Here is a 107,135-nt window from a genome sequence, read left to right as displayed (position 1 = left end):
CAAAATTCAAACACTTAGCAACTACTCATATTTATGATGGTTGCAGTATCCCAGGATAGTGTGGTCCCCTTTTGGGATCTTCTGACAAGCAAAGTCAACAAGGAAGCTGGATTCACTTAATAACGATGTTACTTACTTAACAACTGCAGTGACAGAGGTCTACTGTCGACCTCATCCCATTCCTAAGAAGTCTTTAAGGGGCGTGCATAAGTGAACCAGTGTGCCTACTGTCCCTGCCCTAATATTCCCTTGTATTTGTATTCATTTCATGTATTCATAATCATGTATATAGTTATACAATATCTGTTATCTAATTCATGCTTGATGAAGTAAAATAAACAAATAAAAAACAACTGACAAGAAAGGTGATAAAATGGGGCAAAATACATTTAGCAACTGTCCCCCTTAGCAACAGAAATTTGGGGCTCAATTGTCAAGGTGAGGGAATTTTGCTTGTTGAGCTCAGTCTTTGGCTGACAGAGGGGATGGCCACTTCATTTTCCCATTTGCATCCCTGAATTCTCCAGACTGTAGCAGAGATTCCATCCCCTGAGCCAAATCCCTTAGAAAATAAATCTGGTTATATTGAGGCATTATAAGCTCTCTAACCCATCAAAATGGTGGTGCTCTCGTTATTTAAAGTGTACAGGTTTCTCTCAGCCTGAAAGGCTGTCAGATAAAATGCAGAAAAAAGGTCTCTAGCTTACTGTCTAAATATAATATGACATACATTTACTTGGAAAAAAAATAGAGAAGTCATTCAACATTTACTTATGGGCTAAGAACAAACACAGTAAGAGACCAACACGGCAAAACAAGAAGAGTCACATATTCTTAGTATTTGGTGATTCCTGTTAACATTGACCAGCTATGGCCTTTTCAAGGAAGCTGAAATGATGTGTCCTGCCTAGATATCCATTCCACAGAAGATGATTTGACATTTCTGAAGAAATGACTGATTTGGGATCGATTGAGCTCAAATTGTAGCAATAGTCTGTGGTGAGGTCCTATCTCCATGCTTGGTCCCTGATGATGTCTGTCAGAAGAAGAGGTTTACCTCAGCTGTTTGCAACACTCTGCTTTTTTTTCTTAAAAAAATATATTCCTAATATTTTATCCTATATTTTTAACTAATCAGATTGTCGGTATATGAGAGCCAGGCTGGTCTAGCGCAATGATGGCAAAGGTGTGCCAAATTTTTTTGTAAAGGTGTGCCAAAATTGTGCGTGTGTGTACTGTTACGTGTGCACGTATGCCCATACCCACAATTCAATATGCCCCGCCCACCTGCGCATGTGTGCGCAACCCCTGTGCATGTGTGCGTGGCACCCCGCCCTACGGGGGAGGGAGTTTTCACCCTGCCCAGGCTCTGGAGGTTTTCCTGAAGCTTGGGGAGGGTGAAAATGGCTTCCACCCCCTGGAGGCCATCTGGAAGCAAGAAATGCATCCAACTTCCAGAAGGCCTCCATAGGAGGCCATTTTCACTCTCCCAAGGCTTCAGGAAAGCCTCTGGAGCCTGGGGAGGGCAAAAAACAGGCCCAACAACCTGAAGGACAACCGGAAGTTCTGCTTTTTGCCCTCCCCAGGCTCCAGAGGCTTTCCTGAAGCCTGGGGAGGGTCAAAACGGTCTCCCTCGGCCCTCTGGAAGGCCGAAAATCAACACCGGAGCTGACAGCTCCTGTGCCAGCAAATATGGCTCCGCGTGCCACCTGTGGCATGCATACCATAGGTTCGCCATCACGGGTCTAGGGTTTAAGGCACCAGGCAAGAAAGCATGAAACTGAGTTCAAGTTTTGCCTTAGCCATGAAAGCCAGCTGGCCATTCACTCTCTCATCCCAAACCACCTCCCAAAGTTTGTTGTGGGGAAAATAGGAGGAAAAAGAAGTATTAGGTATGTTTACTGTCTTGGGTTTATAAAAAAAAATAATAAAGGTCGGATACAAATAAATAAATATCACTCCAAGTAAGTCTCTACAATAATTCAGCACAGATAGTTTCATCATCCTCATTTAGAAGTGATCAAAATAGCACATCTAATATAAGTAGTAGGTAACATGTTTCAGCTCCTGCTTAAGTCTTCAAGAACATCAGCAGATCCAATTAGCACAAAGAACTGCAACATGATTGATCTGTTGAACTTTACTTGCCATTTATAACTCTTTTTTATCCCTTTTCTTATCCATGTTAAATCACTTTTATTATCCATTTTATCATCCAATTAAGACTTCACTTTAATTTATAATGGTTAGAGGGTTAAGTGTTGTTTTAACCTTGTGTGTCTTCTAGAATCACCTTCATGAGATATAAATCAAATAAATAAATAAACCTCCCATCTTCCTCTATTCCCCTCAAGCCATAATATGCTGTCTCATCAGGGCGGGTGAGGAGTTATCTGTGGGAGGGATGGGTAAACACTAGGAATTTATGCCAAGAGTATGGGTGTTCTCCTGTTGAAAGATATGCAAGGCCAGGTTTGGGGACAAATAGTCTGGAAAAATATCTATATGGTCACTAAGAGTTCACACTAATTTGATTGCATATCATCCTCATGATTGTCATTCCCCCACCCCCAACATTACTTGTTTTTTTTAATTACAGAGAAAATTAATTGAGGAGAAAATACAGTAACTGCATAATAGCTTTGACTGACATGGCTGGAATTCATACCGTGACAGGTCTTATTTTCTTTCGACCCCTGAAATAAGTGCTTGGCACTTATCTTATTATTTTTGAGGTGCAGGAGGTAGCAAGCGTGGTCACCTCATAGCTGCTGCTGTGTTGCAATATTTTCGGGGAGGCTTTATTTTTTGTGGAGGGCTTATTTTTTGTGGAGGGCTTATTTTGGGGGGAAGGCTTATTTTCAGAAAAACAGGGTACAAGAAAATCTGCCTTCAAGGAGAAATATTGCCGAATGTCATGCATATTTCATATGTTTGTATATTGGTGTGGGAGAAATCATCACCGCCATTATTATATTCTTGAAATTTTAGGAAATGTTAAAAATCATGGAAATTCTGTAATTCTCATTTACTATGACTTCTTATAAGTAAAGGATATTAACTATAACTTTATCTTATAAACAATGGGTTTATGATGATTTAGCTCACCAAATAGATGTTACAAGCATATGAAAGGTATGTTTAAAATGAAGACGAGCAAAAGTGTTTTTACTGGAATGAATAAAATGCTTCTACTTTTTGAAAACGTAGAATATTTTGCATTTGAAAATACATATTATTTCTTTTTTTATTTGCTATTTTAAAGTTGTGAACTCATGTGATTGCTCTCCAGTATTTTCACTGCACACTACTTGTTTTGCTTTGTTTGCCAAATCTTGTAGTAATTAAGCATATACACCAACATTCTTTTAATAAATAACATAGGATTTATAATGCAAAACAAAAGATGGGGCAGGAAACAGCCTTTTGCCAGGTTGCAAGAACCAATCTCCACTGCCACCTGGCAAGCTGCTGCTATTTCCTGTCTCCTCTTTTTGTTTTGCATTACTGTAGAAACCCAATGTTAATTATTTATAAAAACCTTGGAATGCTTTTAAGGGGAGCTATTGAAGCCATATTTTCCACAGCATGCCTATCTGTATGTCTTCCATTCTAAGACTAGCTTTTATCCATAATGATCTTTGCCTGCACAAGGTATTCTAATGCCAATGTAGTGGATCCCTGGAGTGCTGGGATCAGTATTGCAATGTGATCAGACAGGCAACTCTCTGATGCTTTTGGAATAATCATGCTATTTTGATGGAGGAGGGGGGGTTGAGGAAAGTAAAATAAATGAATAATACATTCTGGATTTACAATTAGAGTGTACTTTTGATTGGCTGCTTTACATCTTATATATGCATGCATTGTTTATATTAATGGTCTATATCCTGCCTCATTCTGAGAAGTTTCAAAATACAGTAATTCACAAAAGGGAAAAATATAATAAAATATGTATAAAAATGATTGTAGGAAGTAAAGCATCAGGAAGGGATGAAAGAAGGAAGGAAGGAAGGAAGGAAGGAAATATTGAATATTTCAACACAGACTAAAAACCCCAAAACTGTGCTGTACAATGCATATGTACTTACATATATACCTCTTGTACTGATATGAGAAATATTTGTAGTTTAGGATTGAACTGTGGAGTCCTTGGTGTTCTCTGAGCTTGGTGGTTTTCTTGCAGATGTTTCATGACCAAACTAGATAACATCATCAGTGCTAGAAATCTGTGGGGTTTGCTCTTATTTTTATATATTAGTGGCTTGCCCAGTCATGGTTGGTGGGACTGTTCTTAATGGTTCCTTGAACAAAACATCTCCTCACCAGCATCAACAGTCATATGAGCAGAGAGTAACACCAAAATAAACACTAGACCAGGGGTGTCAAACACAGGACCATATGTGGCCCATGATGTGGTTGGATCTGGCCCATGGGGCCATCCTGGAAAATATAAGGGGCTGACCCAGATCGCTTTGGCCCGGTCTACCCAATGCAAAGAGGAAACATTGGGCCAGAGTGTTTTCAGCCCGGTCCACCAAGTGCGAAGTGGAAGCGTGCCAGCAGTTTGGGGAGTAGTGTCAAGATGGGCATGCCCAACTAGTCAGCCACACCTACCCAGTCAGCCATATCCACCCACCCGGCCCCTAGAGGTCAACCCATCACAAACCCTGATGCAGCCCTCAATGAAATTGAGTTTGACATCCAGCACTAGACCATAAATCAAGAAGTAACAACAATCAAGGAGGAACTACCAGTGCAGACAAATAAGCTAACAATAAACAATAGTCTAATCAAGGAACCACCCAAAACACTCCCACCAAAACTGACAGGACAAGCCATTAGTACATAAAAATAACAGTGAACCACATTCCCTTCCAGCACTGATAATGTTACCTAGTTTGGTGATGAAATGCCTGCAAGAAAACCACCAAGCTCAGAGAGCATCAAGCACTCCACATACCTTTTTTAATATAGGCAGTCACTGGATACATTTGTTAGGAAGAAAAAATTGGCGAATGTTCATGAAATGGCCCTCTCTATTCAGAGCAACCTTCTTCTTTTTAGAAAGCATGTAAAGACAATCTTATATTCAAATTAGTAATTGGCACACTTATTTATATGTAGAGATAATTTAGGATATATTCTAGTTCTCTTATTTTAGGGATTTTAAAGGCTAAAGACAAATCAACATAGTAGTTTTGTTGCATTTCTCCCCAAGCTGGAGCTAGCAAGTTGTCATGCCATTAATCTCCCCCTTCTTTGTTTATGATGAACACAAGATTCTGTTTTGTCTTTGTAAAATGCTTGATTGAAAAATTATCTGGTCAACCTGGAGAGCTTAATTATACAGAGCCCAGTTTCAAACACTATAGAAAGTGGAACAAAAAGCATGATTCTTTGGATTGATTTTTTTCACTTTTTTTTCATGTAGCCAGCCCTTCAATCTAATAGGTGGCTGTACAAGTAGCAAGGAGATACAGAAATAGAAAATTGTAATGATGAAGTACTTGAAAATTCACCTGTCTAGTTTCAAGGCTTTGCAATCTATAGAATGCAAAGTCTTGAAACTGATTGGTCCATGGGTGTCAAATTTGCGACATCACGTTGCAGTCATGTGACATATCACAATGTTTTTTCCCTTCGCTGAGCTGCGGTGGGCATGGTCTGCGTGTGACACATCTGGCCCGCAGGCCACCAGTTTGACACCCCATCCAGGGCTTAAGACATGTAATAGAAAATGTATTTGAAATAACTCAATCTGCAGCTTGCATGGCTGTAGTTCTCCAGAAAGATTAATCTTCCTAATATCCTAAAACTAATTTTTACAGCTCCCACACTGATTCTCTTAGCTAAATCCAGCTGTTTAGGAACATTTATTCACTGGCTATATTAAGGCTGCAAAAATCCAGATGACCACTAGAGATGGCAGCCAAGAGATACAAACCCCATCTAGTGATTAAATCTAGGATTGAACAGTTGTATCCATAGTTACAAAGAATAAAAGGAGATCCCTTGATAGTATAGTAGGAAATAAAAACAAATGCATTTCACAAGGAACTAGTTTATTGTGCAGCCCAGTTGGAGAAGAATTATTAACAGTGGGCAACACTAACTGAGGCTTGAATATTGACTACCGATCACAGTCCTCAGAATGTCATACATTAAAACAGTATGAACAGCAACACAGCATGAAAAATGTTTGGGTTGCAAAAGGGGTCTGCTGTGAAAGTAACAAGGACTAAAGGCATGATTTCCAGCTGAAATTGTAAAGGAACATGGCAAAACATCAGTGTAAATGTGATCTCAGATTAGCATCTGGAATTTAACCCATTACTAAATAATTGGCCAATGTAATATTTTCATTACTTATATACGGTGTTCATGATATATGTGATGGTTTTCACAGATACCGTATATATCAATATCATGTTCTGAATTCTTATATCTTAGAAAGGCAGCCATCTTTATAGGGTCTCATTGTAATTTCACCTGGGAATTATCACGGCCTGATATCCAACTATTTTCCTTTGATTTATTTGTCCATAAAATCACCATCTCAGTTTATAGAACTATAAATGGAATTAAATCAGTCTTTTATGCTTGTCTGTTTGTGTGCTTATAGGTTCATGTAGCTGTGCCATGAATGCATTCCAAAATCCTGCATACATCTTCACATATTTCCTTCATACTTTTATTATTTCCTTTGGCTTTTATATCATTTTTTTCCTGATATAAAACTGAAATAGTAGAAAGTGCAAAGAAAATGCCTCCTCTTATGAAATTTAACTGATTTCATTTCTCTTCCCCCCTCCCTCCCCCTCCTTAGCAAATTTTAAGCTTGAAGCCAATAATCAGTAGATGAAGGGAAATATCTCAGCTCATTTTTGCAGGCAAGAATACAGTGCCACATCAGCAAGCTCAATACAACTGGAGGAAGATAAAATTATCTTTGGAAAACAATATCCAAGCTGGTCTTAAAGATTTCACATTTCAATAGTTGTTATGAGGTTAGTTATTATAAAACACATATTGAATAGCATTCAATCCTATCCTCAGTTTTCCCAGTTTATATAAATGCTTTCCTGTGCTCTCCAATCCTAAAGTTATTACTTGGGGGAGGGGGGGAGATGAGACTTTGTTTTTCTTTAATGTAAATATAGTGGTGTCAAACCCTTTTAAAACTGAAGTGCAATGAATTTCATTTATCCAATGAATCCCTACCTGCAATCTGAAGTGATTCAGGCCACAGTTTGCAAATTTGCCAGAGGTGAATGAATTGTATTACTTAAAATTATTTTACCGTAATTAGAAGTAGCCTCTGGAGAGCTGCTATTACTGCTGCTGTTTTGGAATTGTCAGGGGCAAACTTTACAAATAAATGGAATCCAACATGATTTTATTTCCCCAAATCTTTGGTCAGGGAAGAAGTGCTGAAACTAATTATTCTACAGGAAGAACATTTTAAACAAGGAAAGAGGGAATGAGATTAAAAGAGTTAAAAGGTTGGGAAATAAAATCATGCTGGATTCTTGCATTTTTATCATTTTTGGCTCTGAGAATTGTAGTTTTGGCAAAGTTTAGACATTTTAAAGCAACTTTTAAAAATATTTTTTGTTTTGCTGATAAATAGGCTGCAAGGCTTTGGGAAAATCACAAATTATCCCTAACAATATTTAGCTGCTGATAAGACAAGCTACATTTATTATTGAAACTGCCTAGAGTACAGTTTGTAATAATTTACCATCGGAACTGTATAGTATCATTTTTGAATAAAATTCAATAATCAACATGTAGTTTATAAAGAATCTTAATCTTCTGAAATAACTCACTTTGGTCTCTTAGTTTTAAGTGATCAAAAGACTGAAAATGCTGAAAGAAAAGATTTCTTGTGTCTCTTATTTCATCTCAATGTAGGCATGCTTTTTGGAAATTGCAGTGTACATTTATTGAGTGTGTAGAAGTGGATTTTGTTCTCTACTAAAAACAAAATCTTTGTGACATAAGAATGAGTCATGAATCTAAGTAAACATTTGGCTTGAATTTTTTAAACAATATCATCCTCTGTCAACAATATTTTCTGATTGTAATTCTGATCTATCTGTAGCTGTAAAGTTTCAGGTTGGTGGTAGAGCTGCTGTTCATCATTCAACCAATAAAGTTATCTTTATTGAAAGTGTAGGCCTTTATTTTTTCCATAGCCCTAATAGTTTTACTTAGTGTTTTAAAGCATTTGACTTTAGAATTAAAGAGATAATATAGTTAAAATAAATATTAAATATTACACATTTTAAAATCAGTTTTTCTGTTACCATTACCAAAGAATATAGTAGATTAAACATGGGTCTTTAGCTTACCCATGAACATTTTTGAAACTGATAAATTGTTTACATGTTCTTTTGCATTGCCTTTGATAAAGGAATGTTCTGGAATGTTGTTGGGATTTCACACATCCCACCCCCCCACACACACACTACTGACACTTGAAGCAATCTGTCCCATTATTTAAAAAGGAGAAATGAAGGAAAATTGTGCTTTTGCTACGATTGCTAGACATCTTTGAAATAGGCAGATGAATTTTTATGCACACAATATTTTCTTCTGCATAGCTGCTATGGAAGTGGCTCCTGGCCATCTTTTTATATAGATGACTGTTATTTGATATGTTGTAGGAACCCATTGATTCCCTTACCATCATATTAAACCACAGTATGGTTTATTGGTTTGGGCATAAAATATTACCAAAGGTTATCTGGTCTTGACTGACTCAAGAGAGTGGTGCTCTTCTCTAAATTTCAGCTGAGGGAGCCTGCATTGTCTGAGAGATGCTTTCATCATCATGTGGCCAGCATAAAAATATGGAATGCAGTAACCTCCTTGCTGAAGTGGTACCTATATATCTACTCTAATTTGCATGCTTTCAAACTGCTAAGTGGGCAGGAACTCACACTATTGCACAGTGCTTGGGTCTCAAACCCTGGCTGTCAACTTGGTAGCTGACAAGCCTAGCATCTATATTATATTATATTATATTATATTATATTATATTATATTATATTATATTATATTATATTATATTATATTATATTATATTATATTATATTATATTATATTATATTATATTATATTATATTATATTATATTATTATATTATATTATATTATATTATATTATATTATATTATTACATTAAATTGCACAATATTACATTTATAATATTAACAAAATACATTATAGCATGTGATTTGTTAGTCTGAATTTATAGTGAAATATATTTTTTATGCTAACATCTTAAGAGCATATTCAGCATATCCATCTGAATGCTCTAAGAAACCCTTTACAGATCTGTCTGCTGAATACACAGGGGTATGTTGTAGTGTAAGTACTCCCAGTACTTACACTACAACATAATACTCTTCAACATCTTCATCAATGATTTGTATGAAGGAATAAATGGGGAACTCATCAAATTTGCAGATGACACCAAGCTGGCAGGAATAGCCAACACTCCAAAAGATAGACTAAAGATACAGAAGGATTTTGACAAACTTGAACATTGGGCACTATCTAATAAAATGAAATTCAATGGTGAAAAGAGTAAGGTTCTACATTTAGGCAGGAAAAACGAAATGCACAGGTACAGTATAGGTGGTACCTTGCTCAATAGTAGTAACTGTGAGAAGGATCTTGGAGTCAACTATTTAAATATGAGCCAGCAGTGTGCAGCAGCTGCCAAAAAAGCCAACACATTGCCAACACAGAAGCAATGGGTGGAAACTAATCAGGGAGAGAAGCAACTTAGAACTGAGGAGAAATTTCCTGACAGTTAGAACAATTAATCAGTGGAACAGCTTGCATCCAGCTTGAGGACCCGGATTGTTGTTGGGGGCAATATGCTGACTCTGTAAACCGCTTAGAGAGGGCTGAAAGCCCTATGAAGCGGTATATAAGTCTAACTATTGCTAATATACTTTCAGATTTGGCACTGTAGGCCTTCCTGTTGTTTGGAGACTAATTAAAATTATTCATTTCAACCATGGCTTCAATCCAGATCTATATATCTGGAAAGGAAGTAATCTCATTTTAACTTACTGTATGCCTGTCAATTAATATTTCCTCAAAAAAAAAGTACTACTGCCTATGTTAGCTCTATTTATGTACATTCCTGCATTTGTGTAACTTCATTTTTTGTCCTTTTTTGAATGGGAAGCTACTTTTCTCATGACACCTAAGATATATAACAGGAGAAAGTGAATGCACAACCCTACACCATGCAAAGAGGCTTCTTGGCTTTGTAAATTTCTGATAAATATAATTCACTTATATGTCATGTATTTATTTGACTTCTATCCTATCACTCTCCAAGAACTCAAGACATGGGGACTACCTTTTATTTTATCTCCAAAGCTGTAACCTTGTGAGTTAGGTGGGGGGAGAGGGAGGGAGGGAGGGAGGGAGAGAGAGAGAGACCCATAATCACTCAAAGAGTTTCCCTATTGAAGAGTGGACTTTTACCTCTTAGCCTCTTAGCCATTATACACACATTGTCATTATGTTTCTATTCCAGAATGTAGCCATGTGAATGGCACTCAAACTACACATCACTAATTATAGTAGCATGATTCTAATATGCTTGTTATTCAAAGTTAATTGTTACTCTATCATTAGACTGAACGTTGTAAAATAATTCTCCAAATCCATTTTGGCTTCACAAAATCTTTTAATCATGTCGAACTCTGGTTTTCATTCTAATAGAGATGCCCCAGTGGTATATTCATTCGCATTAAGTGAGGGAATAAAAACTATCAAATTAACGTGTTTCAAACCAACGGTAACATCACTTAATTTCCTGCTTAAAATTAGTTTTAAAATCTGTTTTATAAATGAAGTCCCTCTATTTGTTTATCTTTGCACAACTGGATTATTTATTTAAACACGTATGCATACACGTGCAAAAGACTTTGAAACAGATGACTTCCCTGACTAAATAGATAAATTCAATCTTGACTTATTTTCCCAAATCACAATGTTTAAATGAAGTGTTTTGGATTGACTATCCAAACTCAAGAGTTGTCTGGTTTAACAGAGATTGGAATCATGAATGGCACTGGTTTTTATATCCCTGTTGCATAATGGTCATTTTGGGTGTTCTAGCCTTTAATTTGGTCAAGCAACTTAAACATTAAAATGTTTAGAAGTGGTTAGTCTGGTTTTCATCTTTCCAGTGACAAGTATGTGAAATTCACTTGTTGGGTTGGGAGACCCATGTTTGAACTCAGACTAGGGAAAGAAAGGGATTTATCCTGATTCCATTGAAAATGCTTTTGTTAGAGCACTGAAAGAACTTCAGAAGTTTGTCTCTATGAATAACATCTGTTGACCAGTTCTTCAAAAAAACCTCTATGGTTTTATACTAAAGCACATGTCAAAAACCAAATTAACCCTATGAAATATTCATATAATTTTAAGTAGATGTCCATCTATAGCTTCGCCATGTATTCTAGGCATGCTGGAACCATTCTGGACTGCTTGTAAAAAAAAAAAGCTGGAAAAATATTCTAGGAACTGCCTGTTAGTTTTTCCTTACAAATTCCAATTTTATTTGGGTCTAATGGTTTCATTGTTCCAGAAAAAGATACCATGAATGTTTGTAGCCGAGCTGTGTTTTCTGTCTTGGAGGAAAATATATCCATTAAGGCAGGGGTAAAATTCATCAGGTTCTGGAGAACCGGTAGCGTAAATTTTGAGTAGTTCGGAGAACCAGCAAATACCACCTCTTGCTGCCGCCCGAGTGGGTGGGAATGGAGATTTTGCAGTATCCTTCCCCTGCCACACCCACAGAACCGGTAGTAAAAAAAAAATGAATTTCACCACTGCATTAAGGGGAACCTTATTTGACTACATCATCCTATATAGTTACTTAATTTGGCAGTCTTCAGTAAATTATATAGCTTGCCAGAATGCTTAAATGTCAGATGAGTTGAGTGGAGAATAAAATGGCAGAGATTCAAGATATAAGTGGTTTTATTTTTCAATATCCCCCCCCTCCAATGAATTAAAAAGAGGGAGATATGGACTGGTTCCACTGTATGATGATGGTTTAACTTTTCATTAATTCCTTCTCTTTCTGACCATAACAGGTCCTTAAAATGGAAAAAAAAAAGTCATGAATTTGTAATTTTTTAAAAATACCTCATAGGCACCTATCAATGTTTAACAATATATCAGTGTCATTAATTATAATATTTTATTTATTTATTAGACATCTATACTGCTTAATAGGGCTTTCAGCCCTCTCTAAGCGGTTTACAAATTTTTTTTTTAGCAAATTGAGTCAGCAACTTGACCCCCCAGTCTGGGTACTCATTTCACCCACCTCGGAAGGATGGAAGGCTGAGTCGACCTTGAGCCTGAACTGCAGATCACAGTCAGATGAAGTGGCCTGCAGTACTGCACCCTAACCACTGCGCCACCTCGGCTCTTATTGCATTCCACATAGCAGATTCTTCTTTTTCTTCTATAAGTAACAGAATCCAGAGCCACTCAAGAATAAATAAACTTTATTTTCAACTTCATACAGATGAGAACTGCCAAAGCAGACGGAAGGCTTCAAAAATAATGACATTTCAAGTTTATACTACCAGATCCTTGAACTGTGATTTATCCTAACAGATCACCCTTTCTGAGGGAGTAGTCCACATGCAAGAAAAGTTTAATGTAATCCAACGTACCGACATTTGTCTTACTGAGAAAACACGAATGGACATAAACATTGGCTAGATTATGGTATAATCCTATATTTATTTACTTAGAAGTACATTCTAACATTTATTCCTACATGCTCATAAAATTGCAGTCTTCATTGCAATCCTATGTCTACTTATGAGAAACTAAACTCAACTGGTTTGAAATGCAATCTCTTCTGAATAGACAAGCACATTCATGTATCAGAATAATGCAAACACTAATTTTTGAATCTTAAAAAACTCAGAATAATTTCATAATCCCAACATACTATTTCTTTCTTACAAATTCGAATTCCAGGCCATCCTTCTAAATAGTTACAGATTTCCTTTTATACAAAAGAATGATGATGTAAAAAAGGAAGATACCATCCTGGAAGTAAACTCATAAAAGGGGATGTAAGATATGTGCTTTTTTTCAATACCAATGGTGAAGGCAGTTTTTAGGTAAATGTGTAGCAGCAAAACAGTGTTCAGCATCTTAATCTTCTTAAATATAAAATTTTATGTTATATTTTCCCTGAACAGGAAACAGGTTAATAATATATTTCTCACAAGAGATTTTCTAAAAGTCGATTCATTTAATTTGACAGGTTTTGATTCTAATTCAGATTAAAAATATATTTCACGCTACAAAATTTAATCAGACTTTGAAATGAAAGGCTAATTATTATTCTTGCTCATTGTGCATTCAGCACTTTCTGCATAATCCTCAAAATCCTAAATCTATCAGACTTAGTCACACATATATACCACTTTTTTCAGTATGAAGAATGAAGGAATTGGACCTCACCCCAGGATTGAATATGTACAAAGCTTTCTTATCATAGAATATTGCTCATGGTTAACAGCACATGCTCCCCTTGTGTTATTATGGATACAAGGTGGTCATGTAATGTATGAACTGGAAAAGGTACCCAGTATATGAATGTAAGTCTGCAGCAAATCTTTGGAACACAGAATGAAAAAAAACCATTTTAGACAGTGGATTGATGTATCACAATCAATAGGAAAATAGGAAGCTTCTTTTTCTTCAACCTGGTTAGGTCCTTTCCAAAATGTCTTTTGAATTTATATAGTAGTTAATTTGCATGATTCTCAGTAGCTTCCAATATTTTTGCTTAAGCATGATGAAGATTCAGATTTGCTTTTCTTTAAAGATATTTTATTTGGTTGCCATTCGCTCACCAGCTGATAACGACTTCGGAGGTTTGGGATAGTAACCAGTAGTTATTGAACTATTTGAAGAAAATCTAGCAAATTGATAATCCAGTGGTAAATCTGAAACAAACATATATGATTAGGAATTATACTTGTGTCACATCTAAACAATCCCAGGAGCTCCGAAGAAAAATACATTTGTTTCTTAAGCTTTTTAATTTGTTTGCTTAATAGTGCAACAACAATTTAATCTGACCCCAAACTTATAAGTTTTGGGTTTAGAGCATGGGTGTCAAACTCGCGGCATCATGTTGCTGCCATGTGACATTTTGCCACATTTTCCCCCTTCACAGAGCTGGGGTGGACATGGTCTGCACGTGATGCAACCAGCCCGTGGGCCATCAGTTTAACACCCCTGGTTTAGAGTTTTCATGCCTGAGCATATAAAAATGAATGTTTTGCTTTTCCTTCTGTGAATATCATTGTTTAAAATAAAGCAAAAGGTGATTATAGATAATTTGAAATATGTATCATTTAGTGACAAATTAAACATTGCATCATTTATGCAGGCAAGGATGAACCATAACAATAAATAATATACTTGCTAGCATATCCAAGAAAAATAATTTTGGATTATATATAATACTTTGCATTAATTATTTAATCCTAATTTTAAAAGAGCAATATTATGTTTCTCATAATCATATTATACCTACAACTTTGGAGATTCTTTTCTTACAATAAAAAGTATATCATTAATCTAAGGCACCCATGGTTGTTGTTATTCATGAAACCTTCTAAATTATTTTGATAATTAAAAATTGATATACTGTATATCAATTTTATTTATATATATATTATTTACAACAAATTAGCCTGCAACTGAACACCAGTTGCATCTAGATCTTTTAAAGTTCAGAATAATTTATATAATAAAAATATATAAAATTAAAAGAATGGATAGAGTTGCCAAGTGACAATAAACAACAAAAGAGAATATTTGTAGCTCAGGGTTAAAATGAGGGATCCTTGATGCCTTCTGAGCTTGGTTATTTTCTTGTAGACATTTTATTACCCAAACTAGGTAACATCATCAATGCTATGACATAAACCAGTAAGAATTACAGGTCAGTTGTGGCAAGAACTTCAGAAAGCTGCATGGAAACAGGTAACGGGGAATTTGACAACAGAGGATTGTCTCTTTTTACATATCAACTTGTTACAGAATAATGCTGAAATGTTTTTGCATGGAAATTTTTTTGCTCACTAAATATTAATGTGCCTTCATAGGCCACACACAATTCTTTTTGAAGCTTTATTGCCTTGCAGCTCCTCTTCCCTCCCCCTAATTTTATGATAAAGAAGTTCTGCCGAACTTCATCACTTCCTCATAAGAATGAACAAGAAATGCTTTATTTTTGTGTACTTCCTTATTTTCAGAATTTTGTTATGATTGAGAGACATCCGATCCTATATTCAGAAGATCCAAATGAGGCTCCCCGCTGCAAAAATTCCAAGTCCTTTTTGATCTCCCCCGCCCCCCGCCTCCAATCATAATGCATGCCTGAACACACCAGGGTGTTTTAACAATTTGAACACCACAATTTAAGATCATGCAAAATACTGAAACAGAGTCAGGCTTCACATAGGCTCGGCTGCTAACTGTGATTTTCTACAGATTTAGCCACTTTAGGAACTGACTTATTGTATGGAATGCTCACCAGTATTACTCAGGAAGGTTAATGTTTTTATCACAGAGAAGTATGGAGAAAATAAAACGTGTCCATAGCACTGTACAAAAAGAAAATCCCTTAGATAGCTCTGTGCTTCTGGACTTAAACGTAAGGCTTTTTCCTTTTGCTCTTCCCAATCAATAAAGAAGTCATTTTTTAGACCAGGGATCCCCAACCGCCGTCTGCGGCCTACTGCTGGAATGTAGTCCATTTGAAACCGGGCTGTGGAAGCGGTGGGTGAGTGAGCGAAACTGCATTTCTGAAAGCGGTGTGTGCACAAAACTACCCCCCCGCCCCCCAAGCTGGTCTGCTGAGCTGGAAATAATGTAGGCTGCTGCTTTAGATGGCCTTTGGGGATCACCTGACATAATGATGCTCTACGTGGGAGTGCTAATTCCTGTTCTTAACAGTCTAAATTCTTATCAATAAAACTAAATTGATAACATTGCATGTGTACTTTTGTATTGCGCAACACCAGATGTTCTAGATTATATACCATGGCTAGCAAAGAAGCTGGTTCAGCTTTATGAGAACTGTAGTGCATTGAGGGTGTTCGCCATTGTTTCAGACTGCACCTTCCTTTATTTGCTAAACCTATTTGATTGAAAACCTATGTGAGTCATGATGGCTCTCAGAATTTATGAATTAAACATTAAGTACAACAATCAAACTCTGTATTGTGAACCTATTTTTACAAGATTGCTTTGCCAGGCTTTCTTTTGAGACAAGCACAGACATTTCTAGTATACATCCTTGCAGGCAGATTTCCCCAACCTACATCTATCTGTAGGAGGAACAATTATATGCCTTGGGCCATGTACAAAGTGAGATTTCCTAAAACTTGTTCTTTTTGAAAGGGTAGGCCAAAAAGTGTGGCTAGAAATATTGTGTGACGTTACGTTTAATTTCTTTTGTGCAGTAAAATAAATGCTACTTGGAATCACTTTACATTAGAGTTTTCATAATATAGGGGCAAACATTAACTTGTGTCTGGCCAGAAATTTATACTATCTTTTATATTTGTATGGAAGATCCTGCTAAGTCTGGACATGTAATTGGAATAACTCTTTCTGTCTTTGATACTGTATGTTTAACACAACACAATTGAAAAGGAATACTTGCATTTTATCTTTTTAACAATAAATAACATTTTTATTTTGCAAGATAGATCTTAATTCCAAAGGAGGTTGGTGATATCTCTAATCATCCGCGTCAATGATACAAGACACAGAAAATGAATCAATAGAAATTATTTCATTTCTTTGGTCATTCCCCCCCCCCCTCTATTTGCTGATAAACACATAACATATTGGGAACCTCTCTCTCTCTGATACTCATACAAACAAGACACATATACAACATACACACAGAGAGAATTTTATGGAAGGATGCCAGATAAGGCACTACCCAAGTTTGTTTGAAGCTGCAGATTGACTACTTTTCTTCAACAATTTTCCCCAAGCAGGGAAGATTGGATATTGGCTAAACATTATGCTGAATGGTTGGGTCCATTGGGTTCTTGAAAAGGGAAGCATACTCCTTCCTTCCTTCCTACCTCCCCTCCCCCCCATCCTACCTATCTACCTACCGTACTACAGTATGCCACTTCCTGATGATCCTGTTTTTTCAGGAATCATAGTCACTCTTCCCAGTTAGCCATGCTTCTTTCAACTTGACAGGACTAACCCAGTCAAAATGCAACTCCAAGAGTAACTTTATCTGTCAGTTGCCTAGAATATTCTTGACAATGGCCCTGCAGATGGTGTGTATCCTTCCCCAGCAAGGAGCAGGTCACCTTAAAGAGGGGTCCTAAGTGGCTGATAGCAGACATGAAGAAATAGCAATAGCAATAGCAGTTAGACTTATATACTGCTTCATAGGGCTTTCAGCCCTCTCTAAGCGGTTTACAGAGTCAGCATATTGCCCCCACAGTCTGGGTCCTCATTTCACCCACCTCGGAAGGATGGAAGGATGAGTCAACCTTGAGCCGGTGAGATTTGAACTGCTGAACTGCAGATAACAGTCAGCTGAAGTGGCCTGCAGTACTGCAGGCCAAGAAACAGTTATATTTTGCTTCCTCTTATTACCATGATGTAATCCTTATTGTGAATTCCCATTCTAGGCAGGGACTAAGTCTTGGTCAAATTGCCTACCAGATCATTAGGAAAAACCTGATAATTTGATATGCTGAGCAGCGTATACAGCCTATTCCATAAATGAGGATAAATGGGGTTGTGACTTTAAATATATACCTCTCACCCTGGCTGGCTGATAAGGAATCGAGCTGTGTAGCTCAATGGTTAACACATCTGCCTGAGAGGCAATAGAGCACAGGTTCGATTCCCAACATAGGGTATGGCTAGCTGATGAGAGCTAAATAGCTTGAAATAGATCTATACTAGTCTCCCTTTATTTATTTATCAGCATAAATATAACAAATGTAACAAAAAGGCAACAGTAAAAAATATTGGGTTTCTGTCTGAATGGTCTCTTGTGACGAGCCGAAGACAGAGAATGGAAGTGTGACCTTCCTCCCATATTTGGGCATACCAGGGGTTGTGACTTTAAATATATACCTCTCACCCTGGCTGGCTGATAAGGAATCGAGCTGTGTAGCTCAATGGTTAACACATCTGCCTGAGAGGCAATAGAGCACAGGTTCGATTCCCAACATAGGGTATGGCTAGCTGATGAGAGCTAAATAGCTTGAAATAGATCTATACTAGTCTCCCTTTATTTATTTATCAGCATAAATATAACAAATGTAACAAAAAGGCAACAGTAAAAAATATTGGGTTTCTATCTGAATGGTCTCTTGTGACGAGCCAAAGACAGAGAGTGGAAGTGTGACCTTCCTCCTATATATATATATATATATATATATATATATATATATATATATATATATATATATATATATATATATATATATATATATATAATAAATAATATAATATAATATAATATAATATAATATAATATAATATAATATAATATAATATAATATAATATAATATAATATAATATAATATAATATAATATATATATCTCCTCATTTATGTTTAGTGTCACAACCCCTGGTATGCCCAAATAAATATTATTTATCAGCACAGATACAAAACACGCACACACACACACACACACACACACACACACACACATATGTGAAAAAAACTGCCTTTAAGATTTGTGCAGGTGATATTCCATGAGAGGAGGACTTAGAAAGTCTACCTGATCTTATTGGACAACACCCTCCCCCCATTCCCACCCCCACTCTGGGATTAGTTCAGCATGAACTAATGCCAGACTTTTACAGATAGACCTTGATTTATGACCCCAGTGTAACTCAGACTTGTAAGTAATTACAGTCATAGGTTGAGTCACTATGTGACCGGGTTTGATTTTATAACTGTTTTTATAATGTAAAATGAGTCACTATGATTGTTAAACAAATCACATGGTTATTAAAATGACCATATGGTAGTTAAACAAATCCAGCATATCCAATTGATATTTTTTGCTGTTTTTCTACTGGGAAAGGGCAAAAACCATTGCAGATTGCAGTAACATGCTGCAACCAGTCTTAAAATATGAGCTTGTTGCCAAAACTCCAAATATGATCACACGTGTGCATTAGTCATAACTTTGAGAATGGAATATAAGCATCTTTTTTGAAGTCTTTCTTAACCTCCACCTCCAGGGACTGTTGGAAGGCTATAAATCAGGTTATAAGTCAAGGACTAGCTGTGCACCAGCAATATTTTCACAACTCTTACAGCCATGGGACTTACAATGGTGGCTGCCGATATCTCCTTCAGCCTCTGCCACTGCTCTCTTGTTGTTGCATTATTCTCATTCAGTACTGGGGATGGGTTGGCCCTCCTTTGTGTAGCCTCTTGTTATTCAACTATTATTGTTGTTATTGTAAATAGTAATAATAACTGCTAAAATGGAAAGGAGCAATACATGTAGCAAAGATATATGCAAAGGATTTTAGTCCATATCCATTTCTTCTTCTGGTCAATACATGGTTTATGATTATGGAATAAAACTTAATTATTAGAGATGGAGATTGTGAATGCTATATCACTTGCTGTTTTACATAATAAAGCATTACTTTTAGCAAAAAAAGTAAAATATTTTGTTTATGGCTCTGCTATTTGAATCATTCTTGTGGCGAGCAAATCAAAAATACAATATGTTTTAATGAAGATACAAATGATTTCTCTTCACTGTTTTCTTTTTCCTTTCTCAAACTCAAACCATGCTTTAGTAGAATTTACTCTGGGATTTACAATGAAAACCTATGAATATTTACTAAAATGTAAGCTCGGAGCTGCCAATCCATAAAAGATTCTGGGGAGAGCATTAGAATTCCAAACATCAACATTAATCTGACATTAATATGAATTTGACTTTAAAATTAATGGTTTGAAAATTTCAGGGATTGGTTTAGGATTATTATTCTTACCTGCTATGGCTTCAATGCTTGGGATTGTAATTGTGCTATAAGTATAAACAGATTTGCAAGACCATGTATTTACTAAGGTTTCCTCTTCGTTTTCTTTTCTTGAAATAGTATCCACAAAGAAAGAACCCCACTGTTTAGAAATGGAATGGAGAGCTTTGGGTTGACGTCCCTGGAATATAAACAAACACTAAAGTAAACATAAAATCCATATGTGCTCTTATAGTTTCACATGGTTTCTATGTAAATGGGATCTCTCTAATATTCAAGGCACTACGCACACAAAAAGAAACTTGGTGAATGCTCAGGAAAGTCCCAATAACAAAATCAGTCAAGAAACTCTAGAGCCTCCCCCAGGCATAAGAAAAGATCACATTTTGAAATTCAATCCAGTGCATTAAAGAAATTCTGCTTGTGACATTTTTTCTTATATGACCTGTATGTATTAGGAATTTCAAAGTGACAATGTGCAAAACGTATTAAATTGTCTGCTGTTATTTTGTCTATACAGCCAGCAGCTCTTTTTTAGGCAAACTGTTCCCTGCTAGGGATGGAAAGAACAACTAGAGGGCTGTTGCAAAAACATATTTTAGGCATCTATCAAATCAACTCCCATCTGTTCAGAGTTGGATTCGAGGCAGATTGGGTTGAAGAACTGAGGCATGGCCTTGTTAGTTCCCTGGGAAGAATTTCATCTGGTAACTCCTATAGTAGATCCTTGTTAATCTGGCCACCCAAGGCCTCCTGGAAGGTTACATGGTTGGATCCATGCAGTGGTTACTTCTGTGGGAGATTAAATGGTTCTACCTATCTGGTAGGAAGTGTTGTGTACCTCCTCCCTAAACCACCATTGTTGGACATAAAAATTTTGGCCACTTTTGTTAAGTCTACCTTTTCCATTTTCTGGGGAAAGCTGTTGAGAAGGTGGCTGAGTTGCAAATTAAGAGGGATTTATAGAAAATGAGTTATTTGAATTCAGACACCGCTGACTTGTTCAAGACATCTAGCAGAGCTAAGACGTGGATCGTGCAATCTTGCCTCTATTTTAAATTTTTATATTCAGTTTTAATGCTTTTAATATTTTATTTGTACACTACCTAGAGTCCCTCCATGAAAGAGATGAGTTGTTTTTAAATTTAATGGACAAATAAACAAGCAAACAAATCTCCTTGATCTCTCAGTGGCCTTTGATACCATCTATCAGGCTATCCTTTTGGACTGACTACGACATCTGTAATCACTGAAGTAGTAGGCATGAGCTTAAATGGACTCCAGAGGATGGTAGAGGACAGGAAGGCCTGGAGGAATGTTATCCATGGAGTCACGATGGGTCGGACACAACTTCGCAACTAACAACAACAACAACATGGGCTTAATGTTCTCTGGTGGGTCTCCTCTTTTCTCCAGTTCCAGCTGACAATACTGTGAAGAGAGAAATGGAATCCAAACCTCTTGACCTGCCAAAGGGCTGGTACTCTTGCTTCTTCTGTTTAACATGTGTTTTCTGTTGCCTGCCCTCTGAGCTTATTCTCTGAAGAGAAATGAAAAGTCTTTGGATATGAGGACACTCAACAGAATGATGAGAGCTCTCCACTTGTGTGCACTGGAGCTTCCATATAATGATTACCATAATAATTTATTGCACATTATTTTTCAATTTAGCTAACTCAAAACCAAAACACTGGAACAGAATCTATTTTAAGTAAACATTAAAATGGATTTAATAATGCAATTACGAACTGTAGAACCACACACAACAGATTAAGGACCATAGCTCAAGGTGATTTAGCTTATCAGTGATCATAGCTTCAGTGTCACCCTTCATTTTATCCCGGCACCAATAATTTTGTGGGATAAATTGGGGTCAGAGAGTGACTGGGTGAAAATCATCCATCTTTGACTGAGGGGAGACCTACAATTAATCTGTGAAATGTACTACTACCAGTATTACTGAGTGAAATGTAAATTAATGTGATAAGAACTGGCTCTTGTGAAACAAATTTGCTTTTTACAGAAAGAATAGAACAATGTCTTTCTCTGATTCCTGTGCAGTTAAACCCAGGGAGATTAAAATTATCTTAAAGTAAACTTTGTATAGAAGTCAATAGAAAATGCCTTTGAGTCATCCAGGGCATTCTTCCTGAAAAGCATAAAGCATACTTATTATCCTGTGTTGCAAGTGTTTATTTTGAATAAGAGTAAGGGTATGTTTCTTTCCTTTGCTAGTTTTGCAAAACACAGGAAGGAAGCAGTAGTTGAACGCAGTTCATTCATCTTCCTACTTTGATGTACTTCTTCAAGAATAAAATAAAAGGAACAAAATACATTTATAATGACATGAAAGACAAATAATACAAGAGAATTGTTAAGCAAAATTCTAATTATTTTAGGGCACATAATGTATACCAGTTTTTTTTAACTTCTTTATTTATTCTATGACTTTGTGAAGTAGACAATTATCGTCTATTTGCTGAGGAGGCAGTAAGTGAATGTGGCTTCTCCTTTGACTTTGCTTATCAGAAAATCCTAAAGGATGATCACATGACCTGTAACCCATTACAGGAAGGAAGGAAGGAAGGAAGGAAGGAAGGAAGGAAGGAAGGAAGGAAGGAAGGAAGGAAGGAAGATTTCTAATCCTCCTTGATAATGTCCCACAAGGAAATTCAATGGGGAAACTGGCAGGAAGTCAGAAATCACTTTTATTCTTATTGCCCACCTATGATCATTTTGCTTCTATTTTTAGGGAAGGAAATAGCTCTGAAACATAACCCAATGGAAACATTTTAATTACTGAAACTATGTTTTTAATGCACACAAATAATGCTTAGATCTGTATATGAAACCATTCAGGGAAGGCTACCCTAAATCTGTGGCCTTTTAAACATTTGCTGAACTAAAACTGCCAGCATCCTGATGATCTATTATATGTCCCACAGTACTGTTGAAAGCTGCTGAGAATTAAGACGAGAAGTTTTCCAGCCTTCTAATATCTGATAAGCACTTATATCTTTACTGCAATAAAAATAATAGGCACTGTAACCATCATAGATATGAGCCAGTTGTCAAGAGTCTGAATTTTGACCATGTGACCTGCACCAATTATAAGGGTGAATAACAGTCACAAGTCACTTTTTTCAGTGTTGTAACTTTGAACAGTCACTAAATGAATTGATATACATTGAGGACTACCTGTAGTGGTTTTCAAAATGCTATGCCAACCCCTCCCATAATGGCGGAGGAGCTGAGTTATACCAGATTATCCTTACCTCATACTTTCCTTTCTTCTCCAAGGGTTCAGACCTTGACTCTGTAAGTACCAAAGCACCATCTCCTCCAAGCTCTTCTAAAATAAGGACAGTCTCCCAGTTACTATAGTGATGAGCTGAGAAAATATCTGAGTGCATGCTATCACCAAAGTAAACGACCTGGAAATAGGGAAAGACAGCAATTTTATCTAATAAATAAATATCTGCATTTGAACATTCAGCACATATGAGTCCTTGTTGATCATCTACAAATCACATAGGATCTACCAGTAAATTCCAAATTAATTTCTATTATCCCTGACTTAAAATACGTTAATAATGACTAATTAAACTTGCAATGTAGTGGATACAGACTTGAGAATAAAATACATTAAAACATAACTGGAATTTCTTTGAAAGGTGATCATACATTAAATTAAGCCATCTTATGTTAAATATTACAAATAAATATGAAGCTTGCTTGTATTTCCTGTTAGCTGATAATATTTATATAATTGTTATTACTATGGCTTACTTCTAGATCTCTAAAAATTGGTTTCTAATAAGATGAAATTGTGTTCAGAGGTGAGTCCCTACCAGTTCAGACCGATTCAGCCAAACCGGTAGTGATTTGGCAGCCTGAGTCACAGGAACAGGCAGCGACCAAGGCCTGCACTGCCCCAAACCAGTTCTCCTAGAGGGCCGCCATCTTGATTTTCAGTTCTGAGCATGCGCAGAACAATTGTAATTGTACGATTTTTAAATGCTTTGAGCATGCACATACCTATTATTGTGCAAATGTGTACACCTGCGGAGCAGAATTTTTGCACACACCGAACTGGCAGTAATGCCAGGACCACCCGTGACTGTTGATGTTGAGAAAGCCTTCTTATGAGGAGGCTCTGCTCTCATGCCTTCACTTCTGTTTTTTTAAAAATACCTTTGGTTCTACTTTGCCAGTCATCTTCTTCAGCAACTCATATAAATGAGTTGAGTTACCTTGGGAATACCAGCCAGGTTTGTCCAGGTTTGGGAGAGCTTCCTGTTCTTCATCATTCTCTGAAACAATAAAGGAAATTTATCTATTTTACTGAAAATGCAAGAAATAAAAAGCCCTCCTCTGAAATAACTAAAGACACATTAAACAAATTTAATTTTTGAGAATATACCAAGTTGGGGAAAAATAAGAAAGAAAAAGAAGCTCTGATTTCCGACTCTCTCTGTGACAGTAAAATAAGGAATTAAACATTAAGTGCTTTTCTATTTACTTTGTATTTTATAATACTTTACAACTCAATGAAAATGTTAATTTTAAAAAAAAAGAGAATATACCAAATGATACCTACATGCCCCACAAATTATAGTTCACTTCACTGTTTTTCATCTTCTGGTGGAGTCACCAATAGCATTTACAACTTCCTTGAGAAAGCTTTAAAGGAATAGGTCTTAAAATTATACAATAAATTAATTTTGGATCCTGGAAATTGCATGTATAAAGATTCAAACTGGGGCTGGGATAGGTTAATAAAACAATAAGATGGAGGTTTATATCTGCATCAAAGTAAATTAAAGCAAAGTTAGAAATTAATGTTATAGAACCATTATGTAGAGAAATAAATTAGATATGGGGCAGATAGGACAGGCACAGGCAGTTAAGAAGGATGAGAGGACAGATATCTAGTTTAAGAGAAAGACACAGATTTTTAAACAAGTCTAGAGGAACTAAGTCTGTTTGCTTTCTGTCAGAATAAAGCACTTATTTATCACTGTAATTTTAAAACAGGTTTTTGCAAGTTTTGCTCCCAGAATATTTTGAAATGCACATTTTTGATACAAATGCTGCACCCTTACATTAATTATATGTATCTCACATAGCCTGAATGCATCTTACAGCCATGAAATGGACATGCAGTCTAGAATCCCAAGAATGAAGCTGCTAATATGCAGAGTATGTTGGCTGGTTTTACTGGAATAAAACTCATCTCAAATTGATCAAGACTTTAAACAGTTTTTATAACATGAAAAGTGAGTAGTTCCACACAAAACAGCTGTTTTTTAGGGGTTCTTTATAAAATGATTAAAAGGAAGTCCTAATAACAACAAATCTCAAGTTCTTAATATAAGCAGAAAACTGCTTTCACTTCATTCTTTTTTTTAATAAGCAAACAAAGATGTGCTATTCTTATTATTTCTTCATTTATTTCTCTTATTGATTCAGGATCGTCGATCAGATCTTTTTTCTATTAGTACAAATAATATCATTGTTTTGCAAACAGAGATATTTAAACTACTTTGTTGTGGAAACATTTGAAAATATTTAAAGAGGAAAAACAACTTTTAGGTGTAATCCAGTGGGAAATCACCAAGTACTCCAAAGGACAGAACACAAGCTACATGGCTCTCCAAGGTTCAAGAGAGCGTATTCACTTTCACAAGCAGAAACTATTCGAAGTTGCCCAGCAATTACCTCTGTGATTGTAGCTCTGAGGTTATGAGAGTTGAGAAGAGAATTGATGCCAGGAAGACAGTATCAGCATATCATGGAAGCATTTGAATCTGTGTGAACCAAAGTTGTCACAGTACCTCAAATAAATAAAATTTAAGAGTCCTGCACTCGTCTCATGATCCAGGTTATTGCTAAAGAAAACTGTTATTTAAAAATAATAGGAAGACATAACTTATTTATATTTTCTGAACTACAGCTATGACCGTGGAGTATGTATGCATTTATATGTAGGCATTAATATGAAGGTCAGGGAAATTTGCCTTAAAAAGCATATGAGATCTTATGCAGCCTTTTCTTTAATGAAAACTAATGAACAATTGTTATAAGAAGAAGTGAAACAAACATTGGAGCATTAGGGAGTCAATCCTCTAAAGCATACCCCATTGAGCTCAGTGGCATTCACTAAATCATTCCAATAGTAAACTATCTAGGTTCCCTTAAATAACCTCTATTGAGGGGAAATCCACCACTATGGTGGGCATTATCCAGCTCCTACCACCAAAACATGCCTCCTAATATTCTCCTTCAACTTTTAGTTGAAGTCCCAGTGATCTTCTGTGAGAAGAATCTTCCTGTGATGAGGACTCCCTGGGACCAAGTTCCCTGAACTGTGGCCGCTCTCAGAACTGTGCTGCTCCTCTGGACTAATAGCAGCCAGGAACTATTGAAGGGGCGTGTTTAGAGCTTGGCTCTTGGACTTGCAGTGAATGGTGAGACTTTTTTGAGAAAGTTGGAGCAATAAAGGGCAGTTAAGCCTTCATTCTGGCTGTGTTGCTTCCATGCCCAGCCCTGGGTAGTCATAATATCTGTCTTCTGAACCTACTTTTGCTCTTCACATCCTTTTTAAAGAGTAGGATCTAGAACTGATGCCTGGAGTCCACGTGTGGTTTAATCAGTGCAGAGTTCCATAGATCTGTTACTTCACCTCATTCAATTGCATTGCTTCTGTTAATGCAACACCATTTTTTAATTTTTAGAACAAACAGCAACTTTATTCTCAGGACAAATACTTTTCAGAGGTGGTGGGGCAAATTACTTTTCTCAGGTTGTGAACCAAAACCAATATTGTGAACAAATATCATTGTGATTTGCACCTCCTGTCTTGCCCAGTTATTTTATAAAGTAAGCTAGATAAATTAAATATGATCTTGTAATACAGATTTGAATATAGGAGGAGACAATGTCAACTTGGCTCTCTAAAATTATATAAAACTGTAAAACTATATTTGTATGCAATTGAAAAAAATGTGGCTATTCTAGAAAACAGAAATAAGTAGCTGGCTATATGCAAGAAAGAAACTGGCTTCTAAATAATACACAAAACTAGTAATCAGGACCCTGTAATCCTGGGATCCCCAGCCCCCGGGCTGTGGCCCACTACCAGGCTGTGGCCTATTCAGAATCGGGCTATGTGAGTGGCAGGCCGGTGCACATGCATGCAGCTCTACTTGCACAAGTCAAACTGCGCACATGTGCGCATGCATGTCGACCCACCACTCGCATGGCCCGATTCTCCTCCCCCCACCTTGCTGCAAAGGTTGCGGACCACTGTTGTAAAGGAATACAAGAGAATACCCCACAGGGGTTGAAATGAGTTCTTGGTGCTCTCTGAGCTATTTTATTGCCGGTTTTTTATCATCAGTGGTAGTGAATTAGTGCGTTTGTGTGTGCTAGGGTTTGCTATATATAGTTCGCCCTGCCAATGTGTGTGCGTGATTTTGTCTTTAGAAATTTCTAAATTCGTTATTGTTTTCTGCTTGTTCGTCTGATGTTAATCCCTAACTTATGCGTATGCTAGAGAGGATGTATTATGGGTATTCTTATTTCTCTCAGTGTTTTTATTGCCTATTTTGAATGCTGTGTTTGTGTTTGTGTGTCTATTGAGGGCTAATTTGTTCAAATGCCAAGCTTCCAGGATTCCTTAGTGATTTTTTGGATTTAGTTTGGTATAGAATGCTCTCAGTTTCTGAGCTGAAACTATGCTCAAGTCTGTCTCTGTGTTATGAGATTAAGAAATCTTCACTCTGTCTGCAAATTGGTGATCGTCAATATACTCTGCCAGTCTTCTACCTGACATAATACATAATAGCTGTGACAACCCTTACATTATCTATTGTACATGACTACTGTTTTTTCTCCTTTGGCTATTGCCCTGCCCCTGGCAGGGTAAGTTACTATATATAACAGGAAACAAACCCCATACTTACTAGCATTGATGATGGTACCAAGTCAGATAAAAAATCATTTACAAGAAAATAACTATGCTTAAAACAGCTTAAGAATTCCATTGATGTGGATTATAACCTGATTATAAGGAACTTTTGATATTGTAGCTTTCTCAAGTGAGTTCCTTTGTGTCCTTAATGGAACATTTATCTTAGGAACACTTGGTTGAATAAACTAGACATGTACTCAGTCCTCAAGAAAGAATATTGTGCCTTTAGAAGAAATAACGATTTAGTGCATTTTGCATAACTTTCTTATTGCTCTAATGCCAAATGTAACATTTAATATGAAACACAGCTGTTTATATCATGTGAGTGCATGAGTGGTATTTTGGGGATATAGTTAGATTTAATGGAGAAATCGCTGGCAGAATATGGTAGAAAACTGTATAGTATTAAATACAGTATGTTGTGTTGCCATCTATGGCTCAATTAATAGAATACTGTCCTTGAATGAGCCTGTTAAGAGAGGGGGGAGGTGTTTACTAATTCCTGCCCTTGCACTACCATAGAAATTATTCCAAAACTTAAAAAGTCATCTGACAACTGTGTGAAATGCACGTAAAGCTGCAGAGAGAATAACGTTTACTTATTCACCCTTTCTCCAGTGGGAGTCTCTGTTGGATTTCAGTCCTTCTTACAAGTAAGAGGAAACTCTTTATCTTTTGTTATTTATATGGAGCTGTTTCTCCAGGACCTCAAGGCAACTCCTTCCTTCATTTTTTCTTTCTAGAAACAACTGTCTGTGGGATGCTGAACTGAGGTAAAGTGACTAGACCAAAATCATCCAGTAAGTTCCCATGGTTGAGGGCAGGACTTGAACCTGAATGTCTCTAGTTGTAGTCCAACACTTTAATTACTATACCACACTGACTTTTTATGAATAAAAAGAAAAATATTGTATTAACCCTTGTTTACTTGAATTTCAATTGTAGAAAGATCAGTGATCCAGCTAGAATTACTTTCTTCTGTCCCTTTGAGGTTGCCAATGCAAGCGCATGTATATGGTACTCTCCTTTATGCTGCGCATTTCATTCAGGGATTTGCTACCCTGTTTCCCTACAATAAGACCTCCCCAGATAATAAGCCCAATCAGGCTTTGGAGAGCATGCACTAAAATAAGCCCTGCCCAAAAATATTGCAACACAGCAGCAGCCATGAGGTGAGCATGCTCGCCACCTCCTGCATCTCAAAAATAATAAGACCTCCCTGAAAATAAGGTGAAGTGCTTATTTCGGGGGTCAAAAGAAAATAAGACTCTGTCTTATTTTCAGGGAAACACAATAATATAAATATAATCATCAGTATCAGCATCAGCATCATTTTAGCCATTGTCTGTCCATGAAGACTTCTTCCACATGTTTCCAACCAATACGATCCTGAGCTTTCTTTTGCCAATTGGTCCCACAATACTTGCTGATGATGTCACTCCGTCTTCTTTTAGGTTTCTTTTGTGACTCTTTTTATCAAGTGGAATCAATTCTACAACTGCCTTAGTCCACCTGCAATCAGTCCTTCTTGCTATATGACCAGCCCATTACCATTACGATTCTTTTACTTTTTTGATGATATTGTTTACTTTTGTTTCTTCTCTAATCCATGGTAATAATATATACAATATATATATGTGTGTGTCTGTGTGTATATATATATATAACATACAATTATATATAATATATAATATTATCTATCTATCTATCTATCTATCTATCTATCTATCTATCTATCTACATCATATTATATTATGAACAAGTAAACTTGAAAAAAAAACGTAATTTACTTTTGTTAATGTTCTAATGTGGTAATGCAAATAGCATATTCCACATGACTACCTTAATGTAAACATCTTAAGATACATTACTCAGTCTTAGAAATGTACAATATTGTTCAGTCAACATGTGGCATTCTATTCCTGGTAAAGGCATTGCATTTGGGACTCCCTAGGTTTCCTGTAACTGTGGTCAATATAAAATCTGTCCTATTTCTTAGAACGGGTATCAAACTAGTGGCCCAAATGTGTCACCAGGGGTGGGTTCCTGCCAGTTCTATCCTCTTCTATAAAAGAGGTTCCACAAATCTACCGTGCTGTTTAGAACTGCCCGTCTGCACCACGCCTGTCTGCACCACGCTTGCCCCGCCTGCCACTCACTGATTGGCTGGCTCAACAATCGCCCCGCCCGCCTCTAAGAGTCCTATCTAAACCTTAAAGTCTTAAAGCTGTCAAGTTTGTACACCCCTGGGGTTTTTTTTTCTAAAGGGTTAGGGATGCAAGGGTCTTGTAACTTGACAGTTTTAAGACTTGCACGTTTCAATGCCAGAGTTCCTGAGCCAACATGACTGGAGGAGGAATTCTGGGAGTTGAAGTCCACAAATCTTAAAGCTATCAAGTTTGAACACCCTGGTTTTTTTTTCCTACAGGGTTAGGGGTGCAAGGGTCTTGTAACTTGACAGCTTTAAGACTTGCGTGCTTCAAATGCCAGAGTTTCTGAACCAACATTTTGGTTGCTAAACAAGAGCGTTGTTAAGTGAGTTTCACCACATTTTACAAGTTGGCCATGCCCACCCGGTTACATGTCAGCCAAGCCACTCCCACTCGGTCACATGGCTGGCAAGCCACTCCCACCCGGTTACATGGCTGGCAAGCCACTCCCACCCGGTCACATGGCCAGCAAGCCACTCCCACAAAGCAGGCCACACCTACATAAGAGGTTCTAAAAATTTTTGAAACCCACCACTATGCGTCACGTGCAGGTCATGCCTACCCCCGGTTTAGTGAAGGGGGGAAAAGTTACCATATGCCACGTGATGACAATGAGACGCTGCAAATTTGACACCACTGTCTTAGAAATAAAACAAGAGTGGGCTGGTGCACATGAACATTCATGTGCAGCTCAACTTGCACCAGTTGAATTGCATGTGTGCTCTTGTCTGCTGCTGGCACGGCCCAGTTGCGAATAGACGACAACCCGGTAGTGGGTTGTGGTCCAGGGGTTCGGGACCCCTGTTCTTTGTTATGCTTTATTTAAATTTCCAGTAGGCGAGACTGAAACTCCTATTCAGAGCTTATTTTAAGGCAAATTGAATACAAACAATAGAAACAAAATTTTAAAGTATCAAAAAAAAACCAAAAAAAACCCCAACAACCTAACCAGGAGCAACCAGGAGTTATTGCTGAGTATTTCAAAGTCATCACATGTACTCAAATTTAACCTCCAGCATATAAACTTATTAGGCTTTCCATATGCAAGAATCAGATTTAGGTGGGATATAATCCAATTCAATAAAGCATTTAAGACTTGCCTAAAATTCCTAGCCATAATTATTTGATCTATAGTGACAACAAAAAGATGTTCAAATAATTCATATAATATGGATGGGATTTTTAAACTTCTGTTTATGCAAATAAAATATTTTATATTTACAGAGGCCTAAGTAAGGTTGAAAAATCAAAAATAAATTTATTGAGTCTGAACCATAATATTACATTGTTTATTATCTGTTTATTATGAAACAATTTAATCTGTCAGGTCTTTCACATCATTCTCAATATCTGCTTTGTATGATTCATTATTCTGCTTCAACGGCATAAACAGAATTAAGTTCTTGTTTGCATGCATCAAAAATATTATATAATTCTAATGTATGCCATCTTGTGTGTCTAGTGGTGAAATTCAAATTTTTACTACCGATTCTGTGGGTGTGGCTTGGTGGGCGTGGCAGGGGAAGGATACTGCAAAATCTCCATGCCCACCCCCCTCTGGGGCTAGCTGGAGGTGGTATTTGCCGATTTCTCAAACTACTCAAAATTTCTGCTACCGGTTCTCCAGAACCTGTCAGAACCTGCTGAATTTCACTCCTGTGTGTCTAATCAGAAGTTTCTTAACCAGGATAGATTAAATATATATACACACTTTTTTTTGGCTTCACTTTCTTCAATATGTGAATTTAAAGCACAAGTTCATTTAATCTTTTTCCCCCCTGCATTTGTTGGCAGATATTTTGGTGAAAAGTCTGTATATGTGTTTGAATATGTTTCTCTTTTCTATATCTTTGCTTCCCAAACTCAGGCATTTTGGTATGCAATTCAGAGAAGCAAAGGCTCACTGCATCTTAGTTTACTTATTGGCTTAGGAACTGCAGGTTTACCCCCTCCCCCCCATTTTAATACAAACCAGTAAGCCAAACAAATGTCTTCCCCACTCAGACTAGAAATAGTATGCTCTCCAGTTATTTTAGGATTTTTTGGCAGCTCTAATGTGAAAAAGAATAAGATAAAATAAAAGGAGGACAACTATCAGATGGCCAGTAAAGTTGCTTACAACTTCTTTGCTAACTTCCATATTAATATGTTTAATTCTAGCTTACCCAGAGTCCGGAAAGGTCTTTGATTTGGTGTCTGGGAAAAGAAACCAGGTTTCAGGGCATTTGTGATTATAATGTCAAAAAGGTCTTCAAAATCATTCCTGCAACAACAAGAACAAATTAAATTGATATTTTCATCTGCCTGAGTAAGCACAAACATTTCAATTATTGTTCTCCCATGATGAAAATTGCGACAATATATTCAGCTAAAGACTAGATATATGCAGGTATATCTTGTATGGGTTATCTGCATGCAGTTAATAAATAGTCAAGTCTTTTGAAGGATTTTTAAAAATTTAGCCTATGGTTGCTACAGTAGCCAGGAGATTACAATGCTAATGCAGAGTAGTAGGTCACTGCTTGATTGGCAGCTCTGTTAGGTACATGTTTGCATGCTTCCTACAGTGCGCCACACGAGAGGCATACTAGCTTTATGCCAGAAAGAAATGAGCAGCTTTTCCTGCAATATCATCCAAGGCCCTTCTCCCTCCACTGACGCTGCCTCGTAAATGAGCATCACAACTGGGAAAGTTCAGTGCTAGCAGGATTTCTAACTGCTACACAAAATGCTAGCTTTTTGCTCAATCAAAATGATACCTATTTATCTACTCGCATAGAACATGCTTTCGAACTGCTAGGTGGGCAGAACCCCTGAAGTGAGTGATGGAAGTTCACCCTGCCACACAGTGCAAGGACTCAAACTGCTGGAGCAGAGATTATCTCCAGCGTCATAAAGCCATTGAACCACCGTGGCTCCTTTTTGAAGGAACACATCAGGAATGTAGTAAAGAGTCAACAAAACATGAAATAAATGGGCCAAGGTGGCGCAGTGGTTAAATGCAGCACTGCAGGCTACTTCAGCTGACTGCAGTTCTGCAGTTCGGCTGTTCAAATCCCACCGGCTCAGGGTTGACTCAGCCTTCCATCCTTCCGAGGTGGGTAAAATGAGGACCCGGATTGTTGTTGGGGGCGATATGCTGACTCTGTAAACCGCTTAGAGAGGGCTGAAAGCCCTATGAAGCGGTATATAAGTCTAACTGCTATTGCTATAAATATCAATTTCCAATGAATTATTGAGTTATTATTAGGAGTTAATGACATACTAAGAAATCTAGATTAATTAGCTGCTAGCAACCAAATAACAAGGCCACATACTTATATTATTTACTTAGAAACTGTATGTGGTTACCCATCTTAAAATACATAATTCTGGGATGTTAATGACAAGCCACAAAAAATGCATTACAAATGATCTTAAAAGAGTTCCTTAGGTGAGGCCAGCCACACAAATTGAATAAATAAATAAAAGTACAATTAAGAATAATGTTAATGCAGCGCCTCCCCCCACCTTTTTTGTACCAGGGACTGCATGCAGGATCTGAGCCCCCATGTTATTCATACTTTCTAATTGGTCCTGAGGATGCTTGACAATATTGTACAATATGAGGAATATGGTGTTTGCAGAATCATTGCAAAAAAAAAAAAAAAAGAAGAAGAGAGAGAAAAAAGAAACATCTGGAAGGAATTTGGGGGATTTCCAGTATTCTGTGTATAGAAATTCAGAAGTGTGGAAAAATGAAGCAAAATGCTTTCTATAAGGCCTTTCTATTCTGATACATTTCTGCTGAATCTGCTCATGAATGTCAATGAAATCGCAATGGAAGCTACCAAAGTAGTCCCTAGTAATATTACTTGGATATTACTTAGATCACTAATATGACAGAAGTCAAGCTACTGTTTTGTGAAGCCTTCTGAGGAGTTTGTTCTACTTACACAGAAAGAAACAAGCAATTTGGTTTCAGACTTCATATTTAGTATTCAGGTATAATAGAGCTTGGTATCTATTTATAATAATCATCTCATTCTAAAACTCTTTCATACACATGGCATAAAAGGACTTATTGGATAGGTTTCTAACCCTCTCTCTCAAGAAGGAGAAGTAGCAACCTCAAGTAATATTGTTGGTGGCTTCCAGCCATCTTTACTCAGGTTGAGAGATTTAGAGGAATGCTCCAAATAACTAACAGAGCATGCAGGAAGAAAGATTTCACTATCACGAACTGTTTTTAACTGCTACACTACTTGCAGGCACAAAGAAGACTGAAGTAACACAACGTTCACTTACCCTAAAGTGTACTGGCATAACAGTCTGCAATAGTCAGAATGAGAGCTAGTAATTAATAGCAGAATCTTTCCACTCTCCTTCAATCTTCTTAACCATTTTTTGACAGAATCAGGACAAGACCGTATATATTTTCCTGGGTTGCTTTTGACTTCAGGAAAATATATTCCAGCGTTTTCTGAAAGGTAGAAAGTAAGATTATGGTCGAATATTTATTTATTTATTGAATTTATATTGCTGCTTATTCGCCCATGGCTTACAGAATATAAAACCTCATTTAAAACAATAAAACTAATAAAAAGACTCAAATAAATTAATATAATATATAATAAAATCACCTCCCACCCCCCTCCTCGGCATCAGCAGATCACATGAGCCATTTAATGGGCTCCATCCTGCTGTGGGTTCCCTAGGCCCGCTGGCAGAATCAGGTCTTTAGCGCCTTCCGTAAGAGTATTAGAGTGGAAGCCATTCTAATCTCTGGGGGAATGATGTTCCAGAGAGGGGAAGCCACCACAGAGAAGGCCCTTCTTCTGGGTTCCACCAGGTGTATCTCCCTAGGGAATGGGACCTGCAGCATTCCCTGCCTCCCTGTTTTTGAATATGCCACATGTTTGACCTATCAATGTCCAAAAATCTGTTTTAGCATTTGTCTCAGCATTCAGTGCATTCAAACACCACTCAATTTTAAAAATGCTTAGGTTTTTAAAAAGCAGCTGATAGAATTCTTTGGGAAAGGTATTGAAAGGGAGCTGCCATAAATATTCGGGCAGATGGAATTTGCATAACTGAGCATTCCTGGTTTGTGGCCTGTTAAAGAATAATAACAAGAGCAAGGGAATGGAATTTCAATCCACAGTTTATACCTGGAAAAACTATGTTGCTGGTTGCAACTATAAAATCATTAATATATTTTCCTTACCAAACTGAATTTAATACAGACACAACCTCAACATTACCTGGATATTGCTGTGTTCCTCCAGAACAGAGAAATTTCTAATTAGAACAAGAACTGGAATTTCCTTAACTATTTCTTAACTAAGAGAAACCAGCTACTGGAAACTTTGAGGTGAACAGGAACTCCTAATCTGTCAGAAGTATGTTCTTGTACTTGCAGATTCTCAATTCTAATTCTAAAAGAAATATTTTAGACACAGAGAGTATAAACAGTAGGTTCTACCAATTTCATTGCTGGCTAGGCAATGCAATGTTTATATGTCTTATACCCAGGGGTGGATTCTGGCAGTCACTACTGCCGGTTTGTTCATTGGCGTGCCACACTTGATTCGCGCTGTGTGTACATGCACAGTGCAATAAAAATTGTTTTGTGCATGTGCAGAAGCAAAAAACAAGATGGTAGCGCCTGCACCAATGCCAGGAGAACCAGTTTGGGGGCGTGGCAGGCTTGGGTCACTGACGGTTCCAGCGATCCAGGCCGCCAAACCACTACTGGTTCGGCTGAACTGGTTATACTGTATACACTACTACTTATACCGTAAGTGAAAATCAACTCATCATTAGCAGAATTTTACATGCTTCAGGAGGGACACAAGAAATTGAGATATAAACCCCATCCATTTCAGAAAATGCTAAAACAATGACTATTCACTGGCTTGCTGCCTCTCTCCTAGGATATATTGCTTCCTGTTTCTGTGTGGAACCCCATGTGAGTTGACCTTTGAATTTGGGTTCTAGGGATTTCTTAATTGAAATGGAACTGTTACTTCCATCTTTCCAAATTCTTTTATTCTGACTCTTACAGGGTGATTCGCTTCATCATATCTAAGTCAGGGGTGAAATGCTCGGAAGTCTGCTACCGGTTCACTTCGCTACCCATTCACTTCGCTACCAGTTTGCTTCATGTGTGCATGTGCACCATTTACCCGAACCAGTATTAAAAAACTGCTAGGTAGTTCCAATGATCAGCTGTGCTGCACAATTTCCAATTGTGTGGCACAGCTGATTGTCGCACAGCTGATCATCGGAGCTACCGGTTCACCTGAACTGGCAGCATTTCTTTACTACTGGTTCGGGTGAACTGGTAGCATTTTTTACTACCGGTTCGGGTAAACCGGTCCGAACCGGTAGCATTTCAGCCCTGATCTAAGTACTCCATAAGGCAGACTCTGTCCAGTACAAAACAGAAAGTATGAACATAATTTTACAACTCTTCCTCAAAGCTGAGTACTAAAAATGAATGTTTTGACTAGAATTTAATTAACAAACTTCTTAAACAACATTAAAAAAAGAAAATTTCAGTATCCAGCAAGCAAAGGTTCATATGAAATAGAACGATGAATACAGAAATTCCTATTGTCTGATCAAGTACTTGAATTACACTTGGGCAGAATTTCCAACGGCTACTAAAGCTGTTTGACTGCAATTTGCAAAGCCAAATCAGTTAATATTTCTACACATATTCATCTTTCCCACTAAATATCTGTGGTCCCAATTAAGAAATTTTAGACATTACTTTTCCATGTGGAATGTACACAATTCTTTTCTGATCAAAACCAAAATAAAGATTTAATCTTTGTAATCTCCAACTATTATATGAGAAGGGACAAATGATACTTAAAACTGTAATATTAGTCGGTAACAATGCGAGCTTGGCAGATGCTTTAAAACAGCACCTGGATTTAAAGCACTAACTTCAACGGGACAAAATTGCTTGCATCCCAAAGCATTAAATATTATGTAATGAACCTTAATTGAACCAGATTTTGGATGAAGTTTCCGTGACTAGTCCCTTCTTTTTTTGTGATTTAACATTTTTATTGGGTTACAAGATGAAATAAGATACAAAATGCAAAAGTAAATAGGAAAACGTTGGGGAGGGAGAAGGGGGAAGAAAAGTGAGGGAGGGTAAGAGAAAAGGAAACATTGACTTCCGACTCTCCATGTTGCAGTAAAATAAGGCATTAACATCAAATCACAACTTTTTGTTTTTTCATAATAATACTAACAAGCCATTTCTAGAAAGATCTATCAATTTAATATGTAAAACCCAAAATCAAAGTTTCATTCTTTTCACTTCAAGCACAAAGTTCAGAAGCAGTCTCCATGTGTGAATAAAAGTACTTACATTCTTTTCTTTAATCAGAGTAGTCAATTTTGCCATTTCAGTCATGACTGAAATGGATTTGAATACTAGCTTATTAGAAAACTACTTAATTTTTATAAGGAAATCATAATAAAATCCAATCTGTTAAATACCTCTCATTGTGCTGAAGCAAATCAAAAGGACATTCTGTAAATAGAACAGAGGTCAGGTTTGATTCTCCAGATGTAAAGGTGTTTAACTCAGTGATGGGCTTCAATTTTTTTTACTATCAGTTCTGTGGGCATGATTTGGTGGGCGTGGCAGGGGAAGGATACTGCAAAATCCCCATTCCCTCCCCACCCTACTAACCTGCTTTCCAGCTCCGTTCTCCTGTTTAGGGCAACAAAAGAAGATCAGCTGGGAAACAGCGGGGGTGGGACCAGCCTATTTGCTGGTTCTCTGAACTACTCAAAATCTCTGCTAATCAGAACTGGCTGAATACCACCTCTGGTTTAACTCCTAAAATGGGTCTAATCTAGCCCTATCAGCTGTGGAAAAGGAACATAATAATCCAAGACCTTAGGCTGCATTCTGCTCTTAAACCCTTGGCTCCTTTCCCCATATTGTGAGGAAACTGAATTTTTTCAAGTGATAAAAGAGGAAAATTCAAGAGTTTTCATATTAATTATATTTGATTTTGTTTAAACTGACACATTTAAATGAAATGTTGAAATGCTTGTATTAGCCCCATCTATTAGTTGGGGAATAGAATTTGCAGCACTATTGAGACTCCAAATCCGGTCCTCAACCTGATTAAAGTTCAGCTTTTCTACATATATTGTTTGTTTGTTGTTTGTTTGTTTATTATATTTATATGCCGCCCTTTTCCCCAGAAGGGGACTCAGGGCGGCTCACAACTCAAACCAGGAAAGGGGGATACAGACAAAAAATTAAAAACGACACATAACAATGCATAATTTAAAACACACAACAGTCATACCATTCGAGACGGGGGCAACAGCTCTTTAGCCCCAGGCCTGTCGGAACAGCCAGGTTTTAAGGGCTTTGCGGAAGGCCTGGAGGGTGGTGAGGGTTCGAATCTCCACGGGGAGTTCGTTCCAGAGGGTCGGAGCAGCCACAGAGAAGGCTCTCCTTCGGGTAGTCGCCAGTCGACACTGGCCGGCGGATGGAATTCGGAGGAGGCCTAATCTGTGGGATCTAATCGGTCTAGTGGAGGTAATTGGCAGCAGGCGGTCTCTCAAGTACCCAGGTCCAATACCATGAAGGGCTTTATAAGTGACGACTAGCGCCTTGAAGCGTATCCGGAGACCAATAGGCAGCCAGTGCAGCTCGCGGAGGATAGGTGTTACGTGGGTGAACCGAGGTGCACCCACGATCGTTCGCGAGGCTGCATGATATAAAGAATTGGTCACCATGGGAGAGAAATCTAGAAAACCGTCAGTCAAAAAACCCCCAGAAAGTTACTTCATAAGTGGGAAATATTTGAAAAGGGTGACAGATTAAGCTTGTGGTTTTACTTTATGATACTTGTTTTGTCTTGTTCATAATTCATAGATGAAATGATGGATTGATTGGTGGACTCGCAACCTTCAAATTGCAAACTAGGCTTAACAATGAAATGTTTAGGAATATGCAAATAAAATGTTTACGAATAATACTTCCCCTCCCTCTTCTAGTTTATCTTTCTTGTTAATCTACCAGTTTCCTGTATGATGGAAACTTTTTAATTGAGTGAATTCTAATCCAAATACAGTGCAAAATGGTAGCCCACAGTTTTTCAAAATCCAAATATAGTCCTATGAGTTCTAATAACAATGAAACCACACTGTTTCTCCACCAGAAAGGAAGTTATAGTTTTATCTGAAAATGAAATAACTGTCCAGTATAATCTGCCTACTATTTTGGAAACTTATCACTTGATGAAAATAATCAAATGTATTAAAGCATGCATGCTTTTTGAAACAAAGACTTGTCTCCAAACTTATTTTTGGAGATTTCTGTAAGCTACTCAGAAAGTAAATTAACATGTTTGTACTGGGATGTAATTTTTTAAAAACTTTCCTTTAATTTGGTATTTCTAATAGATTGAAGCCCAAGATAAGAGGCATAATTCTATGAAGAACTATTTAAAAAAACCTAGTTAGTCTGGCCTAGAAAAATGCTTAATTAAAATCAAGCATTCAAATTAAATATTGGGGATGCCCAATTATAAGTTCTTTACATTGTAGGAAAAGATGGACATAAAATATGACATTTAATGAAAAACTAAACATTACTATACACAAACAAATGAGAGGCATGACAACTTCTGGTTTAGTTTATAATCATATATTCTACATAGTATTGTTTTTTAGCAACTGCAACTAGTCAAAATTATGCTATTGATTAGCTTTGAAAGAAAATAGAGCATATAACATTGTTCTTGCATCAGTTGCTAGTAAGTTTGCTTTTGGGTGAAAATCACAGCATTGGTTAAAGCCTTTACATTCCTAAGGGCTTGGAATCACTTTATTCCACATAAATCTGTCTGAGTCATAAAACTGGGAAGCTTTTCCCCTGAACTGTAAATGTCCATATGACCTATTTTTTCTTTTCTTTTTTAAAAATAAAACTATCTGTACTGTTAACTACCTTATTCCTGATTGATAGTCTCAATCTTCGAGTACTACCTGCATTTTTCTAACATTTTTTTTTGACAGATTGATCCATTTAGCTCAGTGTTTTTCGAACTTGATAGCCCATTTGGTCTAATGGTTAAGGCACCATGCTACAAATTGGGATACTGTAAATTCTAGTCCTAACAGGTACAAAGCCAGCTGGGTGGCCTATAGTATTCCAGTATTTGAGGGGCTGCCACAAAGAAGAGGGGGTCACCTTATTTTCCAAAGCACCAGAAGGCAAGAAAAGAAATAATGGATGAAAACTAATCAAGGAAAGAAGCAACCTGGAATTAAGAAGAAACTTCCTAACAGTGACAACAATTAGCCAATGGAATAGTTTGCTTTCAGAAGTTGTGAGTGCTTCATCACTGGAGGTCTTTAAGAAGGGACTGGACAACTACCTGTTGGAAATGGGTATCCCATTGGAGTAAGGGGTTTGACTAGAAGACCTCCAAAGTCCCTTCTAGTTCTATTCTATTTGAAGACATTCTAAAACCTTGAGCTTTCTACTCTCTCTTAGCACTAAGAAGAAAGCAGTGGCAAACAACTTATGAAATCTTGACAAGAAAATAGCAGGGACTTAGCCAGATAGTTGTCAGGAGCCAAAAACAAACAAACTCAGAGACAATAACTATTTATTTATTTTCAAACTTGGCAACTTTAAGATGCGTGGACTTAAGTCCCAGAATTCCTCAGCCACCTTGCACATGAATTTTGATAGAAACACATTTTGTGCAGAAAAGTTTTTTGTGCACAAAGGAATGTACACACTACATTATTTTTAGAGAAAGCTAAATAACTATTTATAAAATAGTTTAAGTGCTTTGGAAAGAAACATTATAAATCTGATTCCAACGAAGCCCACAGATGATTCCTATTTACGATTCAGCACGACTTTTCCATATCATTCAGCTCCCTTTGGAAAAAGTTACCTCATGTCTGAAGGCACTGGCTAGGCCAAGAGTCTGACTTGTCACAACAGGAGGAGGAAGAAGCACAAATGCAAAAGGCAAAGCCAGAGTTCTCGGCAGCCCTGGCTGCAAGATCCACGGCACTTGCCAATAGCTCTGCAATAGGAAATAGGGAACATCTGGCAGATGCTTCAAACTGGGCACTCGCACAATCGCAGCAAAAATGAGTAAGCTCTGAAGGCTGACCACCTCCGATATGTTGAAATTTTTCCTCTGCTCAGATATTTGTCCGGTGGGTGGATGTTTATATCGTTTTCATTCTAGGCCTGGAAACCGAATGCCAATGAATCAGAGGTGAGTTCCTACCAGTTCGGCTGAATAGGTAGTAACTCGGCCCCCCACGCATCCGAAACGGTCCTATCAGCGCTGCCGTAGATGCTACCAGCTTGTTTTTTGCTTCTCTGCATGCACAGAAGCATTTTTTTTAACCTACTGTGCATGCACGAATCTAAATACTGTGCATGCGCGAACCAACAGTAAAATAATCTGGAACCCACCCCTGCAATGAATCCATCCCGCTATTTCACTTTTTCATTCTACCTCTACTATTTATAACTTCTAGGAGATGCAATAAAACAAGAAGCAGCAATAAAAACTTGGTATTTGGCAGTTACGGGAAACATTTTATACTAAATGGGATGTTACCCAAGTCAAAGAACTAAGGATGACTTCAGAAAGATAAAATCCTAGAAGGGAGAAGGGAAGGGTGTGTGTGGAAGACAGGGACAGAGACAATATTTTTGCAAATATTTTGATGTATCCAATATGCTTCAAGGACATTTTTTACCATGGAAATTTTATAAAACTATTATTACCCTTTGCAAAAACACACAATCAACCACCACCACGACAAAACAATAACATAACAATAGCAAAAAGAAAAACCACTCAAATCCTTCACAACTTTAAATACTTTATTTGGCATTTACCTCTTTCCCTTGCTGGAATTTATGTATATATTATTACAATTCTCGTTATGACCTTTATCTGGGCAAAACAGTGTACTCAGGGCAACAATTTCTGAACCAAGGTACTTCAGATCGCTATGTCCCAAATCTGGGAGCCTTGACTCCCGAAGGAATGAAATTTGTGGCTGCTTCAGTGCAATTGGCTGATTCTGCAGTCATGTGATCTTCATTTTCAATATTCTATGATACTTCCTAGTCCCATGATGGCAAACCTATGGCACATGTGCCCAAAGTGGCACGCAAAGCCAAGTCATCCAGCAAACTGAACCTTGCCTGTTTGTCTTCCAGTTTCTGCAACGATCAGCTGTCCCTCACACGTGCAATAGTGCCGAAAACTGGTGTGCTCAGGCATGCTGACCATCTGATTGTCAGGTGTGCATGCACGCCAGAACTCAGAAGTCCAGCTTTTCCGGAGCGCAATCTCTTTGCACGCACGGCAAAAAAACCTGCCTCTGCATGCATACTGGCCAGCTGATAATCAGGCGTGCATGTGCGCTAGTACCCAAAACTTCGGCTTTTCTGGAGCGCCCCCCCCCCAACAAACATGCCCACGTGTGACATTTCTGTGTGACCTTTTCAGTACTTGGTGCCGAACAAGTTCGCCATCACTGTCCTAGCCAATCTCACAATCCTTCGCTCCGACCCCTGCCTTGCAGTAGCCACTTACCTGCCTGATGGGAAAGGAAATGAAGAGAAGGGCAGGGGAGGGCAGGGGAGGGGAGAGAAGGAAGGAAGGATGGATGGATCAGGGAGATAGCATATCCCTCTTGCATGCTTCCATGCACCCTTCTTGACCTGTGCCTTCCTGGATAACTTCTATGGCCCATATGGCACCTCTCACACATCCTACACACATTCCCCAACTTGCACCACTCCCGCATGCTTTCCCCACCCCATGAGGCACCTCTTGGCCACCCTTCCACAGCCTTCCTGACCCACCCTGCCCCCATGGACACTGTTGTGACCTGCATGGTACCTCTTAAATGATTGTTAATTACCTGTATTGTTTTCAGATATTTCAGTTAATGGTACAAAATCAGCCTGAACTGGTCTACTACTTAGTTTTTCAGTTTTTCAGTCTGAATTTAGTACTTGGTTATATTTAAAGGAAAATGTTAAATATTTGAATGATTTGTCAGAGGAAAAATAGTTCAAGGGAAGTTTCTTTTCCAAAATATAAGCAAAACACTTATTCATGCATCAATAGTTGAAATATTTACGACTATGATTTGCTAACTTTTAAACATTCCATAATGTCCACCAAATGTCCTAATCTCATGAGGCTGAGATTTCTGTGGAGAACTTAAATCTTCAGCAACACCACCAGAAACTGTATTGGCTGTGCAAATTTTTCTTGGCTTATCTGGTAAGTGATTACAGATTTGAAAAACATTATGTAGCAGAAATACAAATATCATCCACCATATATACTATAAAATATTACAGCTTACCTTCATGATTTTTAAACAATTACTAATTTATACGATTGTGTATTTGCACTGACAATCATTTTTAAAATATTAAACAAAAACAGCCTATTAATTTTACTTTTTTCATTATGCTCTTTAAGAACTTTATAATTTATAATTATCAACTTTTAACATGAGATCTGAGATATTGGGTTAGCCTACTTTTTCCAAAGATTTACTTATAATCTTTAATTAATTAAAAAAATATATTTTTCTTTCCAGATATTTTGGCTGCATTAAGGCATAGCACCATTCCACAGTGTATCTGATTGCTCTTTTACCTCCTTCGCACAAGTGAAGGAATTTGAGGTTTTTATAAAACTATGATATGATGCTAGTCCCAAACTGCTAATTAATATTTCAAATTGTATGCTCTCACTTCAACCATGTCACTCTTGGTGGCTTGCAATTCTGAAACTATAAAACAATAAACTAAAACTAAAAACAATAACAATAAAAACAGCCAGAAAATGAAGCAGCCAAAATAGACAACCAACAGTAAAGCAAGAATCCAGGCCTTTAACACATTCAGAGCTCTATGTACGGGTATATAGCCAAGTTTTTAAGAGTCTTGCAAAAGGGCAACAAAGTTGGGGCCTTTCTAATCTCCAAGGAGGGAATATTGCACAAAGCTTGGGCTACATCAGAGAAGACCCATCTTTCAGTTCTGTTGGTCGACATCTTTGGCTGATGGGATCTGCAACATGCCCAATCTTAACAGTATAAGGCTGCCTATCTCATATAATGAGCCTAGGCAGCTCACAATTGATAAAAATAAGAGCTAAACCACCAAAGATGCCCGACCAAACACTCCCATCTCAGCCCCCATCCTAAACAATGCATGGGGTAAGAACCAGGTCTTTGTGTGCTTCTAGAATGCTAAAAGTGTAGGGATCCAAGTCAGGTGGGAGTTCTCTATAGACTCCAACATAACCATTTGGATGATACCAGGAGACATAGCAATATAAACTTCTACTCGGCAAAGGTGAACATTGGGTCTGGTGTTGGTGGTAATGCAGGGCAAATGCTAACATGTTTGAATCATAATACAAATAATGTAACTTAAATTGTTGGATCAGATGTTAGGATGCAAATTAATGACTTAAATTATATGAGCACATCATTTGCACAATGGTGTTAGGATTCATATGTCAAATATTTTAACATTGTTGTAGCTTACTACAGATATCTTATACCAACTAGTTGCATCTGTAACATTGGCAGTGCATTCATGGACTGTCTTCTTTTGGGACATGTCGTGCTGCTAGGGAACGACTATGGCAATGCCACTGGATCCTAAGGCTGGAATTAAAATGCAGTTCTATAAAGGATTAATTATTTTCTAATAGCATCACAAACATCCTTGTGCTCGCAAGACCAATTCTATACCAGTAAAACCCATTTCAATAGTTTATTAACAAACATTAAAAGAGCATTAAAATAATTACAGGTAGTCCTCTGTTTATGATCATTTGATTAGTGATGGTTGCAGATATGATGGCACTGAATGAATGGCGGTTACAACTGCTATTCCAACAATCCTTCAGTCATGTGATTGCAGTCTAGGAGCATTTATGACTGGTGGCAGTGACCATAATCACATATTCCTCATTTTCCCTGCTGGCTTCCCTAGAAAGTCAATAGGGAAGCTGGCAGGAATGGTCACAAATCATTGGAGTAAATCTGTCCCATATGCACCCTCCTCCAGCCTCTCTGCACATATGCTGCACCAACCACTTATGTACCCTTGTCCACCCTCTCTTAGCGCTGCTGGACCTCTGACCCTCATACAGTCCTGCATGCCCTCCCCAAGCCTTCCACAGCCTGCTCAGATCCTTGTATACCCTCCTCAAACCTCGCTGTGCCTCCCTCTCCCCAAGGCTTGTTTGCACCTTTGGCTATCCACCTTCCTTGAGTACCCCCCCCCCAAGGAGTGTCATGCCTCCCTCGCCTCCTTGTGCACCCCACATTTGACAGGAACCACTAACTTATCTACAGGCCTGCTTGTGAATTGTCTGGCACCTGCAACTTCCTACCAACTTTCCCACTGACCTGGTTGTGGGAAGCCTGTAAGAAGTTCCTTGTTTAACAATCATGGGATTCAGTTAACAAAGGCAACAGGGATTGCTTAGTGATGGAAAATCATATTCCAATTGCCATTGTAAGTTGAGGATTACCTGTATACTGTTATGTCTCTACTGAAAAATAGGATTTTAAATGCTGAAGAAGCTTACAAACCACTACTGATTATACACATCTTATAATAACACAGTGAAGGAAAACAGAGACTGAACTTTATTTTTCTTCCTTTTTCAGGAAAGGATATGTGGCAACACGGTCTTTGCTTGGTGAATCACTGAAGTTGAGCAATTGTAGCCTTGTTGAAATGTAAGGACAGCAAACAGATACAAAATACTGAAAAAAACTGCAACTCACTGAATTCCCAGGGTGTTGCAAAATACAAGCTTAATATACTGTAAATGCAAAATTGTTTAAAATGAAAATGAAACGGAATGCTTATTACTAAAAGCGGAACAAAAAGACTGCTTTTTGCAACACTCAGCTCCATTTCAAACAGTTGCTGATGTTGTTCATTGTATTTCCTGCATAATTCATTTGGTCCCATTTCTACCCCCACCCACCCCCTACTTCTGTTTGAATGTTTGCCTTTTAATAACATTAGCGCAGATGGAAAATGGAGCTAAATCTCTCAGATTGTTGAGCCTGTTTATGACATAAGGCTTTCTGGATTAGTTGAGAAAAGGACACTTGAAAATCATTAAGGAAAAAATGCATTCCTTTACAAGTTTATCCTTTTACTAAAAATGTATTTTACTGCCACCTTGTGACAGTGTTCTGAATTTACTAAATATTTTGAGGACTACATAGTCAACGTTCTCAATCAGAATAGAGCTGGAAGGGACCTTGGAGGTCTTCTAGTCTAACCCCCAGCTCAAGCAGGAGACCCTCTACCATTTCAGGCAAGTGGCAGTCTAGTCTCTTCTTAAAAATCTCAAGTGATGAAGAACCTACAACTTCTGATGGCAAGCTGTTCCACTGATTAATTCTCCTGTTATGAAGTTTCTCTTTAGTTCCAAGTTGCTTCTCTCCTTGATTAGTTTCCATCCATTGTTTCTTGTCCTGCCTACAGGTGATTTGGTAAATAAGTTGGCCCTCTCCTCTTTGTGGCAACCTCTCAAATATTGGAATATTATTATCATGTCACCCCCTAGTCTTTCTTTTCTCTACACTAGCCAAACCCAGATCCTGCAATCGTTCTTCATGTTTTAGTCTCCAGGCCTTGAATCATCTCACCTGCTCTTCTTCACACTTTTTATAGAATATCAACATATTTTTTGTAGTGGGGTGACCAAAACTGGATGCAATATTCCAGATGTGGTCTTACTAAGGCTTTATAAAGCGGTATTAATACTTCATGTGATTTTGATTCTATGCCTTTGTTTATACAAACAAGGATTGTATTAAAGTTTTTTGGCCGCTGCTGCACACTGCTGCCTCGTATTTAAGTGATCATCCACTAGGTCTTCAAGGTCCTTCTCACAGTTACTGTTTTTGAGCTAGGTCTCACCTAATCTGTACTTGTACCTTTGGTTTTCCTGCCTAAGTGTAAAACCTTGATTTCTCTACATTAAATTGCATGTTGTTGGATAGGCCCCATAGTTCAAGTCTGTCAAGATCTTTTTGGATCCTAAGCTTGTCGTCTGAAGTGTTGGCTATCCCTGCCAGCTTAGTGTGATCTGCAAATTTGATGAATTCCCCTTCTATTCCTTCATTTAAGTCATTTATGAAGATATTGAAAAATACTGTGGCACCCCACTGCTACTTCCCTCTATGTAGATGTAGTACCATTAAGGACTACTTGTTAAGTACAATTTGTCAGCCAGTTACAAATCCATATGGTGGTAATGCTGTCTATCCTACATTTTTCTAGCTTTCCAAGAAGTAGGCTGTGGTCTACTTTGTCCAATGCCTTGTTGGATGAGAAAGGAAAGCATCCATTTAATCTAAGGAGCCATTTGGAAAAAAAGAAACTGGAAAATTCTTAAATAGAAAAGTAATTTGTTTTAGTATTAAGTGTTCAATTATTTAAGCATGATTGTTCATTGTGCCCATATAGTTAAGAAAAGTAATTATTTATTATGTTGCACTGACAGTCTCTTTGGCAACAAAACAAAATACATGCATTCAAATTCAACTGATATGTAATAAAGTACTGGGATGTAAACCTTTAAAAGCAATGTTATCAAGTAACAGCTGGCAAACAGAAATCATTATAAAAGTGAGCAGGGCTGTTATTCCATTGTAAAAACATTCTCCTGGAAAGACAAAGAAATATTTCTTAGCTTACTATTCCTATTATTATCTATATGGGAAGCTATACTTAGTCATTTAAATAAAAGCAACAGTATTAAAAACTACTATAATTTTAAAATCACTTTTTACACTTTAGCAGAAGAGACTACTGTTGCAGTTTTCCCAAACTACTAAAAATTTAAAGCTCTCACTCTGAATTTTTTTTGAAGATTTATTTCTTATTTTTATTTTATTTATTTTGTGAAGCATGAATTAGATAACAGATAAACATGATTATGAATACATGAAATGAATACAAGGGAATATTAGGACAGGGACGGTAGGCACATTAGTGCACTTATGCATGCCCCTTAAAGACCTCTTAGGAATGGGGTGAGGTCGACAGTAGACAGTCTAAGGTTAAAGTTTTGGGGGGTTGGGGAAGGAACCAATGTCAGATAGTGCATTCCAGGCATTGACAACTCTGTTACTGAAGTCGTATTTTCTGGAATCAAGTTTGGAGCGGTTTAGATAGATTTGTATCTATTGCGTGCTCCTGTATTGTTGTGGTTGAAGCTGAAGTATTCATTGACAGGTAGAACATTGTAGCAGATAATTTTATGCACGCCGCTTAAGTCGGATCGAAGAGGGCAACATTTTAAGTTGTCTAAGCCCAAAATTCTAAGTTCAAACAGAGTAGTAGAGGGTTACACCATCCTAGACTACATTAATTTCTTATACAAAGGGATGTATTTTGTTATCTAGCTTTCAACATGGAAATCTGCAGAAACACTGTAAATCTTGGTAGCCTTCAGAGAGTGACTGCCCACTACACAATAGCAATAGTAGCAATAGTTAGACTTATATACCGCTTCATAGGGCTTTCAGCTCTCTCTAAGCGGTTTACAGAGTCAGCATATTGCCCCCAACAACAATCCGGGTCCTCATTTTACCCACCTCGGAAGGATGGAAGGCTGAGTCAACCTTGAGCCTGGTGAGATTTGAACAGCCGAACTGCTGAACTGCAGTCAGCTGAAGTAGCCTGCAGTGCTGCATTTAACCACTGCGCCACCTCGGCTCGCCTATGTTAGGACCAGAATTCACAATTGTCTGGCTTTTAATCCATTGCCTTAACAACTAGACTGAATTGGCTCTTTTGGAGACCCATCCACTTATTCATAACATTATCTCGTTTGTGCTGAAAGTTGGAAGTTGATGATGGAAGTTGGAGTAAAATATGTAAAATTCATGGCTTTAAATGAATACTGTTTTCTGCTTTAATTAGACTGTAATTATTAGAACCTTCAACAATAAATAAAAATAGTACATTAAACAGTTTGTCAATGAAATTGCTATTAATTGTTGATTATGTTGGTGATAATAATGACTATATGTTATCTAAGTAAAATATCCCAATGACTCTCTTTAGAGATGCTGCTATTGCATGCTCTAAATTGGAATTCATTTATGATCCTTGTAGGATATCAAAAAACTGCAAAATGAGGGAAACCTTCGAGTAACTTCTATATATTTTTAAAAGAAGTTTGTATAGAATCATAGAAATATAGGGCTGGAAGGCACCTTGGAGGCTTTCTAGTTCTGTCCCCCCCCCCCCCCTTCAAGGCAGAATACTTTATTGTAATATATATTTGGGTATATACAATTTAACTTGAGAACTTTTAAGAAAGCCTCCTGAGGCTATTTATCTCAGAATCAATGTAATCTTACAGGTTTAACAAACAAAAGCACTGTTTAGTATGTGTCAGGCCTCATTTTTACATTAAATATGAGATTTGTATCCCTTTTAAGTTATTTGCAAATAAGCACAACTTTTTTCAGTTATGAATTTTGTGTACCACCAGAGGGAGCAAGCCACATATAAGAAAGCATGTATGAATCAATCAAGGACACACACACACACACACACACAGACAATTTCTGGACATTCTTTTTCTGACTCAATACGGCAACATATGCAACAATTTGAATTAACATAACATTTTACAAGCAGCATTGTTGGTTTTAAGAATGGTATATCAACAATGGAGAAACTACAACTACAATTGTACTGCAACACTTACCATTTTTGTGTATTCAGCAAATTCAACTGAGAGTAACTGAGCTCTTAATAACTAAAAGGACCAATGTGCACAGGACTTTTTCTAATTGTTTAAAGTGTCTTCTGACACATCATCATCTCTGAGTCTTAAGAATTCAACTTGAGAACTCAAAATAAATTTGTGAATGCATACTACAATCAGTAAAGAAGCATATTCTGTAAATAAAAATCAATCAGGATTTAAAAATATGGGATATCAATAGACAAGATGCTGTCATTTGAATAAGAATGTTACATGAGTTATTCTGGACAATGCAAAAAGTGAGACATGTGTGTTGATTGGCTATAATAAGGCAGAAATGACAGATAAAAGTTGAGGAGAGAGGGAACATTCTGTAAATGTGATAAAATGAGCTACGACTATGATTGAGTTGTTGTAAACTAGTGGCAGGGACATACACCACTCAATTTTGAAGAATTTGTTTGTAGTAGGGTATATGTATACAGTCACAAAAAGGGATGACCATCAATAAACACAGGATCAAAAATAGAATTGCATGCCCAACTCAACAGGTAAACTCAACAGAAATAAAGAGAGTAAGATATTAGTTATCGTGGATTGCAGTGCTGTATATGCCATTCTTGATGGAAACAGAAGTTAAAAAATATCCAAGGAGATAAATCTCTGCCTGAAAAGCCTAAAATGTATCATCCGTATACATTTTTCATACATATCTGAAACATAAAATATTTTTCCAGACATATCTGAAGCATAAAAGTAAATATTTGATATAGAAAAATCTAGAAAAGAAGGCAGAAGATAAAAGGACGATAAAACAAGTTGCTTATTCTGAACTTCGCTAGCTAAAATATTTTCTTTTAGGAATAAATGTTCTGGAGAGGAAATAATGCTTCATAAAACCATTATAATTTCTCCTTCTGCTGCCTCCACCTGTTTTGTTGAAAAAACAATTATCACACCAGTAACTATTATGTACAGCCTTCCACTCATTCCCCCAGAAAGAGAATTACCCTCTCTCTAATTTGGCTTCAGGATGACCTAATCTTTATTTTGAAGCAACTAAAATGAACGAAACACTAAAGTTTTAATATAGAACTGTATAGAAGGTGGAAAGCCTGATTGACTAACAATCAGGTGAGTGACAGCTGCTGCTGTCTAAAACAACTTTTAGCTACAACTCTTTGTTCTTTGTCATGAACTACAAAAACAAAATCTTATTCCTCCAAAATTAATTGACTGATGGGAGTTCAGTCTTCACATGGACTGGAGTCTCAAAATCATTTTAAATCTTATATTATTTTATACCAGATTTTTATTTTTTATTTCATTTTATTTTTAATGTTTCAAAATATGCTGATTTTTAAAAATCTGAGGTAATGAAAATAATGATCTTAAGACCACTTTCTCAATAGGACAATTAATCCCTATTATGCTCATGATTCCAGAAAGATTAATAAGCAAAATTTGTCTGTAAATTAGAACACATTGTCCAAATTCACTAGGAAGCAGATTATGCTTAATAAATTGGAAATTATACTCTCTCTCTCTTCTGTGATGAATTTGAAAGTATTTGTTTCTGCTTTAATTATCAAGAACACATATTATTATATCCAATGGTTAATTTTAATAATAGAACTAGCCTCCTTCAGATAATGTGTTATAAAGCTGTCTCAACAAAGAATATTCCCCAAATTAACCACAGTTTAGGCACATATATAATGCTCATTGTAAATCATCCTAGACTGAAGTGGAAATATACCTTCCCAGTTGTTCTAGAAGAGGGAATGAGATAAAAATAAGGTTAAAAATTATGATATTTCATTGTCCAAATATTGTCACATTCTTACTTCAGATGGAATTTTTTTAAATACAACCAAATGCACCCTACCCTTTAGTAACTGTCTGCTATCTTTGATAATTTTTCACAGAATTGGCATCTCCCATGGCTAACTAGAAAGTCAAACTTGTTAATTTTTGTTCAGTATTTGTTATATTGAGTATAACATTTAATTAAGTCAGTATAGGGTATGGATTTTGTCCTTAAGCAGGATTGACTCAGCCTTTAAGAAGGCATAAATCAGAAAATTTCCTACCAAGATTGCTTGTCACATTTTAAAGTAGTTTTACATTGTCAAAACAGATTAAGTTACCATCTGTCATGGTAAAACTGAATTTTTAAGCAATGAGAAATTCTTTGATAATCCAAGGCTTGTTAGAAAGAGAGACCAGAATTTCCTTGTAGATATATTTTTCCTTTGTATTTCTTTATAACTATTGGCAATGTTCAAACCAAGATGAGCACAATATATAAATATAAAAATGGTTTAATGTTAAAAAGGACTAATAGTTTGCTTTTAAATTTAGTTGTCCTAATCATTTTTCTACTACACATTTGCATACTTTTTATTTTTTATTTTAAAAAAGATCTATCACTATTTTTTTCAAAACAAACAAAAAGAAAATCAGTTTTCCAATTGGCAGCATACTTCAGAGACAGACCATAAATATTTTGCGTTTCTTTTTGTATTCTTGTGCTCCAGTTTTTCAAGCAAGAGCAAGCAGGACTTTGCTCTGTAATGACCAGATAAGAGCTTTCTTTTCTTTTAAATATTAGATTTTAACATTTGATGAAGATGGGGAGGAAGGAAGAAGGATGCAAAAAGGACGGGGTGGGGTCTATTATTAATCTATCAACTACCCTCAACAGAAACTCTTCCATTTGCGCCCCAAGCCAACTGGCAGAGCCAGGTCTTTAAGATTTTGTGTAAGAATAGAGGGTTGGAGTTGACCAAACTCCGGGGTGGGGGGGGGAGATGTTCCAAAGGGCAGGCACAATGGCAGAGAAGGCTCTTCACCTATATCCCACTGGCCAGAATATCCTGGCCGATGGGGCCTGAAGCATGCCTCCTCTGCTGGAACAGTGGGATGGGCCAATCCCAGTGAGATGAGATGGTTCAAGTAGGCTGCACTCATGCCATGAAGGGCTTGAAGGGTGATTACCAACAGCTGAATTGCACCCAGAAGCAAACTGGTAGCTCGTGGAGCAATGGTGTTATATGGGGCCCCAAGAATTACCCACGCTGCTGCACTCTGCACCAGCAGTAGCTTCTGAATGCTCTTCAAGGGTAGCTCCATGCAGAGAATGTTGCAATAGTCCAACCATGAGATGACTAGAACTTGAATGACGAAGCGCAGGAACTTCTGATCCAGAGTCCATAAGACCCCCCCCAAGTTGCAGACCGGAATAATCTGGGATAGTATCACTAAAAACCTGGATTTTGGGGCTCTATGTACCCAAAGCTATTTTGTCTTGTCAGGGTTCAGTCAAAGCCTGTTGTTCCCCCATCCAGGGCTAAACAGCCTCCAGGCACCGCAAGAAGGCAGCAACAGCTTTCCAAGTTATATATTACAGGCAGTCCTTGCTTAATGTCCATTCATTCTGCACAGTGGTGAGTTTCACATTTTGTTGTCACCAGTTCACCACATATATGCCCATCCTTCGCCCATGTGCTTTGCTCATGCTCGCTCGGGAACAAACTTTCGGTTTGCTCGTAGGGTCGGTTTAAGCCCCCCTCAGAGGCTTCAGGGCTTCCCTGAAGCCTCTGAGGACTAAAAATGACCCTATGAGCAAATCGGAAGTGACTTCCAGTTTGCTCATAGGGTCGGTTTAAGCCCTCTGGAGGCTTCAGGGAAACCTCCTGAAGGTCCCCGAAGCCTCCGGATGGCCTCCTGGGGTGGGGCTGTTTTCGCCCTCCCCAGGCTCCTATAAAGCCTCTGGAGCCTGGGGAGGGTAAAAAAGCATGCAAAAAATGGGGGGGGGAGTGCCTCTCATGTGCGCATGCGCACTGAGGGGGTCCGCACATTGCATTATGGATGCGAGCACACACACCTTGCACTCCCCCACTTATGGCATGAGAGCCAAAAAAGATTTGCCATTGCTGAGCTACCCTGCTACCACCAGCTACCCTTGACACCTGGCCCTGCCAGCCACTACCATGCCCACACCATGCCCCATGTTTATACTGGCTGGAACCTTCTTTCACACTAGTATATCCAGGGCTTCTCTTGTGGGCCAGCCAAAGCCTCCGTTTGAATGTCAGAAAAGAATTACCTGGCTGACTTCAGATTTTCTAAATTCACACCGTATTTCATTTTTCCCCAAGATCTGATTACTTCTCATAACTCTGGCAAGCATCATAGTCAAAAAGAGTTTTCAGAAAATACATAAATAGCAGTTCCCTTAACGTCTGTGGAGATTCTCATTCATCAGGGTCATAGTTGTCTTAAAGGTACTTTTTCAAAAGACAACTGAGCTGGGTTTTTTTTTTCCCCTTGAGGAAGAAGAAGAAAACATTTCACTTCTCATCCCAAAAGCTTCCTCAGTTGTGATGGTGGGGGGGATGGAAGGATAGGTATCTATCCACTATCACAACTGATAAAGCTACTTGGCTGAGAAGCAAAACTTTTTCTTTTTCCCCAAGGGGAAAAATAAAAAGTCCCGTTGCTTTTTTTGAAAACCTTTGAGACAAGCAGAATCCTTGTTTACTCAGATCAATCTTTTCAACTCTTCCTATTGCTTCAACTAAAGACAGTGTAAGCATGGGACAAATAGCTTGTTTGTTTTCTAATCTTTTGATTTCCTCACACCATTATTTATCACTTACTATTTAAATAATATTTTTTCAATGTGCCACAGGTTCACTTACGGGAATTTATGTCAGTGATAAACACTCAATCTCCTCTCCTCTCCATCTGCATCTTTAGTAAGCCCTTACAAACATGTTAAAAAAAACCAGCAAAGTAGCTTAACCTGGAAACAGCGATGTTTGTAAATTGAATTGCACCTTTTGTTCATCTATATCCACCCATACAATGAATGTAGTGTGAGTGGAAAGTATCCTTCAGCCATCTTGGATTAGAATGTGAAACAGTGGTGGGATTCAATTTTTTTACTATCGGTCCTTTGGGTGTGGCTTGTGGGCGTGGCATGTCATGGCGGGTGTGGCTTGGTGGTTGTGGCAGGGGAAGGCTACTGTAAAATCTCCATTCTCTCCCCTCTCCAGGGGAAGGTTACTGCAAAATCCGCATTTCCTTCTGATCAGCTGGGACTCGGGAGGCAGAGAATAGATGGGAGCGGGGCCAGTTAGAGGTGGTATTTACCAGTTCTCTGAACTACTCAAAATTTCCGCTACCAGTTCTCCAGAACTGGTCAGAACCTGCTGAATGCCACCTCTGATGTGAAAGCAAGACATATAAAATAACATAAATTTGGAGGGGAGTATTAAAATGAGCAGTTTCACATTAGAAGAGGTGAAAACATAAAATTTTCTAAGAAAAGGTTAGGTAGGCTATGCACAAATAAAGAACAGATGTATCTCAGTCTTAGTAAGTACAGTGGTGAGATCTAAAAATCCACTACAGTTCCATCCAAGGTCTTTGGTACAACCAGTGGTACAAATCCTTTTTGCCACAGTCGTTAAATGAATCACATGGTCATTAAGCAAATCCAGTTGGTAAGTATGTGATTCTAGGAAACTGCAACTATCATAAATGCATGCATTTATGGTAATTAGTATGAGAACCAGCTGTAAGTTACTTTTTTCATACTGTTGTAACTTTGAACAGCCATTAAACAAATGGTCATAAGTCGAAGGCTAGCAGTACTACATTTGTGAAATGGATGAACTGGATCTAAATCAGGACTGTGAAACCTGTAGCTCGCGGGCTGGATACATCACATGCTGGCCACGCCCACACCCAGTTTAGCAAAGAGGGGAAAAGTTTATTTTTTAATACTGTTCAAGGAAAAGGGAGAAATGCAGTACTTTGCTTAATGTATTGAGCACTTTATATTACAAATACTACTTCTTTATAACGCAGGTAATATGTATATTTATATATTTATAAATATATATGTATATTTACATTTATAAAGAGAGTCAATTTTGTCTAGTGTAGAGCTAGAGTGATCGTGAGTTCTAATTCTGCCTTGGCTGCAAAAGCCAACTGGGTGACTTTGGGCCAGTCACTCTCTCAGCCCAACCCACCTCAAAGGATTGTTGTTGCGGGGAAAATAGGCGAAAGAAAGAATATTAGATAGGATCACCACCTTCAGCTTATTTATAAAAATAAAGGCAGGATAAAAAAAAAATTAAAAAAAAATCCACTCTATAAATCAGGGGTCCCCAATCTCTAAGCTGTGAAGGGATTGCAACTGGGTTGCGGAAACAGCTGGAGAGCACTGGGCAATAGGCGACCACACATGCGCCTTTTGCACGAGCAGCAGGTGCACATGCATGCCATTCGTGCAAATGGAGCTACGTGCACATGGATGTGCTTGCTGGCCACTTGCATGGACGATCTCCTCCCCCCCTACACTTCCCGCTCCGCAAAGCCGGAAATGTTGGGGAACACTGCAATAAATAACGGGAACATATGCATAATACTGCATTATTCAAAAGTTGCAAAGTAGTGCTATTTTTAAGCTTGGAACCACTTTTAGAAACTGAGCGTTAAGAGTTTAAATTATTAAAACGAAGGAAACATAAGCAATGTAAATAATAGCCCTCTCCTTAGTTAAACATTTTTTCTCCTAAATATTGCCCCCTCTTGTACACATACAGGACATGATTTATATTTAGACTCCATTTAATTATCCCGTTTTGAACAATTTAAAGGTAAATACTCGGCAGCCTGCAAATACCGGATAAGTCCTAGGTAGGCTGTGGAAGTCTGGATGGAACAAAGCAGACTGAAACTGAATCCAAAGGAGTTCTTGTTTGTCATGAAACTGCCTGGTTCTCTGCCTGCTTCAGACTCCTGCTAAGCCCTTTTGGCTGGAGACTGCAGTCAGAAGGACTTGGGTTCAGCTTTGGCAGATGCACCAGCTGTGGCCGAGTCTCATGCTCTCACTGCTATTCTAATGAGCTTTATAAGGGGCTGCCTTTAAAGACAACTGACGAGATTCAATTGGCACAAAATGCAGCAGCTTACATGCTGGTGGCTGACAGCTACTTCAGCCATCAATATTAGAAGGTCTGGGTTCAATTCAGGTTTCTGGGTATAGTTTAAGGTTCTGGTTTTAATTATAAAGGCCAATGTGCTTTGGCTCCTAGGTATCCATAAGACTATCTCCTCTATGTCAAATTGGCCCATTATGTGTCTTTGTATGAAACTATATGAAAGAGTAGGGAAGACTTAGAAGCAAAACTTTTCCATGGTGCTTCTTCCACTTGGAGGTCCAAACTGCATCTAAATTTTTTATGGAGCTATCTGCTTTAGACAGATAGAGCTGATGCAACTGATTATCTGACTTTAATGTTTAGGTTTGTGTTGGGTTTTATATTATTTCTTAACTGTAGCTGTATGTTTTTGACAACTGTGTTGTTAATCTCAATGCCATCCAGAATTGGTGGCTCTCTATTTTGTTCTCTGTTTTTCAGGTTTGATGGCATATAAACATGGTTAGATAGTTGATAAATATATATGAATATACATACATACCTAAGCTACTTTTCCCAGTTTGATGTACTCTAGGCTTGTGGAAACAACCTAAAATTCCTAGTCATTAGGAATATATTTAGTTGGGAAGTCTGGTAACTCTAATATACTGGCAGGAACCAAGTTGAGGGATGGTGGCCTATGATATAAAATTTATGTTATCATTATTAAACCTATATGAAAATTGGTAAAAGTTTCTCTCTGTTTCATTTGCAGAGGTTTCCATGAATAGAAATTTTCAGAAAAATGATTGTCAAAAGTTCCTCTTTTTTTCAAGTCTCTGCATAGGCTACCAATCCTCTGGAGGAAGTTTGGAAAAAGGAGTGCATGGAGCTACTTTAAAAAATGGTAAATTAGGAGGAATCATCATCATATCTGCTCCTTGTTTTCTAGCGTGCAAACTTTGGCTAGATCAAAGAATCTTCTGTCAGCAGACCAGATATAACTACATATTCTGAACTTGTCATATATTTGGATTTGTTTTAAATACAGCTAAAACACTAGGAAAGTACTTGTATAAAATTATCTGAATTTAACTTTAATTTTGAATGTCCTACGGAGATTCTCAATCATCCAGGTCATGATTGTCCCAAAGGTGCTTTTTCAAGCAGCAGTCAGAACTGAAGAAACTTCTTAGATGAGAAGTAAAATGTCTTCAAGGAAAAAACAAAGAAAGTCCAGTTGCCTCTTGAAAATGCACCTTTGGTACTTTGAAGTTATGACAGAAGCCCCCCCCCCTCCCTCAAAATTACTTGCAAACAATTTTTGAAATTATCACAATCATAACAACTGCCACAAAAATGGCAAAAAATTCAGGTCTGGTCACATGAAGTATCAACTTATGATTGATCATAAGTTCAGATCTAGTTTATAGTCATACATCAAGAACAGAGGTGGTATTCTGCCAATTTGCATTGGTTTGGGTGAACCAGTAGTGGTGGCGACACGAGACTCCACCCACCTACCCAGATGTCATCACGGACCTTCTGTGCATGTGCGAACGTTACCTAACCGGTAATGAAGATAAGATGATACCATTACTGGTCAAGAACTACCTGTATATAATTTTGAGGTCAAGGAAAAAATGTGAAAATCAAGCTTTTACGAGCTTTAAAGTTATTTCATGATCTGATTATGGGACTAGCTGAAGCACACAAGTTGTATTCAGTCTCCCACACTAATATGTAGTTGGGGCCATAACCTCCTTCTGCTTTTCAGTTTCCTTGATAAAATTTTTTCTGTATTTGCTGTTCTGGCATGAAAAACTGATTGAGGTTATACAAGAGGTCAGAGTGGGAGGATATATTTGCACTTACAAATAAATCTTCCACCCGGAGTTTCTTTCTGTACCTGGCTAGCAGTCTCACAACAGGTATTTTGTTTTCTAATTTTGAAATGCTATTTTGTTGTTGCTGGTTTTAGGGGAGAAAAAAATAGTCCGTAGTTTGCCAGGACCATGAATAGAAGCAGTGTCTGACATTGAATATAGGTTGGTTTTCAGGCTTACTGTTTCTCCAAGCACCTCTACACAGATGACTTTTTGGAGGTGTTGTCTATTCTGAAAGCAACAGTTGAAGGGTTTGATTATTTATGCCTATGAGAAGTGTTTGATTATGGGTGGCTTTAAGTCAATATAGGCATAGCTAAGGAATAGTTGCTTTGATCCTGTTCTAAAAAATGAATTCAGTCTAGACATCAGGACTGGAAAGCACAATACTTCCTTCCACTTGTAGAAACAGAACACTTCTATGGTGTTTGGAATATCTCAACACTTATTGGGGACCTTCTTCCAATTAAGCATGTTTATCTATTTACTATGTTTGCCTGCCTGCCTACCCGCTTGCCCATCCATCCATCTATCCATCCATCCATCCATCCATCCATCCATCCATCCCTGCATGTATTTAATAATCAAAGTTCCTTGGGCACATGTTAAAAAAAGCATGCAGTCCACTGCTTGACGAATTCCTTCCAACTCCACCTAGGATCATATGACCAAGAGACCAGAGGGCTTAAGCATGGGGCAGATGGTACCATCTTAACAAATGAAAGCAAATACATGTGTCTCGGGATAATGTTGCAGGATTCAATCTGGGTCAGTCACCAGGACCAGAGGTTTAGCCTTCTGAGCTTTTGGACTGGTGCTGGAACCTATCCTCAGAGAACGTCTTCTCTATCAGAATGTGGCATTTTAACACACTGCCCAACTTTCTCTCCTACAGGGATCCACTGGTGGAATTCTTAGGATTTTTTTTTCTCTAGAGCCTTTGGATAAATCTGATCCATTTTCATATCTGAAGTTTCTTTTGCTGGCCCCCTCCCCCAGCCACATAATCAAACTTGGTCCCATTCTCTTCTACTTAGGTGAATTATCACACTGATAAGCAGAGAGACAGGCCTAAGACCATTCATTCATTTTCCAAACACTCCTTTAAGTGAAAAAGAATAAAATCTCCCTCCTCTTACACACGCACACATACACAGTTAATAATACAATACAGAACTCTTCATAATACATTTCTGCTATTTCTTTCTTTAAAATATGTAGAATTTGCTGCAAGCATTTTCTTGGTTTCAAAATATCAGATTAAATATACAGAATTCTATTACCACACATAAAATACTTAAAAGTCTTTAAAAAATATGAAAGTACCATTTCAGGAAAAGCAAAGGGCACTGTTTCCCTAGGGATTGCCTTACACTGCTTACAGATCAAAAGGAATTTATAAAAGTATCTATACTTTTTCATTTCCTCCATATATACTTATTTGAAAGTCAATCCAACTGAGTTCAAGGGAGTTTAATGGTTTGTGGGTAAAGAATTGCAGTTTTAGTAGTTCACAAATATGCTTCCTATTTTATGTAGTGTTCAAATTACTTTTTCAATCCCTGGCAGTAACTTTATAGCATGTGAATATGGATAAATAAGTGCATTCACGACATAGAACATACACAGTGACTGAACAATAATACTATTTATAGGTACTGGTTTCAAGTATTTCACTGAACAGCTTTCTCCTTGTGCATACATCTTTTGAACTTCTCTCCTCTCTATTGGTCTTTTATTTTTTTGTACTTCTGTGCAAAATAACTACTCTGTAATTTTACTTTTTGATAAATATTTACAAATCAAAAATCATTTACTTTAACCCCTAGCACCAAGAGATAGGTAACTACATAATAGTTGATGCCAAATTGAATGGTATACATCAGTGGTGGGTTGCAGGCAGTATGCTCCGGTACGGGCATACTGGAGCCTGCCCAGAGCACTGGGTACCGTTCCGATATGGTGCTCTGGAGGGCCCACTTGCGCTCCTTACCTATCCTTTAAGCATTTGGCGCTTCTGCGCACGTGCATTGTGTGTATGGTGCCTGCGCAATACTTCGCAGAGCAGCTGGAGTGTCGTGGAGGCTTGCGGAGGTGGTGCAGGCAGGCATGACGCATGCGCGCGCTGCTCACATATGTGCGCGCACCGCACACAAACATGTTGGTAACACCGAGCCCGTTCCAACCCTACCGGTTGGAATGGGATCCGGAACCCACCACTGGTATACATAGAGATGTGCACAAACATATTTTTTTAATCTATATAATTAATATTATCTAATGTAAAATGTGCAGTATAGAAGACTGAAAGTGTGAAAATAAACTTTGTAAATAAACAAAAGCAGCGAGAGACCCTAAATTGCTGAAAAAAACTTAGAATGCAGGGTTTTTAATAAAAATTCATGCCATATGTATTCGTCAACCTCAGAGAAGTCTAAAGACTCTCTCCTAAATATTTTGGGAAACATTTTACATGCTTGGTGTACAAGCAGCAATTATTATTTTCAAAGAAGATTCTAAGCTAACTGTAAAGGAACAAGGGAGATTTCAAGCTTGTTTCATGTCTAGAGATGTACACACCTATGGAAGGCTGACTAAGTGATAATCCTGATGATGTCTAAAGAGAATGTCATGTTTTTGTTTTTTAAACTTTTCGTCCGCATGTTTTCCTATTACTCAAGCATTATATTATACCCAAAGTTCCTTGCCCATTGAATCATACAGTGTTTCATGTATTCATTTTCCAAATTCAGTTTCAATCACATTTTATTGACCTGGGCAATAATGTGTTCCTCATAAGACACAGTACAATTTCAAATCCACTTTTTGCATTGTCAAACCTCAAATATTGTTTAATCTAAATTAAAATTTTCCTTCAGTTATGAGTATGTAGGCCAGTAACAAACACGTCCTAATGATTCCAACTCTTTTGACTTGAGATTATGTTCTTCTTTTTAAAAAAAGATATTATCTGAGCCCACCAGTCTGGTCTGACCATTATTTCTCTTCTAAATAATGCTTTCTGCTGTGACATCAGGAAAAATTACACTGAACTATAATTTAAAAGGAAATTTCTACAAAATGATGTATCTACTGCTAGCATCTGATAAATTGTCAAAGATATATATATGTATATATATGTATGTTGTAAATTTAATTATAAAGAAGGAACTTTTATCATCTTTGGTGAATTTGTGATAAAGCAAAGATATACTGGGGCCAGATTCATATTTTAATGCAGAATATTCTTAAATGAATATAAAATTAAAAGCAGAAGTTTTTATTTTAGGACTACTGGACAAGGAACTTGGGGGGAAAAATCTGGAATGTTGTTGCTGATATATTATTCACAAAAGTGAAATGATGTATCAATCCACACAATGGAAGAATGGATGTCAAAAGTGATGGACCTAGCAGAGAGGCTAAATTAACTGCTTTAATCAAAGAAAAGAACATATCCAGTTTTGTTTGCACTTTGGAAACCACTTCTAGACTTTGTGCTCGGGATTAAAAAAAAGTGAAATTTTGACTTTGGGATTTGCTGAGCAGATTCATTTATAGAGAACAAACGTCTCACTTAGCAACATAAATTCTGGACTCAATTATGGTCATAAGTCGAGGACTACCTGTCTTAAAGTACCTTTGAAATGTCTGTGTTACTTTCCTCACATTGCAAATGAGAGACGGTGAAACTTTTAGTTTTTATCTTTTGTTAATGAAACTCAATGCAACTTAAAAATGAAGCCAATCCAAATTCATCCATGACTTAAGTTGAACATAGTTCTGTACTTAGACCAGTGTGGTCACTGCCAGGTTTGCAAAAATTTAATGTAACTCTTTTCATTATTATTATTTTTATTTGTTAAAAATATAGGGACATTTTATGAAAATCATTTTATGTTCATATCTAATAGGTTAAATATTGTCAGTCTTGAATATTATTTATACACTACATAAATATTCTATGAATGCATCTATTTTAATATAATATCAATAAATATCACCCACATAAACAAAAGATTTCTTGGCTCCTCCATAATTTTTAAAAGTGGTAAGGGGCCCTGAGAGGAAAAGGTTTAAGAAATATGACATTAGACCATGGCCTATAACTTCTAACATTTATTAAAATACTATTTGGAAGATCCAAAGGATAAAGAAAGAGGACGTAGACATAATTCTCTTTACAACTTTCAGAAGTGATCAAGAGCTTACTTCTAAACTATACAGCAATTCCATCGATGGATTCTAAATAACAAATCCGATGTTTAACCTAGTATTCCTTAACTCACTACAACACTCAGGTGTAATTACAATCATAGAAGCAAGTCCATTCGCTTCTATTTCATGGTAGAAAACGTCGTATTCCTATGATCAGCATTTGAAATATGTTCAGTCTTCCAAATCTGAATAATGGCTACAGAATTTGTTATTGTTTCATCATCTACTCCTGCTAGAATTGGACTTCACTAGCAAACTTCTTTTGAGAAATTTATTGGATGCAACTACAGGTAGTCCTCAACCTACAACCGTTCATTTAGTGATCATTCAAAGTTACAACAGCACTGAAAAAAAATGACTTACGGCCATTTTTCACACTTACGTCCGTTGCAGCATCCCCGTGATTGTGTGATCAAAATTCAGATGCTTGGCAACTGACTCATAGTTATGACGGTTACAGTGTCCCGGGGTCACGTGATTCCCTTTTGCGACTTTCTGACAGGCAGAGTCAATGAGGAAGCCAGATCCACTTAACAACCAGGACACTGACTTACCAACTGTAATGATTCACTTAACAACTGTGGCAAGAAAGTTCGTAAAATGGGGCGAATTCGCTTAACATTTCATTTAGCAACAGAAATGTTGGGCTCAATTGTAGTGATTGGTTGAGGACTACCTGTATTATGTACTTTTCATTTAGCTAAATCAATCTGTTTATTGCTGAACAAACTTTGAATGATAGGTTTTCTCCATCCTCTTGTACTCCTTAATTATAATATTTCTGATTCCCCCAGGAATATTGAACGTGACTGTTTTAGGGATCAACTTGACTTGCAACCATTCATTTAATAACTGTTAGACGTTACAATGGCACGGAAAAAAGCGACTTATCACCAATGGTGAAATTCAATTTTTTTTACTACAGATTCTGTGGGCGTGGCTTGGTGGGCATGGCAGGGGAAGGATACTGCAAAATCTCCATTCCCACCCCACTCCAGCGGAAGGATACTGCAAAATCCCTATTCCCTCCCCGCTCCTGGGAGAAGGATACTGCAAAATCCCTATTCCCTCCCCACTCCTGGGAGAAGGATATTGCAAAATCTCCATTCCCTCCCCACTCCTGGAAGAAGGATACTGCAAAATCCCTATTCCCTCCCCACTCCTGGGAGAAGGATACTGCAAAATCTCCATTCCCTCCCCACTCCTGGAAGAAGGATACTGCAAAATCCCTATTCCCTCCCCACTCCTGGGAGAAGGATACTGCAAAATCTCCATTCCCTCCCCACTCCTGGGAGAAGGATACTGCAAAATCCCTATTCCCTCCCCACTCCTGGGAGAAGGATATTGCAAAATCTCCATTCCCTCTCCACTACAGGGGAAGGATACTGAAAAATCTCCATTCCCTCTCCACTCTGGGGCCAGCCAGAGATGGTATCTGTCAGTTCTCTGAACTACTCAAAATTTTCGCTACCGGTTCTCCAGAACAGGTCAGAACCTGCTGAATTTCACCCCTGCTTATGACTGTTTTTCACACTTGCAACATCCTCATGCTCACATGATCAAAATTCGGCCACTTGGCAACTGGCATGTCTTTATATCAGTTGCACTATCCTAGGATCATATGATCATGACTTCTAAACTTCCCAGCCAGCTTCCGACAAGCAAACCTAATGGGGAAAGCCACAATTGCTGAACAATCGATTGATTCCCTTAAGAGCTGGAGTAATTTGCTTAACAATTGTGATAAAAAAGGTCGCAAAATGGGGCAGAACTCACTTAACATCTGCCGTGTTTGGCAATGGAAATTTTGGGTTTGATTGTGATCATAAATCAAGGATTTACTTGCAATATCATTCTTGCAAGATAAAACCTATCACAATAATATCTATGAAGTACAGACCCAAATCCTGGCAGACACAGAGGGAAAAAAGCAATGGAATTCTAATGATAACATGTTTGTTTGCAGCCAATAACTGGTCATGTAAAATTTCTTCTCTTGCAAGGAAGTATATTCTGCTAAAGAGAAACATGTATCTTCATGCTGAACAGCACCCTGGGATGCATGGGGGTCGGGAGTCTAAGTCAGTTTCTGGCAAAATACCAGCGTTTCAAAAAATATTGTAATTTTTAGCTTAGCTTAACTTAAAAAAAAAAAACTTTTAGCAAAGTAAATAAATACAGCGTCAGGAATAAACCTAACCTGATTTTCAAATACCAGAGATATAATAATAGTGCAAGCAGTTTTTCATGGGCTTTTAAACATAGTACGTCAATGCCAAATGTTGATATATAAATAAACTTTGGTGCATGTATTTCCACTGCACTTCTATTACCTCTTGACAGTTGCGTAAGTGGACGACAACCACTATGGTTAGAAAGTCAGGTCTTGGTTAGACAAAGCTAATCTTGGACTTTGCACTTTCCGTGTTGTTTCCACTTTTAATGGACTTACACTACATGGAAGTGGAAGGGAAAGAGGGAAAGTACTGAGATTTAGTGTAAGGTATAAAAATAAGAAATTGGGAGCAAGGATTTGCCTTTGCAAAACTCAACTAATTCAAAATGTTCTGTACTTCATTTGAAGTTTTTTTTTAAAAAAAATAATATTTAAGAAACAAACAAGTTTCAGAGTGCTAAAATACACTAAAACAGGGATGTCAAACTCACATCGTCACAGCAACCTCACATGACGTATTGGGATTCTCCCCCTTCACTAAACTGGGTATGGGCGTGGCCAGCGCGTGATTAATTTGGCCCGTAGGCTAGGAGTTTGACAGCCCTAAAAATGTCAGGAAGAATAGTACTGAGAAATTCTTATTGTGTTAACCAAAAATAAAAAGGAACAATATTGGTATCTCATTTAAAGAAACAGCATGTAGTTTTGAAAGATACTTCTGAAAGCTACCAGTTAGGGATAATTTAAATATGTTACTTAAACATTGAAAGTGGAAATGGCAAAGATGCTTTTACCATTTTGTGCATGTCAGCAAAAGCTACAGAATGAAAATTACAGAGTGTAAATTAAAAGTTTGCTCTGTTAGGAACATAACTTTTTCTTTGCCCCATCTTACAAAGAGCTATAAGTATATGTTTGAAAAGTAGTTCATCTAAAGTTCTTAACAGATATAGCTGGAAAAAACCATTTGGCATTGAAAATTGTCATGTAATAGAAAAGATATAGAATAGAAAAGATATATCCACATGTATTTTGTGGATTATCACTGTTGTATCCAGCGGTGAGATTCCAAATCTTTTCCAATCAGTTCTATGAGAGAGCGCTTTATGCGCATGCCTAACATGCGCTTTGCGCATGCAGCACTCTAAGACCACTCTTGGTGTCAGTGCTGGTGAGCTGAGCTGTTGTTTAGCTCAGCTGAGGTGCGGCAATCCACTCTGCCACGCAAATCAGTTGAGCTAAAAAACAAGGGAATATAGGACAGGGAAAAGCGGAGATAGGAGGCGGGGCCAACCAGAGATGGTATGTTCTCAGAACTACTCAAAATTACCGCTACCGGTTTGCTAGAACTGGTCCAAACCGGCTGAATACCACCTCTGATTGTATCTCTAGTTACTTAGAAACCACAGTTCCATTGAGAATAATACTGCATCCTGATCAGGTATTCATCCTAAAAGATTCTAGACAGAGTGATAATGTACTCTGAAATATGAAATAAAATATAAATATGAAATAAAAATGATATAAATCAGTAACTGAAGCTCATCAGATAGCAAACATGAATTAATTGCTTCAGATGTCAAGTCCAATTCATTCTCATATATGCAGATGGAAACAAAATATGCATCCATCTTAAAAAATATAACAGTAATATAAATTTTATAGGGGTAATATAATTAACTATAATACAAGGGAGTTCTTGAGAAGTGAGGAGGCAGATACAGAGCATACAGTAAACAAAAATCCCGGTTTTAAAAATATACAGATATTCCAAATCTATCCTGTTTTTTAAAAAAACAAATTCAAACACTGATTTATTAAGCTAGAAAATAAAAGAGCTAAAACATTTTGTTAAATACTTGAGCACCTGTTTACACATGGGGTGTTCTTCATGAATCAGATGTTTGCTGGGGACAAGGTTGAAAGACATGAATGTTTCTATTCATGAATTTTGCTACCTGCTGAAAAAGTGTACTTTGAGAAATAGCTCCGCAACAGTGATGGAAGATTTCTCTTAATTACGTGGTTTTTGAGGAAATACCTTGAACCTTTTTACCTCCAAGGAGACTGGAATTAGCCATGACCTCTCCTTATAGCTTCTACTCAGGATGTCACTGGAGAACACACATCGAAGGAAAGCAAGATCCTCATTTAGAAATAAGGGAGGGGGAGGCTATTTTTTGTTTGTGGATCAGCATAGTCATAAACCAATTTGACCAAATACTTATTTTATCACTTGGATGTATGTACATAGATTTCAGTGTCAAAAATAAAATTAAGGGAAGTAGTGTTTAAAGGTAAAAAAATAATAATATTCGCTATCAGCTTATTCACTTAAAAAACAAAGAATCTACTTGACCATTTGTGTTTCAAAAACAGATTCTTTCCAATATTTATTATTATGTGACTCAAAGGAGTTTTTCTTTTTATGCTGGAAAAGTTTCAAGCATTGCAGTTTCCACAAATCTCCATCTTCCACTCACCTTTTTTGCTCCTCATAAGAGAGAGAAACTAAGGTTTTTGGCAGATTGTGCTGTTCCTCAATCTCAACTGTGGTGCAGACAGAAAGAGAAATGGAAGTAGAGGAAAAAAGATAGTAATTTGCAATTTGTGTCTTTGTTTTCTCTTGTCCCATCAACAGATCTATCTATGATGATGGTCAATTGATGAATTGTCTACTCTAATGAGTGCTAGGTAGCAACAAAGAGGATTTTTCCATCTCTTGGCTGCCAGGATTTGGCAGAAGTCAGGATTTGGGCAGCAAAGATATAGCCAGTAGACAAGTATTCCTGAAGAGCTGGAGTTTGAAAACGGGATTTAGTTGTGGAAATCTATGTGAGAGCTTTATACTATCCAAGAACGTAATATAAGAACCACTTCATATATGAAGTGAGAACTCAGGACTTCCCTGGAAGCAGCAGTCAATGGGAAAGGAATTCCCCACCATGCAGGCTACAGAAATACAAGAACTGAGTCCATTTCATCACATGCCTTGAACCATAGCTGTTCAGTTTCAAGACTTCACAGTCTCCAAGTTGAGCAACCCATTTAAACAAGAAATTCAAAAGTGGTTGTCTTTTCTATAGACAAAAGAAGACTGAAGGGTGGGTTAAAAAGGGGGAAATCCCACAGAAAACCTTCAAAACTTACTGAAGTCTTAAAAGTCCTGCTCAGAGCATGTTTTTAGGACCCGTCTCTGATGCACATCAATGTGCCCTGTATTTCCTGCACACAATACCTTAAGGTGTGATAGTAGGGAAAACATCACTTCCAAAATGTGGCACTTTAGGAAGATAATGAGATGCAGTATGAGCCATGTGTTCAGGGAACCATTAAAACAGTGTCCACACTGTATGGCAAAATGGCTGCATAGATTTGCCCATGAAGAAGCAAGTAGCCTTGTCTTCCTCCTGTATGTGGTGGCTATAACTGAATACTGTTTAGTATTCTGCTGAAAGACTTAGGGAGATTACAGAGAGTATTAAAACTCATTCACTTTGTATCAACACAGGTTGTATTTATATAAACTAAATATGTGGATTTTTCATCCCAAATTAACCTCTCCACATGCAAAACATAATGATACAAATGTTGGTCATTTTCCAGGGGTTTAGGGGGTCAAGATACAGAGGTCAAAATATTTTAAATGAAAAGTCATACAAGCAGATCTTAAATTACTGTCAGGGTGTATTAGTGTTGTGAAGAGTTAAGCTAAAATTCAGTTGGCATCAGTGGGACCAAGTCACAACCAGACCTTAATCTGAAAAATCCAGTATGCTACTGATAAAAAAATATCTTAATAGAAACAAAAATTACCCATAGCAGGATAACTATCAATCAAGCCTATCACAAGAAAGGATATTAGAAAGTAATCTAACTATGACTGAATAAAATTTCTATGATTAATTCTAGTCAGGCTGAAAGCAAGTGACGAAAGAGATATTATTGGTCTTGGAGACTTAGGGGTGATATCTTTTTACTATATTCTTTCCTGCTTACCTGATATTCTCAGCCTGAGCAATTATGTGTACTTTATGGGAATGGAGTAACAAATGAGTAGAGATGAAAATAGCAAAGCAGAAATGGGTCCAATAAGACAGAACTCCTGATGACGTCATCTTTCCTATTCTAGAAACAGAATTTGGCACATCCTATTTTGGCTTATGATTGCATCACAGGAAGAACCAACATTAAAAAGAATTTGTCTACCATGGTTAAACCCACCAGCTCTTCTATTCACATAAACTGATTAAAAATATGTATTTTAATTAAGCAGTTCTGTGTATATTTAGGAAACTTAAGACATTATTTACTTTTTAAATATAGAAATGTAGTGCATAAGTTATTTAAACTAAAGCCTCAGCATCATAACTGGTTGCAGGTAAACAGATTCCAGAAAAACAACTATGCTATTAGAAGATGGCTGGATGTAATAAAAATATCCTTACACTAAATAAAGTGCTACGATAAGGAATCATCGTAAATGACCACTCGAGTTATGTATTTAATGCCAAAAATGAACAAACCTCTATTTCTTTGTTGATGTTTGGTAAGAGCTCTGTACATAGGATGTAAATAATTATGATATACCTATTTTAATAAGTATTGCACTGTAATTTTTCCTATTTCATAAATCCCACTGAAGTTACTATAATCTGAATTTATTTTCAGGGTTGCTATGGCTAGCAAAAAGGTACTAATTATCAGCACCCATAGAAGTTTGCACAGGTAGTCCTTGTTTCATGACCACAATTAAGATTACCAATCTGATTGTTAAACAAAATGGTCACTTAATGAAACCACAACTGAGCTTATGATCTTACTTTAGCTTTCCTTTGCTTTACAGATCTGTGAAAGTTGTTAAGTATGAGAACTGGTTATAAAGCTAACTTTGTTCATCACCACTGTAACTGTGAATGGTCAATACACAACACATACACACAGAGCTGGCAAGTTAACATTGTTAGGAAGCTTTTAAAACTATCCAATATCTTCAGTGCTGGATAAGTTAATGAATGAAATGTATTATCTACAGTGTGTGTGTGTGTGTATGTTTGTGTGTGTGTGTGTGTGTGTATAAAATGTTCTTCTGTCACATAGTATTTTGTATAGCTACCACGTCATGTCTAAATTAAACAAACTGTTCTGAAAAGCAGCCCATAAATTATTTAAATCTAAATTACCATAAATGAACATAAACATAAACAGAAATATGTATAGATAATGCTACTAATATAAATGATGTATTTTATAAACTATGACAATAAATGCTAAGTGTTTAAATAAAACCAAAAAACATGACTTCTAAATTACTTAAATATTCTACTCCGTTTCTTAAATAGAGTATTCTGCTGCACTGATGGAAGTTCGGCTGTCACTTGTGAATAAAGGAAGAAGTATTGGATGGCCACTTTCAGCTGCCAAGAAACACAACCAAAAGGTCCATTCACATTCATGTCCTAACTAACGAGCCACTACGAAACAAGAGTGCTTGATGAGTCAGATTCTGAGGTCATCCAAACTGGCAATTCCTATGTTTAATCAGAGGCCCTGAGGACATCAATCTGGTCTGAATTGTGAAATTCCATTCCTGAGGTTTTGTGCTCCTTAGCTCTCAAGCATGTGGTGCATTATGACGGATCCTAAGAATGATGGGATAAATGATGAAAGCAACCAAATCACATCCACTTTATCTCAATTTTCCTTAAGCCCGATGTCTTGTATTCCATATGTAATAGACAACAACCCCTACTGTTTCCTGCATCTATTACTGGGAATTGGAGAAGTTTTAATCCAAGATATCCAGAAAGCATCAGGATGTACTAAGGGTTTCAAAACTAATACGGGCAGGGAAAAGGGATAAGTGTGACACAATTAAGAAATAAAAGATGATTTAAGAATAGAATCTTGCCCTGATTCCTAAATATAGATTTGTCTGGTTACAATTTTTAAAAAAATCTGTATTTCTGGTAAAATATTCAAATAAGAAAAAGGAGAGTGGGAGTCCATTTCCTAAAACAAACAGTTATTACCAATCACAAGCAGTAATACAAATAGTACCATAATTCACATACAAACCTACAAAAGAACTACATTTCTGTCAGGTAAAAGACTCATTTCAGGATTTGAAGGGAAAAATGAAGTCAACATGGGTCTGTGTACTTCTGTCTTGACCGAATGCATGTACACAGAAACTATTAAACTTTTTTCTGTTTTGTTTGCTGTGAGAAATCTGTCAGAAATTTTTGAAAATAAAAAGCAGGAACATATGAAGCCTTGACAGACAGTCCCTTCAGCTGCCGTGGATACAGAGACCAAGTGTGGAGTGTGGTTTCTGCACTTAAGGCATGATGGTTCCAATGTATCATAAACAATAAATCATAGATCAAGATGATTGAACAGATCCTTGATCCTTCAACAGGCCTCCATTCATGGTCATAAATGGAACTTCTACCTACTTAGATCAATGCACCTAATATTCAGTGAACGGAATATGGAGGTTACAGTTGGATTAAAGCACAGAAGAAAACTACAAATATGGCTTCTAGATAAGGTAGAGCAGGAAGCTGTTTCAAGTAGAGTAAGCAGATTTCCTGTGCTATTCATAGGCTGAACTAATTGTATACTTTGCCCGGCATTGTGTGGTGATGTAGTGTGACTTGTTCCTGGACTGAGGAAGGCCTGCTCAGAATTCATGCCTTAGTCACCTCCTAAATGGATTACTGCAATGTGCTTTTGAGTATTTCGAGGCTTCAGCAGGTGCAAAATGTGGTGGTATGGGATGTTATAGTGCTGGTATATATGATATCTCTGTTCCATGAAAGAGAATTGGCTGTTGGTATGCTTTTGAGTATAATTCAAGATTCTGGTGGCTTTCTCTAAAGCTCTTCATAGCTTGGACCATCTCTTCCCACTGCTGTTTACCTATCCTGTTAAATCTTGCAGGAGAGACAGATTCTGAGTCTGTCTGTGCCATCCCTTGGGTCCAAGGAGCAGAGCCTTTTCTGCTATAGTGGCACCTTCTGGCACATTACCATGTTTCCCCAAAAATAAGACAGGGTCTTATTTTCTTTTGACTCCCGAAATAAGCGCTTGGCCTTATTTTAAGGGAGGTCTTATTATTTTTGAGGTGCAAGGATGATCACTTCGTGGCTGCTGCTTTGTTGCAATATTTTCAGGGAGGGCTTATTTTCAGGGGAGGGCTTAAAAGCCCGATTGGGGTTATTATCTGGGGAAATCTTATTTTCAGGGAAACAAGTATCTCTTCAGAAATTAGACTTGCCCTGACCCTGCTGGCCTTTTGCAGAGCTCTAAAAGCCTGGTTTTGCCATTGAACCTGAGGTCCTGATAGCACGGGTGACCCCTTGTTATGGCTTATTTGAGTGTTATTGAGTCTTCTTGGATGCTATTTTATGTCATTTTTATTGTTTTTAATATTGGGGGGGGGTTTCTGTGTTTTGATTGTGCATTGTCTAGAGTTATAGAGATACGATAGGCAGCTGTTGTGGCCCAGAAGGAGCCGTTGAAGCTGCCGACAGACTCCGATAGCAAGGGACCCTATGAGTCGGCTCTTGAAGATGTGGAGGACCCTGGGGAGGGTTCAGACTCTGAGCAGGGACCAGAGAGGCTGGTTGGCCACCAGTAGGCACCTGAGGCATGGAGCAGCGGTGAAAGTGAAAGGGAGTTTGTCCCTGGCGTCAAGCCCTGGAGCAGTGGGGAGGAGCTAAGGGAGTTGGTCCCGAATGCCAGGCAGACGGGCTGATAAGCGCCGGCAGCAATTATGGAGACATAGAAGATAATTGGGGCCAGGTGGTTGTGATTAGGCTCCTCCCAAGAGACTATATAAGAGACTTTGAGAGGAGACCTTTTGCAGGACACAACCGTTATACTAAAGCTGGAGAAGCTCTTGTGTGTATTTCTTATCAGTGGAAGTCTGGGTTGCTGTCAAAGTCTTGTCTGTGAGTTAATTACTGTGAATAAATTGGCTAACAGTAATCTTGTGTCGGTGTGACTCACTGTACAGAGGGGGGGTCAGAACAGGCAGTCTATGAATGTATTAAAGAAATAAATACAGTGATTACAATATAATGTAATCACACTGAGGAAAAATATATGCCTACTATAAAATGACTCATAGTTGAACAATCAATATACACAAAGCCTCTTGGACGAGATGAATATACCTTTCTATGCTGTGAAAACAAAGGCTTTCAAATTATACCACCATTACTGTACATTCAAATCTGGAACACAGCCTTAAAAGTACTTATAGAATATCTATTGAATTATGGAAATCAAACATTCAAAGGAACAAGAGCCTGCTTTCTCTGTGGAAATGAAGGAGGTTGCTTTATCAAGCATGGATACATCCAGGGGTGGGCTGCTATGGGTTTTCCAGGGTTCGAGAACCCGTAGCTAACGTTATGGCCAATTCGAAGAACTTCCAAATTCCACCCCTGGCTGGCCCTGCCCACTACACCCCACCCCTCCCAGGAGTCTCCATGCGGCCCATTTTGGATATGAGGTAAGTGCAGGGTCCATGTGGAGGTTCGAGGGAAAAATGGGCCTCCCGGAAGTCTGGGAAAAGCGAAAATGCTCCCTCCCACCATGGTGCAGGAGGCTGACTAGGCCATGCCCACCAAGGCCAGGTCACCCAGCAACCAGGCAGAGAGCTTGTTACTGAAATTTTTGAAGCCCATATCTGGACACATCATCATATGCATTAGGGGAAGACACAGTTACTTGAGTGTAGGATATAGTTACTAGGGCAGCATATGAAAAAGAAGCTCTATAAAACCTATTAGCAAAGTCATACCCTTCTTTCTCAAAGCATTAAAGAATCCACTGCTCCTTTCACATGGGAATGTGACATCCCATATACAAAATGCAGATGCTTTGTCAAATTAGTGCAGATTTTGTGACATATCAGTGTGATGTTCTTGTCCTCACTAGCCTCCTATGGCAGGGCTATTTTAAAGGCTCTCCTTTGCTGGCTCCATTTCTATAAGCATGCACAATTTTTTGCTAACAGTCTGAGAGTCTGTATTATCTGTGCATGCACACGCCTGCTTTGATAGCCAGGGACAGTTTGAAAGAGGCTGTGTAAGCCTTTTAAAGAGCACTGCGAGTTAAATGCATCAAAAAGGATTGATTCACTTGTGCCAACAGAGTTTCTGAAGGAGTGTACCTCTTCCAAATACTTTATTTGATAAATAAATAATAAAATGCTTTATACAGTCTAATAGTTGCACCCTTCTGATTAAGTTTTTTTTCTGTTTTCTGTTTCAATCACTGGGGACTTGGGGCTTGGAGAACTTATTTGATGGAATGCGTCCCTTCCTATTTAAAAAATATGCACGGAGCAAAATAAAATAAACCCTCTAACACAAAAGCAAAAAACTGCCTATTTCAATAGGATAATGTTCTGACCGAGGCTTCCCAAGAGCATAAAACAAACTCCTTGTCCTAGCAAAAAACCCTTTTATTAATTTACAGTGAATTCTGCTGGCGAAGTCTTTCAAAGGAGGATTTACGGTCACACACTTTATCTGGCTTGGAAAGCTGACAGGCTGATATCTGCAGAACTTGGCAAGGAGTCTTGAAGAGTCACTAACCAATTATCAAACTAATTGTCTCCTGAAAACTCCACTGTCTTTCACTCCTCTTTTATTTCCTCTGGGAGGGGTCATTCATATCTGGCCTTACTCCCAAGTTGACCCCTGCTCTTTAGCTGTTCCCTTTGTCTGGCAACTCTGCGCATGCGCACACTGGGAACAGCTGTTGGTTTGCCTCACTGCTGTCTGACTCTGACAACAGCTGGTATATGGCTCTGGCTCCTTCTCTACCTCCGACGCAGAACCCTAATCTGAGCCTTCCCCAGACTTCAGGATTTGCCCATGTTCCTCCCCAACCTCCTCACTGTCTGAAGCTGCTGCCAGCTCTGCTGGCAGGCCACAACAGATAAACCAATCCTTTTATTCCCACAATTCAATGCTAATTTTTTGCAATGCTCCCTTTTTAATACAAAATAATATCCTTTTTTGAACTAATTATTAATAGGAAAATGGAGAAACGGGAAAAAAAACCTTTTCTCAAAAATTTGGGGAAAGCAAACATGAAAATGGATGAGTTAGAAGTTTAGACAAATTGCATCAAAGAAACCAACTAATCTTTAAAGATTGGTGTAATTTTTATCATACTTTATTGGCTGGGATTATCTACCAATCCCCCTCCCTCAAGATAATAATCTAATTCTGGCATGGTTTTCCTACTCTTTTCTTCTTTTGCTGCAGGTGAAGGAGAAACTTCAATCAAAACAGACCCTAAGTCTTTTAAGGCACAGGTACTTGCTAACGGTAAGCTACCAACCTCTCCTCAGTTTTAGTACAATCGAAGTAAATTCATGAATGGAGATTGGCATCCCGAATAATAATAATAGAAACCCAACCTGACACAACATGTTTGGTCAAGAAAACTTTCCACCATAATTAGCATTTTCTTGGTTTGAAGGTGGAGCTACCACGCAGTGCAACTTCATCACCGAAGTCACAAACAGTATAAATGACTCAGGATGTTCCTTGAAATAACAACTTCTGATCTGCACACCTGTAGTAGGAGGACTCATGAGCCAAGACTGCTCCACTCCACATTTGTAATTCTGCAACATGCTGGTATGCTACAATTCTATCTGGCTTGGCTTCCAGAGGCTTTTCATGTGCTCACTATGAACACATGTGACACTTGAGAATATTCTAATTACAGTTAGTGCAGAAGGCTTACCTCTGCCTAAGTTGCTAAATGGGCATGTTTTCTGAAACAGGGGGAGCCAGAGTCTGTTTTTGAAAACTTCAGGGGGATTATTTGGAGACAGGAATGGCAGCTTTGTAATTTTCTCCTCTTTTTCTTTCAGAATCTATTTCCATACCATTGGGTTATTATGCAGTTCATGTTGAACATGCAATAAAATATAACTAGTTTTCTGATGCTTAGTACTCCTACATTAAAAAAAAAAGTTATTTAAAGCCTGTACTCCAATGAGTTGCAGTAAGGCAGAATGTCTATGTATTTACTTTAACTTTGTAGGGATAGAAAGAATCCAATTCACCAAATATGTACACAAATAGTATTTTTTTTTACTTCCTTCGATGAAGAGTGGATTTAGGAATATGAAGTCACATCTATCCTTTCTGTTGATGCTGCTCTCCATGAACATAGTCTGGGGTGATGAACACTTTTATCCTCAACGATATCAGAAACAACCAAGTGCACCAATCAAAGGGCCACCTTTTCAGCCTTTCAACGTAAAAAATCCTGGTAAGTGATATTTGCTTCTTAAAGTGGATTTGTTAAGAATGTTGGCGATAAGTGATGATCAAGATACTTGCTATTCCAAAAAGAGTTGTTTTGTGAGACAAAAAGCATTGGTTTTATAAAAGGTAAACTACTCTTGTTCTTTTTAAGATACTTGCCACCATAAAACTGAATACAGAGGAATAACTGCAGGGAAATAGCATATAGGACATGAAATGTTTGAATGCTCTGTCTATAAACTTTTCAGGATCATGCATAGATAACTAGGTGGTTAAGAAAACCACTTTGATACACTCTTTTTCCATGAGAAAAAAATTCAATTATAAGAAACTGTTTAAATATATATGCCACCACGTATTTTAAAGTAGTTCATCCCAGAGAGAGTAGATTGTGTGGTTTTTCAAAACTTGCTATTTAATTGATTAGACGTTCACTCCACTTTTATTACTTTATAAGTAAGTCAAGGTGAACATGCCTAATATTCCTTCCTCCTCTCCATTTTTCCACAAGAACCCTATGAGGTTGACTGAGCTTAGAGAGAGAAACTGGCCCAAAATCACCTAGCCAGCTTTCATGCCTAAAGAAGAACTAGAACTCCAGTATGCTGGTTTTTAGGCCAGAAGGTTTGCCAAAACTGGCTCTTCAGTTTTATGATCAGATAGATGTTCAACTGATGCAGGGATGAAGGACTAGAAAGCAATATAGAACATATTCTAAGGCTAACCTTTTCTGGGCTGAGTGCCCAAAGCGTGCGCCAAAACCGCCAAAATGAAATGTGTGTGTAGCTCAGCGCATATACATGTGCCCTCCGCACATTCCCCCCTGTGCATGCACACACAGCCCCTTACACATGCCACGTGCCCTGCCCCTGTGTATGTGTGTGTGCCCTTCCCGCATGCGCTCTGCCCCCTGTGCATGCACGGCAGAGACCCAAAGACCAGCTGGCCAGGGGAAGGCATGTGTGCATGCATGGCAGAGCTGAACTGGGATGACGGCTTGCATGCCATCAGAGAGGGCACTCTGTGCCACTTCTGGCATGCATGCCATAGGTTCGCCATCACGATTCTAAGGCATTCTAATTGTGATTTTAAAACACCTTCTCCAGGCTATACTTTTACGGTCTAGGGTTCAAAAGACTCAGGGCAGAACAGGGGAAATACCAACTGAAAACATTTTTTCACTTCCTTTCTTTCTTAAAACATAATGATTACAATATAAAAGATGTACCAACAACAACAAGTGCATGAAAATGCTAAAAGTAGCACCTATCACTAAAACTAAGCTCTGAGATTTCTCGCAATGATTTTGTTATCCATCCCACTTCAAAAGAGCAGTTAACAATAAAATGGAAAACAAGATAATTTTCTTAGCATAATACTAAGATTTTAAGCAAAAGTTCAATATATATATTTTCTCCTCGGTAAGACAGGTTCATTGACAGCCACAGAATATCTAATGTGACCACTAGGTGGTCAACCTTCTAGAAAACCAATAGACAGCCCGTGGAACTTCAAAGGGTGGTGATTTGCAAGTCTCTGGATCTAATGGAAACTGAAGGTCAACAATATTTGGCAACCTACCATACAGATTTCTCTATTGTCCTGTCCTGCTATTCATGCATGGATTTAGCTTTCCATTCATTTAGCTAATACTATTTAGGAAGTGAGTTTACAAAGGAATCCAAGAGGATTTATTTTGAATGCAAAATCCAAGCACTTCATTCAGTTCAATGGAAATATAATCTCATCAATGAGAGATTATTGTGATGCTGAAATTTCACATTTCACCATAGTAACAGGAATATCAGGCATGAAATATTTATTTTTTTCTGAAAAAGTTCCAAATTCAGGTTTTATTGTATGTTCTAACTTCGATGGAGAAATTCATTTGTTAGATAGATTTTGAAATGATAACATATGCTTCACATTTAAGCCATGTATTATAAGCTGATGAAACCTATATTTGTTATTTTTTTAATATTCCATTTTTGTTTTTAAGGTTTTGTTAGCAATCATGGTAGGAAGGAGTTGCATTAATCAAATAAATAGTTCCATCCTCACAATCATCAAGATCACTACAAGTGGGGTACTTGTAGCTTTCTGGATACAACCCTTACAATGCCATTCGTGCCATCCTTCCTTGCCATTATACCATGTTAACTGAGGGCACTAAGAATTGTAGTGTCTAAAGCTGTGATTGGGAACCTATGGCACGAGTGCCACAGATGGCATACAGAGCCCTTTCTGTGGGCATGTGAGGGGTTGCCCCAGCTGAGCTCTACTGCGCATATGTGTGCACCTCCTGCCGGACAGCTGATTTTCAGATCTCTCCTGCGCATGTGCAGGGCGCATGTGGGAGATGTGTGTGCATGCGTGGGAGATGTGGCCCTCTCCGCGGTGCGGCCCCCCAGCCTATTTTTGCTCCCGGAGGCTGCAGGGAGGCCTAATAGGCTCAAAACGGGGCAGGGGGGGTGTCCAAGCACACTTGTGCGGGGGAGTCATGTGCGCATTGCATTATTATTGCAGCGTGCACACGCTTTCACTACGCGACAACAAAAAGGTTAGCCATCACGGGTCTAGAAGATGCTAGATAATATGGCAGACTTACAAGAAAGGAATTTTTATGAAATATCCAGTAGTGAAATTACAGGACACAAAGTATCTAAAAAGTTTTGTTTTGCAATTCTCAGATTTCTTTGTAGGATGCTATGAAGATTTTTGTTCAGATTCTTGAAACTGCAATTCCATACTGACTCTTCCATACTCTTGCCATTTTTAGGGAATTAAATCTTAAAACAAATTGTTAAGGTTTAAACGTGAGCCTTTCTAATGCGGTTAGGCAGGAGTCTACTTTGAAAGCATGAAGGTTGAGAAAGTGAGGCACAACCCTTTGGTTGGAAACCATTCCTTGCTTGATTTAATAATTGCCTTCCCCACTGGCAGTGGGAAATGAGAATGCATCACACCAGAATGCTGGCTAGGGAATTCTTGGAGTTGAAGTCCACTCATCTTAATGTTGCCAAGTTTGAAAAACATGAACTACAGCATGACGAGGAGGGTGAGGATCTCCCATTGCAGCGCCTCTCAGCATAGCACCAATCTCAAGGAATCCTTGATTTTTCAAGTGGGGAGGAGCCAACAGTGACACGGAGATGTGTTTCTCCTCTGCTGGCAAAGATTTGGTCCTCTCTGCTAGAGACTGCAGGACTTGATCTAGAGAGCTTAAGTTAAAGGAGCATGAATTTCAGTTTAATATTATTTGGGATGCTTCTAACTCAGATACTTGGTTCCTTTATAAAGGAAGTAGCACAGTGATGGTGAACCTATGGCACGCGTGCCACAGGTAGCACGCAGAGCCATTTGTCAGGGCACACAAGGCGCTGCCCTGTTAGCTGGCCAGCGTGCATGCGCACTCTGGCCAGCTAAGTTCACCCTTTTTAAAAGCCATTTTTCACTCTCCCCAGGCTCCAGAGGCTTTATAGGAGCCTGGGGAGGGCAAAAAGAGCCTCCCCCCACCCCCGGAGGCTTCATGAGCTTCCCTGAAGCCTCTGGAGCACAAAAAACCGGCCCTACGGGTAAATCGGAAGTTCAGGAATGGACTGTTTTTGCCCTCTCCAGGCTCCTAGAAAAGCCTCTGGAGCCTGGGGAGGGCAAAAAAAGCATGCAAAAATGGGGGGGGGGTTCGCACCTGTAATGCATGCATGCACACTGGGGGGTGTCGCGCATTGCCTTATGGGTGCGGCACGCCTGCACACGACCTCCCCCTGCACTACCCCAATTATGGCACACAAGCCAAAAAAGGTTCGCCATCGCTGAAGTAGCAGCTTTTACTGCCTGAGCATCCTATACTATACTAATACAAGCTATGTGAACAGGGCTGATACTCAGGAAGTGGTTGCATCCTGAAACAACATTCCCAGTAATGTAACATAAATCACTTTTCAAGTTCTAAATCAGGTGTATCCAACCTTGGCAACTTTAAGTTTGTGGATTTCAATTCCCAGAATTTCCCAGTATGGCTGGCTAGGGAATTCTGGGAGTTGAAGTCCACAGATTTTAAAGCTGCCGAGGTTGGACACCTCTGTTCTAGATGCTCGGTATCCTACTGAGCTTTATTACTTTTAAGTATTTGTAGATATGCTAAATTTGGACATAGGAAAAAAAATAACCTGCTCAGTGATCTATTGATAGCCATATTATAATGTTCATAGATTCATGAGATTTTTTTTTGTACAGTTCCTGGAAATAATTTTCACAAGGCATGTTTAGATACAAGTTAAAATAAGACCAAGTAGATTTACTAAATGCACAAAAAAGTAAACCTATCTTCTTAAAAATACTTATTTAAGACTAACAAGAATGGATTAGCTCTTCCGGATGCCCAACTGACAAAGATGTGAAAAATGTATATGTGGCTTTGCTATTTTGTAGTAAGCTCAAAAAAGATTTATCAAGAGAATACATCTTAGTCACTGTAAGGCTATGCTCTTCCCAACATAAATACTGTAGTAATTACACAAACCCCTTCAGACATCTACAAACTTTTACAACATAAATTATTTTACTTACTTGGTTTGTTATTGCTGCTCCCTTATGCTAGGTTTGCCAAACATGATTCCAGGACTCTGGAATGGTTTCCAGCAAAACATTTGCTCAAAACTTTCCATGGTATTCAAACAGATGCCTTCACTAAAGTTCTTTTCGTAGGTCTTTTCTTTTAGAACAGTTCTTTCTGTTAACCCATGGAATTGTGCATTGGAGAAACATAACTTCATACCCAACCTAAAACTTTCCATGTCTGTTAAGATGACAACTCCCAGAATTCCAGTGACTATGAATTTTGGGTACAGTAATCCAATAACATAGAATGCATCTGGTTGGGAGAGCTGGTTTAAATTATGAAAAATGTAATAGAATCTTGAGATCAGATCTAATTCACACACAAACACACACACACACACACACACACACACACACACACACACGATACATATATAAATGATGTATGTTGATGGAAGTTGTATTTCTGTCCATAGATTCTGCATTTCTCTGCAGAGACACATTCCCTTTTTTCCTATGGCTTATACATGGTTGCATGGCTCCCTCTACTGGTTTAAAAATACCAAAAAAACCTGCATTAGCTTCAGAAGCTTAAACATAAACATATTGAAGTTCCTGTTCCAAAACCACGTAAGAGTAATCCATTCTGAATTTATCTCTCTTTTTCAAATAATGTAATAAATTACTTTTCAGAGGCTGCATTAAAACACAAGGATCATGTTCAACTCACTGACTGCCGAACTTTCAGGAAAGGTGGCATATGTCTTTGGGTCACTTATTCTCTATCGGCCCAGCCCACCTCACAGAGTTCTTGTTGGAAAAATAGGGCAAGGGAAATAGCGAACATTACATTCACAACCTAATTGAATATGCATCTAATAAATAAATAAATAAATAAATAAATAAATAAATAAATAAATAAATAAATAAATAATAACAACAACAAAATTCAAAGACCTACAAATAGAAATAGAATACTAGGGAAAAGGCAAGCAAGGGTAGTACCCATAGTAATAGGCACCTTGGGTGCAGTCCCAAAACTACTGGAGCACCACTTGAACACCATAGGCATTGACAAATTTGCCATCAGTCAATTGCAGAAGGCAGCTTTACTTGGAACTGCTTTCATCCTACAACGATATCAAACATCCAGATTTGCCTAGCCCAGGTCCTCAGTAAGGACTCGATAGGTAGACAAAAATGCCAAACCCAGACTGAAAATCTGGCTGACTGTGTGAATAACAACAACAACAACAACAACAACAACACTTTTGCTTTCAACTGAGCTTTGCAAATGAATTTCAACAAGATTGCTATCCTAGAACTGGCTTTGCCCTTCAGCAGAATGTTTCTATTGCTGGAGAAGAAAGGATGGCGGATTGGATCTCAGAAATTCTTGGACAACCAACACATTAACCAGTCTGTCCCTGTCTTTATTCTAGCTGAACCACATCTCCTGCCTTTCTTCCTGGTAGAAATATCATGGTGAACTAGGTACAGGTAGTTCTCAAGTCATTGTAAAGGAGCCTGCCCATCACAGTCGCAACTTGCGACTGTCAATTTTATGATCTTTGTGTGGCAGCCTTTATGCGAATCACCACGGGTATTAAGCAAATCAATGGTTCACTAGGGGTGTGATTACTGCTGATCACCAGGATACATTTAATAAATAAAGGCAAAACCATCGTTAAAATTTGGTCATGTGGTAGCAGGATGCTGCAAATGGCTGTAAATGCGGCCTGGTTGGCAGGTGTCTGAAATACAGTCACATCACTGCACAGGAGGGTGACTGTCAGATTTTTAAAAATCCAGATTGTAAGTACCCCTCTAGGTATACATTTGTGAACTTGAAACGATTGCTAAGTGACCAGTCATAATTTGAGGATTACCTATGTGGGAATAAAGATAATCTTTTCATATCAGGTTCCATATGCTTCATAAATAAATCATATCAGGCAATTAATTCTCCTGAGACACTGCTACACTTATTTGTTGTTCCAAGGTTTTGTATGATTTAACTTCTCAAATTAAAGAGATCACAATCATTCACACAATCAAGGCGCTTGTGAAACTTGCCTTCTTTCTCTGTATCAGAAAAATGTAGACAGGTTTGAAAAAACAGAGATTCAGGCTCTTAAACTTCAGTGAATCTGACGCCAAATGTCTCAAGTGCAAAAAATAAAAAGTTAAGGAACACGACCTCAGTGGCTGACAAATGCTTTACCAACAGATCTCTGTTGTTTTACCACAACTATGAACTTTTATTGTAGAGATTTTCTTTCCTATGAGAAAATACTACAGGTTCCAAAATACAGTGCACTAAAATCATGAACAGGGAGCAGCCCTCAGCCTATGCCATATCTAAACATTTTGAAATGCCATGCTCATTGAAGCCAATGAGCTGGTTTCAGCTTATTTTCATAGAATATTCATTAAACCTTCACTAGTTAGTCTTTTTTTTTGCTAGCTATTAGTGCAACTTTTCTAAGGTCAAAAATTATTCAAGTTTCCTTCCTTCCTTCCTTCCTTCCTTCCTTCCTTCCTTCCTTCCTTCCTTCCTTCCTCAAACGACTCAATATGAAATGTAAACAAACCATCATTTTGTTATAAGAAATAACTGTAACTGAGCTATGTCTTAAGTGGCACAGGGATTTTTTAAAATAGTCATTGTTATTAAAAAATAGCAACAAATGTTTGAAGTCACTAAAATGAGGACCCAAATTGTTGGGGCCAATATGCTGACTGTAAACCACTTAGAGAGGACTGTAAAGCACTGTGAAGCAATATATAAAGTCTAGGTACTGTTGTTACTTGCCCTTCTGAATCATTTCATTCCTATAGGATGTTAACTGTCTTAATGTTGGTTTAGGTTCACAGGCAAGGGGAGAACAAGGCCCGCAAGGCCCAGCAGGCCCCCCTGGCCCCAGAGGGTTCCCAGGACCTCCAGGAGAACCAGGAAAACCAAGCTATGGAAGCCAAGGGCCTCCAGGACCTCAAGGACCCCCAGGACTTTCAGCGGCGGGAAAGCCAGGAACCGCAGGCTTGCCAGGAAGACCGGGAGACAAAGGATTCCCTGGTGAAAAAGGAAGCATGGGGCCTCCTGGTCTTCCAGGGCCAAAAGGTTCCCCTGGAGCTCCTGGTCCTGCGGGAATTTCTGTGGCAGGGAAGCAAGGACTCCCGGGACCCCAAGGACTAAGAGGCATCCCTGGGGAAAAAGGTGTTCCAGGCACTCCTGGTATTAAAGGGCAAAGGGGAGAAAACGGGCACGGGGTTCCAGGTCGGCCAGGGGAGAAAGGCCTGCCAGGGCCACAGGGGCCTCCAGGACAAGCAGGGATAGGAAGGCCTGGGGAACGGGGGTTTCCAGGGCAGCCAGGTGTTAAAGGGGACAAGGGTTCACCAGGCTTACCAGGCCCTGTTGGACTTCCAGGTCCCCAAGGCTCTCCCGGGAAACCTGGAATGCCTGGAAAAGGACTCCCCGGCTCAAGTGGGTCACCTGGCCTCCCAGGAACTCCTGGGGCAAAAGGACCCCCAGGTCCTCCTGGCTCAACTGGGCCCTCTGGTCTCCCAGGGTTTGGAAAACCAGGATTGCCAGGGATGAAGGGAAACAGGGGGCCTGAAGGACTCCCTGGAAGTCCAGGAGCTAAGGGAGAACAAGGCCCAGCTGGTATCCCTGGAAGATCTGGACCAGTCGGGCCACCTGGGGAAACAGGTCCTCGAGGGCTAAGAGGCGCCACTGGCGCAAGTGGCAGAGCTGGGCTCAAAGGGGAAAGAGGCCCAACTGGTCCATCAGGATTCCCGGGGATTAAGGGAGAAAGAGGCTTGCCAGGATTGGAAGGCAGATCAGGGAAGCCAGGGTTTCCTGGATCCAAAGGCTATCCAGGTGTGGCAGGATCTAAAGGAGATCTAGGCCCCACTGGGCCAACTGGTTTACCTGGACCAATGGGCTCACCAGGACCCAAAGGTGCAGCAGGAATCAACGGTGGGCCAGGCTCTAGAGGATCACCTGGTATACCTGGTATAAGGGGACCTGTTGGTCCTCCAGGTATTCCAGGACTCCCTGGAGGCAAAGGGGACCCAGGTGCACCAGGATTACCAGGTCCAGCTGGGATTTCATCGAAAGGCACAGATGGACCTATGGGACCACCTGGACCACCAGGTTCCAAAGGCCACCCTGGGGAGCCTGGACTGCCAGGCCCTCCAGGCCCCCCTGGTCCTTCAGGGCAAGCCCTGGCAGGAGTGCCAGTTATAAAAGCTGGTGCAACTCAAGGTCTCACTGGCAGGCCGGTGTCCGCTTTCACTGCCATTCTCTCCAAAGCTTACCCTGCATCTGCTGCTCCTATCCAATTTGACATAATTTTGTACAACAAGCAACAACACTATGACCCCAGATCAGGCATCTTCACCTGCAGGATTCCAGGGCTTTACTACTTCGCTTATCATGTCCATGTCAAAGGCACACATGTTTGGGTTGGCCTGTACAAGAACGGCTCACCCATCATGTACACATTTGACGAGTACAAGAAAGGATACCTTGATCAGGCTTCCGGAAGTGCTGTTGTTGATCTCATGGAAAATGATCAAGTCTGGTTACAGCTGCCCAACAATGACACAAATGGCCTTTACTCTTCAGAGTATGTCCACTCCTCCTTCTCAGGTTTCTTATTTGCACAAATGTAATATTCAGCGTAACAGAAAAATGCATGCAGGTATATGTGTGTGTGTGTACTTCTACATATACAACGGAATTAACACAATTACACCCGAATACAAAATTACTTTTCTAAAGTTCATAATGCATGATTTTTTAAAAAATTTAAAAAAATATTCACAAAGTACAATCATACTGTATGGCAACACTGAGACATGCATTTTACTTGCCCACATACTGAAAAGCTAATCAAGATTATTTTTACCAGTTATTCCCCCCCAAAAGGGCACCACTATCAAAATCTCCTTTCATAGATGTGTAGACAGTAATGCCATCAAAACAAACACATGCGCATAGCTTTAAAAAACGCAAGAAATGCAATATGTTGTGTTAATTCTATAACTCTAAACATTTTCGGTGAAATATTTGCATCACAAAATGAATCCATTTGGTTCCAGGGTACCCCAGGTGAGCATATAAAGTGGTAATCATGTCCAAATGCGCAGGTACTAGTAATGGCTGATCATGAGTACTGTAGGTATATTTATTGCTAAATTGACAGTATTATAATCCTCATAAAATATTTCAATACTACCCTTTACAGAATGATGTCTGTTTACATACAACATTCAGAGAGCGATACAACTACAGCTAACATCATGTTAACAGATTTACCTTATGGAGTGTGAATAGTTATTAATAACTAATTGTACCACTGTGCAGTGTATATTTCATCCCACAGTAACATCTTGATTCCAAACCATTTGTACGAAATCACTATAAATGGCCTGTACTGTGTTCTTTTAAAACCAAAATTCTACAGTTTGTTCTAAAAAAGGTTCTAGTTGTATCTGTCCATTGTGATTTTAAAAAAAATATAAATAAAAAAATGAAACATTTCTTTCAATTTCTCTGATCATTTAGCAAATTTATTGAGAAGCTAACGATAGAAATAATTGCTATCTATATAATTTCTATCAAAATATAATTTCTCTCTAAATAATTTCTTTCAAAAGATTTTGGTAGAAATAATGTTGTCAATTGTTTTTACTGTGTTGTGGTGTTTACGTTACCCTGGGAATTTCTGAATGCAGGTTTTAACAGGTCGAAAAATACACATTAAGATATAGAAGCGTTCAATCCTGTGCTGGATTCCTATTATGCCAAGGAAGGACAGGAGATAGATATTTACAAAATCAGGTGAAAAAGTAGGAAAATGTGTAACAATTAGATGCTGCAAATTTTTCATACGGCTCATGGCCTAATGCCTGCAAAAACATTTCTTTTTCTCTACCTACTACATAAACCAAATTTCCAGTGTTAGCCTTGCAAAGTAGTCCATATAAGAAGTCTGAGTACTAGCTCCATTTTTATTGTAAGATTTGCATTAACAGAATCTTGCATGTCTGAAAATATCCTTCCCTTTGTTCATGTCTGCTTTCTCCAAGACTAGGGAAGGTCTCTTCTGAGATGCTTTTATCGCCTTTTCTTTTTCGGACTCAAAGTTCTCTTATCAGACCATTGTCTAGGCCCATGAGGGCGATGGCACACGTGCCAGAGGTGGCACACAGAGTCCTCTCTCCTGGCATGCGTGCCGTTGCCCCAGGTCAGATCCCTGTGGCGTTTCTTTCATGAGCTTCTGTTTCCCTGCAAACGATGAAACAGAAGCTCACGAAAGAAAAAGATCTTACCTCTTACAATGCTGCTGGTGTTGAGATGCTCTGCCTCCCACCAGCCAGTTGGTCTACAGGTCTCTGCTACGCATGCCTGCACATGTGCACATGCATGTCTGTGCATGCACAACTTTTAGTTTGGGCATGCACACACACAGAGTTTGGGCACTCGGAGTCTAAAAGATGTGCCGTCACTGGTCTAGGCTGCAGCTCTTCCTCCTGTCTCTCATTCCCAAAAACCATTACACCCAGTTCTTTACAGATATGGGGACGTTTGAATAGTTTCATTTTCTAGGCATCCACAGAATCAATAACTCCTCTTATTTATTTATGTTTGACTTCCCCTCTAAGGGCCCCTTCCCAGAAACTGTTCCTGTATTAGCTACAAGTGGCTTGCCCTGTCAATGTCAATGGGGATGGGGTCTTGGAGGGTCTTTAGTTGGGCTTACTGTTAGCTAACTTGGCAGCTCCTTGACTGGGATATTGTTTGCTGCTTGATTGCTACCATTCCAATTCGGTCCCCATCAATATATTTTAATTGTGAAAATGCACAGCCATTATGAAGGGCCAGTTACATTTTGACAGATGCATGAAAAGCACCTTCAACAAAGAACAGCCCTTGAAAGGCAGGGAAACCACTCACCTTTAAAAGCTGACGTTTTATAATTATACTGTATGGCAGCAACCATATCCTTCCAGAAGTCATATTTTCTCCTAGGGCTGTGCTGCAAGCATAAAGAAACCCCATTGCCTTTTTCATTGTGAGCAGTTTTTCTAGCAAGCAGTGAGAAAATAAGATAACAACCACAAGCACAGTCTGAAATACAATGCAGCCACATAGGGTTCCCTCATTCAGGATTCTAGCCAATCCTTTTTTTTTCTTACTCCAACATCCTGTTTCTGTTCTTCATCTCTTCCCCCACATTAATTGAACATCCAGAGTTATCAATGACATGTTTGGGAATGCCTCCTTTTGATGCCAGCAATACACATTTAAGAAACAACTTTGCTAATTACCGTATTTTTCAGATTATAACACGCACCTGACTATAAGATGCACCTAAATTTGTTTTTAGAAGAAAAAAAAAGGTTTTTAGCCTCCGAGCGCCACATTTTTAGCCCTTTTTTGGGCCATTTTCAAGCCTTTTTTCTACCCATTTTTAGGCTTTTTTTGGCCCTTTTTTGAGGCTTTTTGGCTCGTTTGGGGGCTTTTTGGCCCATTTTGGGGGAGTTTTTGGCCCATTTGGGGGGCTTTTTTCAGCCCATTTTCGATGCTTTTTTGGCCTGTTTTTTCCAAAAAAGATGGGCTGAAAAAAGTCTGGAAAAAAAGCCGAAAAAAGGCTTGAAAACAGGCTGAAAAATGGCCCAAAAATTGGGTGTGCAGAGGCCAAAAAATGACCGGTGGGGGGGCTTCAGCAATATTCAGTCTATAAGACGCACAGACGTTTTCACCACCTTTTGGGAGACAAAAAAGTGCATTTTATAGTCCGAAAAATATAGTAATATGCAGGACTGGATTCACTCTTATGATGCAGTGATCATCTTGAACTACCAATTCCCTGCATGAAACAGTCATTTTAATATTTAAAAACAGAAAAGCAAAAACACTATTCATCGCAGGAAGGGAATATCTTGTGTAAAACCAATTCCTCACAGGCAAAACTACAGTACGTAAATGGTGGTTACTAATCATTACAACAAATTATATCTGTTTACCTATGGTTGTTTTGGGAAACTTTCTTCTTAATGATATCTAACATGAGCATAAAAGCCTTGCTTTTCATGTGGGTCTCGGGATGAAGCAACATTGTCCCAAAAGAATATGGAAGCCAATATAAACAAAGGAATGGGTTTAATTAAGTTTAGAGACTTGATAAAAAAAATAAAAACTTCATTTCACGCGTGCCTGCTTGCCATAGAACATGCTTCCCCTTATCGGACCTACATTTTTAATCATCTTTTCAGGTTTTATACAAAAAAAATTTTTTGAAGCAATAAATGACAAGTTAGTAGAACATATACAGTAATAAACATACTAAAAAGATTTTTCATGCTTAGTCCATAAATCTTCATAACAGGAGATTATTTAGGGCTGAACACAGAAATGAGCTCTGAGTTTCAGGGACAAGACAATAAGCAGAATCAGTGCCCTATTTATAGGTAGGGCTGTCTGGAATGTAAACAGAGACAAGCAGGACACTATTTACTTCCCTAAGAAAAGAAATGAATTCCTTCAGAATTCTGTAGATAAGTGATTCAGTTCTAGCTTATTGCTGTGACTCACTGCTGTAAAGCAAGGGTAAAGAATTTGATCCCTGAAAGAATGTTCAAGCTTCATGTAACATGTGAGAAGGAAGAAGAGAAGCAGAAGGAACATTAATTTAAATGTATCGTCCATGAACACCAAATCTGATGCTCCAAACCTGATTAGAACTTACTTTGTCTAAACAATCCACAATCCGTCCACAAAGAAGTGACCCAGGCATATCAAAGTAATTGTCATAGGAATAATATTTAGCTGTAAAGACAAGAAATTGAATGCCTATTATATACCTAGTGGACATTTTTGTGAGGAAAATTATTATTTACTATAATACCAGTATCTGCAAAAATTCCCCTTGTATCACAAATAGTAAATTGCTCAAGAGACACCAAAATGTTGGAGAATCATACAATGAGAATACAATTCCAAATATCACTGCAGGAAATCAAAACCTATACATGAGTTCTGGGATACGTTATCGATTTCCAGAAGGTTAAGTGAGGGAAAAGTCTGGAAACACTGTTTTAGTGATGAGACTAGATCTTTGGTAAAGATTTGTCAGTCTCCCACAATGTCTACTCCCAAAACAGCTGCAGCTTTTTTGAAGGGTAGTCCCCCTCTTCTTTTTTTTTAGAAAAAAAAACCCCTCACAACTTTATCTATCTTAGGCTCTCCCACTCATCAGATCATTTCAGACTACAGTATGTACGGAGCAAGCTTCAGCCTGAGTTCTTCATCAGCTTTTGGAATAAGCTTTTAGACACTTACTTACATATTGTATATATAATATATAACATGTATATACCTAATTTTAGCCTTATATGTAGCTTTTGGATATAAGTCTTTTATGGTGAACTTTCAATAAATCTTCAGAAAAAGAAAACTTCTCAGTTTTAATATTGTGACACATTAATTATAGGAAAAATCTTATTATATTTGTGGGGGTCCTTGATGCTCTCTGACTTTGGTTCTTTTCTTGAAGACCTTTCATTACCAAACTAGGTAACATCATCCATGATAGTAAAGAGTGGGGTTTGCTCTTATTTTGTATACTAAAGGTTTGCTCTATCAATGTTAGTAGTAATGGTCTTGGTGCAGTGGTGGGTTCCGGATCCCATTGCAACCAGTACAGTTGCAATGGGGCCCGGCGTCCACCACATGAAGGCATGTAGCGCGTGTGCACATACACGCAGTGCACACATGTGTCCTTACCTCTTGTGACGCCTCTGTGACGCTCCAGCTGCATGGCAGAGCATCGCACAGGCGCCATGCGCTCCATTCGCATGTGCGGAAGTGCCGAAGAGCTTCAAATACAGGTAAGGAGCTCAAGTAGGTGGGCCCTCCAGAGCCCGCGCATACTGCCTGCTACCCACCACTGTCTTGGTGGTTCCTTGACTAGGCTGTTGTTTACTGTTAGTTTATTTGACGACTCCTTGATTGGGGTTTTGCTTGCTTCTTGATTGTTGGTCTAATGTCTAATTCCAACTAGAGAAAATACACAAAACCATCAACAACATCTTCAAAGGAATAAAATTCACCAGGGAAAAAGAAAACAATATGTTAACCTTGCTGGATAGTCTCATTAGTAGGGGCAGTGACAGCAAATTAGAAACACAAGTCGACTATAAAACTGCCTAGACTAACCAGGTGCTCCACTATCAAAGTAACAACCCACCTCCCAAAAGATTATCTGTGTAAGAACACTATTTATTTATATGAGCACAAACATACTTCAGCAACCCTGAACATCAATAAAAGGAAACAGTCATCTGTACAACATCTTCCAACAAAATGGATAGCTACACAACTTCATCAAAAAATGTCTGACCAATATAGCACTATCAACACAAGTTGAAAAAAATAATGCTTCCATGCACCAAAAATGTCAGATATCATCAACAGACTATTACAACTACATTGCCTGGCTGTACAACATGAACAAACTAAAGCCTCCAGAACATCCTAAGTAAACCAAAACATCCCCATCCCCAGAAGAAAAAACAGGAGTCATCTATAACATACAGTATAAGGTCTGCAAAAGACACTATGTAGGGCAAATAAGTAGAAAACTGGCACAGCATGTCCATGAACATAACTAGCATCAGAAACCATGATGAAAACTCCTTAATTCCACAAGACATGAATAGACTTAACTGTAGTTTTAACTGGGACACTATGAGCATTCTAGACAAAGTCAAGCCCCCTAACACTAGAGCAAGGGTAGTGCCTGAGGAAGTGGACAAGGCCATGGGAGCGGTGAGCGCCTCCACTTGTATACTGGACCCGTGCCCTTCCTGGCTGGTTTCAACCAGCAGGGAGATAACACGCAGCTGGATCCAGACGATAATTAACACTTCTCTCCGGGAGGGATCCTTCCCGCTCCTCTTAAAGGATGCGGTGGTGAGACCCCACCTGAAGAAACCGTCTCTGGACCCAGCCATTTTGAGCAACTATCGTCTGGTCTCCAACCTCCCCTTTGTAGGAAAGGTTGTTGAGAAAGTGGTGGCCTCTCAACTCCGACGGTCCTTGGATGAAACCGATTATCTGGATCCCTTTCAGTCCGGTTTCAGGCCTGGCTACAGCACGGAAACTGCTTTGGTCGTGCTGATTGATGATCTCTGGCGAGCCAGGGATAGGGGTCAGTCCTCTATCCTAGTGCTCCTTGACCTCTCAGCGGCCTTCGATATCATCGACCATGGTATCCTTCTGCAACGGTTACGAGAGGTGGGAGTGGGAGGCACCGTTCTTCGGTGGTTCTCCTCCTACCTCTCGGACAGGTCGCAGTCGGTGTTGGTCGGAGGACAGAGGTCGACCCCGAGGCCCCTCAATTATAGGGTGCCGCAGGGCTCGGTCCTTTCCCCCTTCCTATTTAACATCTACATGAAGCCGCTGGGTGAGATCATACGGCGGCACGGGATTAAATACCACCAATACGCGGACGATACACAATTGTATCTGTCCGCCCCGTGCCAACTCAGTGAAGCAGTAGAAGTAATGGGCCAGTGCCTGGAGGCTGTCAGGGTCTGGATGGGAACGAACAAGTTTGCACTCAATCCCGACAAGACCGAATGGCTATTGATGTTCCCTCCCAAAGATTGGCTAATTATTCCATCTCTCAGTCTGGGGGGTGAAATTATACACCCCTCAGAGAGGGTTCGCAATTTGGGAGTCCTCCTGGATCCACAGCTGACTTTAGATCACCAGTTATCGGCTGTGACCAGGGGGGTCTTTGCCCAGGTTCGCCTGGTGCACCAATTGCGACCCTATCTGGACCGGGAGGCACTTCAGATAGTCACTCACGCCCTCGTGACCTCAAGACTGGACTACTGTAATGCGCTTTACATGGGGCTGCCCTTGAAAAGTGTTCGAAGACTTCAGCTAGTCCAGAATGCAACCGCGCGAGCAATTATGGGTGCACCTAGGTACACCCACGTTACACCTATCCTCCGCGAGCTGCACTGGCTGCCCATTGGTCTCCGGACTCGCTTCAAGGTGCTAGTTGTTACTTATAAAGCCCTACATGGCATCGGACCTGGGTACCTGAGAGACCGCCTCCTGCCAATTACCTCTCAAAGACCAATTCGATCACACAGACTTGGCCTTCTCCGGGTTCCATCTGTCAGCCAATGCCGGCTGGCGACCCCCCAGGGGAGAGCCTTCTCTGTTGCTGCTCCGGCCCTCTGGAACGAGCTCCCCGTGGAGATCCGGACCCTTACCACCCTCCCGGCCTTCCGTAAAGCCACTAAGTCCTGGCTGTTCCGGCAGACTGGGGGCTGTTAAAGCACCCAGCCCCGTCTTAATTGTGACTGTTGTGGATTTTAAAATTGTTTGTATTGTCTTATTTATTCCCTCCCTGTTTATTGTGAGCCGCCCGGAGTCCTTTGGGAGTGGGCGGCATACAAAACCAATAAACTCTAAACTCTAACTCTAACCTTTTTATACCTATTGCCCACTTTTGTATCTCTGTTAGTAGTAAAATTTTCTAACCGCCCACCGATTCCACAGTAATGGTGATTTATAAAGTAGGCAAATAACTTTACTTTATAAAATTTATAAAGCAGAGTTACAGCAATCCCCTACCACCCACCATGAAACCTGGAATGCCCACTAGTGGGCGGTAGGGACCTGGTTGACTACCACTGCACTAGAGAATTCCTGGAAGCCTGAGACTCAAGACAAATTAGCCATCAACAGGCACACAGACACAAAGAACATTTACACACCATTCTAAAAAGAGCCAATCAAAAAAACAAAAAGGAAGCAAAAAGACCAAAACACTTCCTCGCCTGCAGTGAACATTCAGATGAGCAAAGAATAATATCAAAATGAGCAAAAATAATATCAAGGTTAACATTAGATCAACAATCAAGAAACAAACAATATTATAATCAAATAAGCTAACAGTAAACAACAATTAAGAACCACCAAGATCACTCCTATCAATACTGACAGGGCAAGTCACTAGAATATAAATTGAGAGCAACTTTACTCTCCACTAGCACTATGTTGTTACCTAGTTTGGTAATGAAATATCTGCAAGAAAACAATCAAGTTAATAGAGCACCAGGGATACCATAAATGCAACACTATACCATTAACCTATTATATAGGCCATGTCCATGTAATACCTGAACGAGAAACCATTCCACTCATTGCCTTAAAGTGTTTCCACTCCCTCCTGCCATACTTCTCCAAGATCTCTCCAGAGGTCATACGTTTTGTGCCATGACTTGCCCTGTTTGAGGGAAGAATCAGATATGAATGTTATTATACTTTATGTTCTTTGATTTCTCTCTTCCAACATTATACTGTAAATGCTAAAAAAGGATCATTTACAGATTAAAATTAACTGTCTATAAAGTAAGTGAAACTAATTTGTAAAAGTATTTGTCCCTTATTTATATATACCAACTATCATCCCTTTCTCACACACACACACAAAGGTTCTGTCATAGAAACACATTCATCCTCCCTCCTTCCAGTAGTACTAGCAGAGAAGAGGAGAACACAATATGGGTGAATAAGAGGTAGTTGAACTGGGTAAGGAAGGGAAAAGAACCATGGGCTGGAGATAAACTGATGGGAAGACAGACTGAATAGGCAAGGAAAGAAAATTAAAGCATTTATTTAAGAATTTTGAAAGCTCTAACTTATTAGGCAAAACAACCTTCCCAAGAAATGGCTGCTCTTCAAAAACATTGATGATCTTCAATAGTGATGTTTGCCATCATTCACAACTCATATCACTCTTTGCTTTCAATGGTACCTGCTATTATTTTGATAATTGCTTTGTCACTTAGTGACAGCACTCCTGATCGCAACTGCTTTTGTAACTCAAGGACTGCCTCTATTAGAAGTAAATCATTATGGTGATCAGTAAAGTGGGAGACGGGGCATAAGGCAGCTTCCCCAACCTGGTGGTCTCTAGATTGCTCAGAATTACAAAAACAGTACTAGAATTGTGACATGACTGATATGAGGTGGAAATTGAATACCAATTAGCATTTGCATCATAATCAATATAAGTCTGTTTGAAAACAACAATCAGAAAAGTTGGTAACCCAAAATCAAGTAAGGCAGCACGACATAGTAGTATGGGAGGGGCAGTTGATAAACACAATTTGAAATACAATGAATGTTGGGATATTGGCAATTAAAAAGTACAGGAAGTAAAGATTATCATATGCACTGGATGGTAAAAACAGCAGAAGCAAGGATAGGAAGAAGTGACAACAGAAATATATGAACAAAGGAGGAGTGATGCGCTTTACAGCATATGTAGCAGAAGGGGAATCCTAATAAGAGGATGGGGAATATTTTAATATTAAAAAAGAAACAACTTGGTAAAAGGAATTTAATAGCTAGATGTCAATAATGATATAACAGTATTAATAAGAATATTGTTCGGTTGTCTATTTAAACCTTTATAAAGCTGTAACTGCATTTATCTTCTTACAGTTTCTATGAACTTTGAATATTTTTCCAGAGCAATATATAAATAGATTGTGATTTTATGGAAAGTCCAGAATTCCAAATAATTAAGTACAATTATGAGCTTTTGAACTTCACTGACACATCATTACAGGTACATAGTGAAATCTTACAATTGAGGCCCTGTGGCCTCAATACATAGGAGAGGAATGATATGTTTGTACTTTGAAAAAAGAACATTGTGAGAAAGTTTATTAACTATATAAAATAAACTTTTATCAAGAATTTAACTGTTACCTCAAAATGGTTCCATTATCTGCAAGTTTAAGAAAGTTGCCTTCTTCCAGGTCCAGCACCAAGCCCTTGCAGCTGTTTGAGTTCAGGTTCATCAGTGGAAGAAGAAAAAGATGTACATTATGAGCAACCTTCAAAATACATACAGATGCTGTAAACCAGCAATAATAATAATAGCAATAACAGTAGACTTATATACCGCTTCATAGGCCTTTCAGGCCTCTCTAAGCGGTTTACAGAGTCAGCATATTGCCCCCAACAACAATCCGGGTCCTCATTTTACCCACCTCGGAAGGATGGAAGGCTGAGTCAACCCTGAGCCGGTGAGATTTGAACCGCTGAACTGCTGATCTAGCAGTCAGCCTGCAGTGCTGCATTTAACCACTGCGCCACCTTGGCTCCTACTTGGCTCCAGGGGTCTCCAACCTTGGCAACTTTACGACTTGTACACTTCAACTCCCAGAATTCCTCAGTCAGCGCATGCTATGTAAACTATGTTACAGACTTGGACTTAAATGCCACAGGGGCCATAGAGATAATCAGGGCACTAAGTATTAGATGAATACCTAGGAACTTAGCATAACTTGAAATGTGGGAAAAGAATATTAATCCATAGTCCTCCTAATCAATACAATCAAGAAATTGGATATTTTGGAAAATACATGGACAAGCCAAAGAAAATCTATGGCCTTTGACTAGTTGACAAAAGTCCTTTGCATGCCATCAAATTAGACCTCTGCCCAAACGAATGTATCCCTTCCAAGAAAATCTACTGTGTACCACTACCGTCATTGTTGTTGTCATCATCAATCCACCTTAATTTTGTACAAGCTGGTACAAAATTCTGGTGTATATAATAGCAATAGCACTTAGACTTATATACTGCTTCATAGTGCTTTTAAAGTCCTCTCTAAGCGGTTTACAGAGTCAGCATATTGCCCCCAAATATCTCCGTCCTCATTTTACTCACTCTGGAAGGATGGAAGGCTGAGTCAGCCTTGAGCTGGTGAGATGTGAACTGCTGAACTGCAGCTGGCAGTCATCTGAAGTAGCCTGCAGTACTGCACTCTTAACATTGTGCCACCTTGACTCTAATGTTCCCACCTCCAATTTTCTCCACAAAAAATTGGATTGAGCTGAGAGAGAGTGGCTGACCTAAAGTAATCAGTTGGGTTAGAGGGTAAGGGAGGACTAAAAGCACACGGTCTTCTGGTTGCTTGTCCAACACTTTAACCACTACACCCAACTAGGTGGACAGTAAGATTAAAATAAAGCATCAGAAAGAGAAAGAAAACAAGAAAAGGATGCTTGACTGGAACACCCTCCCATTTACTCTAGTCCTATAACAAGGAAATGGAAAGGAAGGATGCTCTCATTCAGCCTCATTGAAAGGCTGCAAAGAAAGGCATATTACTGTATTTTTCGAAGTATAAAATGCACCGGAGAATAAGACACACCATGATTTTGAAGAGGTAAATTGAAAAAAAAAGTTTTTGCACTCTGCAGGCCTCCCAAACCCTCTGCACATCCATTTTTGTAAAGGGGGCGGGGTTTCGGTAGGCCAAAAATGCTGTATTTAGTGTATAAGACGCACCCAGATTTTCACCCTATTTTTTTGAGGGAAAAAGGTGTCTTATACTCCAAAAAATACGGTATTTATTGTAAGGCAGGCAGAGAATGAAGGGGAAGAAAACCCAGCTACTCAAAGGATGAGATGAGAAGCCATGCTCATTAGAAATCCATTGTACATGTTGAATTTTTAGTATAGCAAAATCAAAGAAACACTCACACACCCAGAAAGTCAAGGTAAATAAATATTGGCTGTAGAAAATAGGGAAGCAGGATATAGCCCCCAATATCAACACCCTACATCTGCAATCCTATATGTTCTTACTTAGAATAAATTATATCAAACTTAAATGGGTATACTTGCTTCTGACAGACTGCTCAGTTAATAACTTTTAAAATCAGGCAGTCTCTTCTTCCAGAGAAAACTGAAAGTACACAGGAAGTTGAAGGTAATTAAGAAAAAACACTGACCAGAAATCCCAGTTTTCAGGCGTCACATTCAGAAGTTCCTTATCATATCCTTTTTCTTTTACCACGTACTGAGCGAAGCTGTCATATATAAGCTACAAATTAAGAAAAAAAGTTTAATGCTGTGCAAAATTATATTGAGACCCTATTGCTTCACATTCAGGATCTTACGAGCAACAGAAATAATGTTTTTTTTATATAAAAACATCAGCAATGTAGATGAGGTTTTAATGATCTGATTCTTAACAACATATTCAGAAATGTCAGGATTATACTCACAGGGTGTTCTAATCTTAATGGCAGCTGAAATCAGTTCAGAGTTTAAACTGGAGTATTATATATACATAGCAAACTGGTTAAATACAGCCAGGGCTTATTAAATTTCCATTATGTACGGTTATTTGTTTCAGTAATTTTAATAGACAAACCCAGGAATGTGTACTTTATGTAAAACCAAGCCCAACCTAGTACTTACTCTTGGGTATGAATGCATAAAATCCAATGACTGAGTTAAGAACTATGCTATTACCTAAACCAGGGGTCAGCAATCTGTGACTCTAGAGCCGCATGTGGCTCTTTCATGCGTCTGCTATGGCTCCCTTTTGCCGGTCATCTCCATAATTGATAGGGCTTTTGATTAGGACAGGTAGAGGGCAGCATGCTAGGAGAAGACTCTATGGTGGGAGAACTGGACTTCCGGTCAGCAGAGGAAAAAGGACGCCGCGCTAGGTGACTCTAAAGCAAAGGTCAACAATCTGCAGCTCTGGAACCACATGCGGCTCTTTCATCCGTCTGCTGTGGCTCCCTTTTGCCGGCCGGCTCCACACTTGATAGGACTTTCAATTAAGACAGGTAGAGGATGCTGTGTTAGGAGAAGACTCTATGGTGGGGGAACCAGACTTCCGGTCGGCTCCAGAATTGAATGGGGGGGCTTCCGATTAGGACCTTTGTGGCTCTTTGAGTGTTTAAGTTTGCTGACACCTGACCTAAACAAACTGTAGGAGTTAAGATTACATAAGTTCTAACAGGTCTTTGAAAATGAAACTCTCAGCATTATCTTTTCCAGAGTTTCTCTCTTAGCAAGTCATAAAAACTGAACGGCTAGAAAAAAATAGTATTTTAGTTGAAGGGCAGATTTTATTCTAGTTATTTATTCGATTTTGGTGTGGTGAGTTTCTTGATATAGGCATGCTTGAACTACATATGGGTGAGTGGCCCTCTTTTATTAATCTCCCAAACCCTTGCAGCTCCTGCAATTTGTAGAAAAAGCTACCCATCCTTAACCTTATCTAAGAACAGAAGTGGGGTTGAACTTCTATTACTGAGATACTTGTGCATTGCATGAAGAAAGATATAGTTCAGCTTGTCTGGACATTTATGCACTGATTTAAGAAAAAGAGGAAGGAAGAGACAGACAAGTTTTCCATTTTACCGAATTAAAAATTACTTTCCAAAACTGTACATATAAAACATTGCCACCTTTGCAATGTGTTTTTATCTAATTGCACTTAATATCCTGCATTTTTAAAAAAATCAAAATCTATTACCCTAAGATAAATAAAGTTAAAAAAATTAGAATATACAATTTAAAATCAAGGTAACACTCAGAAACCAGTTTGGAAATATTGGTATATTGGTAGATAGGGTTGACAGCCAATGCTGTTTTGGGAGTAAACGCCAAAAACTATAATACAACTTCCGAGAGAAGATAAATTTTGAACTATTAATATCAGAAGTCTACGCGTATTCGCAACCGGGTATGGCAGGAGTTACTATTTGGTGCAAATATACAAACATATTGTAATATAAATAGCACAATCTTAGGCATTCCGAAGTTAAAGCTCGTTGCTTTTTCATATGGTACAGCTTAATTCCGGGCATAATATGCTTTTTGGCCAGAATACAGGCGGAGTGGAGGTGTCCCATCCCCAAATTATTGGAAAGGCCGCTTTCAAGCCGTGCAAAACTCTTGCGCCCCTTTCCGCTTCCTGAAATAACGCTAGCCGGTCCCCGTCCTCCGCTGCGGGCTTTACTGCAGCCGCACAAAAAGACGTCAGAGCGCGACTCGCAGTGCAAACCTTGAGCTGGGCCATGATCTACCTAGAACCTAGATCCTCCTCCCCCTAACTCGGAGTAGCCACTCAGGCAGTCCGAGGCTTCCTGTCAACCTAGCGATCGTCGTACGGGCTTTCCCCGGAGTTGCTTCTCAGTGGCATTGGGCGGGGGCCGTGGCGGCCATTCGAAACAGCCCAGCCGGACCTAAATCCGGTCGCCCGGCTTTCCAACTGCGCCACTCACCCGGGCGCTCTCTATCAGGTTGTAGCGACACAGCGTGTGATCCAGATCGAAGCCGATCACTTCGCAATCGGCCAGCGAGAAGAACTGGGCCATGGCGGCAGCGGCGGTGGCGGGAACTAACAAGCGCGCGTCTTCCTCCCCGTGTTCTGCGAGAAAACTGCAGCTCGGCTCTGCGTGTAAACTGGCGATGCGATGGCAGCGGCCGATTCCTGCAGAGGCTGATCCTCTCGCCTTACTTCGCCTCACCTTTTCTCCAAAGCTTGGAAGTTTTCAGTGCAGTGGCATTGAAAGCTAGAGTTGAGCTGATCGTATTACTTCCAATTAGCACGAACTCCGGGAAGAGAGAGTAGCGAAAGGCTGACGCATAACGCTGGTCAAGGTTTCATTTGGAAGCAGGGTCGGATTTAAACGTTCATTGCTGGAGCAAACGATGCATAGGGCGGGATGCATGGCCCTCCTCTCCCATACGGGAGGATGAAAGAAATTTGCTTTGAAGACAAGGTTGAGGTTTGAAAAGCAGTTTGAGTCTGTCACTTTTGCTCTGCGATTTGCATATTAACTGGACAGGCATCATCTAGATATACAGAATTTCAAAGCTTTTATTCATGACAGACCTTTTAGATCAGCCATAGGTCATATCTTCCCCCCTTCAGAATAGTTTAAAATTGGAACAAGACCCCTGAAGCTTAGCTTGTTCCTATCTGCCAGATTTATCCAAATGGACTGCTGGTGTCTTGTTCATATTCACAACCAAAATTCAGAAGTGCGCTATCATCGAACAGTAATAAAAATGAAGATTTATGCTTAGAATAAGGGACAGGGTGGCTAAGACTCTGAGCTTGTAGATCAGAAAGGTCTTTGGTGGTTCAAATCCCTAGTGCTGCATAATAAGTGAGCTCCTGTTACTTTGTTACAGCTTCTGCCAATCTAGCAGTTCAGAAGCATGTAAAAATGCAAGTAGAAAAATAGGAACCACCTTTGGTGGAAAGGTAACAGTGTTCCGTGCTCCTTTGGCATTTAGTCATGCCAGCCAAATGACCACAGAGATGTCTTCTGACAGCACTGGCTCTTTGGCTTTGAAATGGAGGTGAGCACCACCCCCTAAAGTCGGGAACTACCACATATGTGCAAGGGGAACCTTTACCATTTACTTTTATGCTTAGAATAAACTTTTTCTTTTGCTAGTTGACTTGTGTGTTGCAAGTAGAAGATTTAAAAATTATGTACACACATAATGAGTAACTCATAATACTTACTCATTTACAGATAAGTAAATGACTTACATATGAAGTGCATTTATAATTCTGCAATAGAACAATTAACAGTAAACTATTAAACACCTCAAGTAAGATCTTACTGTCTAAATGCTCTCTGGAAAAGGACTGTGCATATTTGTGAAGGACAGAAGGATGGGACTTCACCAACTTCAAGAAAATTAAGTTTCAGAGAGGGATCTGCTATTAATATTATTCTCTGGGTCTTAGTCACACAGTCTAATCATTTGAGCACTCAAGACACTTTCTGCTATACTATGTAATGTATGCAAATTTTACTGCAGAAGATAACCTGAAGGTAACGTTGGCCATCAGGACTTTGAATGGGGCCAGAATCTATTGGTAAGCAGTTCAGCTGCTATAGAACCGTGACCCATCAAAAGCGCGGAGGACAAAATCGCGCTCGACGAAAGCGCGCATGTGACATCATCACAGCGCGATGAAAAAAATAAAAAATTGAAATAAAATTAAAATTAAAGCAAGCCGATTCACATAAAGGTAAGGGTTAGGGTTAGGGTTAGGTTAAGGGTTAGGGTTAGGTTTAGAGCGTTAGCGTTAGGTTTAGCGTTAGTTTAAGGGTTAGCGTTAGGTTTAGCGTTACGTTAACGGTTAGGTTTAGGGTTAGATTTAGGGTTAGGTTAAGGGTTAGGTTTAGGGTTAGGTTTGGGGGGGTTAGGGTAAGGTTTTAGCTTTATTTTTACATTTTTTTATCACAGCGCGATGTTTTCGTTGCGCTGTGATGACGTCAAATGCGCGCTTTCGTCAAGCGCGATTTTGCCCTCCGCGATTTTGTGGTGAAACCCTATAGAACAGATCTTGAGTTAACCAGCTAATGTTGGCAGGCAGATAAGCAGCTGCATTTTGTGCCAAGCTGTCTTCAAGGGCAACCATGTACAATGAAATTGACAGAACATGCAAACAAGTTGGGCTTCTTGTACATTTGGAGACTGACATGCTAAAGTTGGAAATAGGAAACCGAAAAATGTACTTGGATTGTGTGATCTAGGAAACAGAGATGAGATGGAATAGCTGACCAGTTCCTGGTCAATCCAATTATTACTTCACTGCCATCACAATTTTCAAATAACCAAAACAATGGCTATATACATGGGTATCACTAGGCAGAAGCCACAGAAAACTGAATTGAATTTAGTATCTGTAAAGATGTTAAAAATTGATGCAGACATAGAAAAATATTCCATAAGATTTCCAGTCTAAGAAGTAGGTTCCAATCTTAAATTGTTGTGCTAAATGAACATCAGTAGACAGATAGTGACTGACTCAAAACAACTGAAGGAAAAATGGCAAGAGTACTAAAAGTTTGTCCAGTAGAAATGTCAGTATCTTAACTCCCTAGAATATTTATGATACTTCAGAAGATATTCCCTATTTATAAGAACCTTTAGTGTTAAGAAGATTATGTTCTGATCATTATGGATTAAACTAGAGGAATTGATGAAATATCCATAGAAATATGGCAAACAATGGAAGAAGAATCACTAAAGCTAACCAAACTGCCAGTAAATCTGGAAAACAATAGTGGCTAACTGGCTGGAAGAGCTTAGCCTACATAAAAATTCAGAAAGCGAGAAAGAGTCTTAATAGATAGTTCAAACTGTTACATATTTTCCTTAACATAGCAACATAATGATTAGGGTTATCCAACAGATTAGGGCCCTAAGTGGAAAAAGAAATGACAGAAGTTCAAAATGATTTTAGAAAAGCCAGGAGTACAAGAGATATTGCTGAAGCATGCCCAGACAACTGAGGAAGAAAAAAGAGAAGAAAAAGAAAGGGAAAGAGAGAGAGAGGGAGGAAGAGAGGAAGGAAGAAAAAAAGATTTACTGATTATATCTTCAATTGTGTTGACTAAGTCAAACTCTAGAATCTCGTTTGGAAAGTAGAAACCTCAGAATATTTTCTTGTTCTCATTTTATATCTGTACACATGTCAGAAAGTCGTAGTTTATTCACTATGGTAAAACAGACTAGCTCCGGTTTGGCCAATGAGTAAGACAAAGCTGTATATTTTCTATTTGTTCAGTTTATATGTGCTCAATATACATTGAGGGAAACTGGAAATTAAAACTAGAGGGAAAAATGTTGATAGCCTCTACCATGGTGATGACACTAGTCTGATAGCTGAAAATGCAAATTATCCACAAGCTGTCATAATAAAAGTCGAGAAGTGCAGTAAAAATAATATTCAGTTTAAAATATAAACTGAACTAGATTAATGATTACAAGTGCAGCAACCACCTTTAGAACTGACAATTAAGTGCTAAATAGCTTTTGCCTTTTACAATTTACTACCAACAGCAAAGGAACCAACAGTCAAGAAATATGCTACAAAATAACACTTGGTTATTTTTATTTAGAGTAGCTAGGCCTTGCAAAAAAATATTCAAATCTTGTGATGTGATGGTACCTACAGTACAAAGATCAGGTCCCCTGAGAATTCCATCATGCTGGGAAAAGGAGTAGAAGATAGCCAGCTGCTCCAGTGGTAATAGCTGTACTATTCGTGTAGGCACCAGTGCTCCTTGTGGTACTTATTGGGAGGAAGGATAGTTAGCAATAGCAATAGCAATAGCAGTAGACTTATATACCGCTTCATAGGCCTTTCAGGCCTCTCTAAGCGGTTTACAGAGAGTCAGCATATTGCCCCCAACAATCTGGGTCCTCATTTTACCCACCTCGGAAGGATGGAAGGCTGAGTCAACCCTGAGCCGGTGAGATTTGAACCGCTGACCTGCTGATCTAGCAGTAGCCTGCAGTGCTGCATTTAACCACTGCGCCACCTTGGACTTTAAAGCAGCAGGACCAAGAATGTATCAACCCTTTTGAACTATGGTGTCGAAAAAGACTCCTAATAATACCACATATGACCAAGAAAACAAACAGAAATCAAACAAATCTATCCAGAGTTAAAGTACAGATGATGAAGCTCAAATTACCATATTTGGACATCAGGTGAAAATCCAGATCCCCTGAGAATTCCATCATGCTGGGAAAAGGAGTAGAAGATAGTCAGCAGCTCCAGTGGTGATAGCTGTACTATTGACAGATCCAAGGGTCAATAGTACAGCTATCACCACTGGAGCTGCTTGGGAACAGATTATCCCGGGTAAGATTTATCCAGGATAAAATATCTTGATAGTACTTAATTGATTATTGATGAAAATAAATTTAGAAATGACCATGATCTCTTCAGCATCTCCTGGTCCAGAAAAAGATGCAATTAGCGGAATCTCTTGAAACATCAAAGGGATTTCCCCACCAAGGCTTCCACCACTATTCCGACAGGAGCCATGGGTCCAGGAGAAACCCAGGATTCCACACCATTTCTTTCAGGGGAAGTTCAACTCCACACAGGAAAATAAACGTTCATGATACTAGGTGGTTTCTGTAGGAACAGTAACTTCATCTTGCTGGTATGCAATTGCAAAATACATCCTGGATACGCAGTTAAGAATGATGCTTCCGTTGATTACTTCATGCCAGGCAGCCGCTAACTAGACATGAATCTTGCTGGAATACAGTAGCTTGAGCCCAACGTTTAAATAGTTCTACCATAACTTGGCTATCAAAACCCAGATTACCACTTGATGGCAGCAAAGAATGATTGGATTTTTCAACTCAGACATGGTAGTCAGATACTTAGAAACAGATCAACGGTCAAATACCATTTTGTAATTTGCATGCTTTAGCTATGCTTTACTTTTTGCAAAATAAAATTCAGCAAATGCATTTTAGGCTAATTAATGAAACATTAAAATCCCAATCCTCTGTCATTTCACTTCAGGCAGAGATAAAGATATAATTATAAGTCATATATTCAATGACATATTTAATTATATGTTTTCAATTGCAGACCTTTATATAATACAGTTGCTATTATTATTTAAACGAATGAATGACAAAAACTTAAATACCTTTAAGGTTGATGATGGAAAGTATTTCTTCTGTGATTTGATAAATGTTTGTTGGGAACTGAGCAAAAAGAACTTTAAAAAAGACAATTTCTTCAAAACAATATTAGAATTCTCATATAAGCAAGTTTCATTTTGCTGAAGCCAAAGATAAAGTTGTTATATTGCCGAAACTTTAGTTTTGTTTCTTTTATTTATTTACAAATTTATTGGCCACCCACCTTACCACAAGGTAACTCTGGGTGGCTTACAATCAGGAAAGATTGTATACACACATACACAAACACACACTATATGTTTCTTTGTGTATGTGTATATATGCACACATTCACACCCCTGAACAGAGGATGGCAAAAGGAGGGAAAAAATTATATATTCTTTATCTTTGTGCTACAGCCGTCATTTGCAACATGTCCAACAAAATTGCATGGAAATCTCCAAATACAGAACCTTTACATATAATCTGCAACTCAGGCAAAAATTGAATTTTGGGGAATTTCAATAGCCTAGCCCAGTGATGATGAACCTTTTCGGCATGTGCACACATTGGAAACCCAAAGACAGCTGGCTGGTGCGTGCATGGCTGTTTTTTGGCTGTTTTTTTTTTGCTGTTTTGGGGCTGTTTTTTGGCCCATTTTCAGGCCATTTTTCGGCCTGAAAACAGCCAGAAAAACAGTCTGTTTTTTAAACCAGAAGAGCAGCTGGCGACAGCACGCATGCCTACAGAGAGGGTTCTGCGTGCCACCTCTGGTGGGAAAAATTAGTGGGAAAGGCCTGCATTGTTTTTTTGTAGATGCTTTCCAAGAAGGACATGCAGGTAGTCTTTGACTTATGACCATAATGGAGCCTGCTCATTATGGTTGCATGTTGTGATGACCATTAAGTGGAACATCTCACTTAATATTTAGAATAGAATAACAGAGTTGGAAGGGACCTTGGAGGTCTTCTAGTCCAACCGCCTGCTTAGACAGGAAACCCTACACCACTTCAGACAAATGGTTATCCAACATCTTAAAAACCTTGAGTGTTGGAGCACCCACAACCTCTGAGGGCAAGTTGTTCCACTGATTAATTGTTCTAATGTCAGGAAAATTCTCCTTAGTTCTAAATTGCTTCTCTCCTTGATTAGTTTCCACCCATTGCTTCTTGTTCTACCCTCAGGTGCTTTGGAGAACAGTTTGGCTCCCTCTTCTTTCTGGCAGCCCCTGAGATATTGGAACACTGCTATCATGTCACCCCTAATCTTTTTCATTAATTTTCATTACTTCCCCACCCCTAATCTCCCCATCTAATTGTTAAATGAATGTGCGAGTCATTAAGTGAAGTATGGAGTGCTTCAGAGATGGGAGAGATCCTTGGAGGGTTAGCTTAGCCCCAGGCCCACCCTTCCCCTGCTCCTGAGGCACTGAGTGCTCTGCTTCCTGTTCTTTAGGGTTCCCATAGTCAGCCAACTCCCAGAAGGAGACACCATTTATTTGTGGAGTTTCTGGAGCTTCCTTAAAAAATAAGTTCCCTACAGGGTCCCATAAGAAGTACTATTTGCTAGGAGAGGCCAGCAGCTTCAAGAAAGCTGAACCTTGTATTGCATTGCATTGCATCACCTGG

The 107,135-nt window shown here is 38.7% G+C and overlaps 2 protein-coding genes across 2 annotated transcripts; one reads left to right on the top strand and one right to left on the bottom strand.

Annotated features, from left to right (window-relative positions):
• Positions 1 to 13,435: 13,435 nt before the first annotated feature.
• On the bottom strand, positions 13,436 to 101,221 carry NT5DC1 (5'-nucleotidase domain containing 1). Its single transcript, XM_032216599.1, has 12 exons — positions 100,326 to 101,221; positions 98,031 to 98,122; positions 95,994 to 96,065; positions 94,394 to 94,500; positions 89,941 to 90,020; positions 88,146 to 88,227; positions 34,568 to 34,742; positions 32,446 to 32,543; positions 24,290 to 24,408; positions 23,371 to 23,529; positions 20,108 to 20,276; positions 13,436 to 14,023 (listed from the first exon to the last, which is right to left on the bottom strand). The coding sequence occupies exons 1-12, from the start codon at positions 100,416 to 100,418 to the stop codon at positions 13,908 to 13,910; spliced, it is 1,362 nt and encodes a 453-aa protein (XP_032072490.1). The 5' UTR covers positions 100,419 to 101,221; the 3' UTR covers positions 13,436 to 13,907.
• COL10A1 (collagen type X alpha 1 chain) lies at positions 76,457 to 85,858 on the top strand. The gene is made up of 2 exons (XM_032216598.1): positions 76,457 to 76,625; positions 84,051 to 85,858. The coding sequence occupies exons 1-2, from the start codon at positions 76,457 to 76,459 to the stop codon at positions 85,856 to 85,858; spliced, it is 1,977 nt and encodes a 658-aa protein (XP_032072489.1).
• Positions 101,222 to 107,135: the final 5,914 nt, after the last annotated feature.

Source organism: Thamnophis elegans, chromosome 4 (assembly GCF_009769535.1).
Source record: "Thamnophis elegans isolate rThaEle1 chromosome 4, rThaEle1.pri, whole genome shotgun sequence".
Taxonomy (NCBI): Eukaryota; Metazoa; Chordata; class Lepidosauria; order Squamata; family Colubridae; genus Thamnophis; species Thamnophis elegans.
The sequence above is the reverse complement of the archived record's forward strand: the minus strand, read 5'-3'. Positions and strand labels throughout refer to the sequence as shown.

Excerpts from the sequence above, each read along its gene's own strand:
- NT5DC1 (XM_032216599.1), bottom strand. The coding sequence starts at position 100,418 with ATGGCCCAGTTCTTCTCGCTGGCCGATTGCGAAGTGATCGGCTTCGAT. Across the intron at positions 34,743-88,145 it reads TAAAACGTCAGCTTTTAAAG|AAAACGCTGGAATATATTTT; the intron begins GTGAGTGGTTTC and ends TCTACCTTTCAG. Across the intron at positions 32,544-34,567 it reads TTATGCCAGTACACTTTAGG|GAATGATTTTGAAGACCTTT; the intron begins GTAAGTGAACGT and ends TTGTTGTTGCAG.
- COL10A1 (XM_032216598.1), top strand. The coding sequence starts at position 76,457 with ATGAAGAGTGGATTTAGGAATATGAAGTCACATCTATCCTTTCTGTTG. Across the intron at positions 76,626-84,050 it reads TTTCAACGTAAAAAATCCTG|GTTCACAGGCAAGGGGAGAA; the intron begins GTAAGTGATATT and ends ATGTTGGTTTAG.